The sequence below is a fragment of the Lepidochelys olivacea genome (assembly GCF_965140295.1).
Source record: "Lepidochelys olivacea isolate rLepOli2 genome assembly, chromosome: 2".
NCBI classification, from domain to species: domain Eukaryota; kingdom Metazoa; phylum Chordata; order Testudines; family Cheloniidae; genus Lepidochelys; species Lepidochelys olivacea.
Genome location: NC_140412.1, coordinates 140,632,191 through 140,776,369, shown reverse-complemented (window position 1 = coordinate 140,776,369; position 144,179 = coordinate 140,632,191).

Genomic DNA, 144,179 nt, shown 5'->3' with positions numbered 1-144,179 from the left:
TTGCTGGATTAGGAAAAAAGTGCTCCGCCATTTAAAGGCTTGAGCCTCTAGTGCCTAATCCTGACAGGAGAAGAAATTGGCCTAACAGCTAAAGGTTATACAAAGCTGTGTGGACAGGGGTGCATAGACAATCCAGGAAGTTTTTGGAAAGCGTAGGGGAGAATTTCCTGGCGCAAGTGCTAGAGGAGCCAACTAGGGGGGGCGCTTTTCTTGACCTGCTGCTCACAAACCGGGTAGAATTAGTGGGGGAAGCAAAAGTGGATGGGAATCTGGGAGGCAGTGACCATGAGTTGGTTGAGTTCAGGATCCTGATGCAGGGAAGAAAGGTAAGCAGCAGGATATGGACCCTGGACTTCAGGAAAGCAGACTTCGACTCCCTCAGGGAACGGATGGCCAGGATCCCCTGGGGGACTAACTTGAAGGGGAAAGGAGTCCAGGAGAGCTGGCTGTATTTCAAGGAATCCCTGTTGAGGTTACAGGGACAAACCATCCCGATGAGTCGAAAGAATAGTAAATATGGCAGGCGACCAGCTTGGCTTAATGGTGAAATCCTAGCGGATCTTAAACATAAAAAAGAAGCTTACAAGAAGTGTAAGGTTGGACATATGACCAGGGAAGAGCATAAAAATATTGCTCGGGCATGTAGGAATGATATCAGGAGGGCCAAATCGCACCTGGAGCTGCAGCTAGCAAGAGATGTCAAGAGTAACAAGAAGGGTTTCTTCAGGTATGTTGGCAACAAGAAGAAAGCCAAGGAAAGTGTGGGCCCCTTGCTGAATGAGGGAGGCAACCTAGTGACAGAGGATGTGGAAAAAACTAATGTACTCAATGCTTTTTTTGCCTCTGTCTTCACTAACAAGGTCAGCTCCCAGACTGCTGCGCTGGGCATCACAAAATGGGGAAGAGATGGCCAGCCCTCTGTGGAGATAAAGGTGGTTAGGGACTATTTAGAAAAGCTGGACATGCACAAGTCCATGGGGACGGACGAGTTGCATCCAAGAGTGCTGAAGGAATTGGCGGCTGTGATTGCAGAGCCATTGGCCATTATCTTTGAAAACTCGTGGCGAACCGGGGAAGTCCCGGATGACTGGAAAAAGGCTAATGTAGTGCCAATCTTTAAAAAAGGGAAGAAGGAGGATCCTGGGAACTACAGGCCAGTCAGCCTCACCTCAGTCCCTGGAAAAATCATGGAGCAGGTCCTCAAAGAATCAATCCTGATGCATTTGCATGAGAGGAAAGTGATCAGGAACAGCCAGCATGGATTCACCAAGGGAAGGTCATGCCTGACTAATCTAATCGCCTTTTATGATGAGATTACTGGTTCTGTGGATGAAGGGAAAGCAGTGGATGTATTGTTTCTAGACTTTAGCAAAGCTTTTGACACGGTCTCCCACAGTATTCTTGTCAGCAAGTTAAGGAAGTGTGGGCTGGATGAATGCACTATAAGGTGGGTAGAAAGCTGGCTAGATTGTCGGGCTCAACGGGTAGTGATCAATGGCTCCATGTCTAGTTGGCAGCCGGTATCAAGTGGAGTGCCCCAAGGGTCGGTCCTGGGGCCGGTTTTGTTCAATATCTTCATAAATGATCTGGAGGATGGTGTGGACTGCACCCTCAGCAAATTTGCGGATGATACTAAACTGGGAGGAGTGGTAGATACGCTGGAGGGGAGGGATAGGATACAGAAGGACCTAGACAAATTGGAGGATTGGGCCAAAAGAAATCTGATGAGGTTCAATAAGGATAAGTGCAGGGTCCTGCACTTAGGATGGAAGAATCCAATGCACCGCTACAGCCTAGGGACCAAATGGTTAGGCAGCAGTTCTGCGGAAAAGGACCTAGGGGTGACAGTGGATGAGAAGCTGGATATGAGTCAGCAGTGTGCCCTTGTTGCCAAGAAGGCCAATGGCATTTTGGGATGTATAAGTAGGGGCATAGCAAGCAGATCGAGGGACGTGATCGTTCCCCTCTATTCGACATTGGTGAGGCCTCATCTGGAGTACTGTGTCCAGTTTTGGGCCCCACACTACAAGAAGGATGTGGATAAATTGGAGAGAGTCCAGCGAAGGGCAACAAAAATGATTAGGGGTCTAGAACATATGACTTATGAGGAGAGGCTGAGGGAGCTGGGATTGTTTAGCCTGCAGAAGAGAAGAATGAGGGGGGATTTGATAGCTGCTTTCAACTACCTGAAAGGGGGTTCCAAAGAGGATGGCTCTAGACTGTTCTCAATGGTAGCAGATGACAGAACGAGGAGTAATGGTCTCAAGTTGCAGTGGGGGAGGTTTAGATTGGATATTAGGAAAAACTTTTTCACTAAGAGGGTGGTGAAACACTGGAATGCGTTACCTAGGGAGGTGGTAGAATCTCCTTCCTTGGAGGTTTTTAAGGTCAGGCTTGACAAAGCCCTGGCTGGGATGATTGAACTGGGAATTGGTCCTGCTTCGAGCAGGGGGTTGGACTAGATGACCTTCAGGGGTCCCTTCCAACCCTGATATTCTATGATTCTATGACCCTTTGGACTGAAAAGCAGAACCCAAGTGAAACTTGGAAAAAGAAATGATTCATGATTCATGTAAACCTGGAAGAGGAGTTAGTCAGACTTCCCCATGCCAAGTTGTTCTGACTTCACTTTTTGATGTTGGCATAGCAAAAATTAATTTAGACTTTCAAATTATAGGTTGGATATTTTTGGTTTTATTTTTGTTTTTTTCATAAGTAAAAATAATTTAACTACAGGGTGGAGCTGGAGAGGAGAGGTTCCAATTTGTTGTCTGCATCTTTGCAGGCAAGTTTTAAAATGTGTTGCCTTTCAACTTCATTTTTATGTTATGGGACAAGGTATGTACTTTTTACTTTCTCCTCATATGGAAGCCCTCCCCTCTCACCAAAATCTTCTAGTAGTTTCCACTGTCTTCCTTGGGATGTTTTTCTATTTCTGTTTTTTTGTTTGATTTTTTTTTTTTGGCTGATTTGAACTCAGCATTCACAGTGGTCCTCATCAGTACTATATGAAAATATTTACACTTAGGTCATTTGTTTGATTCTTACATTGTACAGTATATGCATTTATTTAAATATACAATCAATCATAGTTCTCTCTTTTCACTCTTTTTTTTCAGACCAAAAAAATTATGCCAAAAGCTATGTTAATGCAGCATTATGGATGAGATTTCACATGCACAATTAAAGTCAGGAAATTCATAGCTATATATTTCCCACAGAACCACCTACATTGTGAATATATATTAGCGCATTAAAGTTAACACTATATGCAACAATAGAAAATACTACAGAGGTGCAATGTGGCAGAGTAGCAATTATTTAGGGAAATAACGTTGAATGTCCTTGCTTTTGTGTACCATTTCAGTCATAACTTTTCATTAATGTAGATTTTTGCGGGGTTAATCTGTACATAAAAAGCAGGGGGGCGGAGGGAAGCTGATAATCCTGTGTTTTAGCTGTACTAGATTTTACTACTGTGTAGGATACTCCAATTGGATTCCTAGTCCATAGTTCCCTAGACTAGCAGGATTTTGGAGCTCTGAAAAAACAGCTTTTAGTTAACAGTAATGATGTCTTTGCTGATCATGGACCTGTTACGAGTTTCAGAAGGAAGCCCTGTCCACTCCTTTAAAAGATGACAGTTCCTGTAGATAGTGGGTCTTTAGTTCACTGTGCTGATGGATTTCCAGCTTTTAGATGAGATTTAAAGCAGAATTTATCTCAGTTTATCATTAAAAGATCCCATGGCATTCCACTTTAGGGTTAAACACGGTATACCGGCTCAACTCTGACTGCAGTAATTACATTCTGCATACCGGATTTTCTGTTGGTTATAGTGTAAGGCCTACACAAAAGAGAGTGCTATGATCTTACATTGACAACTGAAGTTTTCACAGCCATTGAACTTTTTGAGCCCCTTCCCCCAACACCCATACCTTGTTCCCCAGCGGTTGTAATTTCTGGACACTTCCAACTCTGGCTGTCTGGGGTTGTTGTGGTACACGGGCAGACATTTTAGTTTGAGCCCTATTCCATACAAACCCAAGTCTCTCTCTCTCTCTCTGCTCTGCATTACTGGCATGTGCTATAAATGTATGCTTTCAAGAGTTCTAAAACTTTTATTGCCTAAATATAAAATAGTTCAAATAGGAATCTCTGGTTATGGAAAATAAATTTAATTTGTTTGTTTTACTCTGTGTTAGGCTAGGCTTTGGCACTATGTACTGTAAAAGGGGAGAAAAGCTTAAACCACATTTTACTGTTATTAGGCAATTGAATCAAGTTCTTTAGCCATGTTAAACTGTTTGAGATGTTTTAGTTTGAGCCCTGTTCCATGCAGACCCTTTGAGTCTCTCTTTGCTCTGTATTACAAATATTTGTGCTATCTGAGGTAATAAAGTATCCTTGCCTTCAAAGAACAGAATATGAGTGTCAAGGTTCCTCCCCCAATCTGAACTCTAGGGTACAGATGTGGGGACCTGCATGAAAAACCTCCTAAGCTTATCTTTACCAGCTTAGGTCAAAACTTCCCCAAGGTACAAAATATTCCACCCGTTGTCCTTAGATTGGCCGCTACCACCACCAAACTAATACTGGTTACTGGGGAAGAGCTGTTTGGACGCGTCTTTCCCCCCAAAATACTTCCCAAAACCTTGCACCCCACGTCCTGGACAAGGTTTGGTAAAAAGCCTCACCAATTTGCCTAGGTGACTACAGACCCAGACCCTTGGATCTTAAGAACAATGAACAATCCTCCCAACACTTGCACCCCCCCCCTTTCCTGGGAAATGTTGGATAAAAAGCCTCACCAATTTGCATAGGTGACCACAGACCCAAACCCTTGGATCTGAGAACAATGAAAAAGCATTCAGTTTTCTTAGAAGAAGACTTTTAATAAAAATAGAAGTAAATAGAAATAAAGAAATCCCCCCTGTAAAATCAGGATGGTAGATATCTTACAGGGTAATTAGATTCAAAAACATAGAGGACCCCTCTAGGCAAAACCTTAAGTTACAAAAAAGATACACAGACAGAAATAGTTATTCTATTCAGCACAATTCTTTTCTCAGCCATTTAAAGAAATCATAATCTAACACATACCTAGCTAGATTACTTACTAAAAGTTCTAAGACTCCATTCCTGGTCTATCCCCGGCAGAAACCAGCATATCGACAGACCCACAGACCCTTTGTTTCTCTCCCTCCTACTTTTGAAAGTATCTTGTCTCCTCATTGGTCATTTTGGTCAGGTGCCAGCGAGGTTACCTTTAGCTTCTTAACCCTTTACAGGTGAGAGGAGCTTTCCCCTGGCCAGGAGGGATTTCAAAGGGGTTTACCCTTCCCTTTATTTATGACAATGAGTTTGAAATGTGTTACTGTGGTACTTGTCACTTTCTGCCCTACATTGTTGAGTAGTGTTAAACAGATGTCATATTGTACCCCATCGGTGGCTGCATTTCAATGATTCCACTGGTTCCTGTAATGCGCCAATTTGTGATCCTTTGAGAGGAAAGATGCTACATAAATGTATTGAAAGTGGTATTTTCAACAGTGCTCAGTACTGGTCTAACTCTTCCCCCATTGAAGTAAATGAGAGGGTGTTTTACTGTTGATTTCAATTCAAAATGACCACTTTGGAAAATCCCCCTTACAATCATTATCATAGGAGAGTAAAAATGGGTGAAAACATGAGACCCTCTAGAGTTCCATGAAGCATGCAGAGGATTTCCATGTACAAAAGGGGAAAAAAAGAGAAAGAAAACCTGAGATCAATCAGTAAGGAGACTGCTATAGCTTAATAATGGTGTTAAGACTTGCTCACTAGGAGTAAAACCGGTGACCATTTCTGGAATATATAAGTGGCACTGAAACTTGTCAACCCTTGGCAAAGTATTCATTCTCTGTCCTCCTACCTCAACCCACCATCCCAAAGGATTTCATTGATAAAGTAAAGACAGTGGACCAAATTACAAAATTCATCTGTGGAGAGTAATTGACAACCAGTATTCACACCAGCTCTCCCTATCTACAGATAGAATGAAATAGATAAAGGAAAGAAAGAAGTCAGAGGATGAAAAAGAAGGGGAATTATAGACTAGTGAAAAGAAAAACAGCTATCAGTCCTGCCACTGCAGGAGAAACTGAGCTGCAATTCATGAATGTGACAAAACACATTCTCTTTGCAAAACAATAGAACACAAAGAAGACAGATAAACAGGGACATAAGGAAAGGTGTTCAGCATACTCAGGGGCAGAACTGCTTAAAGTGTTTCTACCCAGGTAGGAAGAATGTGGGTATTTTATTTAATTACAAAACAAGGTCACCTAGGATGCTGAAACAAAGTAGAAGCACACATTTTTATGTCCCATTCTCTTGGGAAAACACAAAGATGCAAATTAAAACGATTTGTAATTGATGTGTAACCCAATGATACCTGGCATGGGGTATTTAAGGTTAATTAAAATTAAACATCAGGTTGCTTTTTTTTCTTTCAGCTAGGGTTCTTTTGAGGACAAGCTCTTTGGGTATGTTGGAGGATGACAGAAGCTGAAGTCTCTTACATTTGTTAGATTTTTTTTTTTTTTGCTGTTGTCTCCCTAAGACTGGAGCTCCCTCTTCTTTTTCCTAGCACCTCCTTCTTGCTGTAAAACTCTTCCCTCTTCTAAGATCCATAGATCCACTTCCCTTCCTGTGTGTTCCTGTGTTTCCGAATAGGACTTGTAGTGTATGGGATATGACCTTTTCTCTCTTCTACACGAATTGCTGTTGTGTACTCCTACCCTTGGAAATAAAAGGAATTCTGTCCACCTGTAGAGAGGGAACTTCATGGGTCATGCTGAGGAAAGCCTTTACAATGCTACATAACCAATTTTAAACAAAGCTACATGGGCCGTTGCTTAGTCATCCCAGGGCAAGTCTGCCATGCTGCCTTTTGCTCCTGGTAGGCCCATTTTTCCTGGCATGGGACCACAGCTGCTACAGCCTTGCATGAAACATGCTACTCTTGCCATGGGATCTTGGTCCATTTTAAGAAAAAAACTAGAGGATTTCCAGTCCTTCAGACTGGATCTAAATTTCAGGTTTCAGATTAGAGTGAGGTGGTAGAAGATCCCCGAAGCAAGTGGTCTGAAATCAAAATACTGAGCCAATACGATAGGAAAACTACTGGTACAATTCTGACATAGCTTGGGAGAGCAAGACAGAGACCACAGAGGCAATGCAGAAAATGGCTTCTTCTGCAAAATGAAAAACAACCATTTAGAAAACAACAACAATAGTAAAAAGAAAAAAGGAGTACTTGTGGCACTTCAGACACTAACAAATTTATTTGAGCATAAGCTTTTGTGAGCTACAGCTCACTTCATTGGATGCATTCAGTGGACTAACACAGCTGCTACTCTGAAACAATAGTGTATCCAAAGAGAAAGATACAGTGGTCTTGGGGCTTCAGAATTTTAATTTTCTTCCTGATTTTTCCATGGAGCTACCCCCTTTCTTTACCCACTGCATATTTAGGATGACTATATGGTCCATTCTTAAAAGAGTCATTGCTACTGGTTGAATACTGATGTGATGGGGATAAAACCTAGATTTACTTCTCCTACATGCATAATGCAGGTATCATAACAACTGTTATAACACATTGCAATTAAAGCTTCTATTCACTTGGAGCTAGTTGGATGAAAGGCAGTAATTAGGCTTCTTTAATTAATTTAGTCTGTGATATAGGTAGGTATGGACAATGTGATATGATTGATAAGGTCAAGAACATGATAGGCTATTTGAAAAAGTACTGTGCAGTGAATCTGTGAGGAAAATCCTCTACCTTTTTTAGAACAGCGCAGAACTGTGTGATGTCAGGCTTCACTTCTGTTCCCTGTCAGAAGAAGGTCAGACCCTTCAAAGGGCTGCTGTTTACCACTGGAATACAGCTGGGGAAAAATACAAAAATAAAAATGCTGTGAATATTCTTTAGAATTGTTAAGGCATTCACTTTGTCTGTGTTTGCATCCGCTTTGTCTTCACTCTCCAGAAATATTCTACCAAATAAGAACATAATATCAGGGACCCAGAACTGAACCTGGATCCAGCTCATTGAACCACAGCTGATTCAGCTAATGAACTTAGCCTTCTGACGGGTTGGAGACACCAGCAGACATATTCTTAAACTCTGCAACAGGGCTACATCTCTGGCTGTTCAATAGCATTCCCTGACTACAGCTATGTTTTGGTCCTTTTTCCCGCTCCTGCTCCCGGCCCCTGTTCCTGCTCCTGGCTCCCTTGCCTGGTTTCCCCCTCCTGGTTCCTGCTCCTGCCCCTGCTCCAGGTGATACTCTGCCTTTGAAATTCAGGTCCTGATTCTTGGCTCCAGCTCTCTCCCCGGATTTGGCACTCTGCTTCTTACCAAGTGTCCAGTTCTCTGCTCCTGATTCCTGGCTCTTGGCTCAGGCTCACTCTTCGCAACTCAGCTCCTGATCTGGGCTCTGGCCACTAGGCCTTGTCACCTCTGCTCCAGCCAGTAGACCAGCCTCCTGCCCTGCCTAATGGGCAAGACTGCCTACAGTCCAGTCCTTATTCACATAAGAATGTCCATATGGAATCAGACCAATGGTCCATCTAGGTCAGTATCCTGTCTTCTGACATTGGACAGTAACAGAGAGAATAAACAGAGCAGGGCAATTTTGAGTGACTCATCCCCTGTTGGCCAGTCCAGCTTCTGCAGCTGGAGGTTTAGGGACATCCAGAGCCTAAGGTTGTACTCCTGACCATTTTGGCTAATAGCCATTAATGGACCTATCCTCCATGAACTTATCTAATTCTTTATTTAACTGAATTATACTTTTGGCCTTTACAACATCCCCTGGCAATGAGTTCCACAGGTTGACTCTGCATTGTGTGGAGTGCTTCCTTTTGTTTGTTTTAAACCTGCTACCTATTAATTTCATTGGATGGCCCCTATTTAAGTGAAGACATAAATAACACTTCCCTACTCACTTTCTCCATATCATTCATGACTTCATAGGCCTCTGTCATATCCCGCCCCTCCTTAGTCATCTATTTTCTAAGCTGAACAGTCCCAGTCTTTTTAATCTCTCCTAATGTGAAAGCTGTTCCATATACCTAATCATTTTATTGCCCTTCTTGTCACCTTTTCCAATTCTAATATATCCTTTGTGAGATGGGGCATCAAGAACTGCATGCAGTATCCAAGGTGTTTAGCCACAGAAATGTTCATGAACACAGTGAATTTAAGTTAAGATGGCAGAAATTAATAAAAAGCAAATTTAAAACTAATAAATGTAAATAATGGCACCAGAAAACTGTTTTGGAGAGCAAATCTTGTCTAACCAGGGAACAGAAATATACTGTGTGATGGAAGAATACTATGCTGGTATCCATCTAATTAAACCAGCTTGAATTTATAATTATAGAAATATAGGGCTGGAAGAGACTTGAGAAGTCATCACTTCCTGCTCCCTGCACTGAGGCAGGACCAAATGGACATGGAGAACAATTGATCAGTCCTCGTTACAGCTGCCCTCAACATATTTGAAGGCTGTTATCAGGTTGCCCCTCAAGCTTCTTTTCATAAGGTTAAACATACCCAGTTTTTTTTAACCTTTCCTCGCAGATCAGGTTCTGTAAACCTTATATCTATTTTGTTCCTCTCCTCTGGACTCTTCAATTTATCTATATCTCTCCCAAAGTGTGGAGCCCAGAATTGGACAGAACATTCTAGCTGAAGCCTCACCAGTGCTAAGCAGGGTGGAACAACTGCCTCCTGCCTCTTACATATGATACTCTTGTTAATACAGCCCAGAATGATATTAGCGTTTTTTGGAACTGCTGTTACCTATGAGCTCTGTGTTCTTGGGGAACCAGGGAATAATACCCAGCCTATCTGACTTACAAAAGATCTCTCCCCTCCCCCGCAAAGCCTCTGCTTGAACTAAAGCCAATCAGAAGAAAGATTTACAAAAACCACTGCCTTTTCATTGCGAGACACACCTAAAACCCTCCAGACAAGAGTGACAGGATTAAGGAAACTCCCCTAGCCCTATTTGAATTGAAGATGGGACAGGGAGGCATCTCCATTAGCATACAGAATGGAGAACAGAGATTCCAAGGCAAGAACCACACTGAGCTCTGGGACCAGAAAAGCAGGGAAGCACTGCATCCTGGGGGATCTCTGCTCCAGATGTTAATGAACTCACAGCTGCACACACCCAGCTCAGTAGTTATCAGACCAATTCTAGTAATAAATCCTTTATTGGTATCCAAAATACTGAAGCTGCCTACATGCATTGTGAGCTCCCTCAAAGGAATACCATCCATAGCCAGGAATGATAGGTTCCTATTGTCTAGCCTGAACAAAACAACTTTGGTATACTCCCTTGAGCCATCAGTTTACCCACAAACAAATCTAGTGTTCTCCCTTGAACCATTGTTCTTTCCCTACAAAAACCCCTACCTGCGCTCAAGTAAGTGTAATGATGCCTGGATCTAAAATCTGCATCAGTTCCATCGGGACTTCATTTTCTCCTGACTGATTGTGCTGGGGGCTCTGCCTGACTACAGCACTCCAGATCCTCAGTTACCATCACCACCTGGAAACCCCGATCAATTCAAGCTCCACAGAGTGGTGACAACACATCTCTCTCTTTCTCTCGATATAGCCTTCTGACCCTGACTTGTGTGATCAGTTATAGTTTTCTAAATCTGATTTTATAATCAAATTTAAGTTAGATTTAATATTATATTATAATTGTTTTGTTTGTTTGACTCCTCTTGTATGGTTATTAACTGGCAAAAAATAACATTCATGGTTAAGCTGGTTGCTTCTCTCTCCCCCCCCCCGTCTCTTCCCACCCCTCTTGGGTGTTTTTTGGCTTCCCCATTTGCTCTGCAGCAACGCTCCTCGTACCTAAGCTAAAGATCCCTGAGCACCCAAAAATCCTGTGGGGGTTTTCTCCTCAAGTGGGTTACTACCAGAAGAATTATAACATGAAAGTGGGGATAGGGATGTGCTGAGTCCAGGGGCATATGAGGGTGGCAGACTGAAAGTGCTGTTCGACCCAGCCTGCTGAGTCCAGGGACATATAAGGGGTCAGCTTGGGAGCGCTGATTAACCCACTCCTCTCAGATGCTCTCTGTTAATGTGTGTGTGTGTGTGTGTTCATCTGATTCTGGGGCTGGAAGAACCCAGCCCTGGGGAACCTAGGTCCTGCAGGATAGCTCCATTGGGAGGGAACTTGCAGCAGGGAGAAGTAGAGCTCTGTATGAGAATACACGTGACTCAAGCAATACATTGATAAAAGTACAGAACACCTCCCCTCCCCCCAAAGGAGTAACCCTAATAAATGAGCGTACCCTACAGTAACAGGCAAATCTGGTAACACTGCATTATGTTGTTGTCTCATAGTCAATTTGTGATCCATTAGAGGGCCCAGATCCTTTTCATCAGTACTGCCAGCTAGCCAGTTATTTCCCATTTTGTAGTTGTGCTTTTGATTTTATTTCTTTCCTAAGTGAAGTACTGGGCACTTGTCATCATTAAATTTCATCTTGACGTTTTCAGACAAATTCTCTAACTTGTCAAGGTTGTTTTGTATTTGGATCCTGTCCTCCAAAATGCCTGCAGCCCTTCCCAGCTTGCTGTCATCTGCAAATTTTATAAGGCTACTCTCCACTCCATTATCCAAGTTATTAATGAAAATATTCAGTAGTACTGGATCCAGGACTGACCCCCTGTGGGACCTTACTAGATACACCCTCACAGTTAGACATCAAAGCTGCGATAATTGCTCTCGGAGTATGGTCTTTCAACCAGTTGTGCACCCACCGTACAATAATTTCATCTAGACCGTACTTCCCTAATTTGCTTATAAGACTGTCATGTGGGACTGTGGCAAAAGACTTACTAAAATCAAGATCATATTTATCACTTCCCACCCCAACTCCAAGTAGTAGGCCAGTAATTTCATCATTCATTAAATCTCTAGACATGACAGTCATCACATTCCAGATGAATATTCTGGACCATCTTTAACAAACAAATTGGATTCAACTTTACAAAAGTCTTAAAACTATAGGAGACATATGAGTCCCTTGCTGTACTACTTAACCTCCTGGTGTGGCTCCTCAGATACACTAGATATTTCATCCCTCTCTCTGACCCTTCTTTCCCCCTTATTTCTCTTGTTACTAGTAAGGAACTTGACTTCCTAATATTCCTACTCCACCCCCGCCACATAATGTTTGCTGTTTCTCTTGTCAGTCTCAACTCCCTCATCTCTCATCCCCCTCATTCTCTTCACACTAGGATATATTTCAAGATGAGAATGTAAGCTAGGACTCTAACTTCAAGGTCTAATGAAAAGTCTTCCGTGGGAGGGCTAGTGACTAGTTTGCCACTGGCATCTCTCTCTCTAAAACCACATAGCATACTTCCACTTGTTAGCCTCTCCTGTTCCAATGAGACCATTAAAGGCTACCTGAGTGAGATACCAGATTCCTTCTAAGCTAGTGTAGGTGATGTACACTTGATTAACTGTAGATCAATAAATCGCATTTACATTAATTGCTGTTATGGATTTAGACAAGGCTTAAATTCAGCCTGAGCCATCCGGAGCAAAACTCCGATACATATTTTCAAACCCACGGGGAACTCCCATGGGGCTGAAAGCCCAAGCCCCGGAACACCATGCATCACAGAAGCTCCAAGCCCCACTTCCTGCAGGGCAGAAGCCCCAAGCCCCGGCACACACACACCCCTGCCAGGGTTAACACCTTGAGACCCCCGGCCCATAGCTGAAGCCTGGAGCCCCGAATGGAGCAGGGAGGAGCTCCAAGAAATAATCTCTGAGAATTTAAGCCCTGGATTTAGGCCTCTGATCCTGTTCCCACTGAAGTCAGTTCCCTCTTCATTAATAGCAGAATTGGTGTCAAAATCAACAAAGTACTAGCAAGAGAAAATTTGCCTACTTTTCAAAACTGTATAGTGCAAGTAATGCAAGAATTAAACAATGTACTTTAGGGATAAATAAAGATGCAATACCAAATGTTATCTTGGTTTTATTTCTATCGGCTTCTGCTGCACAAAACAGCTATTTTTAAAATTAAATATATCTCTGAAATCATAGGACTGATGTCACCTCATACTTTGGAAATGGAAAACAAACAGTTACAAATATATCCTTTAGGATTGTACATATTACATTTTCTTTCCAATCTTTTTTTCCTTCTACTTCTGAAGTCATATTCTTTTATCTATATATCCAATTTCTGTTCCTGATCTGTACCAGGAATTCACAGGTTATATTTTCCTTTATTAAAATTCCTGCTTTCACTGTGCATATATTACTATTGGATTCTGGGGTGCAATTCAGACCAGGGAAAGGCTGTGTCACTGCTTGTTCTGTAATCCCGAGTGCCTTAAAATGCTCTGCTGCTGAAGCTGCCTGTCTGGATGCTCCCAGCCAGCATGAACTGAGTGTCTCTGTGTTGAACAGCCCTGGTTCAGCAACCCTGACTCCACAGCTTCCTTCCTACACCAAAGTCACATTGTAGATAGTGACCCCAGCACATCCTGTCCCAAATTTCCCCACATTTGTACAGTCCTTTGGGCATTTACTACACATACACCATGCAGAAATAGTCATGGTCAGTGTGTTATTGGTTTTCTAATGATAACTTACATCAGATTTGTTGGATACAGACTATGACGCAAGTGACCTGGAGTACACTGAACTGGTCAGAGCAGCTGAAACTCACTGCATGACACCAGCGAGCCCCTGCCCCTGGCCCTCTGCATTGAGATGCTCTTAGTGTCACAGACTACATGCTTTAGATTTCATGAGGGTGTTTACTCAACATATGGAGTTTTATAATATAATTTCAAGAGAGATTTATTTAATCGTACCCTTATTTACAAGTTTATTTAAATTGCTATCTGGGTCTAGATTTTCATAATTGGTTTCTTTACATCTATCCATTAGAGGAAAGAGCTTTCTTGTGACACAGTTCTATAATCAGTTACATGTGGTTTCAATTCTCTTCCCACATTTCTGTTAAAAACCTATTTTAGCTACATTGGATAATTACCTTCCCCCCACCCCCCATAAGGTACAGCTGGAGATCTCAGGGATCCATAAGATTAATGTACCATAGAACTTGCTCCTTTAAAAAAAAACAGAATGAAACCTCTAATACAATCATACTAATACTTAGGAAGAGTCTAATTATATAATTCTCAGTGCTGTTAATACTCTGTTTAGTTTTAAAAGTGCTTGAAGTACAATGTTTTGTTTAGTTTTAACACCTTTACATTATTTTCACTATGAGTACACAAATTGGATAAAAATGAAAAAAAAAACACCTCCCACGGAATTCAGAGGGATAGTGAGGAGGAAAGAAGAGAATGTGGAATTCAGGCAGAGATGGAGACTCAGGGTGGGCAGCAGAACGCCAGGAACTAAGTGGGAATCTGTGTGGGTTGGTGCATTCTATGGGGACAATGAGGAAACTGAGGTCAGAGATGTCTAGAAGGGGCAAAAGGGAGAAATAAGGAGGAGAGGGAGACCTGGGGCAGGGCAAAGTGAGAAAAGTGAGAAAGATGGGAAATGTGAAGATTGGAGGCTGGAATAAGGTAATCAAGGGCAGAAAGGGCATGTTTGGAGCAGAAAAGAGCCTGGGGAAAGAGGAGACTGAGTGTGAGGGGAAATGGGTGGAAAATGTGGGGGAACATGAGCATGGAAAGTCATAGAAGAGGGGAGTGGTAAGGAAAAGAGCTTCCCCAGCCAAAAGTAAGGAGAAGGAAAGTGAGGATCCCTACCTGGAAGTCGGAGGGGACATCTACATTTCGGTCTTCATTTTGGTTCTGATTCAGCAAAAGAACTGAGTACATGCCTAACTTTAAGCACCTGAGTAGTCTTAAACTTACAATTATATGCACACAAAGGCCCCAGTTCAGCAAGGTTAACCGCAGGAATGAAGAACAATATGTGTTTTGCAATTTAAGTAAAATAAAGGGTTAAATTAGTTCAAAAAGAAAAAAATACATATTTTTGTAGGTCGTATAAAGTGCAGATCAGTTAGCAGTCCTGGGAAGGCTCTGCAAGAATGAGGCTTAACTGTAAAAACTGGACCTGACAGGTAACTGATAAGATAGAAGATAAGGCCCCAGTTATCAGTGATAGTTAATAACAAGGAAGGATTGTGCAAGTTGAACTAATAATGACCCCAAACTGTCCCAACCCTGGTTTTGAGCTAAAATTAGCAATCCACAATTACATCATTTGTTCGCTAAAGTACAAAAGGGTAAATTCTTCAAGGGTTTATTGCTAATATCTGCCTGACCAAGCTGGAGCTGACCGACATGGGTCTAAGCACGCCTGGATTTAGCCCTTTCATATCTTGATCAAATACTTTTTAATGTCTGTTACTGTCTGAATGTATTAACTGCTTATTGGTTAGGCGGTTAGACATGTTCAGTGCAACTGGATAAATACCATTCAGCCTTTGGACTTAATTTAAAAAGTTGTTAGTGTCTGGTGGCATCCTATATCACTACTACTAGTAGTAGCAATTCCAACATTCACCAGGTATTTAATTTTAAGCTTTGAAAACAAATTGGGGGTAGGCAGCTTCCCCTAGGGGCTCAAAATCAGAAGCTAGCATAAAACCAGTTTAATTTATTATTTGGTTAAACCTCATGATTTTAAGCAAAAACCATGAGTTGGGAAGAGATGGCCTGAATCATTTTGCACAGTGGCAGTTGGCAATAAATAATTTTAATCAATAAAACACTTCTTCAGTGACCCAGGACAGAAGGTTAGGAAAAGTTAAATACAAGTTAACAATTATATGGCACTTGCTACAGGAATTAGTATTCCCAAAACTTATCTAACATTTCTATTAGCTACAAAATTAGGCTCCAGTCATGCAAGCTGTACCATGTAGATAGATCCCTGAGTCCACCTGAAGCCCTCCTGACCTCAATGGGGTTCTTCAAAGACAGAACCCTACCCTCTCATGGACTACCATTAAGTTGGCTTTGTGACCAAGCAGGTGTTTGTCCATGGGTACCATCTTGCTGGATGGGGGCAGGGGATCCTGAGTGCCTGATCCTGCACTTGTTTTACTCCAGTCAAAACTCCATTGACTCACTGGAAGTAGGATCAAGACCATGATCTTCTTTTCAGCAAAACGTTGTTCAGTTTTTAATCCAATTTTTATTTGTTGGAGCTCTCTAGCCACATTTGCATAACTACACCAATTCATTTTATGTTCCATAAAAACCTGACACTCTTATGAACGTTTGACTGGCAACAGTTGGCAATTGTTAGAAATAGTTATTTGAATTGGCCTTTGCGGTATCTAGTAGGAAAAGTATAGTTATGTGCTTAATACAGCAAAGATTTCCAATATTGCAATTTTATGATATAATATGACTGCAATGTTTTTATTACACAATATGGATCTCTCCTTTCATACTAAAATAGCACTAGAGAAGAATAACCTAATTTACTGAACAATTTCAGTTACAACTTGTTAAATGAAGTAGTCTCAAAATAAACAGATAAAATGGTTCAAAATGGTTTCTGCTATATTTTCATCAGTATGATGTAAATTAATGTAAAACCAGTTCAGGAGAAATAAGCCAGACTTCATAGAATCATAAAAATGAATGGTTGGAAGAGACCTTGAGAGGTCATTTAGCCCAGTCCCCTGCACTGAGGTGGGACCAAGTAAACCTAGATCATCCCTGACACATTTGTCCAACTTGTTCTTAAAAACCACCAATGAGAGCAATTCCACAGCCTTCCTTGGAAGCCTATTCCAGAGATTAGCTACATTTATTGCTAGAAAGTTTACCTAATATCTAACCTAAATCTCCTTTGTTGCAGATTAAGCCCATTACTTCTTGTCTATCTTCAATGGACATAAAAAATGAATGATCACCGTCCTCTTTACAGCAACCATTAACATATTTGAAGACTATTATCAGGGCCCCCTAATCCTCTCTCAAGATTAAACAGGCCCAGTTTTTTTAAATCTCTCCTCAAAGGTTAGGTTTTCTAAATCTTTTAGCAATTGTATTGCTCTCCTCTGGACTCTCTCCAGTTTGTCCACATCTTTCCGAAAGTGTGGCATACAGAATTGGACACACTACTCCAGCTAAAACTCACCAGTGCAGAGTAGAGCAGGACAATTACCTCCAGGTCTTTCATGCGACAGTCTTGTTAATACACCCCAAAATGATATTAGCCATTTTCACAGCTGCATCACATTGTTGGCTCATATTTAATGTTGATCCACTGTCACCCCCAGATCCTTTTGAGCAGTACTGCTGTCTAACCAGTTATTCCTCATTTTTTATGCAGGAGTAAGAATCATATTAACCATTGGAATCTACATCACTAGCCCAGCTGATTCTGAGATGGTTACACCTGGTGAACAAGATTGGAGTAAAATTGATGTTTGCTCTATGGGAATATGGACTGCAGTCACTTGGAAAGCTCACAGAGGAATCTAATGTACAAGGATCCTCCCCCACCCCCCCCAAAAAAAAAAGAAAGAAAAGAAATCATAGAGGTTACTGCAGTCCCAAGTGTCCAGTAACTTACCAGGGACAGCCACAGAAGCAGAAAACTTAAACTTGTAACTTAAAAAAGCTTTTCCATCATGCCCCATTCTTAATCACCTAATGGGAGAATTTGAGGGATCAAGAATAGGACATAATCCTAAACTCACAGGCCAGAGGGTTTTCTAATCATGAAGCCTTCAGTAGTAGTATATCTCCAAATTCAAATACAATGCACCTCCTACTTTAAATGTTAAAAGAAGCTCCAATCCCTGCAGCGAAACGCTTCCTGATCTTTAGAGCTCTACTACTGCCCTTGGGACAGAGCCCAGATTTAAAGAATGAAAGAGGTAGAAATATAGAATGGTATTTTAAAAAGCACTCAGTGATAGATTAATACTGCACCAACTGAAATCAAGGATAAAACTCCAACTGACCTCAATGGGAGAAAAGTTAATCCAGCACTGAGAAATTTTGAAAATCCCACCCATATAGAGTTGTGGCATTTTACACAGCTTGGTATAGGACAAACACCTGTTTCAAAAAGAAAAAGGGCTACATTTACTGAAAAGATCTTACAGGTGAGCTTATCACTGTTGAGTACTGTATCCATAGGCCTCTCCCCTTTTTCTGTTTTGTCACTGTGGGCTAGTAAATGACTTTGGGCTGCTTGGCCATTCATTCTCCCTTCCACAACAATCACTTAGGTGGATAAGAAGCCTGCTGTAGCACCAAGGGAGAAAAGGCCATCTGAGATATCATATTCTGGAGTGTCATCTGTGATGTATGACATTTGAGGAGGTAGTTTAACCACAGACTTCCCTTGAGGGGGGAAGCAGGGAAGAAGCATCCAGCTGTGTAAATACTGTAAAGCAATTCTCAGAGAAGAGTCCCCTCCCTAAGGATATAAGGAAGTGACTATGTCCCAGCATAAATCCATGGGTGATTTAAAAAAAATCAATGTAAATGTAGAGCTTATTTTTAATAGATATTTAATATTAGCTCATTAAAAGGACAATGTGAGAGATGCACCATGTATCACTCTGTGATTACAAAGAGCAAAAGAAGGAAACTGATATTTCCTGCTAAATACCCTCAGATATTTAGAGACTATTTTTAATTTAAGTTAACAATACAAACAACAGCAACACACTCTGTGAAAAACATTTAACATTTATATATGCAAACCAAAGAAGTGAAAGTAAATAATTTACTTTGAACAACACATACTGTCAGGATTGGGATCTTGGTGGTTTGGCCTAGTGTTTGGAACTAGAGCAAGAAAGGACCGGGAACCATAGCCAAAAGCCAGACCCAGAATCAGGAACCAGCACCAAGGGTCAGAGACAGAGTAAATTAGTGCAAAACAGGGAATCAGGCTGGGTCAAGGACTTGGGGACTCAGCAGAGCAGGATAAACACTGGGGAGGGAGGAATATAACTGCACACATAAGCACTGATCAGCTAGCAACATGCTACTGCTTCTGGGCTTAAGAACACACCTACTGGCTCCTGTCAGCCAATTAGGCAGGTTGGCCAATGGTGCAGTCTTGGTGCAACCCCTCTGTGCTCATTAGTCAGCCCAGAGACTGAGCTAGCCAGTACCAGGCTCACCTGCAAGTCTTCATTTCTGACCCATACCAGTGTTTCTGACAAAAGGTGGCTTGATACTAAAGTGTACTGGGCCAATTAGCAGGAGCCCATCATCTGAGGTTAGAGTCAGACACAACCTGCCTTTACCATGGCTGAAGACAGATCCTCATGTTCTGCAATATAAGCAAGAAGTGACCTTCTCTCTGGTCATCTTAATATGATCTTTTCTAAGCTTGTCTTACCTGCAATTGTCTTATCTAGTAGCTTTCAATTCCCTTGTAGCAATTCATATCTTTCTTAAACTCGGCCTTACTAAATTCCATGGAGGTCTGGGTGAGGATTATAAGGGAGCAGTGTAGAGCTACTTGCAGGACTCCTGAGTCTGAAGTTTTATTTTACTCTTGATCCAGTAAGGTCAAACAAGGTGAGGGGAGCAGGTGTTTCAGGATGGTGGGCTAGATAGAAGACTTCTCAGCATATCTGTGAGGAATTGAAGTGCTGGCTGTCAAATATATTGCTTCATAGGAACCTGTCAGGTGCCAACCCTTATGACTGTACCTGCTTTCATTTTTTTCCCTCTCTTAAATTCACTTAAAATCAGTCTTACTGTAAGTCAGCCTCTGCTGTGGCAGGCACTAGAAGGAACTGAAGATCGAGTTGGGGACACTGGGCACTACACTAGGTAACTCGGGAGGGTAGAAGACCACGAGTGTCAATGAAGCCCTCCTGTTCTAGGCCCGGATAAACCAAGGCCCCTTTGCTTCTTGAACCCTCTGTGATCCTGCATAACACTGAGGAAGCTAGCACACAAATAGACAGTTTTGCACATGGCTCGCCAGCCAAGGCCAGCTTCGGCCTGGGAAACAGATAGATAAGGCAGAAATGTTTAGCAAAAACTGGTAACAAATAGGACCAAATAAGGCAAGGCTCGGGCAATGCTACTGAGGAAAAACACAACTGGCTGCTTTAGCTCATTGGCTATGGTATTGTACGGGGCAACAGGTAATTGGTTGCATAAGCTTGTGTAGTGAAGTAGGAAAAGGTATAAAATATATACTGGAATCTGCTGCACTGGGGCAGGATTTGAGACAGCTCAGTCTCCCTGCGCCCTATTTGGAGCTCCAAATAAATCTCTCTGCTTCTCCACCCCGTTGTGGTCATTGGCGCGACGCATACCGGGAAACAAACCCAGCTGTTGCTTGCCTCAGGCACTCCGTGCCGGCAACAGTCCTAACACTGGTTACTCAATACACTCAATTACACCTTCCTGTGTCAGGGAGACCTGCTGCGCCTCACAGGAATTCACCACAAGGGATGGGAGGAAGTGGTACAGCCACTCTTTTTCTTCAGGATTGTTGGGCTGGAAGGGAAGCTTTTATGTATGACTGGGTTCCACGGGGCTTTTGTTTTACTCACGGCTATTAAGGGGTCTGCTGAATCAACACAACCCTTGGCTACACTGACTATGTTCCCTTCCAGTACAGCACTGCCCGCCTTTTGCAGTTGTGCTGGTTCCCTCTGATTCTCCGCACCTCCCTCGCCGCCTCTCCTCACTCCCCACTCATGTTTTGGCACTTTTGTGCTGCCAAAAGCATTTTAATTTGCCAGACTGTTGTGATACTGCATCAGTTTCTTCATTAGCTTATGAGCCTGTACCAGATCTGGGCCATTGTTTTGTAAAAGACCCCCTGTATATAATTAATACATTCCTTTTACTTCAACCAATTTGTTATATAACAGGACTCTACCAAATAATTTACCTCCACATTACAAAAAAGAGGGGATGTGTTGCATTAGAGATCACATAGTTAATGAATATTTTTGACATCTGATGACAGTGTGGTAAATAAGAACTAAGAAGAGAGAAAATATTTACGTTTCCATAATATTTCATTGCTTGTTATCAACTTAAAGTATGTAGGTTGGGATTTTCAAAGGAACCTAATGGAGTTTGGTGCCCAATTCCAACTGAATTTTAACAGAATTTGGGTGTCTACCTTTGTTACCCTTTTTAAAAAGTCCTAGCTATAGTCACTAAACTGCACGATTTGGTTTGGTTGTTCAGGGGGAGATTTTTCAAAAGCACACGTGGCAGGTGGGAGCCCAGCTATAGTATTTAAGTTCCCAACTGATATGTGTGCCTTTGAACATCTTCCCCTTCATATGTTAAATAAAACTGAAGCTGTCACAGGATGGTTGGCCCTTTAAGGGGAGTTGGGCCCTGCCTCACCTGGGATTAATCAGCTGCCTCCTGACTAAGGCTGAGAGACTGGAAATTAGATGATAGTTTGAAAACTACTTGGTCCTCATAGAAGCCAGCAAGCCACTCAGGCAGGTAAACTTTCAGCATGGCGAAGAACTGAGGTCCAGGTTCACAAAGTACTTAAGTACCTAAAAAGTCAGGTATCTAAGCCCACTAAATAGGGGCCACCGATAGTCTCAAAACTACTGCTCATTTGCTACCTCTCACTGTAAGAACCAATGTTTTGTGGGAGAGAGATCTCAATTTGATGAAAAAAGAATATTAACAAAAATTGATTTTTAAGTCATTACAAACTTGTTTGTACTTTTACTGAATATTAAGAAATAGCTACAAGAGTATAATAGCCAGGATTCTTGGAAATATAACAATACATATGTTTAGCTCATTGTGTTACAACATATCAAAGCTAATCAGAGAAATTCCAGAAGGTTTCTGTTTCTACCTCCGAAGGATAAGCAAACATCAGACAGACAAACCATGTAAACACGTCTAGGAAGAGACATAGTAAAAGGAAAGTGGAGTTGTGTTATCAGAATAATAAATCTAGAGGTAAAGTGGGCTTATTCCACCCACTCATACACCCTTTTTTTTCTTTTAAAAGAAAATCTGAGTTTAAACCCACACTCAGAACAGAATTCTACAAATCTTTATTAAAATTGATTTCTTTTGTAAATAATAAAGTTTCCATTCATTAAACTTGGACAACCTTTATAGTGAGGAATCTTTTACAGAAGACACTGGTTACTTCTAATTCATGTTGCCATTTAAAGATGAAAACCTTTGTTTCTCAAAAGCGTACAATGGTATAAGCTTTTGTAATATGTATATTTGCAAATATTTTGTATATAAATGCAAGCCTTCATATAATAAATGCCTGCTCATTGTTTATCTAAATAGTAAGATATTTTATGTACAAATATAGCAAGGTCATCTAATGCTAAACTAATTAATATAAGAAGCCATTTAAGTATAGGCTCTATCTATGGGGATTTAATTAGTTACTGGCAGTGCTCAAACAACTGTCAACCCACTCAGGAAGACAAGAGAAATCATCTTTCCAAAAATGTCATATAGACGTAACAGCTTAAGCTAAAGGCTTCTTATAAGTTTATTTAATTTTAAAAGAATGTTTTGTGAACTAAAACCTCATTAAATACAAATGTTTGGACTTATAAAAAACAGAATTTTCTGTCAAACTCTAATAAAACTGAAAGAATATCTCAGAAAATGGAATGAATATAAAGGAGTTAGTTTTAACTTTACAAGTTATCTGAATCTTTCCTGACACAAACACAAAGGCAAATAAAGAAAATGTTGCATATTCATTAAACCAACTGCATATTCAGGAGCTAAAAGTGTTACCTATGCCAACCCTAAAGGCATAAAGCCAATAAAAGAATGGCAGCAATCAAACTGAAACTAAACACACTTGAAAATAATAAGGAGAGTATTAAAAATTCTGAAGTCAGCAACCCACATTAACACCCTCTGCTACTCTGCTTAGATAGCAAGCATTCCACCACTCATCCTGTCCATCTGTACAAGCAAGCTGTCGTAGACAGTTAAGAAAAACAGAAGATACTCAAGAAGAATCAAGCTAAGGAAACCTCCCAAAGACTTCAGCTTGGATTGGTGAGAAGAAGTTAACCAAGGCACTGCCAAGGGATTAGATTTTTGTAATGATTTTGTTGAAATGTTATTGTAATTTAATGACTAAGTGGTCAGACCATGTATTCTAGAGAGCAGACAGAAGCTAAACACTGGTAAATAGTGGGTTTAATTGAATTCAAGAATCTTAATATTGGTTAAGACAGCTCCTTAAATGACTTCTTCACAGTAACTGATTTAAATATTTTCTTTGATTTCATAGGATGTAGGTAAGATTGTTTAAGTTGCCAACTATAAACTGGCTGATTTTATTGATTACCAACAGATCCACCTGCCCTGAAACAAAGTTCCCTTGCCAGTTATGACAATCAGGGTCCTGACACTTCAAGGGGATAACAGGGGGTCTGAACCCCCAAATAATATGCAATTGAATTAACTGGTTGTAAAAAATAGATGTCAGATAAGGTCTTTTATGAAAGCTTGTTATGTGTTGAACTTGATGGTCATGAGGAGATATGTATATAGGTTATAGTTATGATGGGGTGTGTGCATATCTAAATGTAGATAATTGTAGTACAACCACAGCATCACCTCACAAGAGGGGGTGTAGTAATCAGGCAGGGAGGAGCACCTCCCAGGCTACTTGTTTACACAAAACTAACTGCAAGCACCTAACATTATTCAACCTGGGGAAAGACAATGATGGACAGTTAAAATTAATGAAACACCTTGAAACTGAAATTTAAAAAATGCCCAGTGCTGGAAAACTAAAGTCTTGTCTACACTACACAGTTTTGTCGACAAAAGTAATCTTTTCATTGAAAAACAGTGGAGGTGTACACACTGAAATGTTCCTCCCGCCGATGTAACTCCCCTGCTACACTGATAATAAAACCAACTGCATGAGAGGATAGAGCTTTTTGTGACATATTTTAGAGCAACACATCGTCAGTGTAGACACTGTGCATCTTTAAGTTGCCCTAATTGGCCTCTGGAAGGTGTCCCACAATCGGGGCACCAGAGCAGGGGAGTGGGGGAGAGGAGGCCATGCTCCCCCACATTTTTTACCTGTCAGAAGGGCGAGTGACGGAGGAGGTTGAGGAGAGAAGCAAGCGGGGGCAGAGCCTTGAGGAGAAGGGGTGGCACAGGGGAGGGGCTGCGTGAGGGTAGAGCCTCGCGGGAAAAGGGCTCCATGGAGGACAGGGCCACGGTTTGGTCACCAATGGCCCCCCCGCTTTTATGGAGCTTCCACCACTCCTGCCCACAAAACCCACCATGATTACTCTAGTCCACAGTTTGAACACCATTGCCCTGCAGGTACACAGGTATGTGCCGTTTCCCAATTTAAAAGCCTGGGAATTTTTGAAATTCTTCTTCCTGTTTGCTCAGAGTGGCCAGATCACACAACATTTTCCCAGCTGACCATGCCAGTTTTCCACAGCAATCATGCTCCCACATGGAGTACACCAGAGCTGTTGAGTTTGTGGGGAGAGGAGGCTATGCAGTCACAGCTTTCCTTCAGTCATAAGCACTCTGATATCTACAGGCTGATTGTTAGGATGCAGGATAAGGGGCAGGAAAGGGACACACCACAGTGCCATGGTAAGATCAAGAAGCTGAGGCAAGCATACCAGAAGTCAAGCTAGGCCAACGGTTACTCAGGAGCAGTGCCGAAGACATGCCACTTCTACAAAGCCACGCCATCTTCTGTGGCAACCCCACCTCCACAGCCAAGAGCCCCAGGGATACTGCAGATGGGAGGCAGGGGCCAGTGGAGGCAACCCCAAAGATGAAGTGAAGTGGAGTTGGAGGAGGATGTGGAACATACAACATGGTCGTCCTGTGCCATGGTGAGTCAGGACCTCTTTTTGACTCTGGAGGGGTCTATCCAGTCCCAGCACTTAAGCTGTGGTGCGCATGAAGCAGGAGATGCAAGCTCTGGTAAGCACACATTTTGCTTTGATACTGCATGGTGAGAGGTGATTGAGCACTTTCTTATATGATAGAGGAGGGATAAGGGACGGAAATTGACAACAGAGACTATGCAGCTATACAGTGGGGGCCCAGAGGAAAAGTTTGTTATTCTACACCGGGATGTGCCAGGAATCCTCCATAGTGATCTCTAGGATACTTTCGTGTAGGTACTCTGCAATCCTCTGCCAAAGATTCCTTGGCAGAGCTGCCTTGTTTCTCTCCCCACTGTAGGAAACTTTGCTGCACCAACCGGCAATTATTTCTGCAGGGACCAGAGCAGCACACGTGAGCTGCATATACAGCTGATCTGAAGCCACACACATGCAAGAGATGCATCCTGAGATATTCGGTTTGAATACCCCAGCCTGTGGAAAAGGGTACCAATATTCAGAAGAATCTCCCTAGGCACTTGTCAGAATCCCCTTTGCAAACCACTCAAGTGTCTTGTCTCTTCTTGCCCATTCCCCCTTCGCACCCCACACCTCAACAAACTCACAATATTTGGGACTCATGATGCGTTGTGTGATAGCCAAGGGGGAGTGAGAAAGAGGTGAATTATAAAAGTAACATACATAGTTGAGAGTGCACTCACAATGTTATTTGTGTCTATTCTTTCTTTGGCTTCTGCAGATGTGCCCTTGAAGACCCACTTCTCCACACCAGCAGAGTGCCTTCATCGGATAAGGCAGTGAACCAGGAGGAGAAAAGAGAATATGTTTTGTGAAGTGCTGCAGTAAACAGATACAGCAGATAGTGAAACAAGAGTGTAGATGAAAAATTAATGTTAATGAAAAATTCTTGCTGGATAGCTTGGAAAGAAGACGGGGACGGAGCGGATGATAGATTGACAGGAGCAGATGATAAAGCTATTGGATGGCCAGACAGAGATGCTCAAGTCCCTCATTGCACTGCAGTCTGAGTGTGTCCATGCAAGACTCCCTCTGCAGCCAAAACAAAACTCTGAGCCATGCCGTCCCCAACCCCCTGCCCCTCCACCATTGCTCACATGTTCTCAATCTCTCACACTTGCACTCCACTCCTCGAGACTGGTTTCACAATGAAAGCTAGAGTTACACAAAGCTGTGAGCCAAAACCAAGAGACTGTTCCTCATTGCCATGTCTCCTGTTTGAAAAAAAAGTGTGTTTTGTTCTGTAATTAAACTTTAGTCTTTGAAATAAAAATGTGTCTTTATTTGGGTCATACACACATTAGTGGGTGCTAAAATGCAAATGCAGTGGCTATAGGCAGGAATATTTGCTCACTACAATTAATGCTTACGAAGCAAGCACTACAGGGGTCATTCAAGGGGGCAAGTAAACGTTGCCTGGCTGAAAGCATCACATAAAGACACATTACCAGGCATCGTTGTCAAAATGCTCCTTCAAAGTCTCCCTGATTTGAATAGCTCCCTGCTGTGCCCCTCTAATTGTCCTGGTATCTGACTGCACAAAATCAGCAGCCTGTCTGTCAACTTTAGTACTACATCCCTGGAGAAATTTCTCCCCCTTAGCTTCACAAATGTTATGCAGAGCACAGCAGGCTGCTATGACCATGGGAATATTTTCTTCACTGAGGTCGAACCTGCCAAAAAGGCAGAGTCAGCACCCTTTTAATTGGCCAAAGGCACATTCAGTGGTCATTCAGCACCTAGTGAGCCTGTTGTTGAAGGGTTCCTCGCTGCTGTCTAGGTTCCCGGTGTAAGGCTTCATGAGCCATGGAAACAAGGAGTAGGTGGTGTCTCCCAGGATCATTATGGGCATTTTCACATCCCCAATTTCAATCTTCTGGTCTGGAAAGAAAATCCCAGAGTGCAGCTTTCTAGACAGTCCAGTATTCGTAATTATATATGCATCATGCACATTCCCTAACAACACCGCATTGATGTCAGTGAAACAGCATGGTGATATACCAGGGCCTGCAAGACCATGGAGAAGTAACCCTTTTGGTTGATGTACTCCATCACAAGATGTTCTGGGGTCAAAATTAGGATATGCGTTCCATCTATCACCCTGCTACAGTTAGGGAATCCCATTGCCTCACAGCCATCAAGTATTTTCTGCACATTACCGAGAGTCACAATCCTTCATAGCAGGAGGCAATTAATGGCCCTGCACATTTGCATCACTGCTAAACCCATGGTGGACTTTCCAACTACAAAGTAATTCTTGGTTGAACAGTAGCAGTCTGGGGTTGCCAACTTCCGCACTGTGACCACCACTCACTTTTCCACAGTGAATGCAGTTCTTATTCTGGTGTTCTTGCACCGCACTGCAGGGGCCAGCTCCGCACAGCATTCCAGGAAGGTGGCTTTGCACATCCAAAAGTTCTGCAACAACTGCTCACCATCCCATACATATATCTCGATGTGATCCCACTACTCATTGCTAGTTTCCTGACCAATGGTCCTCTGTGTACAGCTGCTCTGTGAATGCCAGCAGCAGTCTTGAATTGTTTCTTTCCATGTCACACAGCAGGGCAGGTGCCACAGATTCACTTTCTGTTTCACAGCTTGTGAAATACTGCAGGACAAGCTGTGCCATGTTCATAATGCTCATCACCAGATTGGTCATCAATTCAGGATCTATACCTTCAGGCAGAGAGAGTGGGTGCACAGTTTACAAAGGTTGTTCAAAAACAGTGTGAAATGAAGTCAGAAGCCCGTGGAATGATCGGACAGAAAGAACTGCATCATTGGATGATGAGTATGCCCCAGGATGCACTGCAATCTGTTCCAGCAGCAGAGGGTAGCGAGTTGCAAAGTGGGATAGCTACCCGCGATGCAATGCTCTCTCTGTTGAAGCAAGAGCATGGACTGTGGACTCACTCTGCCAACGCGAGGAGTGTTGTGTGGACATACACAACCAATGTTATTAAATTGGCCTATGATCATCGACATAACTTAAATTGACTTACCTCTGTAGTGTAGACATGGCCTGACAGACAGCACCCAAACTGACACAATGGAAATGTGACTTCTAACATTTTTTTCTTTAAAAGCAGGTTTGTAGTCATTTTAGTTATCCTGCATTGTAAAGTTTTTTATGAATGTATACAGTGCCCCAGATTACCGTAGCATGTGGAAAAATCCATGGGAGGCCTGTAAGTGTGGCTTACGTTTTTTGTTTCTGTACATGACTTTATATTTGGCCATATTGAAACACATATTGTTTGCTTGTGCCCAGATTACCAGATGACCCAGATCACACTTTATCAGTGACCAGTCCTTCTCATTATTTACCTTTTCCCCAATTCCCACCAAATTTATAATTTCGTCAAAAAAGATATCAAGTTAGTTTGACAAGACCTATTTTCCATAAACTCCTCTTGATTGGCATTATGTACACTACTCTCCTTTAATTCTTTAACAGTAGTCAAGTCCTATATCAGCTGTTCCATTATTTTGCTCAGGATAGATGTTAGGCTGACAGGCCTATAATTACACACATTGTCCTGTTTACCCTTTACATATTGGCATAACACTAGCTTTCTTCCAATGTTCTGGAACTTCTCCGGTGTTCCAAGACTTATTGAAAATGAACATTAACGGTCCAGAGATGTGGCATCCTACTGTACAGAATAAATCACTCACTTTTGTTCTAGAAAAGATATGTTTTCAGATTGGTGTAGAAACCAGTTTTCAGTGATTACTTAACTATTATTTCTGGATAGGTATTGGAGATCCAAAAAATCCTTTATTTCTGTTTTTAAAGTAAAACTTAATTAGCTTTTTCCTTTGGAGAAAACAGTTTTAATACTTTACTCCATATTTGTCCAAAATGTAGATATTTCATAGGAATAAACTCTACATATGTTTTAGAGCTATAATTCTAAAGCTGCATTGTCTTTATCAAAAGAAACTTGGCAAGATATCCTTATTTGATATACAGCTCTATTTTTAAGTTTTAAATTCATCTTAATACTTTCTTGTAATGCCCTAGATTTCTTGATTATATTTGTCAGAATGCCTGATGTGTTTTGGTAGTATGGGTATTGTTTATGTGATTCTTGAATTACACAGGTTTCAGACAAAAGAAAAGGAGGACTTTTGGCACCTTAGAGACTAACAAATTTATTTGAGCATAAGCTTTCGTGAGCTACAGCTCACTTCAATGGATGCACTCAGTGGAAAATACAGTGGTGAGATTTATATACACAGAGAACATGAAACAATGGATGTTACCATACACACTGTAACGAGAGACTGCTGAATTGGAATTAATTTGCAAACTGGATACAATTAATTTAGGCTTGAATAAAGACTGGGAGTGGATGGGTCATTACACAAAGTAAAACAATTTCCCCATGTTTATTTCCCCCCTCCCACGCCCGCCCCATTCCTCAGACATGCTTGTCAACTGCTGGAAATGGCCCACCTTGATTACCACTACAAAAGGTTCCCTGACCCGCCCCCCGCTCTCCTGCTGGAAATAGCTCACCTTAAGTGATCCCTCTCGTTACAGTGTGTATGCTAACACCCATTGTTTCAGGTTCTCTGTGTATATAACTCTCACCACTGTATTTTCCACTGAATGCATCCGATGAAGTGAGCTGTAGCTCACAAAAGCTTATGCTCAAATAATTCGTTAGTCTGTAAGGTGACACAAGTACTCCTTTCACACAGTAATTCAAACTGCTACTTTTCCTGCTCATTGGGCTGATCTGTTCTAGTGCTCAAACAGAGGGGAAGTTGAGGAAAAAACTCCCCTTATTAAAATAAAGGTACAAAAGTTGTGTACATTTATGGGGAGGATAAAACAGATTTCAGGCACAGGATATTTCAGTTAAGGGAGGTCATTTAGGGATGCAGTGTTCCTTGTGGAAATTTATCCTTATACCTCTCCCCCTCTATTTTATTTTACTATATATTGTTCCCCCTCCTCCCCAAAACAAAAACAAAACAAACACAAAACTAAAACAAACCCCCCCAAACTGTTAAATTGTTAAGTGTACACTTTCACCCATTGTTGCATGCAAGCAACATTAACTCTGCCCTCTAGTGATGCCATGCACTAACCATACAATTATGATTAATGCATAGGTGTCTGTGGTCCCATGATAGATGAAACTGATCTTTAAAGAAACATTAGATTTATTTATTTTTAACTCTAATCCTGTCATTACAGGGTAGAGTTAAGGTAGTTTGCATGTCAAATTCTTTTGCGGGGGGTAAAAGGGGAAGAGGGCTTCCCAATGGGGAAGCAGTAGTGGATATGGCCCCCAAAAGGGCAGATCAGCAAACATTTATGTGGTTAATTGACAACTGATAGATCAGTATTGACATTTTTCCCTATCTATTGTAACAAAGTCTCAGGAATCCCCACAAAGAGTTTCCATGATGAGAAGGGGTTTCAAGCAATGGAAGAACAAACACAACAGATGTTAGCCACATTGTGTAACATACTTCCAGGAGATGCTTGCATCATGGCCACTGGAGGGGCACCTGGACCAACTCTGAGTGAGTGGAGTTGCAACCTGAGGTGAGGGGTAGAATGCCATTCAGATTTGCAACTTTAGCAGGAGTTCATGATTTCTGTGGGTTCCACTGAAATCATGAAGCCTCAGTAAAGCCACCAATGGCTCAGATACTATGACTGGTGAGCACTGCACAGGAACCTACAGAGAACAGAATAAACAGCCAAAGCTGAATTTTCTTTTGTCATAAATATAAAGGGAAGGGTAAACCCCTTTAAAATCCCTCCTGGCCAGAGGAAAAATCCTCTCACCTGTAAAGGGTTAAGAAGCTAAAGGTGACCTCGCTGGCACCTGACCAAAATGACCAATGAGGAGACAAGATACTTTCAAAAGCTGGGAGGAGGGAGAGAAACAAAGGGTCTGGCTGTCTGTATGCTGCTTTTGCCACAGATAGACCAGGAATGGAGTCTTAGAACTTTAGTAAGTAATCTAGCTAGGTATGTGTTAGAGTGTGATTTCTTTAAATGGCTGAGAAAAGAACTGTGCTGAATAGAATGAATATTCCTGTCTGTGTACCTTTTCGTAACTTAAGGTTTTGCCTAGAGGGATTCTCTATGTTTTGAATCTAGTTACCCTGTAAGGTATCTACCATCCTGATTTTACAGAGGGGATTTCTTTACTTCTATTAAAAGTCTTCTTGTAAGAAAACTGAATGCTTTTTCATTGTTCTCAGATCCAAGAGTTTGGGTCTGTGGTCACCTATGCAAATTGGTGAGGATTTTTACCAAACCTTCCCCAGGAAGTGGGGTGCAAGGGTTGGGAGGATTTTGGGGGGAAAGACAGGTCCAAACTACGTTTCCCAGTAAACCCAGTTAGAGTTTGGTGGTGGCAGTGGAGATACAGGGTCAAAGGATAAAATTAATTTGTACCTTGGGGAAGTTTTAACCTAAGCTGGTGAAAGTAAGCTTAGGAGGTTTTCATGCAGGTCCCCACATCTGTACCCTAGAGTTCAGAGTGGGGGAGGAACCTTGACACCTTTTCAGTGGATTCCCCACCATTTTGGGGTGTCCAGTCCATAGTGCATGTGCCTGCCCATTCTCTATGACATGAGATTCTTGATTCCATGGAGATTACTGACACACAACACCCACGCCTCTCATCCACCTAGAAAAGGTGAGATCCACATATAGAGTATCTTCTGTGCTTGGATTTATGGGATTCTATCTGGCTTCTTATATGTAGCAGTTCATTCATACTGAGGAATATTTAACACATGTATGTATTTCAATGGAAAATAAAACTTTATTCCTGTCTTCTTTGTTAAAGGGCCCTGTAATGTGTGCACAGGAAATGTGAATGCTTAGATTACATGGTATATGCTGAATTTCAATATTGTGCTTTAATCAAGATTGTGTCTCCCTCAAAGTGACACAGAAAGAAGACCAGAATCAGTTATGTTTCTGCATGTTGGGTTACATTCCAAAATACAGCTATATTTGTAATTTGTTTTAATTTAAATTTTCTTTTCAACTCTTTTACATTTAGGCTGAAAGAATTCTAGCCTTGTCAATTACTGGGAATTTCTACCCTTTACCATGTACCTATACAGTATATTTTACCTGATGGATGTTATTTTCTGTAAAGATTCAGAATACTTCCACATTATTTTAATAGTAATGTTAAATAAAGCATTATCATACAAATTTTAAAATCCAAGTTAAATTAATACAGACAATAGCTAATTCATGTACAGAAATTCTTCGACAATGTTGTAGACTTCTTGGGCCAGAATCTATGATTCAGCTGAACTATGCACAGGACTGAGAAAAAGGCAGTGATAATATTTTATACAAGCTATGCACTTCTTTGCACAGGTGTAAATGTCTGTATAATGTACAAGGAAATGTAGAACCAGGTCCATGATATCTACTGAAAAGCATTTTTAAAATGTAGCTTTTTGAGTATTATATCTTCTCACAGTGAACATTTGTTTAAAATCATTACTTAGCACTTGGCCTCTGTCATCAGGTTTGAGAATATTAAGAGCTTTAACATAGCCACATCTTTTGTTTTATTGATGGTTCTGTTTTAGCCCTGTGTGTCTTTTCTATTTTATCCTAACTACAAGTTGTTTTCAAACCATTTTTAAAAATAGAAACAAATCTAATTTGATGTGCTCTTTGACTACTTTATATCTTTAAACAAATGTTTTTACTATAGTAATCTGCTACTCTAGCATGGATTAACAAAAAGAATACAAGATTAAGTCTTGGTAGCAAAGAAAAAAAAGCAAGAATTGTTAATATATCTGTTTGCATATGCCCAAGAGGAAGAATAATAAAATGTTATTCTCCATTTCAGTGCTTTATATTTATGTTTGATCATATGAACTATCAATAATTCAATTTATATAAAAATAGATATAAATAGATAAGTCTGTTTTAGTTTGTTTCAATACATTAAATACATGTAATGCTTTCACTCTGCTATTCCAGGCCAGACTGAGCCACTATGCATGGCTCCATATTTGGGTTGGTGGGACATGCTCCATGGACGAGGAACTGTGGAACAGATTGTGCCTCAGGAATCACACTCCTTCCATGGTGCACAGGTCTAGCACGGACACTGCCCCATCACTGCACCATGCAGCTGGCTTTTGTGTGGGGGGACTGAAGGGCTGGGAAGAAGTTTCTTTACATCTTCTCTTTCCTGTGCACTCCTATAAAGGTCAGACATAGGAGGCTGCAGAAATTGGGTCTAATTTAAATTCTTTAATGTTTGCAATTATTAAATTCTTTAGGAAAAGCTACTGATCATATTTACATTTATGTCAATTTGTACTGTAACTACATTTCCTTTTACTGAATTAAAATACACCTATTCATAAAAACACAATTAAATTATTAAACATCGAACCTCACTGTCTGTTCCTGTATTCTTGAGCTCCAACGAGCTACTAATCCAGCAAACTTTCCCTTTTAATAGTGTTGCCTTTATTTGGCTTGAGTGGTTAGTCAAATTGACACTTTGCCACGCTGTTTCTGTTTGGAGGAGAAATTGATTAGATGAGTCAAATATATCTTTACAAAGAATGTATAAAAATTCCTGTTTACCTGCATACAGTATAAACAGGAGACTACTGCCCTGTTCTGAAATCCAAGTCTGCCTTCGCAGCAAGTAATGTGCCCCAAAGATGTATTCTTTCTTGGCTTTCCACAAGTGTCAGACTCATGCTGCTTCTATTGCTGTCTGCTTAGTTTCTACCTCCTTACACGCACAACCAGCCAATGCCCCAGCCCCTGCATTTGTGATCAGCCTACAGAGAAACCTCTTGGGCCACATAGCTTAGCTTCTACTCAGACCCTACAGTGCTGGCCCATGTCTTGGATGGTGGTGTCTATTGTTTCAGCTCTCATTAAATAAAGAGGCATTTAATTGTGCCATCATTTAACCTAAATGAAGGGTGCTTAGTATACCCATCAACTTCTACCAGGTCTGCAATTGATGGCCACTTTTAACACACTTCCAACATAACCATAAGTTAGTGATAAAGAAGATGTGTCTTAAATTAAGTCTGCAAAAACACACACATTCAAATTCTGCCAATTACACCCATGTGACCCAACAGATGTAGATAGCGTGTCAGACACAGTATTCTATTGCTCTTGTCAAATAGTTTCACATAATGAAAAGACCTTTGTTAGATATTTTTTCCTTTGAAATATCCTGAGAAATTCCATACAAAAATCTTTGTTTAAAAATATAAAGGTTGCTAAGTGAATTGTTCAGAAGTTAGGAAATGCCAAAGCTAAAGTTGCTTATGCCAACTTAATTCTTCCCTCTTGCATGTATGCATTATATGCTGCAGTTAATTCCTTTTATCACATGCTATTTTACCAGCAGAATGCATGCTACAATCTGTGTGCAGATTGGATGATGTGTGCATCACTGATGTGTAGTGAGTGAGGGCAGTAAACTTTATTTAGTATAGGGATGTGTAGTGAGTGAAACAAGGTATATAAAAAACACTGAATATCTGCCTCATTCTCTGATATAATGTCTTGCTCTTTCATAATGATCCCAAGCATCTTTTGCAGGTCATCTTGTGTGCCTGGCCATGTCAATGCTCAGTAGACATTCACGACAGAACCATGGCTTTGTCTGAAGTAATGTAGGGCAGTGAGCTATACATTGCTTACTCAATGTATGAGCTGTATTTGATTTACCACAATCTTGTCTGCTATTCCTATGCCAATGTCAAGGTTCCTTCCCCACTCTGAACTCTAGGATACAGATGTGGGGACCTGCATGAAAACCTCCTAAGCTTACTTTTATCAGCTTGGGTTAAAACTTCCCCAAGGTACAAATTATGTTACCCTTTGCCCTTGGATTTCCACTGCCACCACCAAACTTTATCTAGGTTCCTGAAAAAAATGGAGTTTGGACCTGTCTTTCCCCCCAAAATCCTCCCAACCCTTGCACCCCACTTCCTGGGGAAGGTTTGGTAAAAATCCTCACCAATTTGCATAGGTGACCACAGACCCAAACCCTTGGATCTTAGAACAATGAAAAAAAAAACATTCAGTTTCCTTACAAGAAGACTTTTAATAGAAGTAAAAAGTAAAGAAATCCCCTCTGTAAAATCAGGATGGTAGATACCTTACAGGGTAATTAGATTCAAAACATAGAGAATCCCTCTAGGCAAAACCTTAAGTTACAAAAAGGTACACAGACAGGAATATTCATTCTATTCAGCACAGCTATTTTCTCAGCCATTTAAAGAAATCATAATCTAACACATACCTAGCTAGATTACTTACTAAGTTCTAAGACTCCATTCCTGTTCTGTCTCCGGCAAAAGCATCACACAGACAGACCCAGACCCTTTGTTTTTCTCCCTCCTCCCAGCTTTTGAAAGTATCTTGTCTCTTCATTGGTCATTTTGGTCAGGTGCCAGCGAGGTTACCTTTAGCTTCTTAACCCTTTACAGGTGAGAGGATTTTTCCTCTGGCCAGGAGGGATTTTAAAGGAGTTTACCCTTCCCTTTATATTTATGACAGCCAATGTGTAGAATGCACTGTTAATCAATTAACTATTAATCTGGGGTTAGTACCCTGAGCAATTATTTAGCCTCTGCCAGAGCAGACTTAATTTGGCTAGCAATAAGTACAGTAAAGTAAAATTAGTTCTAGTTCAAGTAGTAACCACACTTGTACCCATGGTATGGGTCTTATCTGCACAAGTTGAACTCAAATAATGTCATTGGATGTATCCTCATGCTGCCATGTAACAAATTCTTGTAAAGCGACAGCATGTCAGTAGTAACTCACTTTCTGGGCACATTTGACTAGTCTATGTTGATCTAATATCACATTTACCTTAAGTGTGAAAAAAAGTTCTTCACAGCTGAAGCCACAGTACTGTTCTGGTTTTCAGGAAGAGGAAATGGATAAAATATCTGCTGTATAAATCTGAGGAACACAAAGAAAATCACCACCTGTATTTTCAGAAAACTAAATGGTCCTAAGAAGAGTACTAGAATATATTTTCAACCACAACTAGAAGAAAAATTATAGGTCCAAATCCCCCAGGATTATAGGACCTAATCCAGAAAGGGGATGCAAAGGTGGCTTTAAACCACTTTTATTCTCCCCTGATGCAGGGGCCAGCCAGGAACCCTTTCACATCCCACACTACAGAAGTCTCAGAACTGCTCAAATATATGCCCATCAGCTCACAGCCCTAGAGCTGGGAGGGAGGTGGCATTAGAGCCAATCTAGTGGCTATATGTAACCTGTTGCTTTGTCTAGGTAGGAGGAATCAGAATGGGGCCAGATTCAGCTGTATGGCTGCTTTGTGCCCCTGATGATATACAAGACAGCCTGAGTGGGGGTCCAAAGTCTGTCCCATAATATTAATAGAAAGAGTATCTAATTATATTTTACTCAGTCAAACCAACATCACCTCTTGAAATAGTTCTGCAACTAAATATTCAGCTGTGCTGAAGCAGGGCTTGGTGCAGATGAGGGAGCAGATAAAGCTGGCTTCACTCCACCTGTCTTTTTCTCCAGTCCTGGGGCTGGCCAGGGGCTAGTTTGGTTCTTGATGCAGTTTAGAGCAACTTCACATTTGCTCTAAAGTGTGCCTGCCTGGAACAAAGCAGTGCTCAGGCCACGTCCCCTCCCTTGGTGTAACCTCTGACATACCCCCTATATGCAGGCTGGAAGGGGTCAAACTCTGCATCACCTAGGAATTCCCAATAAACTGAGTTCAGATGTTTTTCTGCCTTCTATTGTGTGGCCACAGCAGAATGGAGGATGAGTATGTGGCTGGTGGTGTTTATTGGAGCCTGGATATACATCCAAATCTGAAATATATTCCCTTGTGTACAATTCAGAGCCCACTCAGGCATTTTTCTACTGCCACATTTATTTTGGTTAAGAAACAGTTCTTTAACCCTGAGCTGTAGCAGTGTACTAGTTATCAGGAAGAGGAAATGGATAATATGTATTTTGGCCATCAGTTCCCAAACACTACATTAGCAAGCTTGCTTTCTAGCATCTGGGAAGTCATCCCCATTAACAGCAAGAGTATAGCTCTCAGATGTTTATAAAAGGCAGCACAGACTTATAAATGGAGAATGAGGTATAAACAGGATAATAGCCACTCTTGGTTTGAAAAGGTTTTATAATGCAATTAGACAAACTTTGTTAATTTAATGGTAGGCAGTTACAGTAAATAACAGTGTACAGTAAATGAGGCAGATGTCACACTAATTGAACAGTGTGGTTAAAAATAAATATTGCTTAGCTGCCTCCTTCACTGTGCACCATCCTGCCTTCAGATATCACAGTATGTGATCATATGATTAAAGACTGTGGGCCTATTGCTCTAGTACTATGAACTTTTGTGTAATCATTTATACCCGCGCAAAATGGGTCCAAAAATTCTACCAGATCAGAAAAGTAATATTTGCCACCATCTTTGCAGAGCGGTCTATAATGATGCAATATACTACGCAGTGGAGAATCATCAAATGTCTAAGATTGCCCGTGTGATCTTGACTTGACATTTCCTTCCTTTCGAGAGCTTAATTTTGCCATCTCAATGTTTTTTTTTAAGATCTGTCTTCTAACAGAGTTTCCTGGATTTTACAGAAAAAAAATTAAAAATAATTCTGTGATGTTGAACTTTGTGCTGGACAGCACTGTATTGCTCAGTCCCACACTTGTTGTGCATTTGGTGAAGTAAACACTCAACATCTTAGAAGCCCTTACCTGTAGGACTCTCTGAATTCCTGTAGTTTTGAAACGCCCATCATGCAAGCATGCCAACTGGACTATATAAATAATACATTATTAATTATTATTATTATAATGTTACATCTATTTGATAGCTCTTCTGTTGGGTTTGTTATTTTGTCCCTCCTGCCATAAAATCAGTCCAGGTCATTCTGCTGTTCTTTAATAATAATTATTATTCGTAACATTTATATTGCCATAACACCCAGACCCCAACTAGATTGGGGGTACCATTGTCTTAGATGATGTACGAATGTATATTAAATGGCCATTCTTGTCCAAGGTGCACAGAAGAGGGCCTCTGGTTTTCTACTGAAGAAATCTGACATCTAATTCTGTCATATAATTTTCAGAATACTTTGCCGAGAACTCAACTCAATTCAGTCTTCAAAGCTTGGCATGTCTTTTTGAGTGGTTAAATTGTGCAGATTTTAGTACAAAAGGCAAGTCAATTCAACATTGACAACAAACTTAATAAATACATTTACAATTAATGGAATGTCACTTGTAATTTCATTTGTTAAATGAATGGGAAATTCTTGCCAGAACTCTTAAAAGTTCAATCATACCAGTTCTTATCAAAAGGAAAATTATATTTAATGGATTCTTTTGAATTCGTTTATCAGTATCTTTTTATTCTATATATGCCAAGAGCAAGGCAGATTTCCTTCGTGTCCTTATAATACATAGATAAGAATATGTGAATAATAAGAAATAAGGAGGTATCTCATTGTGAAATGTATTACTTTATGCCTCCTTTAACTAGCTACCATCCATGTATTTCTAAAGGCAATCTTGGATCGTCTCACTGGCATCATATATTTAAACCTCTTTGAACGGTTTGCAATTAACTATATTTTATGTGCAGAATTATTCAGGTTTCTGCTCTCTATAAAAGTAATTTTCTTACTGTTTTAGGGCCTGGAATGTTTTTCTTCTAAATATTTATTTGGACTTGACATCAGCTGTGATAGTTCTAATTCTCTTCAGCTGAATTTCTCAACTTAGGGCTTGTCTTCAGTACTGGGGAGATAGATGCTGCTGCAATTGATGCAGTGGGTGTTGATTTAGCAGGTATAGTGAATTAATAAACCCACTAAATTGATGGTAGAGCACTCCCTGATCAACTCTGGTACTCCAGTTTCCTGAGAAGAGTAAGGTCAGTCGATGGAAGAGTGTTTCCCATCGACACAGAGGAGTGAAGATACCTGGGTAAGTTGACCTAAGCTACGTTGACTCCAGTTACAGTTATTCACATAACTGGAGTAGCGTAACTTAGGTCAACTTACCCCGGTAGTGTAGACAAGGCTTTAGTATTAGATTTCTAAAGCCTCTTTTACTGTGTCACTATTTTTAGATTTTTGTTAGTACTATTAAAATGTGATTTTAAACAAGGTGCAGAAAAGTCTTTTACTCATCACGGAAGTATTGTAATGAAAAGTATGAATCTAAAATCCTAGAATAGTTTGTAAGAGAACATTGAAGAGGAAGCATTACCAAGGTTTGAGTCCGAATAAGTATTGAAAAAGACCTATGGAAAATAAATTTTTAATAAGTTAAATGTAGCAATGTACAATTGTACTTTGAGATGTACAACTTGATTCCATTTGGAGATCTGTCATGTACTGTTGCTGTATTAAGCACAGGAGAATGAAATACATATTGGGTTTTGTGAACCTCTACAACAGTTTTAAAAAAGTCTGGAGTGTTGCTGTTTTTTTTCAAAAGAGAATCAAAAGGTAATATTTTCTAGGTAAAAATAAGCACCTCCTTCTTCCCCCCTGTGAAAAAGGTTTGCTGGTACAGGGTATGTATATATGTCTTGTGACAAAGTTCCTCCTCTGCCTTAGTGGGTCCTGTGCTTATTGGCAGATTTGCTTACCTCAGAGGTTCACAGCAGCCCTCAGTTTGGCCATTTTTTCTAGTGGCTCAAACCTGCCATCCATTCAGCTAACCTCATCACTGGCCAGCATGGGGAAAAGGAAGGAGAACAATCCCCACAGTCTCTGCTGATCCACCTAGTGGGTTGAGGGACAGGCCAGGGACCTTCCCCTTTGGTGGGACCCACAGTCCAGGTCAACTCCTCTGATATCCAATAGGGGTGAAGGGGATGGGGGGAACCCAGGCCCACCCTCTACTCCAGGTTCCAGTCAAGGGCCCTGTGGATCACAACTGTCTACTGTGTTTCTTGTAACAGCTGCGTGGCAGCTACAATTCCCTGGGCTACTTCCCCATGCCCTCCTCCCAACACCTTCTTTATCCTCACCACAGGACCTTCCTCTTGATGCCAGATAGCAGTTGTACTCCTCAGACCTCCAGCAGTATACCCTCTCAGCTCCTTGCATGCATACACAAACACCTCACTGACTGAAGTGAGGACCTTTTTAAACCAGGTGCCCTGATTAGCCTTCCTGTATGAAATGAATCTAACAGCTTCTTATTTGACTCCAGGTGTCCTAATTAACCTGCCTGTGTTAATTGCTTCCAGCAAGTTCCTGCTTCTTCTGGAACCGTTCCTGTTGGTCATGAGGGTCGGAGACCTCCTGGACTACGACCGGAGAGACTGGCTGGATCCCCTGACGCTCGCTCGGCGCAGGGGGCTCTCCAGCCCCCGTATCCCCCGGCGTGTACTTCAGGAGGTGAAGGCCACCTTGACCCCCGCTGCTCGGGCTTATGTTAGCCGAGCTTTGTGCGAGGACGCACCCCGCCCATCCTTTACCCCAGGCCCGCCGGACCTTTCCATCGGGCCCCTACCCCCTAGACCCCAACAAACCCCTCACCCTTTCACTGCAAGCCGGCTGCACGAACTGCAGCCGGTTAGTTTTCAAATTGCACCACGGAAATATTTATATACACTTACGCTTCACACCCTTCACACCCACGCCCTGGTGCCCCATCCCGATACAAAGTGGCGGGACCTCCTGCCACCTTTGGAGGGTGAGCAACCTCGGTGGGCCAGCCTGTATTCCACCCTGGTCCCAAGGCCCGTCGGGGACATTAGTTGGCGGCTCCTTCACGGAGCTGTGAGCACGGGCGTGTTTTTGACATGGTTTACCCCCATTCCGGACACTTGTCCTTTCTGTAATGTGAGGGAAACCCTGGCGCACGTGTATTTAGAGTGTGCCAGATTGCAGCCCCTTTTCCGGCTCCTCACAAATATTCTATTACGCTTCTGGCTTCATTTTTCCCCCCACCTTTTTATCTATACACTTCCCATCCGTGGCCCCACAAAGTCGCGGGATCTTCTGGTCAACCTCCTCCTAGCTTTGGCTAAAACAGCCATTTATAAAACCAGAGAGAGGAGGTTGGCCCATGAAACGTCCTGCGATTGTGGGGCCGTTTTCCGATCCTCAGTACACTCACCTATCCGGGCGGAGTTCCTCTGGGCGGCATCCACCGACTCCCTTGAAGCCTTTGAGGAGCGGTGGGCGCTGTCTGGGGTTCTCTGCTCGGTGACCCCGTCCGGTTCCCTCCGTCTGACCCTTTGATTGAGGGGAAGAGCGAGAGACGCCAGCCCCAGCCGTTGCCGCTGTGGATACCATCATTCCTGTCATCTAGGAGGGGTCCTATAATACATGGGTGTCTACTCCCCCCTCCTTAAACTACCCACCCCGCAGCCGTGCCCATCTTACCGGGCACTCTCAGGAGGGGGAGGATCGGTGACAATGGGCGCGGCACTGGGTAACTCGAGGGGGTGGAAGACCACGAGTGTCGAGGAAGCCCCCCCGCTCTGGGCCCAGGCTAGCCTGAACACTTCTCCCTCCTGAAAGCTGCTGTGTTATACCTTCTGATTGCGTTGTTTTGTTGCATAGTTGTTTTGTTTTCTTTGGTAATTCTGTAAGCGTTACCAATAAACTTTCTTTCTGTTTAAAAAAAAAAAACAAAAAAACCGTTCCTGTTGGTCACGAGGGTCGGAGACCTCCTGGATTACGACCGGAGAGACTGGCTGGATCCCCTGACGCTCGCTCGGCGCAGGGGGCTCTCCAGCCCCCGTATCCCCCGGCGCGTACTTCAGGAGGTGAAGGCCACCTTGACCCCCGCTACTCGGGCTTATGTTAGCCGAGCTTTGTGCGAGGGCGCACCCCGCCCATCCTTTACCCCAGGCCCGCCAGACCTTTCCATCGGGCCCCTACCCCCTAGACCCCAACAAACCCCTCACCCTTTCACTGCAAGCCGGCTGCACGAACTGCAGCCAGTTAGTTTTCAAATTGCACCACGGAAATATTTATATACACTTACGCTTCACACCTTTCACGCCCACGCCCTGGTGCCCCGTCCCGATACAAAGTGGCGGGACCTCCTGCCACCTTTGGAGGGTGAGCAATCTCGGTGGGCCATCCTGTATTCCATCTTGGTCCCGAGGCCCATCGGGGACATCAGTTGGCGGCTCCTTCACGGAGCTGTGAGCACGGGCGTGTTTCTGACACAGTTTACCCCCATCCTGGACACTTGCCCTTTCTGTCATGTGAGGGAAACCCTGGCGCACGTGTATTTAGAGTGTGCCAGATTGCAGCCCCTTTTCCGGCTCCTCACAAATATTCTATTACACTTCTGGCTTCATTTCTCCCCTCACCTTTTTATCTATACACTTCCCATCCGTGGCCCCACAAAGTCGCGGGATCTTCTGGTCAACCTCCTCTTAGCCTTGGCTAAAACAGCCATTTATAAAACCAGAGAGAGGAGGTTGGCCCATGAAACGTCCTGCGACTGTGGGGCCTTTTTCCGATCCTCAGTACGTTCACGTATACGGGTGGAGTTCCTCTGGGCGGCGTCCACCGACTCCCTTGACGCTTTCGAGGAGCGGTGGGTGCTGTCCGGGGTTCTCTGCTCGGTGACCCCGTCCGGTTCCCTCCGTCTGACCCTTTGATTGAGGGGAAGAGCGAGAGACGCCAGCCCCAGCCTTTGCCGCTGTGGATACCATCATTCCTGTCATCTAGGAGGAGTCCTATAATACATGGGTGTCTACCCCCCCACCCCTAAACCGCCCACCCCGCATCCGTGCCCATCTTACCAGGCACTCTCAGGAGAGGGAGGATCGGTGACACTGGGCGCGGCACTAGGTAACTCGAGGGGGTGGAAGACCACGAGTGTCGAGGAAGCCCCCCTGCTCTGAGCCCAGCTTGCCTGAACACCTCTCCCTCCTGAAAGCTGCTGTGTTATACCTTCTGTTTGTGTTGTTTTGTTGCATAGTTGTTTTGTTTCCTTTGGTAATTCTTGTAAGTGTTATACAATAAAATTCTTTTCTGTTTCAAAAAAAAAAAAAAAAAAAACACCTTTCCTGCTCTCTTAGCCTGGGAAAAGGGACCTCCTTCGCTTGCTGCTAGTCTATTCGCTTTCTGTGCTTTCCTAAAGCCCCCTGGCCTGGATTTTTCTTACTTTTTGTCCCTGCTTAGTTCCCCCTCCCGACCGGGCCAGACTCCTTTTCTTCGTTTTGTTTTGTTTTTGCTGTTTTTCTTTGCTGCCGTTCGAGCGCTGGTCGGTTGCTAGCTTGCTGCCAGCCCTCCCCCCACGCCTGCTCTCGGACACCGCTTTTGTTCCAGCTGAAACCCCCGGAGGAGGCAGGGAGGACTGCCGACCCGCTACCCGGAGGAGGGGAGCGGAAGCCCCCAGACCCAACCGTTTTGCTGTTGTTTCTAAACCTGTACTGAGCTAGGAAGATTCTTCTTCTCTCTGCAACATTCTTGGCCTGCTGAAAGCCTCATTACAAAGCCGGAAGAGAAGATAGCCGACAGAAAAAAATCACCCAGGGAAGCTACGAACCACCATGGAGGGGGCTGTAAGACTGAGTAACTTTTGAATTGTACTCTCGTGTGGGGGGAGTTTGACTGTGTTTTAATTGCATTCGTAGGGGCACAGGGGTGTGGCATGGAGCTGCCCCCTGATCCATCCGTGCCCCCCCCAACACTACTACAACCGTCATGGCCCCCCCACCGTCCGCCCCTGCTGGCAACTTGCCATCTGCCTTTGGATTCAGCTGTTTGCTTTGAATTTTGCCGTTTCGGACCAAACACAACAGCCGATCAAACGAGACTCTTTGGACAAACGTGCGTGGGTCCACGTCCCCACCCCCCCGGACTGTTTATCTCACAGATTGCCCCTATTACCGGACCCCAACTCCTGTTTTCCTCCCCCGTCCAGTCCGACACAGTTGGCACCCCCCCCCCCGCCTGCAGCCCAGCAGGGAGGAGTGGTTAATTTGCTTCCTCCTCCCCCGTCCTCCCTCTGGTGTCTCCCCGTCTCTCCCTGCTCACAATGGCGGGGAATGAGAGGGGTGAGGCCCCTCTAACAACCTCAGTTGCCCTCCCCCACCTACCCCCCTGCCCAACCCCCCAGCGCCCCCCCTCCACTGCTGTCAAAACATCTGCCACCGCCCCCGCTGGGGCATCGGCAGCAGGAGGCCCTGGGTGATTACTGCCGCTGCAACATCCACCGCCCCCCCAGATTCTAGGAAACCCACCCCAGTTGTCCGAAAAGGCCAGGGTGTGAAGAAAGGAAAGGGCCCCGCTAAAACCACAAGGCCCTCCATGGCAGGGGCTGCCCCCACCTCTGTGGCCTCGTCATCGACCATGGCGTCCCTCCCCGCTGTTCCCTCCACCAACTCTGCGAGCGTCCCTCCCCCGGCCCCCAAGACGTATGTCCGGGCAGTGGCACCTCCCCCTGCCTGCCGCCTCGTCATCTCACCCACCCACCGCCTCCGCTACCATCATTAGCGTCCGGGGCCCCTTTCTCACCACGACCAGGAAGCAGGGCATCCGTTGCCTCCTGGTGCCCGCCTCGCCCCACGTGGAGATATACGTGCAGGCGTTGGCGAGGGTGGTAGGACCCACGGCTATCGTGGCAACCTCCAAAATGTACGGGAAGGTCGTCTTTTTCTTAGCATTGGAAGCTGCTGCCCAGGAGGCGGTGGAGAAGGGCCTGGCGGTGGGGGGTGGTGTTTGTCCCCCTGGAGCCGCTAGAGGACCTGGGCGTTCACCTAGTCCTCATCTCCGTCCCTCCCTTTCTACCCAATGCTGCCCTGTTACCCGCTCTCTCCACCCTGGGGAAACTTGTTTCTGTCATCAGCCCTCTCCTGTTGGGCTGCAAGGACCCCACCCTCCGTCACATCCTCTCTTTCCACCGGCAAGTGCAGCTTCTACCGCCGGCGGCGGCGTGTGACAGAGAGGCGCTCGAGGGGTCCTTCCTGGTCCCTTACCAGGGAGCCCGCTATCGGGTCTTTTACTCCACTGGAGAAGCCCGGTGCTACCTCTGCTGCTCAGTGGGGCATGTCCAAAGAGACTGCCCTTTGACCCAGCGGGGAGGGGCACCCGAGACCCCCGAGACCCGCAGGACATCGGTTCCATCGTTGCCGACGCCCCTGGCCGCCCGGCACCTGAAACCACCTCTCCTCTGCTTGATCCACCGCTGCTCCCGTCCGGGCTCAAGGGACACCTCCCCTACAACGCCCAGACAAGCAAGGAAGTCTCACCCTTGCTATCAACAATCCAGCAGAGCCTATGGAGGAAGGTGCAGCAAAGATATCACCAGGTATAGGAGAGGGCCTGCCCCAAGGAGAACTTCCCGCCCCCCATGCTGCCTCTCCATTACCCCCCCCCGAACCCCTGAACCATCACCTCTGACCCCCGACACGACCCCTGCCAATCAACCCCCAGACGACGCTATGGAGGGCTGGGCCCTAGTCCAGGGGAAGCGAGGCAAGCGGAAGGCTCGAGCTCCGCTGCACCCATCTGATGCGGAGGCCCCCCGGAAGACCAGGAAGGGAGGCACTGATACTGAGCCTTCCGCTATGCCCACGAGTGAGATCCATCCACCGGTGCCGGGAGAGGAAGATAGAATAGCATTGGAAGGTAGAATCTCCCCTCCACGGGAGACCCTCCCCTCCGAGACCCCTGAGGAAGCCCCTTCTACCCGGATACCACCCGAACCCCCTGCGAACCCCGAAGCGACCGTCAAGGCGGGCCCCAGAGGAGAGGCCCCTGGGGTAGCAGAAGACGACCTCTCCTCCATGTATGAGGAGATTGAGGCCCTAGGTTTGACCCCGGTCACCCAGGGAGAGGATGATCTACTGCCGGCTGGCCTTGATCTGGGCAACCTCACCCCTGTCCCCCTTTCCCCATGCTCCCTCCCCCTAACTGCCTTCCCGGGTGGGCACCCTACAGAAGGTGGTCCACTACCTGATGCCATGGCCTCCAAATCCACCACAGAGCCTGCGCCTAGCATCACTGGGAGCCCCCTCCCCCACCCCTCAACCCTCGAATCTGCTCAGGAGGCACCACTTTTCAGCTGTTTGCCTCCCGAAGCCTAGAGCCTTGCCTCTGCCCCCGCTCCCACCCTTGTCTATGCCCAACCCACCTCCTCCTGCGATGCTACTGCCACCCCTGGGGTTATTTCTTTCCCGTTTTTTGCGGATTCCAGCCAGGGAGCAGCCTTCACATTTTCCTGCCACGACCCATTAGGAGCTGTAATTTTCCCTCCGCCATCCCCTTCTACCCCAAGGTGTGAGATGGACCTAATAACTTTAGCCTGTCAGACGCCTTGTCGGTGGTCCGCACCCTGCCTGCCCACCTTAGCGGACCACGAGGCTGCATCAAGACCCCCACCAGGGAACAACCCGGAAGTCGCAACCCCACCCCCCCATGAGCTGCGATATGCATTGCGGAAGTTTTTAGAAAACATCCGTGGTGCCCGCAACAGGGTACAGCTGGCTCTCCAGCTATGGGGGGACTTTGATCAAATCCTCCAGGCCACAAGGGCCCTTATAAAGGAGGGTAGAGGGCAAGGAAAGCACAGTGCTGCAGCCTACGGGTGGGCCCGTGGCTTCCGTAATGATCTACTCACTTACGGGATGGGTCACAGAGTGCTGCACTACCCGCCGAGGGCCGCGAACACACCCATCAATAAGGAACCCCCACCCCCCGCAGCCCTTCGCATGATGCCTCTCATTATCGCAACCTTGAACACCAGGGGCTGTAGGATGGCTATCCGCAGGTCCCAGGTGCTCTCTTACCTTTGGGAAGGGGGGTACTCTGTAGTTTTCCTGCAGGAGACCCATACGGATCCGACCGCCGAGGACAGCTGGCGGCTGGAGTGGGGGGATGGGGTATACTTTAGCCACTTCACAATGTGGCAAGCTGGAGTGGCAACCCTGTTCTCCCCCAACCTATGGCCAGAGGTGCTAGGGGTCACTGAGGCCATGCCGGGCCACCTGCTACATCTTCGAGTCCGTATAGAGGGGCTCGTGGTCAACTTTGTTAATATTTATGCCCCGACAACGAGCCCGAAAAGGCCACAATTCTATCAGCGGGTGTCCGACTTCCTCGGCACCCTAGATTCTCATGAGTGCCTAGTCCTGGGAGGGGACTTTAACACCACCCTTGAGGAACGGGACCGCTCAGGGGCCGAGCTGAGCCCGGCTGCTGCGAACATTCTCTGAGAAATTGTCGAACATCACTCCCTAGTGGACGTCTGGCGTGACCACCACCCAGATGACACTTCCACGTTCACCTTTGTCCGGGTGGAGACCCATCAGTCACAGCACTCTCATTTGGACCGTATTTATTTATCCCGTTTCCATCTTTCACAGGCCCACTCCTCCAACATTCGGCCGGCCCCATTTTCCGACCATCATTTAGCCACCATAACAGCCTCCCTCCGTGCAGAGAGACCGGGGCCGGCCTATTGGCACTTTAACAACAGCCTGTTGGAGGATGAGAGCTTCGTGACATCCTTCCGGGAGTTTTGGCTGGCCTGGAGAGAGCAGCGGCGTGCCTTTCCCTCAGTGCGGCGATGGTGGGATCTAGGGAAGGTGCACGCCAAGCTCTTCTGCCGTGACTACACCCGGGGCACCAGCCGATGGAGGAACGCAGCAATAGAGCAGTTGGAACGGGAGGTCTTAGAGATGGAGAGGCATCTGGCCGCTAGCCCCGAGGACCCCTTGCTCTGCGAAGCGTGCCGGGAAAAGTGGGAGGAGCTCCGGGCCCTCGAGGACCACCGGGCCCGAGGTGCCTTCGTTCGGTCCCGCATCCGCCTCCTTCGGGAGATGGATCATGGTTCCCGTTTCTTCTACGCCCTGGAGAAAATGAGGGGGGCCAAGAAACATGTCACCTGCCTTCTAGCAGAAGACGGCGCCCCCCTCACGGATCCGGTGGAGATGTGTGGGAGAGCCCGTGATTTCTACACAAGCCTTTTCTCCCCGGATCCGACCGATCCTGGCGCTTGCAGGGTGCTCTGGGAGGAACTCCCCATGGTCAGCGTGGGCGACCGAGACTGGCTAGAGCTGCCTCTCACCCTGGCCGAGTTCTCGGAAGCCCTCCGTCGCATGCCCACCAATAAATCTCCGGGCATGGACGGGCTGACCGTGGAGTTCTACCACGCGTTCTGGGACATCCTTGGCCCAGACCTAGCCACTGTGTGGGCTGAGTCTTTGCAGGGCGGGGTCCTCCCTCTTTCATGCAGGCGAGCTGTGCTCGCCTTGTTGCCGAAGAAGGGGGACCTCTGTGATTTGCGAAACTGGCGTCCCATCTCACTCCTTAGCATGGACTACAAAATCATAGCGAAAGTAATCTCACTGCGGCTAGGGTCCGTGATGGTGGACGTGATCCACCCAGGCCAGACCTATACTGTCCCGGGTCGCAGCACTTTTGACAACCTATTTCTAGTCCGAGACCTTTTGGAACTCAGGCGTAGAGACGGTCTGTCGTTCACCCTCCTGTCTCTCTATCAGGAGAAGGCGTTCGATAGAGTAGACCATGGGTACCTCCTGAGCACTCTGCAGGCATTTGGATTTGGACCTCAGTTTGTGAGTTTTCTCCGGGTGCTGTACACCTCCGCGGAGTGTTTGGTTAGGCTCAACTGGACCCTGACCGAGCCGGTCAGCTTCGGGCGAGGAGTGTGGCAGGGGTGCCCCCTCTCGGTCCAGCTGTACGCTCTGGTGATCGAGCCTTTCCTCTGTCTCCTCTGCAGGAGGTTGACGGGGTTGGTGCTGCGGGAGCCGGAGCTGCAGCTGGTCCTGTCGGCATACGCCGATGATGTACTCCTCGTGATCCAGGACCCAGGCGACTTTGTGCGGGTGGAGGCTTTCCAGGCCATCTACTAAGCAGCCTCCTCCACCCGAGTCAACTGGGTCAAGAGCTCTGGCTTGGTGGTGGGGGACTGGTGGCAGGTGAGCTCCCTCCCCCCCGCGCTTCAGACCATCCGGTGGAGTGCGGGTCCACTGCTCTACCTAGGCATTTACATTTCTGCCACGCACCCTTCCCCGCCGGAGAACTGGCAAAATTTAGAGGGCGGGGTGATAGAGCGGATCCGGAAATGGATGAGGCTACTCTGATGTCTCTCCCTCTGAGGGAGAGCACTGGTGCTTAACCAACTAGTCCTGTCCACGCTCTGGTACCGGCTCAACACCCTGGTTCTGGCCCCGGGTTTCCTGACCAACCTCCGGACAACGATTCTAGAGTTCTTTTGGACAGGAATGCACTGGGCCCCTGTTGGGGTTCTTCATCTACCCCTGAAGGAAGGAGGGCAGGGCCTGAAGTGTCTGCACACTCAGGTCCGTGTCTTCCACCTCCAGGCCCTGCAGAGGCTCCTTAATAGTGCAGGTAGTTCGACGTGGAGCATATTGGCGCACGCCTTCCTGCGCCGCTTCCAAGGGCTCCGATACGATCGGCAGCTCTTTTATCTTTGTCCGAGAGGTTTTCCGCGAGACCTCTCCGGGCTGCCGGTCTTCTACCAGGACCTCCTCCGGACCTGGAAATTGTTCTCAACAACCAGGTCCATGGCGGCTACCGTGGGAACAGATCTCCTCATGGAGCCCCTGCTACACAACTCCCAGCTCCGTGTGCAGGTGGTGGAGTCCCGCTCAGTGCGCCAGAGTTTGGTCCTGGCGGAAGTCAAGAGAATCGGAGACCTCCTGGACTACGACCGGGGAGACTGGCTGGATCCCCTGACGCTCGCCCAGCACATGGGGCTCTCCAGATCTCGCACCCCCCGGCGCGTACTTCAAGAGGTGAAGGCCGCCTTGACGCCTGCTGCTCAGGTTATCTTAATCGAGCCATATGCGAGGGGGCACCCCGCCCACCCTCTACCCCAGGCCCGCTGGACCTCTCAATTGGGCCCCTACCCCGTAGATCCCAACAAACCCCTCACCCTTTCACTGCAAGTTGGCTGCATGAACTGCAGCCAGTTAGCTTTCAAATCGCACCACGGAAATATTTATACACACTCACGCTTCACACCCTTCACACCCACACCCTGGTGTCCTGCCCCGAAACAAAGTGGCGGGACCTCCTGCCACCTTTGGAGGGTGAGCAACCTCGATGGGCCAGCCTGTATTCCACCTTGGTCCCGAGGCCCGTCGGGGACATTAGTTGGCGGCTCCTTCACGGAGCTGTGAGCACGGGCGTGTTTTTGACACGGTTCACCCCCCTCCCGGATACTTGCCCTTTTTGCAATGTGAGGGAAACCCTGGTGCATGTATATTTAGAGTGTGCCAGATTGCATCCCCTTTTCCGGCTCCTCACGAATATTTTATTGCGCTTTTGGCTACACTTCTCCCCTCACCTTTTTATCTACACACTCCCCATCCGTGGCCCCACAAAATCGCGAGATCTCCTGGTTAACCTCCTCCTGGCCCTAGCTAAAACAGCCATTTATAAAACCAGAGAGGGGAGGTTGGCTAATGAAGCGTCCTGCGATTGTAGGGCCGTTTTCCGATCCTCAGTACATTCACGCATCCGGGCAGAGGTCCTCTGGGCGGCATCCACCGACTCCCTTGACACCTTCGAGGAGCGGTGGGCGCTGTCCGAGGTTCTCTGCTCGGTGACCCCATCCAGTTCCCTCTGCCTGACCCTTTGATTGAGGGGAAGAGCGAGAGACCCCTACCCCAGCCGCTGCCGCTGTGGATACCATCATCATTGTCACCTAGGAGGGGTCCGATAACACGTGGGTGTACTCCCCCCACCCGAAACCGCCCACCCTGCAGCCGTGCCCATCTTGCTGGGCACTCTCAGGAGAGGAATAATCGGTGACACTGGGCGTGGCACTAGGTAACTCGAGGGGGTGGAAGACCACGAGTGTCGAGGAAGCCGCCCTGCTCCGGGCCTAGGCTAGCCTGAACACTTCTCCCTCCTGAAGGCTGCTGTGTTATACCTTCTGTTTGCTCTTGTTTTGTTGCATAGTTTTGCTTTATCCTCTTTGGTGATTCCTTGTAAGTGTTACACAAATAAAAAATTCTTTTTTGCTTCAAAAAAAGAAAAAAGGGGACCTGCTTAACCTGGGACCCACAGCTCTCTTCCTTTGATTGCTCTCCTGTAGCCCTCTGGCCTGGAGGGAGAAGGAGGAAGAGGGCTGCTGCTGGTACTGTTGCTGCTAGGCCCTGGACTCTCCCTGCTGGTACTGCTGCTCCAGCTGCTCCCCTGGCTGGGCCAGACACCACTCCCTCCTTCTCTGCTGCTACCTAGTTACTGGCTGGCTGCTGGACCTCCCACTTTTGGGTGCTGCTACTGCTCCAACTACAGCCCCTGGGGGGGCAGGGAGAGAGCCTGCTGGCCCGCTCCCCAGAGGGAGAATTGAGGGACCCCAGCCCCAGCTGTTGCTGCTGTGGACACCACCAACACCACCACCTGAGAGGGGTCCTTTCTGCCTGCCTGGACCACCACCTGGAGTTTCTGGAGCTGCTGCTGCGGAGGTTACTGCCTGGAGCTGCTGAAGCCCCGAAGAGGATCATCTTCCAGTGCGGAAGCATCGAGAGACTTTACAGACAACCGTGGAGGGGGCCTTAAGACTGAGTATCTTTCAAACTGTGCTCTTGTGGTGGGGGTCTTGACTGTGTTTGCAGGGACACAGGGGGTGTGGTGTGGAGCTGCCCCCCGATCCATCTGTATGCCCCCCCAACCCCCACCACTACCACCACCACTGCCCCCTCCCCCCCACACACTGGCTGTTTACCATCTGCCTCAGCTCCTGCCTCTGGACTCAGCTGCTTGCTTGGCTTGCCACGCCCTGATTCCACCATTTGGGCCAGAAGCAGCAGCCAGCCAAATTGACTTTGTGCAAGCGCAAGTGGGCGCATGTGCCCCACCCCGGACTGCCCTCCTCACAGCTTTTCCCCTTGCCACCTGCCCCATTTGCCCCTTGCAGCTTTTGCCCCCCTTTTGCCCAAGCCCCCTTTACTAGCTTCAGTTTGTTTGCCTGCCCTGCCCGTTTTCCCTCTACAGCCTTTGTTTGTTTGCCCCGCCCCACCCTTTGAAGCTAGCCCCTTGGTTTCTCTGCCCTAACTCCAGCCTGCTCAGCCCCTTGCTCCGTGCACCCATGCCCCCTCCCATGCACTTGTGCTACTCCCCTTTTTAGTTTCAACCCTCTTCACTACCCCAAATGCTGTTGTATTCCCCCCTCCCCTAGTGCAGCTAGAGGTGCTGGAATTCCCCCCCCCCCATGTCGGTGACTGACCCTTAACCCCTGTTTTGTCCTCCTGTCCAGCCCACCCCTTTTGGCACCCTCCTCCCCTGCCTGCAGCCTGGGGGGGGGGTCGACCTGCTTCCCCTTTCCCCTCCTCCCTCTGGTGTCTCCCCTTCCCTCCCTGCTCACGATGGCAGGGGACGAGACAGGTGGGGCCCCTCCCTCAGCCCCAGCTACCCCTCCCCCGCCTGCCCCTCTCACATGCCCTCAAGCCTCTACCTCCGCTGCCACCGCTGAACCACCTGCCACTGCCCCCGCTGGGGCACCAGCAACGGTGGGCACCGGGGTGACCTCCACTGCTGCCACGTCCCTCCCCCCCTCAGATTCTGGGGGAGGCCCCCCAGCTGGCAGGAAAGGCCAGCGGAAGAAGAAGGGGAAGGACCCTGCTAAAAAGACCAGGCTCTCCATGGCAGGGGCTGCCCCCACTGCTGCAGCCCCACCACCGGCCGCGGCGACCCTCCCCACTCTTCCCTCCACCAGCTCTGTGGGTGTCCCTCCCCCGGCCCCCAGGGCGTATGCCCAGGTGGCGGCAGCTCCCCGCCTGCTGCTACGTCATCTCTCCCGCCCACCGCCTCCGCTACCAGCTATAGCGGCCGGGGCCCTTCCCCACCATGACCAGGAAGCATGGCGTCCATTGCCTCCTGGTGCCCGCCTCGCCACACGTGGAGACCTATGTGAGGGCGTTGGCGAGGGTGGTGGGGCCCACGACCATTGTGGCAGCCTCCAAAACGTATGGCAAGGTCGTCTTCTTCTTAGCATCGGAGGCCACCGCCCAGGAGGCGGTAGAGAAGGGCCTGGCCCCCTAGAGCCGCTAGAGGACCTGGCTGTCTGCCTCGTCCTGACCTCCGTCCCTCCCTTCCTTCCCAATGCCACCCTGTTACCCACCCTCTCCACCCTGGGGAAACCCATTATCAGCCCTCTCCCGTTGGGCTGCAAAGATCCCACCCTCTGTCACATCCTCTCGTTCCGCTGGCAAGTGCAGTTTCAACTGCTGCCAGCAGCACATGACGGAGAGGCGCTCAAGGGATTCTTCACGGTCCCCTACCAGGGGGCCCATTACCGGGTGCACTACTCTATGGGTGAGGCCCAGTGCTATCTCGGCCGGGTGATGGGGCACGTCCGGAGGGACTGTCCTCTGGCCCGGCAAGGAGGGGCATCCGGGACCCCCGAGCCCCGGCAGGGCACCGGCCCCGTCATCGCCTGTGCCCCTAGCTGCCCAGCCCCTGAAGCCACCCCTCCTCCTTCCCAGTCCACCAATGCTCCCGCTCAGGCCCAAGGGGTACCTCCCCTACTATGCCCAGACGAGTGGGAGAGCCCCGCCCCAGCTGCTTGAAATCTGGCGGGGCCTGTGGAGGAGGGTGTGGCAGGGACACCGCCAGGCATGGGGGAGGGCCTGCCCCAGGGGGAATCCTCCCTCCCTCGTGCTGCCCCACCGTTACCCCCCTGAGTCCCTGAGCCATCACCTCTGCCCCCTGACATGAACCCTGCTAGCCAGCCCCCGGGTGATGCCATGGAGGGCTGGGCCCTAGTCCTGGGGAAGCGGGGCAAGAAGAAGGCTTGAGCTCCACTCCTCCCATCCAATGGAGGCCCCCCGGAAGACCAGGAAGGGGGACACCGATGCCGAGCCTTCCGCTTTGCCCACAGGCGTGCTCCATCCACCGGTGCCGGCTGGAGAAGACATGGCAGCACCGGAAGGTAGTATCTCCCCTCCATGGGAGTCCCTCCCCTCCGAGGCCCCCAAGGGAACCCCTTCTGCCCTGGTACCATCTGAAGCCCCTGTGAGCCCCGAGGCGACCGTCGCTTCGGGTGACGTCGGGGAGAATTCCCGGGTGGCAGAAAGCGATCTCCCCTCCATATACGAGGAGATCGAGGCCCTGGGTCTGACCCCGGTCACCCGGCGGGGGGACGACCCTATGCCAACGGGCCTCGATCTGGGTGACCTCACTCCAGCCCCCTTTTCCCCATGTTCCCACCCCAACCGTTGTTTCTGCTCCCACCTCCGAGGAGCCCCTGGAGTCCTCCATCAACCCGGTCACAGAAGGCACCCCGCTGATGGCCACCGAGCCTGTTGAGGCAACGGCTAGTGCCACGCAGCCTGGACCCGAGCCACCGGGGCACCCCTTGTTGGTGTGGAGCAATCAACTTCCTTCCCGAGCGGGGGCCCTACAGAAGAGAATCCACCTCCTGATGCCGTGGCTGCCAATCCACCATAGAGCCTGTGCCCGGCATCACTGAGTGCCCCCTCCCCACCCCCTCAACCCTTGAGCCTGATCGGGAGGTGCCACCATCCAGCTCCTTGGCTTTTGAAGCCCAGAATCTCGCCTCTGCCCCTGCCCCTGCCCCTGTCCCTGTCCTGTCCACCTCCTGTGATGTTATTGCCGCCCCTGGGGCTATCTCCTTCCATTTTCCAATAGATGACCCCCAGGGAGCGGTCTTTGTGTTTACCTGTCCCGACCCACTAGGGCTGCTATCCTCCCTCTGCCGCCCCCTATTGCCCCAGGGTTCGAGGCGGGCCTAGTGGTACCAGCCCATCAGGCGTCCCGTCGGGGGTCCGCACCCTGTCTGCCCGCCTCGGTGGGCCAGGGGGCTGTACCAAGGGCCCCGTCAGGGGATAACCAGGAGACCGTAACCCCACCCCCCCATGCGCTGCGAGAGGAGTTGCGGGAGTTTTTAGAAGATATCCGTGGCTCCCGCAACAAGGTACAGCTTGCTCTCCAGCAATGGGGGGACTTTCATCAAATCCTCCGGGCTGCGAGGGCCCTCATGGGGGAGGGTAAAAGGACTGGGAAGCAGGGTGCTGCGGCCTACCAGCAGGTCCGCCTCTTCTGTGACTCCTTATTCACTTACGGGGTAGGTCACGAACTGTTGCATGGTCCGTCAGGAGCCACGAGCGTTCCTGCTGGCGAGGATCCCCCCCAGCCCTCCTCATGGCATCTCTCACCATTGCAACGTTGAACACCCAGGGCTGTTTGATGGGTCTCCGCAGGTGCTCTCCTTCCTTCGGGAGGGGGTACTCTGTGGTTTTCCTGCAGGAGACCCATACGGATTCAGCTGCCGAAGACAGCTGGTGGCTGGAGCGGGGGAGAGAGGGTCTACTTTAGCCATCTCACAGTTTGTATGGCTGGAGTGGCGACCCTGATCTTCCCCGACCTACGACCCGAGGTTCTGGGGTACGCCGAGGCTGTGCTGGGCTGCCTGCTGCACCTCCGGGTCTGTCTGGAGGGGCTCATGGTCAACCTCATGAACGTTTATGCCCTGACATCGGGCCCGGAGCAGCTGCGTTTCTATCAGCAGGCATCCGCCTTCCTCGGCACCTTGGATCCTTGCGAGTGCCTGGTCCTGGGCGGGGACTTTAACACCACCATCGAGGAATGGGACTGCTCAGGAACCGAGCAGTGTCTGGCCATGGAGGAAGTCCTCCAGGAGATAGTCAATCAGAACTTCCTGGTGGACGTCTGGCATGATCACCACCCGGACGACATCTTGAAGTTCACCTTTGTCCGGGTGGAGGCCCATCGGTCGCACCACTCCCGGTTGGACCGCATCTATTTATCACGTTTCCACCTTTCATGGGCCCACTCCTCCAGCATCATCATTTAGCCACTGTGACGGCCTCTCTCTGAGTGGAGAGGCTGGGGCCGGCCTATTGGCATTTCAACAACAGCTTATTGGAGGATGTGGGCTTCGAGGCAGCCTTCCAGGAGTTCTGGCTGGCCTGGCAAGGGCAGAGGCGTGCCTTTTCCTTGATGCAGCAGTGGTGGGACCTGGGGAAGGGGTGTGCCCGGCTCTTCTCCCATGACTACACCCAGGGCGCCAGCCAACGGAGAGATGGGGTGATAGAGCAGTTGGTATGGGAGGTCTTAGAGCTGGAGAGCATCTGTACACCATCTCCAAGGATCCATCCCTCTGCAGAGCATGTCGGGAGAAGTGGGAGGAGCTCCAGGCCCTCGAAGACCATCATAGAATCATCATAGAATATCAGGGTTGGAAGGGACCTCAGGAGGTCATCTAGTCCAATCCCCCGCTCAAAGCAGGACCAATCCCCAATGAGGAGGAGGCATGCCTGCACTCTGGCCATCTTAAGTTGCTGGGTAATGTCCTTGGTTCAACTGCCACAGGCTAGGGAGCCTTTGTTCGATCCCACATCCATCTCCTTCGGGAGATGGATCATGGCTCCTGCTTCTTCTGTGCCCTGGAGAAAAGGATGGGGGCCAAGAAGCATGTCACCTGCTTTGTGGCAGAGGACGGCACCCCCCTCACGGATCTGGTAGAGATGTGTAGGAGGGCCAGGGCCGCCTACGCAAGCCTTTTCTCCCCGGATCTGACTAATCCTAACGCTTGTAGAGTGCTCTGAGACTAACTCCCCATTGTCAGAGCAGGTGATTGAGACTGCCTAGAGCTGCCTCTCACTCTGGCTGAGTTCTCGGAAGCCCTCCGCCTCATGCCCACCAATAAATCTCCGGGTGTGGACGGGCTGACCATGGAGTTCTACCGCATGTTCTGGGACGTCCTCGGCCTAGACCTAGTCACTGTCTGGGCCGAGTCTTTGCAGAGCGGGGTCCTCCCTCTTTCATGCAGGTGAGCCGTGCTCACCTTATTGCCAAAGAAGGGGGACGTCCGCGATTTATTAAATTGGCGTCCCATCTCACTCCTCAGCATGGACTACAAAGTCGCAGCGAAATCCATCTCACTGTGGCTGGGGTCCCTGATGGCAGAAATGGTCCACCCCAACCAGACCTACACCGTCCCGGGTCGCACCATCTTTGACAACCTGTATCTGGTTCGGGACCTCTTGGAGCTCAGGTGGAGGTATGATCTGTCGTTCACTCTCCTGTCCTTGGATCAGGAGAAGGCGTTTGACAGGGTGGACCACGAGTATCTCCTGAGCACTCTGCAAGCGTTTGGCTTCGGACCCCAGTTTGTGGGTTTTCTCCAGGTGCTGTATGCCTCGCAGAGTGTATGGTCAGGTTCAACTGGACCCTGACTGAACCGGTCAGCTTCAGGCAAGGAGTATAGCAGGGATGCCCCCTCTCAGGCCAGCTGTACGCTCTGGCGATCGAGCCCTTCCTCTGTCTCCTCCGAAGGAGGTTGACAGGGTTGGTGCTGTGGAAGCTGTGGCTGGTCCTGTTGGTGTACGCCGATGACGTGCTCCTCGTGGTCCAGGACCCAGGCGACTTGGTGCGGGTGGAGGCTTGCCAGGCCATCTATTTGGCAGCCTCCTCCGCCCAGGTCAACTGGGTCAAGAGCTCTGGCCTGGTGGTCGGGGATGGGTGGCAGGCGAGCTCCCTCCCACCCGTGCTTCATGCCATCCGGTGGAGCACGGGTCCTCTGCTCTCTCGGCTTTTACCTTTCTGTCACACATCTGTCTCCACCAGAGAACTGGTACAATTTAGAGGGCAGGGTGACAGATCGTCTCCGGAAATGGACAGGACTACTCCGGTGCCTCTCCCTTCAAGGGGGAGTGCTGGTGCTTAATCAACTAATCCTGTCCATGCTTTGATACCAGCTCAACACCCTGGTCCCAGCCCCGGGTTTCCTGGCCAGCTTCCAGACATCTATTCTGGAGTTCTTCTGGACAGGACTGCACTGGATCTCTGCAGGGGTTCTCCATCTACCCCTGGAGGAAGGAGGACAGGGCCTGAAGTGTCTGCACTCTCAGGTCCATGTCTTCCGCCTCCAGACCCTGCAGAGGCTCCTTTATGGTGCAGGTAGTCTGGCATGGTGTGTACTGGCACATGCCTTCCTGCTCTGCGTCCAAGGCTCCGATATGACCGACAGCTCCTTTATCTCCATCCAAGAGGTCTTGGATGAACTGATCCCTGCGGGTCCCCTCTCATTCCGTCCTTCCAGCATGACTGTGAACCACTGATAACTACTCTCTGGGAATGACAGGTTTCAGAGTAGCAGCCATGTTAGTCTGTATCTGCAAAAAGAAAATGAGTACTTGTGGCACCTTAGAGACTAACAAATTTATTTGAGCATAAGCTTTCGTGAGCTGTAGCTCATGGATGCTTATGTTCAAATAAATTTGTTAGTCTCTTAGGTGCCACAAGTACTCCTTTTCTTTTTTCTCTGGGAATGGTTTTCCAATCAGTTTTGCACCCACTTTATAGTAGCTCCATCTAGATTGTATTTCCCTATTTTGTTTATGAGAAGGTCATGCAAGACAGTATCAAAAGCTTTACTAAATTCAAAATATACCACGTCTACTGCTTCCCCCCATCAACAAGGCTTGTTATCCTGTGAAAGAAAGCTATCAGGTTGGCTTGACAAGATTTGTTCGCGACAAATCCATGCTGACTGTTACTTATCACCTTATTATCTTCTAGATGTTTGCAAATTGATTGCTTCATTATTTGCTCCATTTTATTTCCAGGTACAGAAGTTAAGCTAACTAGTCTGTAATTCCCTGGGTTGTCCTTATTTCCCTTTTTATAGATGGGCACTATATTTTCCCTTTTCCAGTCTTCTGGAATCTCTCTTGTCTTCCATGACTTTTCAAAGATAATCACTAATGGCTCAGATATCTCCTCAGTCAGCTTCTTGAGTATTCTAGGATGCATTTCATCAGGCCCTGGTGACTTGAAGACTTCTAATTTGTCTAAGCAATTTTAACTTGTTCTTTCCCTATTTTAGCCTTTTCTGGTCCTAACCTCTTTTTCCCTGGCATTCACTATGTTAGCCGTACAGTCACCACCAACTTTCTTGGTGAAAACCGAAACACAGAAGTCATTAATGTCATTTCCTGCCATTTCCACATTTTCTGTTATTGTTCCGCCCACACACACCTCAATGAGTAACAGGCCTACCCTGTCCTTGGTCTTTCTTTTGCTTCTAATGTATTTGTAGATTGTTTTCTTGTTACCCTGTATGTCTCTAGCTAGTTTGATCTCGTTTTGTGCCTTAGCCTTTCTAATTTTGTTGCTACATACTTGTGTTATTTGTTTTGATTCATCCTTTGTCATTTGACCCAGTTTCCACTTTTTGTAGACTCTTTTTTTTTTTAATTTTTAGATCATTGAAGATCTCTTGGCAGTAACCCAGGGTGGTTTCTTGCCATACTTCCTATTTTCCCTCCACAATGGGATAGTTTGCTCCTGTGCCCTTAATAATGTGTCTTTGAAAAACTGTCAACTGTCTTCAATTGTTTTTCCCCTTAGACTTGTTTCCCATGGGATCTTACCTACCAAATCCCTGAGGGACACACATCTCAAAGAACTACAGTCACTGCTCAGGGTTAGTAACATTTCCTCCTTCTTCAAGTAGTGTCCCTCTGGGCACTCCACTTCATGTGACTTCCATGCAGTAGTCTCAGAAGGAGGAGGCAGCTTTGGCTCAGAATCCAGAACTGAAGATAGTACTGCATAGCTATGTGCCATATCGGGTCAGATGGCATGGAACAGGGCATAATGCTTTGAAACATGGATTGAAGATGAGGTAGCAGCTCTACATATCATAGATACTTGGATACCTGAGCTTCAACAGGTTGATGTGGAGACTGGTTTCCTGGGCTGTCCATTTGCCCTAAACCATGGGGGTGCTGATGTGGGCTTCTCACCCTAACAGGGATGCTCTGGTTGTTAGAGTCACTGAGGGGTTGGGTGGAAGAAAAGGATGCTCTTACAGACATGGAGTTGCTCCTTCCACCAGTTTAGGGAGTTCTTTATGTGCAAGGGGACCACCACTTGCCTGTCCAAGGTGCCCCTGGTTGGAGAATAGGCAGTTCTCAACCATCCTTGGAAGCACTGAAGGCGCTGCCTTGCATGATTGGTCACAACAGTACATGCTGTCCCATGGCCAAGAAGTTGAAGCCAGGCTAAGAGATGCAGCTGTAAATTCAGAGGAATGGGAGGATTCAAATTCTCAAGCAACCCATCAAAACTGCTGTTTAGATAATGCCTGGGTGATCATGTAGGGCAGTTGGTCAGCTCTCTTCCTCTGAAATCTGTGTCTTTTTCTGGGGGGTTCCATGGGTCTTTGATATCCTGAGAAGTCAACAGGGTAGATCTCTGGACAGTCTGGGACCTACTGAAATGTTTCTTGCCTGAAGATGTGTAAATGCCCAAGGAACCTTGGGTAGCCTTGGAATCCTTCAGTGTGTGCAGGGAATCATTCGTGGTCTCTGAGAAGAGCTTGTGACCATCAAAGGGGAGGTCCTCTACCATGTTTTGGACCTCTCTTGGAAACCTCAAAAGCTGGAGCCAGGATGCCCTGTGCTTAACTGCCACCATGGAAATGGATCTGGCAGCAGTGTCTGCAGCATCTAAGGATGCTTGGAGAACTGTTATGGCCAACAGCTAACCTTCTGAATCAATAGATTGGAATTGTTCTCTGCAGTCATGTGATGATGTTCAATAAAGGCTGTGACGTTGTTTTAATTGGTGAAGTTATATTTGGCCATGACTGCCTTATAGTTCATGATCTGAAATGTGTAAGACTTTTGTCCAAAGAGATCCAGTTGCTTTTGTTCCTTATCAGAGGGAGTAGTTCTTCAAAAGTGCTGCCTACCCTGTTCAGTCACAACATCCACCACAATGGAGTTAGGTGTGTGTGTGTGGGGGGGTGAAAATAAAAAGTCACAGTCCTTAGGGAGCACATCGAAACTCCTGCGATACCAGAAAGGACACTGGTACCAATGCTGTAGCTGAGGTTGCTGTGACTGGAGCCAACGGTACCAGTAACAATGACCACAGGCTTTGTCAGACTTTGATGCTTGCTCTTGTATGCTCTTTTGCATGTTGGTGAAATAGTGGATGGTGTCTGCCATACCATCTTAGCTGAATCCAGGAGATCCTCACCACTCTGGAGGATGTTGCTGACTGAAAAATATCTGGCATCCTGTGCTGAATATCTTTGACTTCCTCCAGAGGGATTTGCAGAGTGTTAGCTATCTTTTGAAAGAGGTCCTGGAATTGTCTGAAGTTGTTGGCGATGGCAGGAGAGGGAGGCATAACTGCCTCATCTAGTGACAATATTGAAATGGGAGTCTCAGGGATGACATCCTCATCTGCCCTACACTCCAGCTCCTCAGACGTCTCCTCCTGCCATGAAAGGGCAGAGAGAGCATGTGAAACCCCAGTCTCCCTAAGGGATGGTACTAGTTTATTGAATTGTTGCCAATAGGCAGCCCATAGGTCCCAGTATGGCCAAGGCAAAGGTCCATAAGGGAGCAGGATGGCATACTGGATTGGTTCCACCATCCTTGACGTGCTGCAAAGTTCTCCCTGAACGGGTATGTAGGAAAGCCCCCAATAGAAATTGATGAGAGTGACTGGGAGTCCTCGTCTTCCTCCATGTCCTCCCATGGGAAAGTAGCCTATAAGGAAGGAGGAGAGCCCTGTGCCAAGGAGTGGCACTCAGAGACTGAGGTCTCAGTATTGTGAGTTGCTTGGTACCTGACAGCAATGGGGACTCTGTTTCCTCCAATACCAAAAGATCCCGCAAGTATCAGAACTCTTGTGGTACTGGAAAGGACCACAGTACTGATGTTACAGCTTCTTTTGTGGTGGCTAGAGCCAATAGTGCCAGTAACAATGAGCATACAGCAGGCTTTGTCAGACAGCAATGCTCACTTGGTACTGAAGGTCCCACTTGTACATGGACCCCCAGCTGAGCTACTTGCATCAGTACAGATGGTTGGGTTAAGGAGTGCTACAGCATCAATGACTGAGTGGTGTGCTTCAGTGCCGCTGGCAGAGCCCAGTTTGATGGTACCCTGTGCTTACTCTCCTTACTAATGGAGGGTACAGGTGCACTATTGGAGCCATTCTTCCTCTCTTGGAGGTCTGGGGCTTTGCAGGCCTGCTGGTACTGAAAGAAGAGTCATTGGCCTCAACAGTATCCTCAGAGACCAAGGACCTCAACGGGGACTTGGTCTTTTTTGCACTTGGCTACTTACATATAGTCTGTGCCCCTCTTTTGGGAAGACTTCCCAACAGTGCTCCAAAGGCTTCCCTTTCTTAGGAGAAGAATGCCCTGAGGTGGATGGGGTGCTGTATCTGTCTGGGGACAGATGTACAGGGGAGGGGGAGAGACAGCTGTACGGACAGGATTTCTCCTAACCTGATTCAGAAGGTGATTTCAGGGAACATTCCATCACCAAAGATCTGAGCTTTATCTCCTAGTTCTTCCTAGCCCTGGACTTAATGGCTAAACAAAAGGAGCACTTCTGAGAGATGTGGGACTCCCCCAGGCAACAGGGACCCTCAGAGCATCCGTTGCTCACTGGTATGGTCTGCTGGCACAAAAGAGAGAGGCTGAGTATATCTAGGTGGACATGCAAGTGTTCTGTCTCAGGCTGAGGTGGTACAGAAGGAACTGAAAACTGTTTGCCTGTGTACCCTCATATAGCTTTGGTGTCTGCCACGATGATGCATAGGGTGCATTCATGGACTGAACGGGCACTGCTAGCTAGAGATCTCTAATCAAGGGCTCGAGAGGCACATGTGCACCTGAAGTGGTGCACTTACGGACACTACTTGAAGAAGTACCCATTAACATCCACAACTCAAGCTGGTTGTATATTGCAAGTGAAAAATATTTTAAGACTCCAAAGAGCTATCTGGTTTGACTGTATTTTGATCACTTATCATTAAGACTACGTTTTAGTCACAGGTATTTTTAATAAAAGTCATGGACAGGTCACGGGCAGTAAAAAAAATTCGAGGCCCATTACCTGGCCATGGCTTGTACTATATACTTCTAACTAAAACTTGGGGTATGGGGGCCGTGGGTGCTCTGGGGGGGGGGGCAGTCCGGTGACACCGTGGGTTCTGGGGGGGTGGCCCGGGGCCCACTGGTGCTGGTGGGGAGGTGGGTGGCCCTGCACCCTTGCTGGTGCTGGGAGGGGTGGGGTCAACTGTGCGTGGCCCTGGACCCCTGCTGGTGCTGGGTGGGGTGGGGGGAGGCGGGATGGCAAGGCTGGCAGGCTCTCTACCCGGCCCTTCGCCCCTCGGCCTAGGAACTGCAGGGACATGTTGTCTGCTTCTGGTGAGCCCCCGCTGCCCCCCCCCCAAAGTAAGCACTGCCCCACACCCCAATCTCCTGCCCCAGCCCTGAGCCCCCTCCCACACCCAAACTATTTTGCTGCTGGCCCAGGGGCTGTCCACAGTGGCCGCTGCAAAAGTCATGGAGGTCACGAAAGTCATGCAACCTGTGACAGACTCGCAGCCTTACTTATCATTTGGTATTTGAGCGTAAGTTTTTGTTCAAACAGGTTAGGCAAATGGCTATTTTTCACACACACACACACACATATATAAAACCCTATGCACATGTAGAGAAGAGTACTTATGGGATATTTTTTATTCACTGTTCACTGTTTGTATCCTATTTTTAGGAAAAAACAATCAGATCAGAGGGTTGAAACAATGCAATGTTAATTAGCGGCTTAATCACACTCTATGAAATGGTCAGATTTGTTCATATGAGCCATTCAGTGAATACCTGTGAATAAGGAATTTATTCGCAAAAATAAGGATGGCTTATGAATGATTTGTGAACAGAAATAAGAGATAAATTTGATGGATAATTTATTTGCAATGAATAATCTGACCAGCTATACAAACAATCAGTCCAATGCAGCGAATTTAACAGGTGAGAAGGTTGGTAAGGAATATCTTTTATTAGACCAACCACTCTTGGTGAAAGAGAGAAGTTTTGAACTACACAGAACAAGTTTGATGACATCTGTGGCATGAAATGATGGAATGTGTGGGAATTCAGTAATGGAAGAGGGAGAAAGAGGGAGATTTCTGTTTTGGAGAATGAAGCGAACATGATACTACAACAATGCCATGTGTCTAGTAACAGAGGAAATAAATGAGATATCATTCTCAGGGATCCACTGCTGCCATTATATGTATCAGATTGTGCTCCTATTCTGTATAGTGCCTAGCATGAGTAGGGGTCTAAGGTGCTACAATAATACAAATAAATAATAGTAATAATAATATACTATTCTTCTTTGTTTTTTTTATTGCGTCTTATGACTATGGAGTGCTATAGACCCTGATAGAATGATACATTATAAATGTATTATCTGTAGTATTTAATGATACTAATCACTCAGCATCATAGACTATTACCAAAACTTTACTAAGGATGCAATAAGAAAAATGCTGCATCCAATTAAAAAACACGACCAATTAATTGTTTAATTTGTTTTTGAAAAAAGGAATGGAACTTACAAGTCTCCCTTACAAAATCTGAAACTGATCCAACAGATCTGACTTAGGCAAAACTCCCACTGAAGTAGATAGGAGTTTTTAAAAAGTTAGGAGCCACACAGAAGAGAGTATTTTTGAAGGTTGCTTCTTGATACAGGAGAGCAGAGGAGAAGGGGAAGGGGGGAAATGGGCAGGAAACAAAAGCATGAAAGGAACAATAGAAGTCAGAGAAGGAGTACAGAAAAATGGCCAGATGAACAGCTGCTGTTTGGTGGTGGTTTTATCTCACAACATTTTCCCTAACCTAATTTTAACAATTTCTTACAAATCTCTGTTTTGCAGAAAGTAATGGTCACCAAGCCACAGTGACAGGGAGAGTGTATCCTCCTTATCTTTGCTTTACAATATTGGAGTTTACAGGTCACAAAAGTAGTTTTGAACACACTTATTTTAAAGATCATCTGGCTGCTTTTGTGATAACAAAATGAATTCTTTCACCAGCTGTCTTTACAGTCACATGACTATACAGTGCCTCAGAGAGTGAGAAAGAGTGTGGTGTGAAGAAGCAAGTTTCTATGGTAGAATAGGTCAGCACAGGTCTTATCTATCTTCCAAAGATATAGGAGGTGGCATAAAATACAAAGCGAGATGAGTAGTTTTGCCCCTCAAAGGGACTGCTTTAGATAATATATTTACACATAAACCCCACTTTACAGTTTGCAATCTATAAGGATATTGGATATTTAATCCTCACTTGGAAGATAGATGAGGGGCTACATCCTCTCCTCTGTTACATTCTCAACTATATGAGGAACCAGAGTATGAGTCAGGCTTACCAACCACACTTTTGGGTTAAGGATATGAAACATTGTTGATATTTCTAAAAGAGTCAGCATAGGACCTGATCTTCTATTATTAGAAGATGATAATTAGCCAGCAAGACCAGTGACTCCTTCATATTATGTCCAGATTTAATACCAGATTGATCAACCACATCTGAGGACACTAAATATTCCAGATTATACGTGGGTGAAATTTTTCATCTCAAACTTTTGTCACTGAAAAATATAGATTCAGGTCAACCAAAACATTTTGCCAATTCATTTCAGTTTGCAGAATTGCACTAAAAAAAAAAATCTGAAAAAAACCTAAACATTTGACATTTTTAAAACAAAATATTTTTTCTATTCAGAATGACCTTTCATTTAAATATTTGCTTCAATTTTTTTAAAAAAAGAATAAAACTTTTTAGAAGCTTAAAAACTAAATAATACCTTTAGTTAAGTTTTGTTCAACCTAAAACAAATATTTTATTTTTCCTAAAACATGTTTGTTTCATGTTGCCCCCAATTTTTTTTTTCCAGAATGGCCAGTGACCTAAGAAATCAGTTATTTGAGTAGGTTTATTCCAGTTTTATGTTGATACTACTACCTCAGAAATCTCCCTTAAATAGTGGAGATTAGATACAGGGTAACTTTTGTTGAGATTCTCCCAGCTAATGTAATTGTACATGTTCTCATTATCCATATAAATGTACTAAGCAAAATATTTGTATAGACTGAAAGAGACAGTTATTTTATATTAATTTAAGAGTGTTTAAGTATCAAACCTCTATATATTCATACTGCACGTGCTCCTGATAATAGTCAAATCCAAAAAGCGTAATTATTGTTTGTGTGAGATCAAACAAGAGAAGAGAAAATGGTGAGTTATTCTTTCTCATACAATTTAGAATACACTAACTCCAAAGGAGGCATTGTTAGCAGAATGAGTTTAATATTAGAGATACTTGACATTTTTGATGAACTGTTGCTTTAATCAAGATATGGATTTTAAACAAAAATATTTTTTTACCAAAAAAGGTTCAAATCACTGATGAATTTTTATTATAGAAATATGAAATAAAAAATTCAAACTATTATGTATGAGTGTTTGGAAATTATTTATACACATTTTAGAAATGTTTCGTTTTGAAATTGCGGGAAATTCCCTACCTTCTAATATTGGCTTTCCTTTCTACTTTTCCACTGGTAAATGTGGATTCCTCCCCTCCCCACTGGAAAGATGTGAAAAAAATATATAAAGTGAGTTACTAAATAAAGTGTTACTTTTACTTACTTAAAATTATTTAATTTATTGGGGGGGGGATGAAGTGGGGAGTAAAAAGGGAGAGAGAGCATGTTCTTTTCCACTGGGAAAAAGAGAAAGGAGTGGGCTGGAGGGAGAAAAAAGAATGAGAAAGCAGGGGAAATAAACAAAATAAACCCCAGTTTTCCCTCCACTTTAGCTCTCTTTTCTAGTTTCTCCAGTAGAATGAGTGACTGTCAGCTTTCAGTTTAAAAAAGAAAATCAAAACAAAATTGTTTCTAGCCAGCAAGAGGGCTGCACAGAAAATGTTGAAAATATGACCTGAGCAAAACTGAGTCTGAGAGGAAGGAGCAGCATCCACAAAACCAAAGAAGCCACCTGGCCTGACATCAGAACTGGTGTTAGCCCACTGGAGGCCCTAAGCAGGAATATTCCCCCCCTCCTCCCCCACCACTAAAACAGGTCAGTTCTTTAAACAAGAAGTGAATAGGGACCCTAAGCAATTATTTAATCTGCTTATGCCTAGCAATGGGTCTACCTGACATCCACTACCAGAGCAAACCTTGCCCCTATTACTTGAGGGGAGGAGAAAAAGGGGAAAGAGAGAGAGAGAAAGAGAGAGAGAGAGAGGATGAGTGGCTGTTTGAGGGTCATGCATGTCCTGACGGCTTTGTAGCACAGGCTTCCCCTTTCCCCTTGTTGGGACTCTGATGCCCTTCTGCCTCTGCTTCTCATCTGAGAAGAGAGCAGAGGCTTACAGGTTGGATGAGGGTAAAAAAAAAAGCAGTTGTGCAATCCCCCAAATACCATTCCCCAAATACCCGACACCAAAATGAAATCCCACTCACATCTGAACTGGCAGATCTGTGATCATCGGTTTCCTCTTTTGCCTACTTTGATAGCAGTGAAATAACTAACAGTGCTGACATTTAAATCATCATTCAGATCAGAACCAGTCGGACATTTTCTGATGGAATGGTTTGCATCGCTGCATTTGTTTTCACACATTTCGTGTTTTCAAAGTTTTCTTCATGCCTGAAAGGGAAAGAGCCTTCCTTTCTGATTTAACTGAAAATTGAGTTTGCAACTTCAGAAAGAGCATGGCATGACCACTCCAAATCAAGCCCTGAACTACATAACCCAAAACACCTGCCATGATCAACAGCTACATACTGTCACAAGTGAATTCAATCTCTTTATGTTTAAAGAAAATAGTGTTGGCCCACAGAGATGGAGAAATAGCCAATACCTGATTCTATAATGGAAGTCCATCCCCTCCTGCCTATTAGTCTCGTAACCTATTACACAGTGTTGTAAACTGGAAATCATTCCTTCATAGCTCCAAGTAATGTTTAACCCATTGGGTATGCAAAATATCCTTTTAACTTCCTGTAGTAATGAATTCTACAGGTTCATCATATTGTGATGAAAGAATTTAAATAAGAGAATACCAAACTCCAACCGAGAGACCTTAGATAATATATCCTAGTAAAGTGCTCTTAATAGCCCCATGAAAGTATGATTAAATCAGACTTTCTGCCCCACAGTCAGAATAAAGATCCATCAAAAGCTTCACCACACAACAACCCATAGTATACACCTTGCAGTGTATGCAATGATGAGTGTAATACTCCAACTCAGGTGACTTATATCAAATGCAAGAAACGGCTGTTAGTCAAATATGAATGTTCACTTCCTCCCATGCATCAACTGACTGGACTCAGCTTAAATCTAATGGACATTGCTACAAACCATCTTCTAAAGAAAATGAAGAAACTACGTCTTAGACCATGCACCATATCATAATTTAAATGTGACTATTTTGATTAAGTAGATTTGACAAAAATTGCGCTAAGTTGTCACACAAGCTAATAATCTGCTGAATAGACTATTTTTGAAGTTTACAATCTACTGTAGTTTTTCTGACAATCTTAACAGCCTAAGTATTTTATTGCTCAGTTGGAGGTTTCCAGAATGAAACTAAGTAAAGGTATTTAGAGAGATGCAACCATGAAAACTCTTAGCTGGGAACCTGCAAGTGGTATCTAAATAGATCTAGTCAGAATAAGCACAAGGTTGAATATCAACCATCCATTGGCAAGAGCAGAGCATCAGCCATCACAACTCAATATGCTAATCATTAACTCCCAGTAGCACTATATTTTTGAATCCTTGTTTCAGATGTTGTGTTTGACATAATCAGATATCAGATTGTCCCCTGTGTAGATTCATGAACCTGTCCTCCACAAGAAAATCTCCACCTATGCACGCAAAAGGAGGGAAGTGCTGTTTTCAAGGCACAGTCCTCCTGCACTAACATCACATGGTACATTTTCATAGGTTTTCATTGCAGAAGAGGTACTAGAATTCTGATTCAGGGTGAGAGGTGGAAGAAGCAAGGGACTAAGAGCATATTATCCTGCATCATCTCCTGTTGACTTGCCCATATTTCTGTGGCTGCTACAGTACATCAGTAGGGAGACACAATGTCCAAGAGCTCCTGCAGAAGGAATGTTGCACCTTCCAAGCAATCCTCAGGACCCACAGTGTTGGAAGTCCTTGTCCCTCTACACCTACTTCATTGATGGGATAATGTATAGCAAACACTTGGAGGGAAAGCTCATGGAAATTTCCTGTCTGGCTGGCTCCCTTCTTAGTGTTTTCTTCTTTAGAGGGGACAATCTGGGCCATGGAAAGAATATCACAGAGTACTTATTGCTTTAGATTACATAAATCAGGCGGTCCTTCCTAACTTTATTGTTTATGAATCTATGACAGTCCAAGAAGAGGTGCTTGAATCAAATACATGGTTTTCAATATATGGAAGAATATTGCCACCCTGCTTTTAGTGGTTGGCAGCATATCTATTCTAGACTCATACAAATTACAGTTTTTATTCCCTGTGTTTCCTAGTCCAGATCCAATTTGTTGGGGCCTGGAGCTATAGCTGCTTCTGAAGCTATCTGCTTTCTTGGATAGGCAGTGAATAAAGAAGTGTTTTATATATGATCCCTTAGCATAATGTCAACTAAGATTGCTTTCTAAGTCTGGAAGCTACCAGACTTAATGTATAAACAGAAAAGATTCAGATAATTCTAATATCTTAAACAATTGCAGATCTGGAATTATAAGCATGTAAGCAGTCATCTGAACACACCCAAATATGCAATTATAATACTCTGAGACATAAGTACAGAAAAGAATCAAAATAGTCCTTCAGGCTATAAAAACTCTGAGTGCCTTTTCATATTACATACTGTAGGATTATTGAAAGTTTGTAATTATTACTATTTTAATATTTCAGGAGTTATCATCTAAAACAAAATAGAAATGCAAGAAAAAACCAATAACCATTAACAGTAATTTAACAGGAGTGCAAATATTAAATTCTATTTATGACTTTTTATAACAGAATTTTCATAGCCTACTTTTAAACAGGGATGTAGTTAAGTTTTTATGTTACATGTATAATGTGTAACTATAATACACAGAGAAAAATAATGTAAGCATTAGCAAAACAACTAGGCACTTATGAATTTATCAGCATTGGTTGGATGGTTTTGTGTTTGTGAAATGGTTTTGGAAGTGTCACTGGGGTTATGGTATAACATGTCAAAGATGTTATTTAATTTCATGCAAGGATATGACAAATGGGGTGACAAGATGAACCGCACTTACTTACCATATGATGTACTGTATACAACATCAATAATTTTGACATCTTGTGTGTATCAATCCTTCGTGATTACCTGTCTAAAAGTTTCTTAACTATGGTGAACTCTGCAAAAAGTTGACTTTTTCCTACTTTTTTGGGCTGAAGTGTCTAAATATGGAGATGTATTTCACTTTGTCCACATGCCTAAGATGAATGAAAATTTCATAGTGTTTGTACATGTCTTAATTTTATTTTAAAATTGAGTTTCAGCTGAACCCTAAGTGTAATATTTGATTTTGTCCTTATTTTACAAAATTTTTTAGCTTTCATACAGCCTAAAAGAATTCTACCCCCATTGTGCCAAGTGCTGTACCACATAATATATGACAGTTTCTACCCCAAAGAGCTTAAAACCCTCTCATAAATATAGAGGAAAGAGTAGCATAAAATCCCTCCTTAGCAGCTGCACTAAATTGCTTTACCTGTAAGGGGTTAAGAAGCTCAAATAACCTAGTTGGCATCTGACCAGAAGGACCAACGAAGAAAGAAAATACTTTCAAATCTGGGGGGAAAGTGGGAGAATTTGTTTGTGGTTCTCTCTTTGTTGTTCCCTCTCTGGACGGAGAGAGAAGCCAAGCATGTACAACATGTCCTGAAAATATACCTGGAATGTTCCATCTAAAATCACAGAAATTGTATGTAAGGCAAGGAAATGTGTTAGGTTATCTTTTGTTTTAGCTTGTGAATTTTCCTATGCTATAAAGGTAGTTTTATTCCTGTTTTTTGGTAACTGTGAAGCTGAGCCAGAGGGAAATCCTCTGTGTTTTAAATCTTTTTATTTACCCTGTAAAGTTACCTTCCATCCTGATTTTGCAGGTGTGATTCTTTTACTTTGTCTTTATAAAGTTCTTCTTTTAAGAACCTGATCGATTTTCAGTGTCCTGAAGACAAAGGGTCTGGTCTGTGCTCACATTGCTAACCAACTGGTTGGTATATTATTCTCAAGCCTCCCCAGAAAAGGGGGTTCAGGGGTTCAGGGGATATTTTGAGGGGGTAGGGATTCCAAGTGACCTTTCCCTGAACTTTTGTGTGAACCACTTGGTGGTGGCAGCAATACCATCCAAGGACAAGGAAAGGAATTTGTGCTTTGGGGAGGTTTTTAACCTAAGCTGGTAGAATATAAGCTTAGGGGGGTTTTCATGTGGGCCCCCACATCTGTACCCCAGAGTTCAGAGTGGGTGGGGGGAACCCTGACAAACCCTAAAGAAGTGTTTAGTATTTTATCTCAAGGAAAGCAGTTCTTCAGGAAGAGGACTGCCCTACAACCTAATTTCAGTTTAAGTTTATCCTTCATGATGGGCCCAAACCACAGCACTAGATCTGCAGTTGGTGGATCAGTCCAATCTCTATTAGTGGGATGCAAACTTGACCTTAAGACTCGAACACTGGATCTGAATTCCTTTGAATTCTGGGGAAATTTAAATTAAGTTTGAATATAGACAGTAAATTTCACAGCTTGGGCAAATCAAATTTTGAACCACTGGGGATGAGACTACTGTCTGGATTTTCAAAAGACATCAGCTCCCATTTTAAGGCACCGCATAAATGGCCAGATTGTCAAATGAAGTCAATACACCAATTTCATTTAAAAAAATCTGGCCATGAGTGATTCAGTGGGAGCTGCTGGATGCTGAGCACTTGAAAAAATGTCTCTTGTTTAGGTGCCTAAATAAAAGCTGAGCTCTTTTGAAATCTGGCTCATACTGTGGGTGCTGAACACATCTGAAAATATAGCCTCACTTGATCCATATCTCGCATTGACCCAAGTTTTTTAAAATATGTATCCACAAAAGTGTGTACCTCTATGCCCATGGATTCCTAAATCAGGGTTACCTGTGTGCTTCTAGCACATGGACTTCTGAAGATCTGGACCATTACCTCTTTTCATCCTATATTTTTTCTAGTCCAGCAGTATGCTGAGGTATACTTCCTGGAATCTGACATGGAGTTTGCTGTATGTGGTAATTTGTTCCAGTACATGTACTGCAGCTTCAGGAGATGGATTTTTCCTGCTGCTTTCTGATGAACAGTGCATTCATAGGAAACTAAACAAAGTAATAAATTACATGGAGCTGATAGCTTTTCTAAGAGAAATACATTATTTATCTTAATTTAAGAATGTTTGAAAATACAAATTAGTTTCTAAGCCTTGTTTAATTACTTGTGCACTGCAAAGAGACATTTCTGAAGAACACAGCTTATTGCAAAATAGGTGTGCAAAATACTTTCAACATTTTAAAAAAAAATATTTGATGTTTTTACACATTAATTGCTTAATCACAGAGAAAACTCTGATGCTTCTTTAATCTTGTTGTATGTGTGAAGCCCACAGTAATACAAGACTGCAAAACTATTTCTATGAATCCTTGTGATGTGTAAATTCAGTACATTGGGAGTCATGGCAATGAGTGGAGGTAGAAAAGCAACACACTTATTGTTTTTACCAGATAACTGGAGAATCTGAGATATTACTGTAATACTACCAAAACTTGCAGGCCCACTCTTCCATTCCTTGCACATTCAAACCTCCCACAGCTTTTTATGAAAGTTGTAGTTTTGCAAGGAATACAGACATGGGTCTCAAGAGCTTTATTCTACTAGTCATTTTATACAGATCCTATTCCGCTAACATAATTGATTAACAAAACAAAACATTTCAATTGGTAACTTATTATGAAATGTTATAGCTAAAAAGGTGGAAAAGATGTTCTTACTGAAGAGGCAAAACACAATAAATTAAGACTGATTTGTACGAACATAGGGAATATGTGTTTATTTTAACTTTAAAAAACCCAGAACTCCTAGACCAACAGACCTTTTTATGTTCCTTACAGAAAAAGAAAATAAACAAAATAATAAAAAAAAATCTGTTTTACAAGCTAAACAAGGCATCATTAGGACTGAGTTGTTCCCATTGCTAGGGTTTATAAGCCCATATATAGAAGCATTGACTTGAAGAGGGGGATCAAATTGGCCCTATCTGTCTCTTTTTAAACTTGAGAGAGTTTAAAGTAATAATCTTTTTTTCTAAGAAGGCTTTTAAAATAGATATAGATATAAAAGGCCCACTTCTGAACTCAATTAAACCTATGACTTCACTGAATCCAGATGACTTTGATGATATATGATATGTTGGAATGTCTCTTTCTCTTATTTTCCATATGAAATGTTTGGAATCCGAAATAGACAGTCTTTATATTTTGAAAATATAGGGGATAATTTAGGCAAAATGTAAGTTACAGTTAGTACTACAGCATTGTAAGAACTATACTGAGGGTTTGTTTTTTTTTTAATTTGAACTCAAGCATATGAGAAATGCAGAAAAAAATGAGCCTTGTCTTGTACATGGGCAAATAAAACATCCTATTACAAGTAGTTTAACATCTTGCCATTAAATTGTTCAATAATGCCATTTGAAGTCAGGCAAAACTACTGTAGGAAGAAAGGAAGGGAAAGAGAAAATCTGGAATAGAGAGCATTATACAGTGGAGAAAGAGCAGGGAAGAGGGTGCCAAGTGAGAAATTTACAAAAGATCCTCATTTTAATGTTGCTGTAATATAATACTTTGACAGGAAAACTTATGATTGAGAATATGTATGCAGTATAGTAGAGTTGGTCAAATATTTTTGCAATAAGAGTTTTTATGCTGAAAAATAGCCCTTTTCTATTTTTTTATTAAATAATTTGTCCTCTTTTTTTTAATTAGTTCTGCAAATTAGCTTTCTAACAAAGGGGATTTTCTCACATAATTAAGGTTGAAGAACTTTTTTCCCCAGTCTGTTGTGGTGACAGAGTCAAAGACTTTTCAGACTAACCTTGTATATAAAGTGATACAACTATTCAAAATATGGAGCAGCATGTTAAAACATGATCATTCCCTATAGCTTGTTTTTTTCACTTATATCTTTTTCATTCATACACTCAGCTTTTCATTGTAAGTGCAATGCCTTTGCCTTTATATTTATTTCCAAAGTCTATTGCTCGTTTAATTAAGCTGATCATGAATTTTATGTGCTCTATCAGTTGGGAATGGCAGAAAGTATATGTGTAGATCCTTTAATTGAAATAAATGAGAGAGATTTGTAACTGTTCAAAAAAAGATTGTTAGAAGGTCACAATGTTCCTTACAGTGACATCCCAAGCATACTGCATTCAATAACTAACTAAATGCATAAAAAAATGCACTAACTAAGGTCTGAAAACCCAGAGATCCCACCATCTATAGCTAAATGGTTTACCTACAGCAATATACAGAGCGTTGGCCATAATAAATGGCACCATTATTGGTCAAGGTTAGTGGACAATGGAACATTTTAGACAGCTAGAAAATATGATTACATTAGCTGAGGTGTTTTACATCTTGGTATACCCATCCTGGACAGTTTTTAGGGCTATGAGGGTGTGCTGTGTGGGTGAAGAAGAAGGGTCTGTTACAAAAGAGAAGAGAGACTAGATTGGGACATCTTGAAGGCGCTAATCCCATGACACTCTACCTGACAGCAGCTCAGGTAAGGCAGGTATAGAGAGAGAAACCCTTTTTATTGTTCTTTGGAGGAGGCGGCAAGTGGGAAAGGTCTCTTTCTGGAGCTGAGAGAGTCTGAAAGAACATAAGTGAAATGGGAGATGGGGCTTTTTCTAGAATGGGAGCTGAGTTTTCTGATTCCTGTCCCGTGCTTGAGAATCCTAATGTGCCAACACAGTGGAAATGGTTTAAAACGTTTGCAACTGCAGGGAAACACGAAAGATGCCCACTGGCTCTCCGGCCAAAATCGCAAGATAAGTGAGATTTAACATCCCCACTTGCTGTGATATTATACTTGTCAGATACGTATCTGCTCTGCATGGAGTACACAGTGTGTTGTGGAAATGAGAGTGGTTAAATTGTCTTTGATGCTGTAACTGCATTTCCACATTTTATTTATTTTTAAACAGTGAAAACTTACCTTTAACTATCTGGGTTTTCAGACTTCTCTGTGTTTTTTAAAAGCTACAAAGTTCTATTAAGGCTTTTCACTGTAAAGAAAAATTTTGTCTGAAAAGTTAGTGGACAAAATTAGCATTGTGGGGTTCTATGTTTCTAAAATGACTCCAAGTCAGAAGAGCTTAGTTCATAAGTAAAAATGTTTTTCCCCATCTTCCAGCCTTACAAATTCAACTTGAGATCTCAAAAATCAAACTGGATTCCTCCCTTGTAATGCATCTGCATCTGTAATAAGTATTTTATATGAAGAATTATACCTCTTGGAAAACCCTATTATCTTAAATGGGATGCATAAGAGTAAATGATTGGCCCTGTAACTGGAATTTAGTAAGCAATTCTCTTGATGATAAGCAAGAAGAAATAGGATTCAGCTCAGTGCTTCCTAGCTCTTTTAACTCTGCAAGTCTAACAGGAGCAGAGAGTAATAAAAACCTGTTTTTGCCATACTAAAGTCAACAGATTCAAGCCTGAATATATATGGGGGAGCAGATCTGCTGATTGGAAGATGTCATTTGCACATAGTCACTTTTCAGATCAGATCACACTTTGAGATAATGATATGATGTGACAGCCTGTAGCCCTGTGTTCACCCTTTTTACAAAACTATAATAGATTTTGTACAAAGTATGCCTTGTAAGGTATCATTTGAAAACTCATAATATGCTGATCATTATTGTCTTGGTAAAATATGTGTGGCAACATTGTATGTAAAGTTATAAGACTCTACTGTATAACATTTCTGAGACATATTCCAAGTTTAGAAAAGCAGGTACAAACCGGTTCTTCAGAGACAAAAGGCAAAATGATGACTCAACCAGGTGTCAACAAAATCAGATGGACAATTGCCTGGTTAACTGACCATTCTTTAGCAGGCAAAAGGATGTGACAGAGAAGTTTACATTTTGGCAAAGAGGTAGCTGGAAGTTCCTGTCTCCCGAACCCCAGAAGCAGATGATTCACAAAGAAGAGGAAAAGGAAAACAGTGAGGAACAGAGGCCCCAAATCATTCCTCTCCTTTCATCTCTACTCACAGCACCAACAATGCCTGAAAGACAAGGACATTAACACTGAACTGGGAAACAGGTCCTGGCTGAAAGGAATCCAGCCAGTAAGACTGCTAAAGCCTGCGGTGAGAGAGATCTTTGCTGTGAATTCACTTAGCTTGTTAAATTAGCTATTAGATGTATTTTATCTTTTATTTACATTGTAACCAATTCTGACTTTTTTGCCTCATTATTTTTAATCATTTTAAATCTATGTTTCACTAGTTAATGAACTTGTTTTATCGGAACCAGTGTGTGTTTTGATTGAAGTGTTTGGGAAACTTCATTTGAGATAACAACATTGGTGCATATAATTTTCTACTGATGACATGGCAGACTTTATATGAGCTTGTATTGTCCAAGAAGGTGCTGAGCAGTACAAGACGCACATTTCTGGGGGAAAGTCTAGGAGTGAAAATTTACTGGTGTTACTCTGTAATGTAATTCATGGGTGGGTGGGTGGCTGGCTATAGTACTCATACAGTATAGCTGGGGGTGATTTACATGCTGGAGGCTGTGTGTGGCAAGAGCAGGAGTGGTTGCTCTCACAGCGAACAGTGTAAAAGGCACCCCCAGTTGGAGAATTGAATGGACATCACTGTCCATCAGTTCAGATTGCACCTTGGGTAATGTCACATATGTACTTACATGTGTAACATCAGTGGAAGGAAGATTTTTATGTATGAGAATTTTCTTTGACTTGGGACCCTTTTAGAAGAGGCTCTGAGTGACAATTTTGAATATGTTATTGGCTTGAATGCTTCACATTGGCTGGTGCTAGAATTGTCACCTGACAGTGAGGCAAAAACTGAGGTAAACTGTGACCCTATCCACATTCTAGCCCCTACCACCAAACCAAGGTCCGTTCATCAAGTTAGACCTGCTTTACCTGGGATGGGTGAACAGAAAGTAGTAGGAGTGATGTGAACATGAAAGGCATTGGAGAATATGATCAAGTGATGTGTGGAAAGGAGGAGGCATTGGTAAATGGGACCTGAGTTTTCCTCTTATTGCAAACTATTCCTCTTATTTTCCTCTTATTGCTTCTAACAATTTAACGATAGTGGAATTTATATTCCATTACTACACTCAGATCTGTGCATGGGGAACATGTTTGATTAGTACCGCCCCTTTTCTTAGTTGGTATACCCTTGTTTGTGATTTCACAGGTTGTAGTTAACCTGTGGAACTTATTATCAGTGGATGTTGTAAATGCCAAAAGTATTACTGGGTTAAAAAAAACAATTTGATGAGCTCATGGAGCATAAGTCCATCAATGGTCATTAGCCAAGCTGATCAGAGACACAACACCATACTTTGGGTGTCCCTAAACCTCCACCTGACACAAGCTGAGACTGGATGACAGGGGATGAAACAATCAAAATTGCCCTGTTTTCTTCACTCCTTCTGAAGAATCTGCACTGGCCACTGGCTAGATGGACTATTGATCTGACCCAGTCTGTCTCTTATATTCCTCCTGAAACATGTCACATTCTGTGAATATCTCATTGTACAGCCTGGCTGTTTAGCCTATGGCCCATTTCCCAAGACTTAGCACTGTGTTGTTGTGAACAATTTCCAGAAAGACATCAGGTGTTGACTGATCTTCTGTTAGCACAGAAGAAACCATTTTGTTTGGTTATTATGTTTTTTTTTTCACTAACTTAATTGTAGTTTTGCAGAGATCCTTTGTTCTGTGTTTAAGAAACATCAGTCGAGAGCAGGTGAGAATTGTACACACGATAGCACCTTCCAATTCTCACATTAAGAGTGGAAGTGATGCACTTTAAGATTCTCTGCTTTAGTGCCCAAGAAATCAGGGTGATTAAGCAAACTCAATAAACCTCCCCATGCTCTTCCAACCCAAACCATGTGGTTAGGTAAAAAATCATCCATGTGCAAGTTACAAACACAACAGAGCAGGCGACAGATGATTCAGGGTGTTCTTTTTGTAAAATGTCCTGCTGTGCTGTCCCATACACAGAGCACCAGGGAGCATGGGGGAGATGCAGAGAGCGCTGCTGCTGCGGAGAGGGGAACTCAGCTGGCCCAGCCAAGATATTGTCTCCAATGGCTGGGAGGGAAAAAGCAGGATGAATGGCTTTTATTTATGTGGGAGAGAGGAGGGCCAAGAGTATTGTGCTTCAGTGAAGACCAGGGCAGGCTTTAGGATAATATAGTTAACTGGCAAAAATAAATTGTAAAGCAGATGCAGTCCTGATGTTGCTATGGTCTAGTCTGGCTGTGTTCCCCATCTGTGGCCAGGCACTCACTAGAAGAGGCGTGTCAATATAGTTATACTAACAAACACTCCTAGCTTATACCAGCTTATACTGCCAAAAACTGTATTTTTGCTGCCCGAGCAAAATAAGCTATGCTCTCTAAAGCACTTTAATGCTGATATAACTGCATCTACACTAGGGTATTTGCTGGTATAAATATATCACAGAAATCACACACCTAACAGATAGTGCTGAACTGGCAAATGTTTCTAGTGTACACCTGTCTTCAGTTCCTGCCTAAGTGTGTATGTAGATCAGTCTCCTGGAAGTGTGGCACTGCATCTTGCCCTATATGATGTGTGGCAATTTTATATTTTCTGCAGATGCTTAATCCTTTATAGCAAGGCATGGAGTGCAGTGTGTGTTTCGTGCTTCAGGCAGGACTCTGGGTATATTTGCAAGAAATGGATTTCATTGAATTTTCTGTGTAACGCTTACTGATTCAAAGATTCACTTTATAAAGATTCACTTTATTCACTAGAAAGACAAAGTCTCATGCTTTACTCCTACAACAAAGGAAATCTTGTACATTACTCCAACTTCACAGGGAGGAGACTTCTAGCTGCATTAACTTCCTTGCTTTTCTGACCGATGTAAAAACAGATGTATTTCTGATCCTAAATGAGTTGCTCTCTTTCCTATTCCAACACTCTAAGATACAAAAACCTCATTGAAAGGAGCCTGAGCTTCAAGCAGGGAGTGAAGTGTAGTTCCTCTCTTCCGTGATTGCTCAGGACTTATAAAGATGTTGGGTGGTGTTTTGTTAGTCAAAGAGCTCTAGAGGTAAGGAGAACTACCAGAGCTGGTAGAAAAAGGTAAAAAAAAAGGAGGAAAATTGTCATTTCTTCCTTCAGTTTTTTGTTGAAATCATGACGAAAAATTTAGTCAAAAATCAAATTTCAGAAAGTTTTTACTAGCTCTAAGAACCATGGGGTCTTGACTGCATCCAGTAGCCTGAATGAAGAATCCCCTTGTGCTAATTACAACCAAGTCCCATCTCTCTTCTACCATGAGGGATGCTAAAAGAAACAGGCAGCCCTCTCCCATTCTCAGCTGATTTGAAGACTGTTCTGCCTTCTTTTTACTTTTGTTTGTTTCCCTCTCCACTTTGAAGTGGAGGGGAATATAGGGGACATAGTTTGTGGCTATCCAGAGACAGGATAAAAAGCTATTCCATGGAGTGCTTGCAAACTCAAACAAAATCTGCAGGTTGGCAGATGCAATTTGAACTCCAGCCAAGGCTGATTTGAAATACGTTTGTGCTTTGATTTAAGCAGTTCATACTGTTCTGCTTATGCTGCATGTTATCTTTCTTCTTTCGAATTCTGGAGTCTACCTGAGTGCCACAGCTGGAGTTATATGATACTCTATGGCACCTTCTATTGAATGAACACAGTTCAAGAATGACAGGTTTCAGAGTAACAGCCGTGTTAGTCTGTATTCGCAAAAAGAAAAGGAGGACTTGTGGCACCTTAGAGACTAATAAATTTATTAGAGCATGAGCTTTCGTGAGCTACAGCTCACTTCATCGGATGTGTACTGTGGAAAGTTTCCACGGTATGCATCCGATGAAGTGAGCTGTAGCTCACGAAAGCTCATGCTCAAATAAATTGGTTAGTCTCTAAGGTGCCACGAATACGCCTTTTCTTTTTACAGTTCAAGAAGTTCTTTCTGTTTTGGTTTGGTTTTATAATGGTGTATTATGAGAGATCTAATATTGCTCATATTACCATTGACAGCTATTTTGTCCATTTGGAAAAAGAAATTAGTTGATTCCTTTGGATGGGGTGGCCCATGGCCAGGTGCTGACAAACTCCACCATAGTTTGTATACTCTCTTTAAGATAGGTGAGAGGGCTTGTTTTGTGAAAAGTGGCTGAAAAAAAGCCGTAAGTGGCCATGGGGAGTTTGTTTCCAACTGTGGTGTACCTTTTCTTTTAGTCTAATCATTGACCCTCTTACTTCTGCTTTGCCCGAGATTATCAGCAAATATCTGCTCCTTAGCAGTATTCATTCACCCCTTTGGCCTACCTTCCCCCACAAAGAATCACTGAATATTGTGCTGCTTTGCTGACTTAAGTGATCACTTGTTCCATTTCTATGCAAGAACTGGTCCTGTCTATTACTTTTTGAGGAACAACAGTTTTAGAAAACCTTTATTCTTGTAGTATTGATACACTTCCTTTGAATCCCCACCTAGGAGAATACACTCCATAATGAATTTCTGTTCTGTAAATTGGATTTATAAATCTGTTCTTTCTAGACTTGTATTATTTGTCTTATCCTGCCCCTAGTTTACAAAACCCAGTGATATATTATCGACAGTTTTCATTTAGAAATTATTATTTTAAATCAGAGGTTCTCAAACTTCATTGCACGGTGATCCCCTTCTGACAACAAAAATTACTACACGACCCCAGGAGGGACCAAAGCCTGAACAAAAGCCTGATTCCCCACTGCAGCGGGTGTGGGGGCCTAAGCCAAAGCCTGAGCCCCACCACCCCAGGCAGGGAGGCCAAAGCCAGTGCCCAAGGCCTTCAGCCCCAGTATGGAGCCTGTGACCTGAGCCTCATCATCCAGGGCTGAATCATGGAATCATAGATTTTAAGGTCAGAAGGGACCATTATCATTGTCTAGTCTGACCTCCTGCACAACACAGGCCACAGAATCTCACCCACTCACTCCTGTAACAAACCCCTAACTTATGCCTGAGCTATTGAAGTCCTCAAATCGTGGTTTAAAGACTTCAAGATGCAGAGAATCCTCCAGCAAGCGACCTGTGCCCCATGATGCAGAGGAAGGTGAAAAAACCCCCATGGCCTCTGCCAATCTGCCCTGGAAGAAAATTCCTTCCCGACCCCAAATATAGCGATCAGCTAAACCCTGAGCATGTGGGCAAGACTCACCAGCCAGACACCCAGGAAAGAATTCTCTGTAGTAACTCAGATCCCACCCCATCTAACATCCCATCACAGGCCATTGGGCATATGTACAGCTAATAGTTGAAGATCAATTAATTGCCAAAATTAGGCTATCCCTTCATATCATCTCCTTCACAAACTTATCAAGCTTAGTCTTGAAGCCAGATATGTCTTTTGTCCCCACTGCTTCCCTTGGGAGGCTGTTCCAGAACTTCGCTCCTCTGATGGTTAGAAACCTTTCTCTAATTTCAAGTCTAAATTTCCTGATGGACAGTTTATATCCATTTGTTCTTGTGTCCACATCGGTACTGAGCTTAAATAATTCTTCTCCCTCTGCAGTACTTATCCCTCTGATATATTTATAGATAGCAATCATATCTCCTCTCAGCCTTCTTTGGTTAGGCTAAACAAGCCAAGCTTTTTGAGTCTCCTTTCATAAGACAGGTTTTCCATTCCTCGGATCATCCTCGTAGCCCTTCTCTGTACCTGTTCCAGTTTGAATTCATCCTTCTTAAACATGGGAGACCAGAACTGCCTCAGGCTTTGGCCCCAGGAGGTGGGGTTTGGGCTTGGGCTCTGACCTTGGTCCCCAGTAAGTCTAACCCAGCCCTGGCGACCCCATTAAAATTAAAAACCCACAGTTTTAATTAGCTAACACTTGCAACAGCTTTAGAAGTCTGGAAATGTATTTATATACTATACAACAGATTTACTAATCCTATACCATATTTTATAATCCTCCCCTAGGTTTATAAATCCTAACCAGTATATGTAACTCCTCTGATTAATTTACAAGTCATTCCAATGAATCCTAAATTAAAATGGGTAGATTTGTAAATCCCTTTTTAACAATTACTGTTCTCCCTTTCTGTTTTCATTTCATAGATCTTGATGAGCTTTCTCCACCCCGATATCTGCTTCTTTCCTAAATGTCAATTTTATTAATAAGCCACATAAAAGTTTACACAATTTTCATGCTACAGTCTGATTGGATAAGTGGCTATATAACAGCAGACATAGCACTTTCTGCTGAGCCCTCACTGGTTTTCTCAAGCTAAGCACATCACTGATTGATAAAAGACCCCAATGTGTACTCAGTATGATTTAGTAAGTGGTGCTTTTGATTCGTTGAAGGCTCATTCTCCAATGAGTATCTTCTAAGCCAATGCTCTAACATGGTGTTTGATTTCATTGTGCCACTGAAGGAGGCTTCCTAAGGTATCTGGACAGTTTCTCTTTCCTCTAGAACACTGGTTCCCAAACTTGTTCCGCCGCTTGTGCAGGGAAAGCCCCCGGTGGGCTGGGCTGGTTTGTTTACCTGCCGTATCTGCAGGTTCGGCCGATTGCTGCTCTCAGTGGCTGCGGTTTGCTGCTCCAGGCCAATGGGAGCTGCTGGAAGTGGCACGGGCTGAGGGACGTACTGGCCGCTGTTTCCAGCAGCTCCCATTGGCCTGGAGCAGTGAACCGTGGCCACTGGGAGCTGCGATCAGCCGAACCTCCGGACGCGGCAGGTAAACAAACCGGCCCGGCCTGCCAGGGGCTTTTCCTACACAAACGGTGGAACAAATTTTGGACCCACTCCTCTAGAAGTCTAACTGCTGTTGTAGCAACAGTCTGCAGCTCTACAAACACTTTCAACCCACTTTCAGTTATAAACACCACAATACAAATACAAACAAGACAACCCCACTTTTGCCTAGAGTTTACAGTTGCTCAAAAGCAGATCTCTCCACCACAATCACAACAAATCAAGGAAAGGCAACCTTCATTCACATGGTTTAACATCAAGACATCATGTTATCCAACACAGTCGAAGACTCTTCACCCCTATGGCTAACTCCCATGCACTTCCAATACCATGTGAGCACCAGACACAAAACATTAGCTCCAAACACAGCAGGACGAACATATAAGGGGGGATTTTCAAAAGGGCTCAATGCTTTTTCAAAAGGGCCCACTTATTCTGCTGCATTCCAATAATGCCCACTGACTTCAGTGGAAATTACTGGTATCCTACAGTGGAAGAACAAGATCTAAGAATGGCCAAAAGAAAAGTGTGAATATTAGTAGTGGTGCTAGCAGCACGAGCATTGCAGTAGTGGGGTCACTCTGTGCTAGGTGCTGTCCAGATATAAAGGCAGGATATAGGCAGCCATTGTTGGAGGCCCCAAAGCCTTAGCTATCATTGTATGAAAAATCTTTGTAGGAGAAACTGTTCAAAACCAGAACTTAGATGAGAACCCCTTTGAATTTCAGGGGTGATGGTAGAATGAACCTCTCTTCCCACAGTTCTGATTCTGAATGGTTCCACAACTGGAGAGGCCTAGTTTTCAGTTCAGGCTGAGACCACCAGAGTGGAAATCTTTGAACAGCAGATTTTTCTCACGATTTTCACCATTTGGGACTGAAATGTTGTGATAACAGCTCACAGGAGTTCAGCACCATCGAATCAGAACCCAAGCCATAATTTATACTAAAAGTGAACTCAGACTAAACCCATTTGTCATTTTGTATCATTTGGATTGTGATAATGCTCAGACGGTGGCTCAGACTCTGTGCTTTCCAAACAGAGGAAGACAGGGTCCCTGTCTTGCAAAGCCACTAAACAACTCCTCCTTGGCCCATCTCTATTTTCTTTAAAAAATGCTAGTCTAATCCTAACTGAAATTTAATTTGCCCTACTATGCCTGTTATAGTACTTCAGAATTACTTCAACCCAATATATCTGTTCAGTCATCAAACTGGTGGACAGAAAATACCTTATTTTCTTAGGATTATGAAGCTGAACTGCTATGACAGAGAATAGACTTTCACTAGGTCAAAAGACAGCTAATTAATGCTATGCATTGTGAGAAGGAATATTTCCAGCAGACATGGAAGGATTCTACTCCAGGAGCAGATAGCCTTTTTTAAGTTTTAATTCCCACACAAAATAGTCTCCATTTCTTCCATTATTATTTTTCAGTACAGAATGAAGGGATTTTAATCCTTCAGATACTGTAGAAATACATATACATCATCCTAGCCATTTGTTTGGCTGTCACTCTGGAAAATGCTAGTGTAAGGATTAAGGCTGTAACCTAACCCCAACATTTAGGAATACAGCCTAAGTTTGAAACCATTCAGGGTGAACAAAAGACTCATGTGAGCTCAATACAAGTGTAATGTATGTTCATTTTTAAAAATTATTGTAGCGGGCAGCAAACAGAGATAAGTATTAACATACACAAATATTTTAATACATAATCACTCATAAGTAAATATGAAATCAGAATGAACAAAAATGAAGCAATTAGAAAATGCTACTTAGTATGACAGAACCAGAAAGTGAAGTTGTCCGTTCATCTACAAAAGAGATTTAGCATAGTCAGCTGCTGTGGAAGCTTCATCCCATTGCCCTGATATTGGGCCCAATTCCCCATTCCCTACCCATTGCAAAGTCTGTGTAAAATGGTGCTGTTTTGGCCTGGTAGCATTTTACACCCACTTCTCGGACTGGTACAAACCATGAGGGTAACTGTATTAGGCTGACTGTGTCTCGATTCTGATCATGAGGAATGAAAAGAAATTTCAGTTGCTATGGCCTCCTGTTATTGGCATTTCTGAGAAGAGTATCAAAAACGCTTCAAACATCAGTATGTGCCAGCTGTGAAGGTAGTTTCGGTAACATGGAGACTTCCCATTAGACTACTGACTCATGTCATGTCTACCACTAACCAGCCATCCTGTGGTAATTGCTGTTGATGGCAGATTCAAAATTATGACCCAGGAGATGAAGAGTTCCATATTTCATTACCATATTTCATTACCAGTCCCCGTGAGACACATCTCTCAACCCCTCATAACGATATTTGAAATCATGTTCCCAACAGTGAGCGAATGAATAAATAAATACAGACAGACAGAGTTCAGATTTCTGTCTGGGAAGATTTCTATGTAGAAGGCCACTATAAACTAGTGGAATCACTGAGCAGAAAAAAACCACAACAACAGGCAATGACGTCTGTTCAGCTGCAACCCAAAACAAAGTAACATGAGCTAAAAGGATAAGAAAAACCCTCTAAAATTTAGAATTGAGGCAGTCCTTATGCCCCTGCCTTTCCTCAGCCATCCTCCACATTCTGTCTCTCTCCAGCAGCCTTTCTTATAGCCCATTCCCTGAACATCTATGCAAGATAAATGAAAGGTAGAATTAAACACTTGAGTACCAGGGACCAGATAGTGCCCTACACCTTGTCACAACCATCTTCAGTGAAAGGGGGTACTACAACTATCTGGTCATTTCATACCATATTGACCTCATACCAATCCTAAACTAACTTTCCTCCTCCTCACTTCCAGACCAGTCTAAGCACCTATGTGTTGACTGATCTGGACACCCTCTATAAATACATTCAGTTTTCATGTTGATCATTTGGTTTGCTTTAATGTGTGTTCAAGTGTCAGAAAAGAAAAACTAAAAATGATCTGAAACAGTAAGCTGAGGCAGGTTCCATTCCACTTTGCTCAGGAACAAAAATCTTGTGCCTCTCAGACTGATGGAAATGGGACTGTTGGACATATTTTCAAAGCCTTCACAGACAAAAGGAAAGCAGAAATGTCACACTATATTTATAACAATATACATAGTAAAGTGATGTCACCGATCCACAGGATTGGTGCTACAGCCCCAGCTTTGGAACAGTCTTTAGGAGGAACTCCTTCAGTGTGCCAGACCCCCAAAGGGTCTCACTCTTCCGGACCAGAGTAGGCCATGCAGCCTCACTGCCTCCTTGTACTGAATCGCTGGGGCTGCAGCACTTCTCTTTCACACTGTGAGCTCTGTTCAATGAGTCCAATGGAGCTAGATTTCTGGGAGAGGCTTGTACAGTCTTCAGGGATCCAGCATATGTCTACACTTAAATCGCTACAGTTGCATAGCTGCAGCTGTGCAGCTATGCCCCTGTAATGCTTCAGTGTAGACACTACCTATTCCAATGGGAGGCGTTCTCCCATAGGCGTAGGTAATCCACCTCCCTGAGAGGCAGTAGCTAGGTTGACAGAAGAATTTTGCTGTGGACCTGGCACTGCTTATGCTGGGGGTTCAGTAGGTATAGCTATGGCTCTCTGGGGTGTGGATTTTTCAATATACGTTCCCAGTGTATACCAGCCCAAATTTACCTCATCAAGCATTTGCAGTGATACTCAAACAGTGTTGTCACAACAGTATGGTTTATTAGTTAACTGGGACATAGCACAGGAAATCCTTAGGTTAGCGTAGAGAAAGGAAGGCTAAAGCATAGACTGAGTCCATTCTGGTTAGCCCAGAGCTCAGCCAAGTTGTAGTGAACTCCATGTTCAGGCTCTGTCTCTCTCCCTCTGTGTGACCTTCTTGGTCAGTGCTTTGTTCTCAAGCTGGTAGATTTTGCTCAGCTTCCCTGCTAAGAGATGGTTGGGTCCTCTGGGCAGTTGGTTGCTATATGTCAATGTCCTGGTGAGCGGATTTGCCATTGTCTTATCAGATTCTCCACTGCTATGGGGTCAGCCTCAACCAGTCCTATTAATGACTCATTCAGGCTTAGAAAACTAGGTGTCACTCATACCTATGTCTTATAGCCAGCCCTGAGAGCAAACAATCCTTCCCACTCCTCCAGTAACAATGCAACACATAGCAAAAACTGAGACCCACATAGGGCTATAAAAATATTACAGAAAATTCCCACTTTCTCACAAGTGAAAACTGTCATCTAATCCTATTGTCACAAAATTCTCACATTATCTTAGTGAGTCCTCTCTGGGATTTGAGAGATGTTGTCTCAGGCAAGAGTTTGCATTTACCTAAGGTTTTATTAACAAACTCAGGCAAACATAAACCATCCAAAAAACAAGAAAACGTATTAAACTAAAATTCCCCAAAGTTCTAGTCTTATTTGCAATGTCCCTCAAGACTAATAGGCCTAATGGAATTCCTGGGCATGCACTTTATTCAACACTTGTGTCTCTGGGTTGCTAATATAGCCCTTTTATCTCTTTAAGCTTTCTCTTGGGACATTTGCCTGTAAATACCAGGTGATCTTGGCTGCTCTTCCTAATTCTACTTTGAGAGCCCTGCAGATCTCTCCAAAACCCACAAACTGATTATGCCTCCCACTTATGGTTTTTAAAAACCACAAAACTTTTATTTAACCAGAAGAAACATAACAAATGCATCCAGTAACCCTTCTACTTCTTACTCCACTAGGAAAAGGCTAATCTTATAATAGCCCAGCCATGCTCACCTTTCTGATCACAGTCTAGATTCCTTCTTTCCAAACCTGCTTCCTCACTCCTTAGGTGTCAGCTGACAACCTTCAAATTCAACCTCCAAAAATTCCAAACGAGTAGTCTGGGTGGAGCTTCTGTCCAGGAGACCAAGCTCACTTCTGTGAGCCTAGCAGCATATGTTCTTTTTGGTCTTCATTCCACAGCTTACCTCATCATACCATTTCTTTTACCACTTACTCTATAACAACATTTCATTTCAAACAATTCCAAGTTAACATACTCCCTTTCTGCACAAACTGTTCATCACTTCATTCAGTACAGGTGTTAAAATCCATTTTTCATGTTTTTTGAGCGAGAATGTACTGGAAGCCCCCCACATATATAACAAACCAAGGGCCCAATCCAGAGTGGTGCTCAATGCAACTTCTGAGGAGCTGAGCACCCCTAGTTCCAACTGAAATAAATGGGAGCTAGGAAAGCTCAGCTACTTGTAGAAGGCACTTGGGACCTGGTACAATTGGGACCTACAAAAGCTGTGCTGGCCTTCTCAACAAATGCCGCATTGCAGGGATCCCCCTTGCCAGTGTCGGTGTACCTGGCCTTCTCTTATTGCTGGGCTGCTATTGTCAAATCCCTGCTTCCTTTTGCAGAATCAGAAAATTGGCTCAGGGGCCAAAGTGCAGAACATAAATCCATCTTTGCTTCTCTTGCTTTCAGAAGGTGAAACAGGATAAGAACCAGACACTGAACAAAGCAGATGCACACTTCCAATGTAACAAATATTAAATACTTGAAAGTGCTTTATTCTACAGTTTCATTTCTAGTTAAGATGGGTCTAACATAAAGAATTAGAGGAGGCACAAAACAATATGATTCAGCACATACTTAGTGAAAAAAAACAGTGTAAGATTTTGACCTGTTCGATAGGCCCTTCCTTTGGTTGTTTGTATACATTGGTTAATTACCACTGTGCCCCACATACAGGGCACTGTTTGCCCCTCTAGCTTAAGAGCTCATCCAGAACTAGTAAAAAAAAAGAAAAATACCAAAGAAAGAGACAATAGGCTATAAAACGTTGAGAGGTCTTACAAAGAATGAAGCAACCAGAAAATCAATCCCAATAAAAAGCCTGGCTAACTAGTAGATGTACATGTTTATTTGATATTTTGCTTATAAAACTTGCATTATTCGGGGGGAAATATCCAGAGAATTTATTGAATATGCCTGGTCCACTTGCTGACTTTTGTATTCCTTTTTACATACAGTTCAAGATTACTCCTGTTGCAATTCTGCTCCACTGCATAAGGTGGGACAGTTCAATTATTTAATCACATTGCTGTATTGACTTAGGAAGCCAGCAGCACTAAAACATACACTCCTTATTTTGTTCATATATCATTACCTAACCTTGTTTGACCTCTCTCTGTTCAAATGTGGGATGAACTTTTGATTGCAAAGTACAATTACTTTGAAATAGTGTTGAAAACTGTTTGTAACTTAGTTACTTTATACTGTCAGGACATTTTTAATGATCAGGCTGAGTGATGGTTTGGTTTGACACTTTAAAAAGTGTGTTCTATTTAGTAAATAGCTTATGAAACTGATGAATGCTTGTTAGAATTCTTTCCTTACTGACATTTTATGAAGTTAGTTTTCAGTTAATTTACTATAAGTACAATCATTTGATTTATTTTTATTTTTTAAAAAGGAAATCTTTTTCTTGTTTTGCAAATTGAAAAAAATCACAGAACCTAAATACAGCTGAGATTCAGGTAATTAGTTTTACACCTATATTGATTGCTTTAGAATTATGATGACGTTAGTGCTCATGGAATGGAGGAACTAAAAATATTAGCTGCAAGCATAGTGTTGGTGGTGGGTAACCATGAACGCTACCCAGAGCCACATTCTGATACTTTCGCCCTGAACTTCAGTGGGGCTACTAGCAGAGTAAGTTGCTACTCAACAAGAGGAAGATTATCAGAATCTGACCTACAGATTTGTTGACACACCTTAATCCATAATATTCCTGATTTTCTAGATCTGAGCTCCAATGCAGTGTTGCCAATGTATTGTTACACACATTTCAGAACATCCTCTTTTGATGGGACTGACAGGTCCCTCATTGGCAAGGAGAGGGTTAATGAAAGGCTGTAGCCTCAACTGACTGGCCTGGTATACCTGCAGCATATGTCAGGCATGGGGAGATGATTTAAAAGAAGGAGACCTAGCCCAGGTCAGGGCTGACCAGGAAGGAGAGCTGAGCTCCGCTTCTTCTAATGTGAGAAAAGACTGGTTGCAGCCCAGAGACTGAGGTAGCTTGTCAGTTGGATGAACCTCCTGATGGAAGGGATCACCATACTTTGGGAGATCAGATGGAATACTGGTTATTTCAAGACAGGCCCTGAATGGAAAGTCAGGGGCCTGCCAAAGGTTTGTCAGATGACCCTGTTTTGAGTTGGTGTTTTTCTTGATTTCTTTTGGACTTTAACACCCTGAAAGGGGTAGGACAGAAACATGTCTTGGCTGGAGGCCTGAAGCACCACTACATCAGATCCCAGCAACGGCACTGACATATCAGAAGAAACCCTTTGGCTGGGTGAGTCAGTCCTTGGTGCCCGGGGTGTGCTGTAATGGTAAACCCGATCACTCCTCTACTGTGCAGAACATGGTCTCACTTGAAGAGACTGACAATTATGCTAACTTGCATGATTGCTTTGCAATATAGCAAACATCCCCTCATGACTGGGATAAGAGTTCCAAAGTTACTTACATTTAACTTGTGCCCTAAACAAGGATTTAAACTCAGAACCCCAGAAGCAAACAACTAGTGTATAAGACCACCAACACTCCTACAATTTTTTCTCCAAGACAATTTGCCTGGCAGTGAGCTTTGAGTCAGCAGAACACCATTTTCTATCTGGGAAAGATACCCTGCATTGGCGAGGATATCGCTAACCCTTTTCCTGTTCTAATTTCTATAGACTATATAGTCTTTTGCTAGATCTGAATGTTATGATAGGTGGATCTGGTGGTACCACCTGCTTCTAAGATTGCCTGACATTTTCTATCATAAGAACCTGTTTTCAGTGGTTTATAACTTGGCCAAACTTCAACCATATGGGCTTAAATTATCTGTCCCTGGTGTCTGCTTCAGGGTGACTTTTTTCCTCCTTGATTTTCTTTCTTATTTTCTTTCACATTTCTGCTAAAATGGTTCAGCTCTTTCAGAGAACAAGGATATGCTATGACTATATTAAAAAATATTCTTCTGACCGTTTTGTTGAGACTGGATAGTGCCTAAATGATTTGAAGCAAGCACTGGAATTTGGTACGGGGTCACTTCGGTATCAGAGATGTGCTTTTTGCCATCCCCATGAAAACTTGTCCAAATATGGCCATGTTATACACTTCTGAAAAATCTCAATTTTAACACTCTCAGTAGAGATTTGTTAGAGTTTGGCAGCTGAATTCTTCAAGATTCTGTCTTCACTGAGCATGCTCCATCTTCTCATAGGCCCTACTGCACATGTGCCATCCTCATAGAATGACTGAGCATGCTCCATCCTGGAGTTGCAGGGCCTGAGAACGGGTGTTTCCCTGAAGTTGTTCCTCTTAGCTTCTGTGGGCTGCTGTGGCACTGGACACAAGAGCAAGGAGACTCTTTCTTGTGTTCTCAATGTTCCCCTTCTGGTCCCAGGCAGTGTAGAAAAGGATGAAGAAGCAGCCATAGTGAAATGAAGAGGGATGAGAAATAAGGGATGGTGGAAGATGGGTGGTGGGGGGAAGGAGTAGATGAGGGCTTGAGCCAAGATGGGGGATGGACAGAGGAGAGTCAGCTAGGAGCTGGATTATGTGGGATAGTAACAAAGGGGGACATAGACTGGGAGCAGAGAGGCAGAAAGGACTACAACTACTAAAGAACACTCTGTTACCCAATTTGCAGTGTCTCTACATTCTTCTGCTGTCAGCAAACAAAACCAACCAGTATAGTGTGTGTCTCATCCCCCTCTAGTGCCTGGTACACATAGAGAATAACTGCCTGCTATTGCTATCAGTTTCTCTGTTAGCTCAAGTGGTAGATATCTGTGCTATGAATTTAAAGCTCAGAATGCAGTTTGATGACCCAGCTGGGGATCAAACTGGTTCCATAGGATGGAATTTGGCGGGGGGAGGGGGTAGTTTTCTTTTTTAAATTAGGAAATTTCATTAAATTATGTTAAAAGAACATTAAATTTGCAAAGTCAAGCACTCAAAAGTTAGGAAATGCCAAAACTAAGGTAGACTGTGCAATATTCATTCAGCCCCTTTATGCATATGCATTGTGACATAATTTTGATTTACATGATCACATACTATTTTTTCACAGCATGCCTCCCTCATTATGGAGGATGGACCTGCTGAGTAGTGAAGGGAGGCTATTGGCTGTAGGATTCATTGAATCAATCCATTAGTCAGTGGTTGATTGATGTTTATTTTACATGTCATTCTTATAGTACTTACTTCTGATGGGGGGTGGGAGGTGGGGGGAGGGAAGCTGAGGAAGTAGATAACTCAAATATCTTCAGTAAGATGCCAGAATGCAGGTCCTCTCAAAGGCCACAGCTTTGTAAGGTTACTTGCTTGGTCCCTCTAGTTTACTGGGTTTATATAATAGCTCAGGCATCTATGAGGTCACTGTGTCTTCAACGGTTTGGTTTAAGTGGCTATTTGTCTGGTTTAAAGCCAGACAGTCCTAATTTTGTGCAGCCCTGTCCCTGTCCAAAAGGAATGTGGCTTTGTCCAGTGAAATTGAGAGGAGTGTGAAGGACAAGTGGATGCAAGAGGATGCCAGAGGGTGGGGGTGGGGATAGTGCCTCCATGTAAAGTGATGCAGGCAGGAGCGGGCTGACTTCTGGTCTGGATAAGCAATCACCAATGAAAGAGTGTCTCTCTAACAGTGCACTGAGTGCTAGTCTGAAAATGATGGGAGGAATCCCTTTCTAGCAGAACTTCTGCACTTGTGTGAAACCACTGCCTCCACAACTAGGCAGAGCACTATTGGAAGCATTATAGAACATGCCCATATCTCAGAGTAACTTTAAACGCATATTACTTAGGCCTTTCAAAGGCATTTAGAATGTCTGGCTCATACTAGGACCACCTCAGTGGGACCACATGGAGTTCCTTCATTGCAGAAAAGGGTAGCAAGTAGTAACATAACCAAAGGACTTGGAGATTCTAGATTTGTTAACATTTGCTACTTCTCTCAGAGCAGAACGTCAGATTCAGGTGTGAACTTCACTGAAGCCAGTATTTTGCATAGAAGAGTCAAAAAGAAGCTTCTTCATTGTGCCCTGATGGGGTTCTTGGTATTGCTCTAACTAGGGTCTTATACTGTGCCTGCCCCATCACTGTAGTACAGGAACAACTGTCAGTCTCTCTGAAATATGGGAAATCTCGGACACTTTATACAATCCTGATACCTGGTGGAAAATTAATCATCTCCATGATCAGGATGATTCCCTGCTTGTACAGATAGATTGTTCCCTCAAACATTGATTCACAATCTGTTCTCTGCTGAGGTCGATAAAGGCAACATTATCTCCAAGTTTGTTTATAGTTACCATGCCAAAATGCAAGACATTGTCTAATCCCAAATGGCCAAAAGATTATGAGTTCATTGCTAAAAATAGGAAAAGAAAGCACCATGCATTCTGCAGCCTGTGTAGGTGTGATGTAGATGTCAGCAACTGTGGAAAAGGAGATTTGAACCAACACATTTCTTCTGAAAAGCACAAACAGAACTTGCCTAGAGTAGCTACTTCAATTAAAATTTAGAATTTCTTCAAAACTACTGTGTTGCCTCATGATGGTAATCTGACTACTGCTGAACCTTGCAAAGTGTTCCATGCTGCTACACATCACCATTCTTCAAAGTATTGACTATAGCGTAAAAGTTGATAAAACTATTTACCATGACTTGTCTGGTAGCTATAAGACTTGACTTGTGGAAAAGCCAAGGCAAAAGTACTGAGCAAGAATGTTTTAGCCCCATATTCAGTTCAGAAGCATTTTGAATATTCTTCTCTTTGGCCACTGATACATCAAATAAAGGAGCAACAAAGTGTTTTCCATTAGTCTTAAGGAATTTCAGTTTTGAAAAAGGGATTCAACACTTTCTCCTGGATTTTTACAGTGATAGGAAAATGCACAAGCCATTGCCACAGGAATATTTGAAAAACTCAACACCTTTGACTTCAGTTTGGAGAAGCTGCCAGCATATGGATCTGATATGCTTCCTGTAATTTACTTGGCATTAACAGCATTTAACAGTAACTGAAAAATCCAAAAAGGACATTATAGCAGGCAACTGCTTAGCTCACATTCTTCATAATACAATGAAGTGCACTGCAGGAAAACTTGATGTTGATGTAGAACATTTAAGTCTACAGGTTTAACCCCCACTATAATGTTTTTGCTACCAGAACAGAGCAATTAAAGGAGATTTGTGGCTTTGCTGAGGTGGAAAAGTGCAATCTATTGAGACTTGTTATTAGATTGCTGGCAACAGATTACTGAAATCAGCCATCAACAGATTACTGAAATGCTGGAAACCACTAACTAGTGATTTCCAGAGTTTAGGAGAGGAGGAGTGTCCCAAAGTAATTTGGAAATGCTTTGGGGAGAAAGGGACTGCCAAGGAGGTAGCTAAACTATATTTTCTTTTTCTGAGCCATTCTCTGAAGCTATTTATGGATGGTCCTGAGGCTTTAAAAGCAAAGTGTTTTTCGTGTACTTTTAGTGTATGAGCTCACAAATGGACTGAATATGAAACTGGAGAGAAGGATTAAGGACAAGTTCTTTGGCTACACTGAATTCTAAGCTCAAGGGACTTACTCAAGGTGTTGCTGGAAGGTGTAAAAGGGACTTAATGACCTTCTAAGAGCAAAGAAGTATCTGTATAATAGGCATAACTCCTCTGAAGACAGCCTTCACAGCAAAGTGTCCAAGTTAACTCTTGAAAAAAACATCAGCTGTGAAGAATTTTCCGAAGCTGTTTGCACTTGCAGCATGAAATAAAAGGGGACACTGAAGAATGGAATAATCTTGAATGCAGGCCCTCATTCCTCCAGAGATCAGGGATGCCTGACTACTCAGAAGTCATGATTGCTTAGCTATCTGCTTTGATCAACCCATATGTAGAGAATCTCTTCAGGACAGAAAATCCAAATGGAGAAATATTTTGCATAGGTAACATGCACACTAGGTTTGTAAGCAACCCCCAAGTCTCCTTTCCCTTAGCACAAAGAAAGAATTTGTGCCAGCTTATCCTAAGCTTCTTGTTGAGCCAATTAAATTTACTTGTCTTATTTATTTGTTGAATCTAGTTATTTGAGAGTTTAAACAGAGTAGCTGTAACAAAGATAAGTTAATTGGGTCAAGATACAGTTATTTTAATTGTGCCTAGCTTGCCCTGTAGGGATAACAGTAGCTTTATTCATATGCTGATATTTGTAGAACATTAAGGTCATATTTATTTATTTAAAATGGGTCACTGCTGTAACCTCATGAGAAAATGGAGCTATGTCAATTTACATCAATGAGGAAAGGACCCCTGGCTTTTGTGAGGGTCTCTGGAAACTAGTAGTTATATAGTATTACTCTGGAATATATCAGTAGAGCCCAAACACTATAAAAGTGAACACTCATCTAAATGTCAGAAAACACAGAGCACTTACTATTTAAACTTATTCAATACTGTTCAGACTTTGCTTTCTAAAACGTTTATATTTATTGACTTCACTTTTAAAGCCTGCAATGAATTTGCTCCATTAGAAATGGTCATAAGACTTCTGAAGATAAAGAATTAAAACTTTACCACAAACAATGTGGTTGCCTGCCTCAGTGAGGGACACACCTTATTCTACATGCTTGGCATTGCATCCTCATTATTATGTCTCCTATCATCAGACAGTTGTAGGCAATTAAAATTAATAGATTGGCTTGAATGAAAAGTATACAGGCACAATCCTGCTCTGCACATATTCATAAACAACTTTACTGAGAGGGGATATGCTTGTGGACTTCCCCTTCCCATATGGAAGGGCGAGTCTTTGAGACACTGCCATGTACTTCCATGGTGAACCCACTCCAGATCTGAAAATCTATGCATAGACAGGGGTATTTGCCAGGCATGAGCTAGGGCCAGGTGAGATGTGTATCATCCCCCATGGCATCCAGGAATAAAGCTGTTAAACCTCAAGTTATGTTGACTTTCCCACAGCCCCTCACCATACTGGGGTACCCAAGTCTCCTTTGAGAAATGACTCACAAGTTGCTGGCAAGAGGGAAAACTCTTGAAGGCAAATAAAACTGTACCTTTTAGTAGATCCTCTGAGAACAGTAGGGCACCATGGAGTTTAGAGGCTGCCAGTTCAATGGGGGGCAAACCTCTTTCTCTGACAATGTCACACTTGTCCAGAGATTTCCTCAGACCAGGGCAACACCCCATGGGTTTTTCCCCAGGGGCATAGAGGGGGACAAAATCACCCAATTTGAAGTGTCATGGAGCCAGATTCTGTTCTTCTTCTAGTGTAAATCCAAAAGTAACTCCACTGGATTTGGTAGAGATATTTCAGATTCACACTGGTGCAAAAGAGAGCAGAATCTGTCTCATAGATTTGTTTGAGACATTCTGACTTTATGCATTTGTAAGGGTAGCAAGGTTTAGCTCTGTATGTACAATCTCCTTTGTTTTTTTAAACATTGTTGCCATTTTTAGAACATTTGAATTACGTTTAAGAATGTTATTGGATATTAAGGCATATATATAACCATCAAATGTAGGATATCAGATTAAGAATACAATAATACAGCCCAATGACTAAGAAAAGTGTTCACAGAAAACCACAGTCTGTCAATAGTAAAACTTAAAGGGCGAAATCCTGGCCCCACTGAAGTCACCTAAAGTATCTGTTTAAAACCATTCCAACTAACTGCTCACTTTAATCTATAAAATGCTCTCAGCCTCAAATGCCTCAAGGAAAGAATCTAATACATGCATTTTCCAAAAGGATGAGTAACATCCCACCAGAGTTCAAGGTGGTGACTATGACAAGAAAATGAACATAGATCTGCTTTTTTAACAGGTAAACAATAGCCCTTATATTCTTTTAGCTTATAATGGAGCAATGGCCCATGTTTCAATTAGTCTAATGTCTGAAATTTGCCTACATGGGGAGATTGTACAGGACTTTCACCACCTGGTCCTGGTCTCTCTGACATCAATGGAGAGCAGGACGGGCACCCTGGAAACTATTCAAGATATAGTGTTAATTTGGATCATTAGCAGTCATCTTCTGTGGTGTTCGGGAGTTTCCATCTGCAGTAAGTGTAATAGGCACTAGCTTGATTCATGTAAGGGGTAAGCCTTAGCCTTTAAGGTACCTTTCAAAAAATTTCAAACAGCATAATTGAAAAAGAAGCTTCATTTCAATATCCCTATAAGTTGTTTTTTTTGCAACAGGTCCTGTTCAGCTACCTTAGACTCGTAGGAGAATTAATAAAATGATTATTCAGGTAGGAAAGGAGAGGTTGTTGATTGTGCTCCATGCTAGATTCTTATTTGCCTTTATCTTGCTAGGGGCCTAATGTGTACAAGTAGTCCCAGTGGTTGCAGTAATAGGGAAAAACTTGCTTTATTCTGGAGCACAAGATCTGGAATGCTTCTTTGGATTGAGGCTTTATGGATACAGTGGGCCTCATTCTCCACTGTCATTTAGGCAGGGCTCGAATAGTGCCAGAATTGTGCCGGAATACCATTCTCGGTAGTACCAGAAGTACCATGACTGCAGCCAACACTACTCTTTTAAGGACTTGGTCACTGAATTTAGGCCTCTGCAAAGTGGGTTTAAAATGCTACCAACTCAGTTTTCCAAACTAACTTAAGTCCACTTTGTATTGGCCAGGCCAGATATTCAGCTCTGCCCAAGGAGTCATGCAAGGGTGACATAAAGGTCACATTTCCAGTATCTGGTCCTGGAGCTGCTTCTCAGACATAAGCAAGTATGGCCAAAAGGCTACTTTAACTGACACTGACTGCTAATAGCCACATGGGGTGAATGCTGCAGCCAGGGACTGGTGCTGTTTAGGGCATTCCAGTCCCTCGCCTTTGCTCCTGCTATGCCCTCTGCTTCAGCAACAGGGATGGAAATGGCATAGCAGGCTCTTGCACTAAGGCAATCTTCTTCTGCCCAGTTACATGACCAGAACCTGGCAGGTGATCTTAGCATATTCATGATATGACACAGTTTGCACTAGTGTCAATAACCACACATGGTGCAAACAGGCCCAGTTACTTAGTTATTTTGTATTTACCTAGGATATTGAGCTGATATGATTTTATGTTCAAATTTCCTACAGAGTGGGATACAATGTTTCTTGTAGTTTAAGAGTATATTTTAACTAACTAAAGGCAGGCATTTGTCACCAATTAGCTATTAACTCTCCCAAGAAAAGAGCTTGTAGCGGCTGTGAATCTCAGGTGTGTGTTTTCGTGGGTGTGGTTTTTTCTAGTAGGTGGGTCTGAAGCTCAGTTTCCTCAGCAATAACCAGGGCCTAGCCTCGGCCGTCAAAGTACCCGAAAAAGTGCAGGGTATTTTTCCTTTTGAATTCTCTTGCAAATCATAATAAGAGTGCCTGCAACATGCTTGCCTGTTGTCAAAAGTATATAATTGTGGATGCAAGGAACTGTATTTCTGACTAAATAAAATCCTCAGCCAATGTGTAAAAAGGGCATAAAACACTCCCAGATTAGAATGGTAGGACCAGATCCTCAGCAGGTGTATTGCTGCAGCATATGCAGTTTTTCTTATTTTTACCTCGATTAGAAAAAATAATACTTAGTAACAAAACCACGCCCAATTTGCCTTTTTGTTTTCTATGCTATGTTTCAATGATGTCTCCCAGTTTCACTATGATGAGCCTATTACTTTTCTTAAAACTTACCATCAATCACACACATAATGATGGGAAAATGCATTAGTTGAAGAAGAGAAGGAAGGAGGTAGACAAAAGGTCAGGAGATGCTGTAATAATCAAGATTTATAAATTAAGAGATAAACAGATAAAAACCTTAAGCATGCTTTATAAATTGTAAGTGCAGTGAAACTGAAACCTGTTTATAGAAATATAACTAAAATGAGATTCAAAAATAAATAGAAAAAAAGAAACCTGATGGAAAGCAGTAGCACAGTTACACTCACTGGGAAAAGAGAACATTATCCTTTGAAAGATTTGTGACCATTTTCAAGCCAATAAAGCACAGTGAGGCTTTATTTTCAGGATGTCTATGGCCCTGATTGTACTCCTGATCTTTCCATTTAGGTGTGATGTTTAGGTGACTGACAAGTACAGAGGCATTGCTTTTGGAAAGGCTGATGCAGAACAGTGTAGGGGGGCAGGTAGTTGGCAACAGCAGCAGTGGTGGTGGGCTTAAAAATGGTCTCTTGGAAAATCTGCACTTTGACTCATGTCTAGAACCGAGTAACTACCCTTGTGTGCAGCATGTTACTAATCAAACCCAACAGACAAACAGTGGCACAGCTGCAGCATATTGTGCTGCCATGCAGGAGATGCAGGCCTGGGGGAGACCTAATTCTTAAGACTTTTTGGTCACTAGGCAAGAGGAAACAATGCGTGACATGAAGGTTACATGTTTAGTCTCTGGAACAGAACATTCAGACACTGCCAGAGTAGCTTGTGTTGACCTACTAATGGAGAGAAGGTCATGTTTTTTTCTTCTAGTTGCAGAGTGCAAAGTTTCAGATAATACAAAATTATTCACTATAGTTCAGTATAAATCTGACGGCAAAGAGTTACAGGGAATCTCACAAAACAGGGTGACTGGGCAACAAAATGTCAGATGAAATTCAACATTAAAAGTGCAAAGTGATGCACATTGGAAAAAATAATTCTAACTATACTTATATACTGATAGGTTCTAAATTAGCTGTTGCTACTCAGGAATGAGATCTTGGAGTCATTGTGGATAGTTCTCCCAAAACTTTAGCTCAATGGGCAGAACGGTCAAAAAGGCTAACAGAATGTAAAGAACTATTTGAAAAGGGATGCCATCATAAAACCATGGTGTTCCCACACCTTGAATACTGTGTCCAGTTCTGTGTGCACCATTTCAAAGAGGATATAATGGATTTTTGAGGAAAGATTGCTTTGCTCTGGTCTCAGAAAAACACCAGAAAAGAAAGGAAAGACAGCTGACATACAGCAATCATGGCCCAACCCGATCTTCCATCACCACCAGTAACAACAAGCCTGTGACCCAAGAATTGGACTCCTCAGTCACCAAAGAACCTATGAAAAATAAAACCTGTGAAAGAGACCACCCTCAACCTCTAGGAATTGCCAGCAATAGTGGAACTGGAACAAGTTCAGAGAAGGGCAACAAAAGATGATCAAGGGTATGGAAGGGCTTCCATACAAGGAGCAACTAAAAAGATTAGTGCTGTTCATCTTAGAATCATAGAATTGTAGGACTGGAAGGGACCTCGAGAGATCTTCTAGTCCTGTCTCCTACACTCAAGGCAGGACTAAGTATTATCTAGAACATCCCTGACAAGAGTTTGTCTAACCTGCTCTTAAAAATCTCCAATGACAGACATTCCACCTCCCTAGGCAATTTATTCCAGTGCTTAACTACCCTGATAGTTAGGAACTTTTTCCTAATATCTAGCCTAAACCACCCTTGCTGCAATTTAAGCCCATTGATTCTTGTTCTATCCTCAAAGGTTAAGAAGAACATTTTTTCTCCGTTCTCCGTGTAACAACCATTTAAATACATAAAAATTCTTATCATGTCCCCTCTCCAGACTAAACAACCCCAATTTTTTCAATCTTCCCTCATAGACCTTGTTGCGCTTCTCTGGACTTTCTCCAATTTGTCCACGTCTTTCCTGTAATGTGGTGCCCAGAACTGGACACAACACTCCTGTAACACTCTACCCCCCAGGGGAGCATTCTGTAACCCCCATATTCATTATTTGTATATAACTGTGATATTGCACACAGAGCATGCCTTGTAAGGTATCATGGGAAAGGTTATGATCTGCTGAAACCCATTGTTCTGTCTAAATATTTATAGCATTGTGTTGTATAATTGTCACTAAAGTGGGTTTGGGCAGTGCCCAGATACTAGCTCCTCAAAGACAATAACCAGGGAGATAACCAACGCCCGGGCAGATGTTGAACAATCAACAACAGCCATTGTCCAGCAAGGGAGCTATAATGCAATGACTCACTTGCACAAGACCACATCAGGGGAATTCCTCAACCTCACCTTGTGTCTCAGCAATGCCCACCAGACATGCCTGGACTTATGATCCAAGCATATGGACTAAGGGTATAAAACAGAACACAGGGGCCCCATGCTTTGCCTTTTCTCCTCCCCTACCTACGCTGCAAGCAACAAGAATGCTCAGAAGACTGAAGAGTGTAACAGAGGAGATTGTCCCACGTTTAAGTGACAAACCTGTATATTCAGGACTGTAAGATCCAGTAGGTAAGAACATTGCTTGATCTAAATACTATCTAGTGTGATAAGGGTTAAGGTTTAGACTGTGTGCTTATATTTTATTTTATTTTATTTTGGTAACCACTCTGACTCTTTTCTTATCACCAATAATCACTTAAAATCTATCTTTTGTAATCGATAAACTTGTTTTACTGTTTCTCTTTACCAGTGAGTTTGCCTGAAGTGTTTGGCAAATCTGCTCAGGTTTACAAAGGCAGGTGTATATCCATTTTTCATTGATGAAGTGGTAAACCAATCAATAAACTTGCACTGCTCATCTTGAGCAGTGCAAGACGGCATATTCCTGAGGTACGACACTAAGAGCTGGGGGGATTTTTCTGGTGCCTTTCTCTGTGTGATTCATGAGTGGCTCTGGGAGCATTCATGCATTCTAGCTGGGTGTGGGGCTCCATATGTGCTTGTCCTTAGTGACAACAGTGCCTGGAGCAGTTTGCTACATTTTCATTAAGACTGTCTCTGATTTCCATGTCAACTTCAGTCCAAGTGTATCCATTTTGATATATCTTAGTAAAAAGATGATGGGGAGGGGTAGGATAGACATCTACAAAATCATAAACAGTGTGGAAAAAGTGAATAAAGAAGTTTTATTTACGCTTTCCTGTAATACAAAACCATGGGTCACCCAATCAAATTAATAAGCATCTGGTTTAATACAAACAAGAGAAAGTATTTTTTCATACAATGCACAATTAATCTGTGGAACCCATTGCAATGGGATGCTGAAATCACCAAAAGTATAACTGAGTTCAAGAAAAGAATAAGTTAAGTTCATGGAGAATAGATCCATCAATGACAATAAGCCAAGATGGTCAGGGATGCAATCTCATGTACAGGGCAATCCTAAAACTATGACTGCCAGAAGCAAGGAGGGGAAGACAAAGGTGGAGCTCTCCAAAATTGTCCCGCTCTGTGCACTCCCCCTGAAGCTCTGGTATCGCCCACTGTCAGAGACAGGATACTGGGTTAGATGGACCATTGGTCTGTGCCAGCATGGCAGCTCTTACGTTGTTATGTAGTATGAATGATGGGACACACTTTGCCCATGCTCAGCTTCAGAAAGAATTATGAGTTTTTTAAATCTGCTGAACAAGACAAAGAGGTCACCAGCTAAAGAGAGAAAAAGATGTGGAGAGATCCATTGCAGATGAAAAATACCATAACACTCCCTTAAAGATCTTTTACTGGATGTTTGTTATCACAAATAACACTTTGCACTTCCATGAAGTACTTTTTAATCTGTAGATCTCAAAGCTGTTTACAAAGGTAGGGAAACATTTTACCAACAGGGTTACTGATGAAGAGAGAAGCTAGCATACTTGCTGAAGGTCACCTAATGAATATCAGAACCAAGATTAGAATTTAGATCTTGTGACTTCTAAGTCCATGCTTAACAAACTAGCTTGTGTTTATTAAAAAAACAAACAAGCCATATCAATACAATTACATTCAGAGGGACATACCATTCCCATTCTACCAGTGTAAGACTATGATTGTATCTGCCTTCATACAGATGCACTACATCTGTACTAAGGAAAGTGTACTTTAATTTTCTATAAAATACATTTCCTGTCAAAATAATGGCCTCAGAACCACATATTATCAAAATGGAGTCATACTTACACATTTACATGAAAAGTAACATGGAACTGCATGTGTTGCATATAAGAAGGACATACTCTTTTCAGGGTTTTTTTAAGATTGTCAGTTTACTGTGAGAATGCTCAGCCACAGGGCATACCCTTCAACTCTACGTCCATTACAAAATATACTACTGATTTCACACTACATTGTATCTCCATCCCATGAAACCTGATGCCATCGCCCTGTGTCTCCTTGTAAATTATTTATATCTGTAACCCCTTTGTGGTTTAGAGAGCATGGCCCTTTAAATCTTTTTCCGGAGTGGGGAAATGCTGATTGTTCCATGAAGAGGAAGTGCTGTTGGGAGGGTAGGGGAGCAGAGAGAGGGGGAGAGAGTGACAGGGTGTGTGTCTGGAGCTCCAAACAGAAGGGCTGTAACAAGCAGGCCCTCTCAGAGTGAAGCAGCCGAGAACCTGACTGAATCCTGGGAGGGACAGAGCGGGGGATCGGGGACACCCCAGGACAGGAGTCAGGAGGAGCACTGTGCCAGGAAGAAATCGCCTGAGAAGGACAAACTGGAGCTGGATCAAGTATCGCTGCTGCCTAGAGCTGCATGGGGCTGTGAGTACTGAGGGTTGTGACCTTGCATTGGGAATAAGCGGGAGGCTGTTAGCTAGTGAAGTGGAGAGGTTGTCATCTGTGTGGCTTTGCGGAGAGCGACAGAAGAGGGCACTGAAGGGGTTTGTTGGGGAAAGTTTACTGGGACCGAAGATGACCAGGAACACCCAAGATTCACCACTGGACTGGAACTTTGCCCAGGACTCTTGAACTCTGTGTGCAGACACATTGCTTGGTGTCTGCCTTTTCAGACTGTGGTACCACTGGGACTGTGGGGCCTTGTGTTGAATGCAACCCTGTTTTACTACTCGCCCTATATATCCCCCTATTGTTTTTCTCCTCTCATCCCTCTGTGAATAAATATTTTCCCTTTCCTATATTCATTGTACTCTTCCGATGTGTGTGTTCACTGTGAGGGTTTGAAACAGGTTCCTCTGGGCTGGGGTGGAAGGGAGTATGCCTGCTGCATTCGTGTGCGTGCCTTCTCTTGGTCAAAGCTGCCTACAGAGCAGATTCCATCTTGGCCAGGAGGGTGCTAAAGTTACACATTGATTATGCAAAATCATGATTTTCAACAGATGTTAGACAACAGTTCATAATATCAAGCTGCTTCTTTGCCTTTTTGCTATGTACTTTATTGTAGGAGTTCATCTCATAATAAAAATGCCGGTGTCACACTGGGATTGTGGGGTGTTCAAAGCTATGCTGCTCAGTAATTATGGTTATTAGGCCTTTAACTGCAGCAGAAACTTCAGGATCTGAAAATTGGTGGCCAAATGTCAGCACTTTCCTTTGTCCGGTATTTAATATGTAGCTAAATGCAATAATGATTAAACCTGAGATCTTACTGCTCAATATAAAGGAATTTAACTACCCAGCAAATAAAGTAAGATAGATTAATTTTTTAAAAATATGCTGAAGTAAATATCACTGTCCCGAAGAGATGCACGTGACTGTCTCAGAATGCATATCTACAATTCCAAAACCAAGCACCTGTATCTCAGTGATTCCATGTCCTACGAAAGTGGTTTTCAAAAAAAATTTCTAGGGACCCAGTTGAAGAAAACTGTTGATGCCCAAGACCCAACAGAGCTGAGGATGAGGGGTTTGGGGTATGGAAGGGGCTCAGGGCTGGGACAGAGATTTGTGAGGTGGGGGTGAGGGCTGCAGGTGGGTCTGGGAATGAGGGGTTCAGGGTGTGCAGGGGGGGCTCTGGGCTGGGGCAGGGGGTTGGGGTGCAGGAGGGACTCCAGGTTTGTGGGGGCTCAGGGCTGGGGTAGGGGATTGGGGCACAGGCATGGACTTATCTCTGGTGGTTCAGCAGCGCAGCCGGGGTGCACTGCAAACTGTGCTATGCCCCGGAAGTGGCCAGCAGAAGATCTGGCTCCTGAGTGGAAGTGCTCAAGCAGCTCCGCGTGACTCTCACCCACCGGCACCTCTCCCCCTACAGTTCCCATTGGCTGGTTCCAGCCAATGGGAGTGCAAAGCCAGTGCTTGCGGTACAGAGACCTGTGGCTCCAATGCCTAGTAGATGGACTGCTACTGGCTGCTTCCGGGGCACAGTGCAGCATCGGAAAAGGTAGGCACTAGCCTGCCTTCACTGGGCAGCACCGCCAACGGGAGCTTTAATATCTCGGTCAGCAGTTTTGACCAGAGCAAGGCAACCCAGTGCCTTACATGCCGTGACCCAGTACTGCGATCCATGGATTGAAAAACACTGTCCTACGAGTTGGACTGTCTATATATTTTAAGAGGAGGAAGAAGTGGAGTGGAGAGCTTCCACTTTACACTTCCCCTTTTAGTTTCTGACATATCTGATGGACACAATCCAGAATGCTTGCTTATAAACAAAAGTGAATGGAAATAAAACTATTACATTATGTTTGCATTGTTTGTATTAAGCAGATTAATAATTTCCACTAGATATTTGTTGGCATTAAGCACTTATTAGTAAATAATATGTAACTGTATTAGTAATTTTAAATTAAATAATCACTAGTGGGATGCTTCTGAGTATCCAGGGTTGTGAGGCACCTCACCACCCCCTGCCGTTAGCATAAGGATAACCCCTGATGTTTTATTTTTCCTGCAGTCTCCACAATCTATTGATTAACACTTTGCTTAGACTGTAAATGGGCGTCCATTGTGAACCACAGAATACTTAGTCTGTACATGACCAGTCAGAGTGATACAAGCATCTTTCCCTCTGCCTGACAACATATGTGGATCACCTTTCAGTGACTTGCCTTAACTCACAGACCTAGAGAACATAATTTGTAGTATATAGGCATAATTCTTCACATATTTTCTCTACATACATCTTGCTATGATTATGATGACCGGTGTGACATAGGCTTTCATTAGAGACCTTACATGACATTCTTTGGCAGACTAGTAGGTATGTGCCAGACCCAGGGTATTCCTGTAACCCTCATGTACTCCTGTACTCTCTGTCAGTTGGCATCAAGTTGTCCATGGGTCACAACTAGTTAATAATAAGTATAAAAATATGAAGGGCCTGATAATATGTCTAATATTAATTGCACACTCTGGGTGGATCTTCCCCCTCCCAGGCAAAAAGGGGGAAGGGATTAACTCTTTGTCACAATCACCTTTGGGTAGTTTCTGCAGAGAATGCTTTGTGGGGTCAGTGATGCACAAGTCAGGGCTGGGGAAAGTGTGTGTGCATGTTGAGGGGAGAAAAGTACTTTGGGCAGAGGCCTCCAGAGCCAACATGGATGCACTGGCCTCTTCCTGGATTGTTCTAATCTCCTGTGGATCCCCTGGGATCTGTGCAGGTTTTGTCTGATCCGTGGTTTCTGGAGTTGAAACCTCTGCTCATTTGGCATTGATGTGAGGTGGGAATACAACACTGCACTCCAGGATAGGGCGATTTGGAGAAAACACTTGCTCATGTACCCCCTGAAAAAGGCTTTAAGAAGGACAATTGCCACACTTTTGTGACAGCACAGCCTTTCATCTGCTAATATTTCTGTAATGAAATAATTAGAAGAAAAGGAGTAAACCATTCAAGTATTAGAAACATTAACATTGCATCTTCTGAATGGCACCCACACAAATGGTTATATTGTCATTGAAAAGCCAACAAACAAATTATTTTTCTAGAATCACATTGGAATTAATGGAATTTAACTTTGCTCGTAGGTGAAGCAGTGCTGTCCCAAGCAGATCAATGGATGAAAAAATGCAATGAGTCATCACTCTAGACTATTTTACAGAACCCTTTGGTAAGGTCTTTCTTATTCTATAAGACTTGAACTATGTCTCACTGTTGACACAGGAGTGAAAAGAAAGTGAGTTAAAATGACCGATTGAAGATTAAATGGAATAAAAAATGGCTTTGTGTCTTTTGCCAGATTATGATTATTTCCCAGCTGGATTTGTTGCTCTTACATAAATAGATAGATCCTGCAAAAACTTATGCATGTGCTCAACTTTACGTCTCACTGATGTCATGGAGCTACTCACTTGAGTAAAGTTAAGTACATGTGTAAGTCTTTAGAGGAGCGAGGTCCACATATGTGATTATATACTTGTGAGTATATAGCTGATGAACCCTAGTACTACAACAGATGAAAAACTAGTTACCAGCACCCTGGATGGAAAATAAAAGTGTAGAAATCCTTCCTGAATTCTTGCTATGGGCCTGTGCTCTGGACTTTTTCTCTCCACTGATAGAGGATGTTGTGTACAGCTCATTTTAAAGTCTTTGGAACTCAACAGTAGATCGTATTTATCAGTTGGATGGCATTTTTCTTTAAATGCTCTATCAAAAAAAATAGAAAGTTAACTTCATCCTCATCAAATACCTCTTTTTGCCTTTAAAAAAAATCAAAGTGTTGGAGAAGAGGAAATCAACTACCTTTTTATCATAGCCACTTAAAATGAATGACAAAGACTGTGACTTTAAGAAATATATTTTATGGTCTGACACCATGCCAAACACACTATCTTTGCAATAAGATTTGCTATTAACACTGAAAGGAAGTCAAGAAAAATAAAATATTATCAATGAGCTGTTTTCACAGCTGGCAACCATGATTAGAGCCCTGTGTTGATACAAAATTTGTATCCGCATCTGATCCGCGATCCAGAAACATGATCCGCAGATATCCACAGATATAAAACAAATATCCACAGATTTGCAGAGCTTTATACCTGGTATCCTTTATTAAACTGTTAACATATGATAATAGGTGTGATGTTCCCCTGGTGTTATCCGGACCGGTGATCTGCTGGGTCACTCCAATCCTAGAGTCTGGGAGCCAGCTTTACCCTGCTCTGCTGTGAAAACCCCCACTCCTGAGCTGTTCATGCACAGCCTCTAGCATGTAAGCTGCTCCTTGGATTGTGCAACCGAATGACACTAGCCAATATCTCTGGTCCCAGACAGAACCCTAGGAACCTCCATCTTGCAGTGTCCAGTTACGCCCGCTGGATGCTGCAAACATACATGAGTTTGTCAATTTAACAAAGAAATTGATATGTACCAGGCTTGATATCCCAAGGGGAGTCACAGCCACGCTTCAAATGCACTGCTTCAGGTAGAATAAACAAACAGATTTATTAACTACAAAGACAGATTTTAAGTGATTATAAGTCAAAGCATAACAAGTCAGATTTGGTCAAATGAAATAAAAGCAAAACACATTCTAAGCTGATCTTAACACTTTCAATACTCTTACAAACTTAGATGCTTCTCACCACAGGCTGGCTGGTTGCCCTTCAGCCAGGCTCTCCCATTTGATCAGCGCTTCAGTCACTTGGTGGTGATGTCTGTAAATGGAGGTGGAAGAGAGAGGAAGAGCATGGCAAACATCTCTCCCTTTTAACATGTACTTTCTTCCCTCTTGGCTTTGCCCCCCCTCCTTCAGAGTCAGGTGAGCATTACCTCACTGCAGTCCCAAACTGACTAAAGGAAGGGGGGTGACTCACTCGAAAGTCCAACAGATTCTTTGTTGTTGCCTAGGTTAGTGTCCTTTGTTCCTGTGAGTCTGGGCTGGGTTTGTCCCATACATGCCCTGATGAGGTGTGAATTGCTGCTCTGCTATTGGAGAGTTTTTGCCTCGGCTTGCTTTAAACCATGAGATACCTTTTCAGCCTCATAACTATATACATGAAATTATAACCTATAACATTACTATAACATTACTGTAACAACAATTACGATAACATCACTATAACAACAATGAGCCTTCCAAAGATACCCAACATGACAAACTTTGCATTGGATACCACACAGTCATTTTATAAGGGTGAACGTGGGGGTGTAGGATGTTCCCACGAGGTACAGAATGTCACAATATGTCAATCATAAAAGAGAATCCAGATAAGCCTGAACACCATTGCCTTACCTTCATGACAGAGGAAGCTACATTGGCTACCTTACTACTTTCTAAATAACAAGTAGATATTGTTTATTTGATGGTTACTATTCAAGTCAGTCCCCAAAATCTCTTCAGTTTAGTTCTTGGATAAGTGTCCTTCATCTGTCACAGGTATTTTTCCAGGATCTGTGGCCTTCCTCGCTCCTGAGATACCAGAGGCACCCTGACATGTATACCATAATTTTACAGCCCCATATCCTGAGCCTTGGGAGCCTGTCTGCTGGCATTGGCCAGCAGCAGGTGTTCAATTGCAGGGTAGACATACCCTGAGTGCTCCTTTCCTAACATTATATCAAATGCCCATTTCTAATATGTAACCTTTGAAGTTAATTTCTGTTTCCAGTCAATGCATCTTTTTAATCTTTCCTTTTTAATGGAAAGCCAGCAGCAAGGCCAATTATTTTTCCCCTTGGTATTCTCTCAGCTTCCCAGAACATCATATCTTCTACATTTCTATCATTGTGGTTAAAATATTTCTCAGTATAGGATCTGAACAGTTGCTAATAATTAGAAGCTAGAAGCAACAGTCAAACCCCAAAATTATGTATTCATTTTTAATTACTGATTCATAGTAAGATAATTGCTTGTCATTTTCCAGTGATTACTTAGAATTATGTAGAATTACTTAATTTTGTTTGAAAATTGCTTAGGGCTTGATTGCTCCCTCCCAATGAAATAACCAAGAAAGGGCTTGGGCTATATGTTTACATTGCAATGTAAGCACAGGGGTGGTGGGACTTGAGTCTGTGGACTCTGGGTTAGAAAACCCAGGGCTTGAATATCTACACTTATTGTCAACCCTAGCTTAAGATTTTTCTAACCCAGGCTCAGATCTGGGGCTCTGGTATCCACGCTGCAGCACCCAGACTCAAGTCCAGCCAACAATATCCCAGACTTCCTAGTGTCCTTCTGAAATGTGGCTGCTCTAGTCCTTTGACTGTCGTGCAGTGTGGGAAAACTTGATGCTCCACCCTGAATGTTACAGGAAGTTTGAATAACCTGCCAAGCAAAGCTAACTTTGCTGCCGAGCAAACTTTTTGTTCTGTGCATTCTCAGTAACTGGATCCAGCAATATGGAAAAGGCACAATTTGAAGGACTTCTCTTGCTTGTGCTTTCAGTCCTGTTTCAGGAAATAGGAAGAACCTTTGAGAGATGCTGGTGGACTTTTTGGTAGTATTTTATGACCCACCAAAGGTGCCTGGTAGGCTAATGATGGAGCAGGAGCGGGAGCAGGAGGAGGAAGACACAGACATGGCAGATTCAAACTGACTGATGCTGCTCATGGTGCTTGGTGTAGCTCCTGATGCTCTCTACATAGACCAGTGCTTCTGGAGCAGGGCCACAAGCACAGACTGGTAGAACCACATCATCATGCAGAGCTACTTGGGTTTGCAGTGGAGGAAGTCAGTGGATGTATTACAAAAGGCTTCTTTTTCAGTTCAGGCATTCTACATTTTGGAACACATAACAGTTCTTGTGGTGCTTGATTGGCAAAAGGACATGTTATTCCAAGCTGGTGGTGAAAAACCAGAAGGGTATGCCCCCAAAGTATTCAAACGTATAGTGAGTGAAAAACAAATCTATGAATGGAGTGGGCTGGTAAGCTACCAAGGTGACCCTGGAAAATACACTCTTGTACAAAATGTGACTACCTACCTGGAGTTCCTGCTTCAGGAAGGTTGTAACTATTAGCACCCAAGATTGGGTCAGAATTCATGGCAACCAACATGATGCTGTGTTAGCTTCTATGTGGCTTAGTTTATTTTGACTGCATGAAAACATACATAACTCCACAGCTATCCTCCTTACATCCAGGTACATTTCTGGACACAATTTCAAGGTCCCATAGTATTTGGGGAAAATGATTTTGTCACTGGTAGACTGCATGGACTATCTCAAACTGAAATGGACTAGATTTGTAAATGGAACACATTTCCACCTCTCTGTAGTTCCCTCATTACAACATTGTACAACAGAGCAAAGTACTTATAGGCATGGCAATGTAAGGTTATTATTTTAAGAAACAGAAATGCTCTAGCAAAAATGTGTGACTTTCCAGTAAAAAGTCACTCTCTACATGTTTTTACTCTTTGGCTTTCCCAGTCACCATTTTGAATTTCACATGGTGGGGAGGGAGAGGAGGCAGGAAGACGTCAAACTACTGCTGGTATGCAATCTGCCATGAGCTGATACACACTGGTAGCTGGGGCCTGTAATAACTTTTGCATTGGTTCATAAAATGGAAATCCTTCCCATTCCTATATTAATAAACATTAAAATGGAGCCAGAAACTTATCAGGCTCCAGGACAGCTTCTATCCCTCCCATTTCTGCTGCCAGTCTCCTGGCTGGCCATTCCTCAAGAGGGGGATTGAAAAGATGTTCCAAGTATGGCCCCAGGATGTGCTGATGGTGCTCCAGTGGCAAAGTGTCTTTTGCGATCAACATGAGCAGCAGAGTCACTTTGCTGGCCTCGTTTACACCTGCTGCTGGCACGCATCAGTCCCCAGGCTGAATTCTGGAGCCAGCAGGTTGCCATCCCATTTGACCAGTTCATCGTGCACCGCTATTGGCTTCATGCTGGGTGCAGTATCGAGCACCTAGTCAAACTCATCATGAAATGGGTATGATGTCGGTGAGTTGCACAAGGTGTGGTTCTGGTCCCTGATTTTCAAGTGCTCAGTCCTGGAGCTTCTCCCTGAACTGGTCACTGGTTCAGTAAATTTCCAATGCTGCCAGCTTCTTCACTATCTGTTGTTATGTGTAGTCATTTCTGGTGCTCTTACTAAAATCCACTGTTTTACTGGCCTTGCACCAGAGATTAATCAGAACCTTGGTGGGTTCCCGTGGCCAGGAAGCTGTACACTTTGCAAAAGACTTTATGTGATTAATAGCTCTCGAAAATGCAGAAGGTTCTCCAAAGGTGTGTTTGCAGCTCACCGGTGAGAAAACAATGGAAGAGTTAAAAGCTGACTCACCCAGCTGCGGCACTACCACAAGGTGAGTTGCTTCCATTCCCCTGGAGTCGACTGGTGATTCATGGGATAGAGAGGACAAAGGAAGTTGGCCCATGAGATTGTGGGATAATTTTGGCGGACTCCCAGGATCTGAGTCCGGGATTGTGGGGGGGGGGAGTGTCTCTGTGACGGGTTCAATCACAGAGACCCCCTTGGGACTGTCACCTCATGTGCTGAAATTACCTCTAAGCCCATTTTCCCTGCCAGATTGGGACTCCAGAACCCTGCCTTGTTGACCCAGATATGCTAGCCAGCTGCAACACAGACTCAGGGTCTGGGCCATGGCCCCACAGCTGCAGACTTTAACCAAAAACAGCTCAGTAGATTAGCTCTCCAGCACCCAGACACCCAGTTCCCAATGGGATCCAAACCCCAAATAAATCCATTTTACTCTGTATAAAGCTTATACAGGGTAAACTCATAAATTGTCCGCCCTCTATAACACTGATAGAGAGATATTCACAGCTGTTTGCTCCCCCAGGTATAAATCACTTACTCTGGGCTTATTAATAAACAAAAGTGATTTTATTAAGTATAAAATAGGATGTAAGTTGTTTCAAGTAATAACAGACAGAACAAAGTAAGTCACCAAGCAAAATAAGGCAAAAGCTCACAAGTCTAAGCCTAATACATTAAGAAACTGATTATAGGTAATATCTCAACCTCAGAGATGTTCCAATAAACTTATTTCACAGACTAGACTTCTTCCTAGTCTGGGCCCAATCCTTTCCCCTGGTACAGTCCTTGTTAGTTCCATCAGACATCTCAGGTGATAAGCAGGGGTTTTCTCATGACTGGCAGCCCCTTTTATCCTGCTCCACTGCCTTTTATAGCTTTGGCACAAGGCGAGAATCTTTTGTCTGTGCTTGTCCCCACCCCTGCCTCATCAATGGAAAACTACAAGGATTAAGATGGATTCCAGTAACATGTGAAATGGTCACATGTCACTGTAAGACCCCTAGTCTCCTTTCTTCCTGGTTGGCTCACACATACACAGGAAGGTTCGCAGGTAAATAACCATTTACTTCCAATTGCCCTAGTCAATGGGAGACATCAGGATTCTAAACCACCATTAATGGCTCACACTTTGCATAATTACAATAAGACCTCAGGATTATACTTCATATTTCTAGCTTCAGATACAAGAGTGATACATACATACAAATAGGAGGAATAAATTCAGTAGGTTATAACTTTTGTTATGATACCTTACAAGAGACCTTTTGCATAAAGCATATTCCAATTCCATCATATGCACACTCATAAGCATATTTCCATAAAACATATGGATGCAACATCACAGCCTCTATAGTGCAAAGCAATAGGTCTTCAACTCTGGACCCTGGCTGGATGTGGGCTTGAATCCTCAGCCCCTGCAGGGTCCTAGGATTCTGGGTCTCATCGCAAGTCATAGAGATTTGTGTGTAGATGGAAGGTGGATTTGGCCTCAAGCCAGAGGCCTGGGATTACATTGCAGTGTAGACATGTGGACAGTGAGAGTAGCTTTCTCTCTTGGCATTGTGTGTGGTCAAAGCTTAGAGGTGCACTGGTAATGGTACCACCATAAACTGGTACATATAGGAAGTGTTTTCACTTGTGCCCAATTCAGTATGGCTTAGAATCAGACTGTTTCAGTACTTGTGGCCTGCCTCCCCATCAGTATGTCTGTGTACTATTTTACTGAACACCAAAGCAGAAAATACACTCACAAAACACCACAGTGACAAACATGCTAACAGAACATAAAGCGGCTTGTAAGAGTGAAGTCCCAAACAGCAGCATGTAGGCTGGTTGTATTTTGGGGTTCTTGTTTCCATGTGCCGTGTTGTAGTGAGTAATGCTGCTGTGGATACATGTTGCACAAAGTTTCTGCACAGATCTGTCCCCTGGTGGAGGTACAACCACCTCTGTGTTACCCCACGTAGCTGTTACTCTCTCCATCTCTGATCAACTGTCAGATTCCAACCACCACAGAACCTTAGGACACCAACGTTCCATTTGGTTCTCACAGGGCCCAGTGATGACTGAACCTGGTGATATTTCAAACAAAAAGAGCTCTCAGCCAAGCCTGCAGCTGTTTCCATTGCTTCACTTTGACTCAACAGGCATTCAGTGCTTCAGACAGACACAGACAGAGAATGTCTAACCTGGAAGATGTGTGTTGATTTGTGCAGATGGCAAGTGAAGGGTGTGCTGTAGTGAGAGACTGTGTGTGTTTAGGGTTACTGTGTCCGTGTGGTTTTGAAGAACTGTGGCAGCTGGGCCAAGTAATCCACCATCTCTGCAGTCCCCCTCATGCAACCAAACTAACTGTTGCATGCTAGTTAGCTGTAGAGTAAGGGTGGTGATTGGCTGAGTTCCTTTGCTGTCATCATGGTCTGGGACTCTTGGCTGGGCATAAATACATGCCTTATTGTAGCTGAGTTGCAAACCACATGGGTGTAATTTATAAAGGAAAAATGCTGAAAGCTTAAAAATTGGATGATAACGGACCACGAATCCCAGTGATGATTCAACCTGCTGATGTTCTGAACAAAAAAGAGCACTTGGCCATGCATGTAGCTCTTTCCTTAGCTTCACACTGACTCAACAGACATTCTAGGCATCAAAGTAACAATCCTGGAATCTTGTTACATAGATTATGCAGTGCAAGGTTGGAAAGGCAAATTACATGAATTCCCCAAAGTTCCTAATTTGAAGATTGAGCTTTGCCTGCTCCTATTTCAAGGCACACTGCCAAGCACTTTAAGGCCCCAAATTTTACAACCCATCAAAGATGTGTATTTTGTTAGCAAATGTCTTTCTGGAACTACTCAGTATCTGTTTCTTTTAAGTACCACACCAGCTTTGAATAATCACCATTCCAACAAGCATCCCTCCCTGATCAGTCTCACATACAAAGTGGTACAATGACAGATTCCATAAGCAACTTGTTCTTATTCAAAATTCAGCCAGAAAAAGATAAAACCTATTGACTTCAAAACTTTTGTGTCCCATGGGTAGTTTTACTTCCGCTTCATTTTGGATTTGTTCCTTTTCTTGACCAATCTATGGAATCTCTCTGTGCCCATGAGCTGACTCAAAGGACTGAATAGATGATGCACCCCAAGGAAAAAATTATAGCTAATAATATTAATCTGAATGGGAGATGTGGGTAATGTACTGCTTTCACCACACTGCAGGAGAATTCAAGAATGAGAGAATTCTTTGACACTGGTTATTGATACAACTTTAATACGGTGTTCCAAGGAGTCAAGCAATGTGGCCGCACGCTGGATATCTGATGCTGCACCCTCTATTTCTCCTTTGATATCCAAATCATAAAAACAACATACAACTGCAGAAAACACAAACTGATTCTGAGAAAATGAATCAATGGACAGCCACAGCCACAGCCACTCTAATCAACTCAAGTCACACACTGCTTCACGTGAAACCACAGCTCACAAAGACTAACCCCAACATCTCAAGTTTGTGTTGATCACCGCAAGATCAGAGGTTAACCAGACAGCTATCAACAACCTCATTACACACGATGCCCTCCAAAAAATCTATTTTATTGAAACCTGGCTAGATAACATAGCAGTTCCAGTGCTAGCTCACTGCACTCCCACAAATTCCTTTATATGTCACAAATCCAGTCCAAAAGCACCTGGCAATGGCCACTGTCAGAAAGCAGTAAACTGGTCTAGATGGACCACGGTCTGATCCAGTATGGCTGTTATATTCTTAAAAATAATTAAAGACAAAAAATTGGTATCATTATTCCCATCCAGCTTCAAATGAAGAAGAGTCCCCTGAAACAAAGTATTAAATGCATATGCTTCATTTGTGAGGCCAAATAGGACCCAGTGGGCACCTGTTATTCTACAGAGCATCAGATATTGTAGCAAAGCTGATGGACATGGTGGGTCAGCTCCAGTGACTCATTCCAAGTGACATCAGTATCTTTTCTGACAGAACTGTTGATAGCAAGCCCCAAACTTAAGTTTTTCTAAGGTAATCTTTGAGACTAAACACATAGCCAGTGACACACTATATCTGATCCTCAGGCTGAGTGTGGACATAGGGTGGATACCCATTACTTTCCAGTTCTAGTGAAATCACCACTTCATCAGGTGGTGTATGGAGGCATCCCCACCTTCAGGAAAGATGGTCCCGTCACCATGAACTGCTCCTGGACTCACCGAAATTGCAGAAAGAAAATATCACTCAAGAAGATTGCTTGGAAATCAACCTGCTACTCCTTGACTGTTGCTGTTTACATGCTGATGATTCCTACCATTGCTAAGCTCTTCTTAGTTTTCAGATGTCCTTCACAGAAACAGCAGGAAACTAGAAAATGTGAGCATCACTGGAAGAAAACATTAGCCGATATAGAAACTGGCACAATATTTTTTTTTCAAAACTTCCTCAGTGGTAGGGGAAGCCAAAAGATTGTACTAGTCCTCTGCTGTTGTGGCAAAAAAGTCACATCTCACAGGCCTATTTTGGATGTTACATCATTCTATCATTTGGAATGACTCCAAGACTGCCAGATCTGCCCCCCTCCTCGCAATGGGAGGAATTAACATCCTGCTTCAGAGAGGATCCCTCTGCATCAGAGATGGTATTTCCAGACACTAGGAGTAAACTAAGCTCAGAAGGATTGATAATGCAGCACACTCATTCCAAACATTTGGTACCAACCACAAATCAGGAAATCCTGGAAGCTATCTCAGAAATCTGAGCCACTACCTATGACCAACCCATGCCTTGAGTAGCTAATGAAAGAGAATCCAGAGTGTCTGCATATCTGCTAGCAGAAATGGTTGACATCACCATTATTCCAAGAAGGAAATCTACCACTAACCATCTAGCATCCCATAATCTGGACAATATTAAAGAAACGGTTGCTCAGTGATAACCATCTCACAAATCACTTCCCTGTGTACCTGAGAAACCACATTAAGCAGGGTTCTGGGAGCAGCCACAGGCTTTCCCTGTCCTGACAAGAAATAAGACATGAGCTGTAGGCAGTAGAGTCTTTGTAGAGACACAGGGTTTCTGGGCTTGTGCAGATCCTTCATTACCTCAAATTACTGTAAACTCTGTTTCCCCACAACAGTGTGATTTGGGAAAAGATCCATGAAGGTAACCTTACTGCTGTTTCCTCCCTCTTGTGCCCCTTTCTAAGGGTATTACTGTGGAAGAGGACAATCTGTGACCTTGATATAGTCTCTCCTGCCCACTTAAATTGATCTTTTGTTTGAATGTGAGTATTGCTCTTCAGAAGGCTTTCTATAGTTTCAGGGCAAGAAGAACATGTCATAGTAAACCTTATTCTTTGCCCTCCATTTTCTGCTACTCCATTATAATGCATGACACTTGGGAAAAATTGCTTAGGGTGATAAAACTAATGAAACTGGCAAATGGTCCTTTTGTACGGTCTGCACAAAGCTGGCAATAAGCCTAGTTTTGCTACACGCTCTACATTTGTAACACAGCTCTAACAAAAATATATTGTGCTGCTGACGTGCTACAAAACTAACTCTGGACATTATCTTCCACAATCTAATTGAAATAAACACAGTGTCTGCTTCCACAAGAATTGATTTAATTGGCCTATTCATGAGGAACAATACAAGCTCTGTGTAAAGAAGTCTACTTTAGTCCACTCCTAAAAAATCCTAGCAAAACAAAAGCCAAACAAAAAACCTATAGTGGGGAAGTATGTTATAAATTATTTAAATAGCATGGCTAGAGGAAGAAGAAAGTGAATATCTTCTATTGTAGTCTGCTAATGAATAAGAGGCTAAGATTAATACCTATTCTCTAGTGGCACTATACTAAAAGCAATATTCATCACTGAAAACATGAAAGGAGTTAACCTTCTTATATGGTTAAACGTAAGCCCTTAAAAACATGCAGTACAAGTAACCCTAAACTTATCATAAACAATTTGGCACTGCAGACTCACTTATACTGCATATTAGGGAAACTTTCTAGTTTTGAAGAGGAGGATTTGTATGCTTTCCTCAGGATCAGTTGCAATTAAAATTGTGATCTTTTAGGGCCTCTCTCTGGTGTTGCTATTATGATCTTATTCAATTTCTCTTCTGCTTAACGGGTAGTAAAATATACTGAACTTGCTAAAAAGAAAATGAAATTTCATTTATTTTAAATTAAAAGAATGTAGGGCTTTTGGGGTGTATGCTAAGATTTAAACAAATGAGAAATTTCTCTGATCATATAAAACGACTTTCAGAGCAAAAGAATGCTTGTAATTAATAGAATAAATAGGAAATTTTGTTTGTTCGTATACAAGTATATTTTCCTCAGAGACCGGCCTTACCCACTAAATCTGGAATGACCTTCAAGCCCTCACAATTCAATCTGTGATTTTAATTTGGCCTATTACAAAGAGAAAAGCCTGAGCCACATAATTAGGATACAAACTCAGAGTCAAATTAACAAATAGCTCAAATGATTAGCAGCCCAAAATTTTAGGAGAAGAAAAAGCAAAGTGATCCAGTGGGCAGGGCACTGGGCTGGGAAACTGGAGACTTGGATTCTGCTCCTGGCTCTGCTGTTGCTGTGCTGTGTGACCTTCAGGTAGTCACCTCCTTGCTCTGTATCTAAATTTCCCCATCAAGTAAGATGCTTATTCTTCTTTGCAAACTCTCATAGAGCTATGAAAGACATATGCTAATATATATATATATATATATATATATATATATATATATATATATATATAAAGAGAGAGAGAGAGAGATGATTTCCAGACTGTACTTAAGCTCCTGAAGGTGTTATATAATTAATATATGTATAACTATTATTGTTGTTCAGATCCCTGATTCTGTCTGTGACACATGTTTTGTTTTTCTTGTATATATTCACTTAATTTGGAATGTTTTCTGCTGAATCAATAGCATATTTATCAAGTGTAATATATTATGCCTCAACTGTATAACCTGCACAAAACCCCATATGGTGGTAAGGACATGCCTACCTCAAGGAGACACATTGTACCTCACAATGCACTACCTTTTCTGTGGCAGCTCATAGCACATAACAAGGTATGTGTGCACACTTCGCAACTAGGTCTTCTCGGGGCAGCAGATCCATAAAGCAGGCAGCCATATTCTGTACTATGTGATGTTTCCAAATCTTCTTCAGATGCAGCCCCACACAGAGTAGCCCATGCAGTTAGTGGATACTAACTTCCGACTGGTGACAGAGACACTGATCTTCACCACGCTGACCCAGATCTTGTGACTGGAGCCAGACAACATAGGCTTTTACTATCACACCTGTATGTCAGATCTTTATTTTAAAGGGTGTCAGGGTGATCATATCTTGAGGTAACAAAAGCACAGATAAGTATTAGTAGGTAGAAAAGATCACCAACCTCTCACCAAACACAGCTGGAAAAAGTCACTTCTTAAGCAGTGCTGCTACCCGAATATCCATAAGTAGCTGGGGGCACAAAGTGATCCCCATATTGAAAACCTGTGTAAGAGATTGAGGGTGTATCCTCTGAATTGGATGAGTCAAATAATCTCCACTGTGTCTTCTGGTTACTTCCCACAGCTTTCAAGTATTACTTCAATCTTATCTGGGATGGATCACAGCCAGCAAGCCTTTGTCCAAGATCCACACCCCATTAGGCAAAGGGTAAGTCACTAAACTAAACTGATTAGGTTGAATGAGATGTAGAGATAGACGTAATTTGCATATTGAAGTCTCCACAGTCCCTCTTTCACAAGCCCTCCTGACCACCCTATATATGTTTCAAAGAGGGGTTGGGAGGATGTCAGAGATCCTATGGAACAATACAGAAGACAGCCTTTTGAGCAGATGACTAATTGCTAGTTTTTAGCACTAGCATTGCTATTACTAATATCTATTTCAACATTTAATCACAGTGAACTCAGTTTGAAGTCAAAACAGGAGTACATCAGGGGTGTGTCATGTCTGCAGTTCTTTTCAACATTGCCATCAACTGGGTAGTGTGATGTCCAACAGAAGATTTGACAAGCGGCATTAAATGGACGCTCTTCTCATTCCCTGAAGACTTGGACTTCGCAGATGATGTCGCTCTCCTATCACATAGTCAACACCATATATAAGAAAAAACAACTCGACTCAACACATTCTGCCAGCAAATTGGACTGAAAATCAACCGCAATAAGACAGATATCATGACCTTTAATATTGCCTCACCATCACCAATACAGATAGAGGATTATGTTCTCACCAACGTAGAAACATTAACATACTTGGGTAGCACCATCAGCCAGGATGGTGGAACAAGCCAGGACATCCGGAACAAAATCAGTAAAGCCAGGAACACCTTCAGGAGCTTAAGTACAGTCTGGAAATCATCAAAATACAACAAACTAAACTCAATACTTATCAGAGCTGTGTACTTTCAACACTACTTTATACTGCAGAATGCTGGGGAATGAGAAAGTATGACATGTCCAAACTGTCTTCATTCCATACAACCTGCCTCAGAAAAATCCTCCATATCTTTTGGCCCAGAACAATCTCAAACCAAGATCTATTGACACAGTACAGCCAAGAGGATCTGGGCACCATCATTGCCAGGAGGTATTGGAGATGGGTCGGTCATGTGCTTTGGATGGAAACTGATTCCATCACCAGAGTAGCAATAAGATGGACACCCAAAGGCAAGCGAAAATGAGGTCACCTGAAAACAACATGATGAAGAGCTCTGGATTCTGAGCTGAAAAACCTGGGGCACAGCTGGGGAACCACTGAAAGATTTGCCAGAAATAGACAGGAGTGGAGGAGCTTCATCACTGCTCTAAACGCCAGAGGCGTAATAGGAACATGATGCTGCTACGGCGGTTATTATTGCATGGATTCTTTGCCCCCCACCAAATTCTTATAGGTGGTACTAGAAGCCATGATGGATGGATTGTCTGAGTTATAGTCCTGAAGCCTGGCCCTGTACTGTGGGTGGTATCTCTCCTCACTTCTGCACTTGAATAGCACAAAATCAAGGGGGAGTGGTAGCTCAGTGGTTTAAGCATTGGCCTGCTAAACCCAGGGTTGCAAGTTCAATTCTTGAGGGGGCCATTTAGGGGAAACAAAAATTGGGGATTGGCCCTGCTTTGAGCAAGGGGTTGGATTAGATGACCTTCTAACCCTGATATTCTATGAAATGATTTGAGCTTTGTGTAGATAAGCTTCATTTTTTCCGTGCGTGAATACAAAAATTTCTGATAAAGAATGCCTACAGATTCTGGAGAAGGTTTTTTCTAGAGAGCCTTGAATTTATTGCATTATACAAATGTGTCATTCTTCCCTTTTGAAGTGTTAAAGGTACTTTATGATAATGAAGCATATTCTCAGTGGTCTATATTTCTCAGTTTGAAGAAGACATCTAGGGTGTGATACATTAGAAATTATCATGCATATAGAAACTTCATACAAAAGTATCTCCCAGGAATTAGGAGTCTATAATAGTATGGCCTTGAATAATAGTTCTGTGATGGTGAATATTACAGCTCCATTGTAGTCAGTATTTGTTGCATTGAGTATATTTCTCAGTTTTAGCACATTATCATTAAAGCTGACATTTCTCATGTCCCATCTTGCATCTGTTGAGCACAAAACTTCCACTGAAGTCAAACATTGAAAAAAAACCCTGGAAACTAATATTTTGTAATATAGATTGAAAATTTATACTGTATAAGTATATTACAAAATATTTGTCAATATGCAACTGCTGTCAATTATTGTTTTATTGTTGCAGTACCATTTGTAAACCAATAACCAGAGATTATGGAGTTCAATATATCTATTAACTGGTATAATCATGAATGGTTACTTTACACTGTTAGTGCTTTACATTCAAGTAATTCCAAAGTACTTTACAAGATTTACAAAGTATGCAGAATAATAAAATAGATGAAACATCTGTTAAAATATTTTATTTGAATGTTTAGCGTGATAAGTTGAGGGAAAAAATGTTCAAATTCTCTTACAGCTCATACCGTCACTTAAACATATACACATGTAAAATCTCATTGCACATTCCCCCCCTCAAAAAAAGGATTATCTTTTGCACAGCTGCAATGTATAGACTACAAATTCTCTTACACACTTCAACCTTACATCAAGTACATTTTAAAGCATGACTAGAGATTTTTGCGACCATTACCGTGCTTGTTTTTACCCACCACATATGGCTCATATACCCATCCTCCAGCTTAGCTCCCCACTGCTAGCCTGAAACAACAGCATCTTGTTTCTTTTCCATCATAGGCAGGTCGGAAACTCAACCCTCTTCTAAACAAAGGCCAAAAAACTAAGGCCTGTTCTCCATGTACAGGCTATAGACAATACCCTTCTCCTTTCCCCACTTTGAGGCTCTATCTATTGGATTAGATATCCATTTATACTCATTCATTTGATGCATATAACCCTAACCTTTCATAAAGTTTTGCAGATGAGCAAGGCCTTCTGGAAATTAAAAATAAAAAAATGTTTTCAATATGCTGCACTTAAGGAAGCATGACTGATTTTTGGTAAAACAATACTCTCAATTAATTGGGGATAGCTAATCAATACTGTACTACACACACATAACATATCATAAAACACAAGGGTGGGTATCTGGCCCACTGATACTTGTTCTCTACTTGTTCTTCATCAGAGTGAATCCGATGAAGTGAGCTGTAGGTCACGAAAGCTTATGCTCAAATAAATTTGTTAGTCTCTAAGGTGCCACAAGTACTCCTTTTCTTTTTGTTCTCGGAACTAATCCTGGGAACATTTAGAACCAGGCAAAATGCTTATAGGAGATTTTCCTGAGTTAGGCCTGTGGGACCAGGCCCTCCTGTTGTATGTGTTCATATAATCAATTTAGAGAAAATCATGACAAATATGCATTAAAAAAAATTAGGCTTCTCTGTTTGCTCTGTTTCTCCAGTATAAAAACAACTTTTATGATTATGTTGACTGCTAGGTGAAAACCTTCAATAGACTGGGGAAACTGAGTACTTTGTAAATTCAAATATGGGTTCTTTTTCAGACTGTAGCAACACACTGTCCACATTTTTTATTTTGTAGAATTTTTTTTAAAAGCGTGTCTTTTTGCAGAGATGTCAGTAGACTCTCTAAACATACTTGCTCAATGTAGTCTTCAGATATCTTGATGCATTTTTAAATAGCTAAATGTAAATATATAAAGTTAGGAACAAAGAATGTGGGCCATGCTTACAGGATGGGTACCAGTGACTCTGAAAAAGATTTAGGGGTCATGGTGGATAATGAGCTTCCAGTGTGGTGCTGTTGCCAAAAGGGCTAATGAGATCCTTGGACGCATAAACATGGAAATCTTGAGTAGGAGTAGCAAGATTATTTTACCTCTATATTTGGCACTGGTGTGACCATTGCTGGAAGATTGCATCCGGTTCTTGCATCCACAATTCAAGAAGGATGTTGATAAATTGGAGAGGGTTCAGAGGTTAGCCATGAGAACAATTAGAAAACATGACTTAAAGTGATAGACTCAAAGATCTGAGAGAAGGTTAAGGGGTGACTTCATTACAGTCTGTAAGTATCTACATGGGGGACAAATGTTTGACAATGGGATCTTCAGTCTAGCAGAGAAAGATATAACGTGATCCACTGGCTAGAAGTGGAACTAGACAAATTCAGATTGGAAATAATGTGTAAATTTTTAACAATGAAGGTAGGTAACCATTGGAACAATTTACCAAGGGTCATGGTGGATTCTCCATCCCTGGCAATTTTAAAATCAAAATTGAATGTTTTTATAAAAGGTATGCTCTAGGAATTATTTTGCATGAGTTCTATGGCCTGTGTCACATAGGAGGCCAGACTAGAGCTTTACAATTGTCTCTTCAGGGTCATACATGTGGATAGATGAAAGCTGGTCATTTTGTACTCCTGCCCATTAAAAGCTCAATCCAGTCCCTTTGAAATCAGTAGGACTCTTTCCAGTGTTGTCAATGGAAGTTGCATCAGGCTCCAACAAAGGTGTTGGAAAGGGTAGTGAAGAAGACTAGAGACCAAGTTCTGATTGGCTGGTGATGCAGGCTTTAGGTTTTTGTGTTGCAACTGGGCTCATGAGGCTTGAGATTGTGCCTGAGCTAGTGTTTTGAGATTGTTCCCAAAATAAATGATTCCCTCAAAGAGAAATCTGTGTACCTGTGTACTAGGTCCACAACTGGTATATATTCGTGATTAGTTTTCAGATTGCTCTGTTTTTCAATATTTGTTTGTTTTTCTGTTTTGGGGGGAAATTAATCATTTTTTTTCCCTAGACTTTTTCACTAGCCTAACTTGTTTAATACCAATATTTAAAAGCATTGAGAATAAACATTTAAAAATCCAAACCCACTTGGCAACAAATTTTCCTTTGGCCAATATTACCTAATTTATATTCAAAGAGAAATTGTGAATGGAATTTTAATCCCCCAGAGATTATTTTGTTTATCATGGTGCATAACATGCTTCTAAACCAATGAAGCAGCTTAAAGCAATTTAGTCTAGAAGCTTCATAACATAAAACTAAGTATTATTTTCCTACAAAGTCTTCCTCTCTGAGAATTAAAGAGCTTCTTTGTGTTGTGAAGGCCTCTGGAGCCCAAAACTACATGTATTCACACTTCTCTCTCCTTTTGCAGGGGAAGCTTTCAGTGTGCACGGAATGCGGAAGAAGGCCATTAATTTAATTAAGCCAGATGCTCAGCTGGTATAAATCAAAATAGATCAACTGGGTGAAATTTTAGCCCTGTTGAAGTCAATGGCAAAAATCCCCTTGATTTCAATGTGGCCAGCATTACACCCTTTAAGGTCAAGGGAGATATGCTGATTTTCACTAGCTGAAGATCTGCCTCCACATTTTATGGACCAAAAGCCTGCCCCACTGAAGCCCCTAGCAAAACTCCTATTGACTTCTGTGGGAGCAAGATTTAACTTACAGTTCGGCACTGTAATACTTTTATTCAGTATTTGAAAAATAATTCCTAATATTGAGCTCTTATATTTTGTTTTTTTGATCTTCAAGTTGAAAAAAGCAATTCTAAATTGATGAACTACATACCAACATCTTGAGCAATATGAAGTTTCCTCCAATCTTGAAGTGAAAAAAGGTTATTCTTTATTACATTGGGTACAGATCCCTAACTGGCACATGCTTTATACAGTTTGTAGGTGTGCTGTCAACCTGAGTATAGAATTTAAAATAATGATTGACTAGAATAACATTCACATGAATATGAGGAATAAGTGTGATCAGTAATGAAGAAATCTTTGTGTGCAATAATTTCAATTCATTTTTAATAGCAGATTGTCTTAAGGAAATTACTAGTACAATATTTAATTTAAAAATAATAATAGTACTATCTCCATTTTACAGATGAGGAACTGAGGCAGTAAGCGATTAACATCACTTGCCCAAGATCACACATGAGGTCTGTACAATCTATCTTTTTTTTAACAATTTTTTAAAAATATCTTCTCTGTGCCAGTTATATTCAGTATTTGCATAAGCAGTTGGGCAAGTCTATTTCTGCTACAGCACACAAACCTTTATATATTAAAAACATTTTGTATCAACAAAAATATCACAATTTATGTGTTAAATTGCAGAGAATAAAGAACTCTTTCACTGAAGGAAAAGTTTCTGGGAATCTGTATTTTACACTTTAACGCATTAAGTATCCAAATTCAATATCTGGGAAACACTTGATTTTTTTGTTTTTAAATGTCTCTGACAAACTTTGGGGCTCTCTAATGGTTCCTTTAAACACAGGCTGTGAAATAGATTTGTAAACAGTGGCCATAAGATTCACCAGGAAGAATGTTTTATTATGATGTTAAAAGAAAAAGAAAATGGTACAGAGTTTAAGCATAGAAGTTTCTGGTTATCAGGGAATAACATACACATTATCAAGGGGTGTGAAGTTCGGTGTAGGATTGGATGGCATAAGGAGTACATAATCTGCAATATCCCCAATTGGGGGTAAAAGGTTAATGGGTCATAGTACAGACATTGAGATATGAGGGTATGTTGTTCATATAATGGCTATGTTCAGGTGTGGAGTATAATGAGCGGTTATGATGATGAGGATGGATCTACCCTCATTTGGTGGGATTTAATGTTCAGTGAGTTTATGGTTCCAGTTCATGTGGTCCAATGGAAAAAGTCTCTCGGTCCCTTTCTTGTAGTTGATGTACTACATTGAATACAGAACCCCATTTTGTTCTGTGAATGTGATCATGTATTTCAAGTGTTACTTAGATTGTAACCTTCACTGTAACCTTCACTTTGTGCTGTAACCACCATTTGGGGAGGTTTGTGTTTGGGAGGCTTTTGTGTATGGATTGGGCACCTAGCTGAATGACTATGAATTACAGAGCAATTAAGGACTGTCAACTCTGAGTGACTCTTCCATACTGGAACAATGGATTTGCTGGGGGTAGAGATCATTGATTTGAATAGACTTTCTACAAAGAAACCCATCTGGGAGTGGGTTGCTGGAATTCTCTGGTCTAAATACCTCTCAGAGACCTGCCGATTCTCTACCTGATAACTGTTATTTATAGAAGGGAATCTCTGTGAGGTGCCTTTCCAATGCCACAAATAAGCAGGAGTTACTGGAGAGAGTGAAGGCAGGAGAGTATCTAAGGACACTGACCAGAACCAGGATGCACTGGTGGGGTGAGATCTGATGGGAGGTGGGGTTGTTCAGAATGTTGTTGTTGTGTTGTTTGCCTAAGATCTAGTCTGCTTTGTTATGAGTCTTTGTAGTTAAGAAACTCCATTGCTAAGTCTTGGTTTCTTGCTTTATGCCACACTTTCCCTGAATGTTTTAAATAGAAGTCAAAACTCCCAAAGCCAGGTGGAATGTGCGGGAGAACACGTCCAAGAAACTGGGGCTTGCAAGGGATGTGACACTAGTTCTACAGTCTAGGTGGATGGACTGTAGGGCCCCACTGTGCAAGAAAAGTGTGAGATAAAGGGCTTGGACGTGGGTGTGCACCTGAGAGAGTCAGAGCTAGGAACAGTGGCCAGTCACTGCCCATAGTCATGAGGCTTAGAATTATGTGTGGTTCAGCTCTTGGGTGCACTTAAAACAGACTGGTGGTCAAGAGGGAGGACAAGGACAAACTGTAACACACTATATTTTAATATCCTTCCTGGAGTTTCCAGAAAGTTTCAAAATATGAAAATGTACTGGATAATTACAGTATAATTATATAAGTGTTGGAACTGTAGCTACATACTCTCTGTTCATCAGTATGTCAAAGCACACTATGGAACTTTCAATGGGCAGCAGCAGGATCCACATGACCACCAAGGATATGTCTACACTACAAAATTAGGTTGAATTTATAGAAGTCATTTTTTTAGAAATTGTTTTTGTGTAGTTGATTTTGTGTGTCCCCACACAAAATGCTCTAAGTGCATTAAGTGCATTAACTCAGCGGAGTGCTTCCACAGTACCGAGGCTAGTGACGACTTCCGGAGCATTGCACTGTGGGTAGCTCTCCCACAGTTCCCGCAGTCTCCGCTGCCCATTGGAATTCTGGGTTGAGATCCCAATGCCTAACGGGGCAAAAACATTGTCGCGGGTGGTTCTGGGTACATGTCATAAAGCCCTCCCTCCCTCCATGAAAACAACGGCAGACAATCATTTTGCGCCTTTTTTCCTGAGTTACCTGTGCAGACGCCATACCACGGCAAGCAAGTAGCCTGCTCAGCTCACTGTCACCCTACGTCTCCTGGGTGCTGGCAGACGCGGTACTGCATTGCTACACAGCAGCAGCTCATTGCCTTGTGGCAACAGAAGGTGCAATAGGCCTTATAGCCGTCATCATCATGTCCAAGGTGCTCTTGGCTGCCTCAGTAAGGTCGGTCAGGAGCTCCTGGGCAGACATGGGTGCAGGGACTAAAATAGGAGTGACTCGACCAGGTCATTCTCTTTAGTCCTGCCGGCAGTCCTACTGCACCGTCTTCTGCCGAGCAGCCAGGAGATGAGGATTGCTAGCAGTCCTTTCTGCACCGTCTGCTGCCAGCCAAAGATGTAAAAGATAGATGGAGTGGATCAAAACAAGAAATAGACCAGATTTGTTTTGTATTCATTTGCTCCACCCTCCCTCCCTCCGTGAAATCAATGGCCGACAATCATTTTGGTGAGGTCTGTCAGGGGCACCTTGAAAAGTTTAATGGACACTCAGTCCTGCCTACAATACTGGGGGTGGGATAGCTCAGTGGGTTGAGCATTGGCCTGCTAAGCCCAGGGTTTTGAGTTCAATCCTTGAGGGGGCCATTCTGTGTGACAGTTGTTCTTGTTTCTCCTTGATGTAAAGCTACCCCCTTTGTTGATTTTAATTCCCTGTGAGCCAATCCTGTAAGCCATGTTGTCAATCACCCCTCCCTCCATCAGAGCAATGGCAGACAATTGTTCCACTCCTTTTTTCCATGCAGACCCTATACCATGGCAAGCATGGATCCTGCTCAGATCACTTTGGCAATTAGGAGCACATTAAACACCATGTGCATTGTCCAGCAGTATATGCAGGAGTATATGCAGGGGTGGTGGAGGAGGGAAGCACTGGGTGGGGTGGTGGAGGAGGGAAGGACAAGACCACACAGCACTTTCAATTTTAAAACTTTAAAACTTATTGAATGCCAGCCTTCTGTTGCTTGGGCAATCCTCTGGGGTGGAGTGGTTGCGTGGCCAGAGGCCCCACCACCGCGGTCTTGGGTATCTGGGTGAGGAGGCTATGGAACTTGGGGAGGAGGGCAGTTGGTTACACAGGGGCTGTAGTGGCAGTCTGTGCTCCTGCTGCCTTTCCTGAAGCTCAACCATACCCTGGAGCATATTAGTTTGATCCTCCAGCAGCCTCAGCATTGAATCCTGCCTCCTCTCATCATGCTGCCACCACCAATCAGCTTCAGCCCTCTTTTCAGCCCGCCACTTACTCTCTTCAGCCCACCACTTCTCCTCATGTTCATTTTGTGCTTTCCTGCACTCTGACATTGTCTGCCTCCATGCATTTGTCTGTGCTCTGTCAGCATGAGATCAGAGAACATTTCATTGCGAGTGAGTTTTTTTCACCTTCTAATCTTCGCTAGCCTCTGGGAAGGAGAAGATCCTGTGATCCTTGAAACATATGCAGCTAGTGGAGGGAAAAAAAAGGGACAGTGGTATTCAAAAAGACACATTTTATAGAACAATGAGTACACTCTCTCACCAACCGCGTGGCTAACAGCAGGGAACATTTCTGTTCAGCCACAGGCAAACAGCCCAGCAGGAATGGGCACCTCTGAATGTCCCCTTAAGAAATTTCAACCAGGTGACCGTGAATGATATCACTCTCCTGAGGATAACCCAGAGAGATAAAGAACGGATGTTGTTTGAACACCAGCAAACATACGCTGCAATGCTTTGTTCTGCAATGATTTCCGACTACTTGCTGCTGGCCTGGAGTGGTAAAGTGTCCTATCATGGTGGACGGAATAAGGCTGCCCTCCCCAGAAACCTTTTGTAAAGGTATCTGTACTGGCTGCGAATGCCAGGGCAAATTCATCATTAAACACACTTGCTTTTAAACCATGTATACTATTTAAAAAGGTACACTCACCAAAGGTCCCTTCTCCACCTGGCGGGTCCGGGAGGCAGCCTTGGGTGTGTTCGGGCGGTACTGGCTCCGGGTCCAGGGTGAGAAACAATTCCTGGCTGTTGGGAAAACCAGTTTCTCCTCGTCCCCAAACCTGCTTCCATGTTGCCTCCCTCTCCATTGATGGAGTCAAAGCACATGGTTCAGGTAGCGGTGGCTGAACCCCCTAAAATGGCATGCAGCTCATCATAGAAGCGGCATATTTGGGGCTCTGACCCAGAGCAGCCGTTTGCCTCTCTGGTTTTCTGGTAGGCTTGCCTCAGCTCCTTAAGTTTCATGCAGCACTGCTTCAGGTCCCTGTTATGGCCTCTGTCCTTTATGCCCTGGGAGATTTTGACAAATGTTTTGGCATTTCGAAAACTGGAACGGAGTTCTGATAGCACGGATTCCTCTCCCCATACAGCGATCAGATCCTGTATCTCCCATTCGGTCCATGCCAGAACACTTTTGCGATTCTGGGACTCCATCATGGCCACCTCTGCTGATGAGCTCTGCATGGTCACCTCTGCTGATGAGCTCTGCACTCACCTGCAGCTTGCCACGCTGGCCAAACAGGAAATGAGATTCAAAAGTTTGCGGGCCTTTTCCTGTCTACCTGGCCAGTGCATCTGAGTTGAGAGTGTTGTCCAGAGCGGTCACAATGGAGCACTCTGGGATAGCTCCCGGAGGCCAATTCCGTCGAATTGTGTCCAAATTTGACGCGGCAAGGCCGATTTCAGCGCTAATTCCCTTGTCGGGGGTGGAGTAAAGAAACAGATTTTAAGAGCCCTTTAAGTCGAAAAAAAGGGCTTTGTCGTGTGGACGGGTACAGGGTTAAATCTATTTAACATTGCTAAATTCTACCTCAACTCCTAGTGTAGAGCAGGGCCAAGTGTGAGTCAGGCTAGCATGCTATAGATTCAAAACCCAGCTTGCCATATACTAAAACATCATATAGACAGACCCTTTGATTATGTGACTATCTGAATTATACACAGAGGTCTCTATAAGCAAATACCTGGCATTTGACTGGTTTTGGTTCTCACAGAGGTCTCTGTTAGCAAATACCTGGCATTTGGCTGGTTTTGGTTATTTAGTGAATGTGTAAATGTTCAAACTGTGTATAGCAAAGCCGTCTAGAATTCATTATTGAGGATCTTTTCTCTTCCATTTAGAGTTAGCTGTTATGTCCTTGAGATAGCCTTGTGTGTTCATGTAACTTGCTGCTGTGTCTGAATCTTATTTTATGTATTTATAAAAATAACAAAATGTATAGAAGAAAGACCATGAGATATGCAGAATGGGGTGAATCTTAAGAAGGGAGAAGTATTACAGGACCTCTGATATTCATACAGAAGCACAAACCTTTTTTGTAGATACACTATATGCTATCCCCTAATACACATAATCCAGTCAGCCTTAATGATTCATGCTTCCTTTGTCTTAAATATAACTGGAACTAGGAGTGGACTGAAAAGATGCTCAACTCATCTGGGTGCCTAAGTATCTTCATGATAACTTCTATGCCAGTGAGTGCTCCATGGTGTTGTACACAGTCATTTTATTAGGAAGAGACAGTCATTGCTCTGTAGTAAACGCTGACTTCTACATTTAGGCATTCAACCACTGTGGTGTATATGAAGAATATAGTGCATTCTCCCAAAATTAGAGAGTGCAGAATGAGTTTTCTGAGAATTTGCAATTCAATCAGTTAATGAATTAATAAATGAGTTTATGAGTTAATATTAATTTTAAAATAGTTCCTCTAAGAAACGATGTGCCTGGTGTTAGAGCATTATTTTAACCCTGAATGATCTTAACAGAATAATGCTGACTCTTCAAACATCCATATAATTCAAATTCACTGAAATGTTACTTTTGAAGAAGTTTCTTCTTCAGCAAATAATGTTTTACCATAACGAATTCCTCACAAAACTGTCCTCTCATCTTGTGCTCAATGGGAGAGGCTAAAAGAGTCTTCAGCAAAGATGCCCTCTTTCAAATGGTCACCATCACCCTTTGTTACCAATGGGAGTGAAGCCATCCTCCCCTCAGACAAAGGTAGCCCCTGACAGCCAAAGTTGCTTGAGTGTTCCTTGATAGACAAACATGCTACATTTCAGCCCAAAAGAAAAAATCTTGAAATTTCTTGGGCAATCTTAAGTATAGACATCACTGTGTGCTTTACCTGTAGTCCAGGAAAATGTTCTATACATTTTCTTCCAACAGCATAATTGCCATTTTCGGGATGATATTCCTAAACTTCTCTTCCTCTCAGTTATTTTTTTAATTTTTAAGATGATATTTAACTACTTTTGGTTTCTTCCTTTCAGCGTGTTATCAAGCCATTGCAGATAACTTACTGAGCTCTGCATTGTAACAGGTGCTGAGGCACCTATCATGTAATGCAAGATGAAGTGAGCTGTAGCTCACGAAAGCTCATGCTCAATTAAATTGGTTAGTCTCTAAGGTGCCACAAGTCCTCCTTTTCTTTTTGCGAATACAGACTAACACGGCTGTTATTCTGAAAAGAAAGACAGTGAATTCCTGTCCAAAAGTTGGTGTAAATCATCTAAGTTTGCTTCCTGCTGCATTTTAACAGTGTTTATTAAACTGCTCTTAGTTCTAATACTTGACCAAGTACATTATTCATGAGATTAAGCAGATGGATATGGCACAGCATACATTCTACTAAATATTTAAACTCTTATAAGAGTTATGCATGATAGCAACAAGAGATTAGACCCTTTCATGTAGTTTTTGAAATAAAAAAAAGAGGAATACATATTCCCATGTTCATTCTGTGCAGCAGATATTATGAATTCTCATGCCACCAGTGTTATACATGAACACAAATTGTTTTTAAAACTTTCAGAGAAACATTGCAATTGCTTGGTAAATTATTAGTATATTTTTATTATTATTATTAAATAGACCTTCAGGGGTTAATATTACTAAGTTATTGTCCCAAAATAGAGGCAATCATCTTTCACTGACATAAAATCCACACGTCAAGAATAAATATATCTGTAAAGTGCCCCTGAACTCTGCGTCTCCTCAACTTTAACACCTATATTCATATTACACTGTTTCAAGTAGCTTATTTTTCAGTTCTTTCCAAGGAAAGGGTGGCCTGACCAATCTTACTTTAAATTATATCTTCCAGAAATTCTGACTCACTTTTATTATTATATAGCATACTTGTGCTCTGCAGTATTTTGTTTGTACTCTTGAATGTTCAGTACCACAATAGTTTAGGAAAGAAGATATGCAAAGAAATTATTTATACCTCATCCTTAAAACATATTTTTAACTGGGAAAAACTGAAACCTACATCTGTTACCTCTAGCCATACCCAGTCAGGCTGGTATGTTATAATTTCTTATAAGAATAGAACGGGTGGATCTAATCAATACTTGGAAAGGAGGGCCACAAAAGGAAAACTCAGTTCATGGCAATATAAACCAGAACTGTGCAGAGGACAGAAGGATTTTGAGATTTTGAAATCGGCTTTGTTACAAATTTGAGTGAAAATTGAAAATTTTGAAATTCTTTCTGATGGAAAATTCCATTTTTGTTTGTTTGTTTTGGGTCATTTGAAATACTATGTAATATTGGAATGCTATGTTTGGAATACTATGTAATATCATACATAGTAAAAATAAAATAAAAACAATAAAGGTGTTACAAAATGAAAAACTGAAACTATTTATTCCTAAAATGTCAACATGGGACATTTCAACATTGATTTTTTGCATGGTGACAGGTTTCAGAGTGGTAGCCGGGTTAGTCTGTATTAACAAAAACAACAAGGAGTCCTTGTGGCACTTTAAAGGCTAACAAATTTATTTGGGCATAAGCTTTTGTGGGCTAAAACCCAGTTCATCAGATGCATGGAGTGGAACATACAGTAGGGAGGTATAAATACACAGTATATGAAAAGATGGGAGTTGCATTATCAAGGGCGGGGATCAGTGCTAATGAGCCAATTCAATTTAAGTTGGAAGTAGGCAATTCTCAACAGTTGACAAGCAGGAGTGGAAGTCACTTTTGTAGTGTTAACGAGGTCAATATAAACAAGGTGGCCCATTTCAAACAGTTGACATGAAGGTGTGAGTATTTAGCAAGGGGAAATTAGTTTTTGTAAAAACAATGAGGAGTACTTGTGGCACCTTAGAGACTAACAAATTGATTTAGTTTCTGTAGTGACCCATCCACTCCCAGTCTCTATTCAGGCCTAATTTGATGGTGTCCAGTTTGCAAATTAGTTCCAGTTCTGCAGTTTTTGGTTGGAGTCTGTTTTTGAAGTGTTTTTGTTGAAGAACTGCCACTTTTAAGTCTGTTATTAAGTGACCAGGGAGATTGAAGTGTTCTCCTACTGGTTTTTTAATGTTATAATTCCTGATGTCAGATTTGTGTCCATTTATGCTTTTGCAGTTTGGCCAATATACATGGCAGAGGGACATTGCTGACATATGATGGCATATATCACATTCAAAAACCAGTAGGGGAACACTTCAATCTCCCTGGTGCTGACTACAGCTGAGTACAGCTGGTTAACTATTCATCATGAGCAATTCATTTGATTGATTTGTCCCTTTTTTAACGTTTCCAGATTGTCCATGAAACAATGGGGATTTTAAATAATTTGTTTGTCTTTTTTGACATCAGTGTTTTATGCACATATTTGGCCAATGGTTTTTCAGAAATGGGTTGTGAGCATATGAAATATGGAATCCAGAATTTATACTATGTAGTTGGTCATGTAAATCATATTGGCATAGTTTCATTGGGTGATCAAACCATCGGTCTGCCAATTAGATTACCTAAACTTCAGATAGCAACAGTACTTGAAAGAATTAACACAGGAAGGCTTAACCTTATAGCTAGAGGGTCAGGTGCATTTTAGGGAGAGTGACATGGGAAACAAGATAATCTAAATAATTTTAGGACACATAAAATATTTTCTTGTCCTCTTTTGCACAAAAAAAGGAAGTTATATTGCATATGCAACCCACCTTCCATGTGTCTAAATCCCCTAAACTACTCTGAAAATCTCAACCTTTGTGTTTAAACAAGAACTTTCTCACTATCCATCTTCCTTTAACTTTTTTCTGCAGTAAAATCTTAATACTAATTTTTTGCTATTGTCATTTGCTCCGTGACTTGCACAGGAATGTCACAAATACAGAATTATAAGATCAACGCAGTAGCCTTTAAAAACAACAGATCTGGGAATAGGGCTGATGCAAACATACATCTTCTTTCAATAACATCAAGGAAAATGATTGGCAAGTTATATTATATTTTATAAAGGTTCTCGTCTTCTTTGAATTTGCTGTGGCATAAAAATTACCTCTGTTTGACCAAAGTTTAAAATATATTTAGTAGGATAGCAACTACCAGCAACTCTCCATGTTTCTGCAATACAAATAAAGGCCTTTCCCCTGAAATTTAAAACTGCATATATATATAGCTATATATGAGTTTAAAATTGCAAATATATATATACACACACACACACACACAAAGAGACAGGTTTCAAAGTAGCAGCCGTGTTAGTCTGTATCCGCAAAAAGAAAAGGAGTACTTGTGGCACCTTAGAAACTAACAAATTTATTTGAGCATAAGCTTTCGTGAGCTACAGCTCACTTCATCAGATGCACTGAATGCTTATGCTCAAATAAATTTGTTAGTTTCTAAGGTGCCACGAGTACTCCTTTTCTTTTTACATACAAAGAGAGAGAGAAAGAGAGAGAGACCTAGGGCTGCATGAATTGTTCCTCATTACTCAAGATTTTGTCACATCTCAGTGCATGTTAACTATAACTACTCAATATATGAACAGCTGGGTTAGAACCCAAATACCTAATTGCTGTTTATTCTTAATGACGAACATTTTCAGTCACAACAATGCTAGAAATTCATGCAATTAACCACTTTTTAAGTTACATTGGTTATAGTATCACCATAACTAACGTCAGATGCCTACTATTAGAAACAATTTTTCCAAGAAAGTTTCATATTTTGAAAGGATGATTAATATAAGGGCCCAGTGGAATGAAGCTTCATAGTTTATGCTTTTCAATAATGTTAAAGTAAATGAACTCAGTTGTAGGGTGGACAGTGGGATGAATTTCAGCATCCTAGTACATATCAGTAATTTACAAATTCTGCACACTGTAATGTTGTAGAGCACAGCAGTTATTGATCTGCTTTAACCCTCGGGAATCAATTCTAAATGAGATCTTCTTTAGTATTTATGTTAGAGGATTAAGGCATAGTACAGTGAAGATACCAATGTTCTATGTTTTGAATGCACTTTGTCTAGTCCCCACACACATTTTTGATTTTTGCTCATCTTTTTCTAAATATGGAGGGCCAGATGCTTGGGTGCCATGAGATTGCTTTGCACTGCACCACCAGCATGCTGTGGCTGCAAGCCTTAAGCACATGGGTGAGGGAGGATTATCCCAGTATGATAGTTGTCACAGTGTCTCAAGTGGCTCACAACCATGAGTGCCTACCTCAGGCAGACTGTTAGAAAACAGGGCAATGCCCCAAACTGATGGTGTGTTCTATAATTAGATTTCACCAACCCAGTGACAATGTGAACTCCTGGATCACTCAAACAGGCTTACCAGGGAGTCACAGACAGTCCCCTTAGACTCTCCAGTCTATCTTGCCACCCAGACAAATGGGACTTTGTGATAAAAGGTCACTTAAGCCTAAAATCACACAACATAAGGTTGCTCCCCGCCCCGAGAAACCAATCACTTACCCCAGATCAATTGGTACTCTAGATCTTATACCAAAGACAATGCCAACTATCTGTAGCCAATTCTATAGTAAACTAACTAAAGGTTTATTAGCTAAGAAAAGGAAATGAGAGCTATTGAGAGGCTAAAGCAGGTAATATACATATTCAGGTGAACCACAGTTTATAATTCCAAATGGTGGCAGTGATGTAATAAACTGCCAGTTTCCAAAAAGTCTTTTGAGAGTTCCCAGATTGTCTCTGGGGATCTCCACTTTGCATCTGGTGTACTTCCAAACAGTTCAGAGATCCAGGATCTTTCTTTGAATCCATACTTGTAGCTGCTACTCACAGAAAACAAGCTGACAGTGTCCCTGCACATGTGGGCTTTTCCTTTGATAACAGAGAGTGAGGAATGCATTTAGAGTCTTTGACCACGATCATCACACACAATAACCACTTGCTTTGAAATTAGCATTTCTTTGTTAAAGTTCTTCATTTGCATTCCACAAAGCTCCTCTCTTGTTTGATGTGTTGTTTAGTTACAGGGTATACACAATGTAAATGCTTGCTACTACATTATAACGAGATACAGATAAGTGAAAATAATCTAAGTAACATCCCATTAGTTGTCATGAAGTTTTAACACCAAATATACACTTCTACATTTAACAATCACTTTGATCTATACTAATACATAAGGGAATTGGCCTGGGCTCTGGCAAGAGCAGACACCTGGTCTGCCAGTGTCACAATAATGATCCTGCAGCAGCATACATTCAGTGTAAGGGCCTGCATACCACACACCCTGCTTACTGTCAGCATAGTTGGAAGGGAAGATACAGCATGGTTGCAACACTGATTCTGAGCTACATTTTCAGCCCCTTATACATATTACAGGCCAGTGTAACTTAGGGCTGGTCTACATGGGGACACGCAAGAAAGTTACTCTGAATTAACTAAAGGTGTGAATTTAAAGCGAGTTAGTTAAACTGCATTAAACCCCTATGTTGACATTCTCATTCTGAATTAAAGTAGCCTTAATGTGTTTTGGTTTAAACCCAGCAGCTTTTATCAAACCAACACCTCAGTTCACCTGAAAGAATACCAAAATACTGTTGCCTAAACCAGGCTTCTGGCATTTCATATTGATGAGGATGTGATCCGTCGTCTAGAAGATTGGGCTCTTGGTGATGGGTAAAGAGGGCTTGCCTGTTAACCTTTTTTCTTCCACAACTATGGTTTGGTAAAATAACTCATATGCTTCATTTGTTCTCTGACATGTCAGAAATGCTACAGTGAGCTCAACGGATTGTAAGCCTTCTTGCAAAGCACAGCTTGTTCTTTGCAGAACTCAGGTTGTCTGTTCAGTGTAACTGATTATTCGATACACTAAACAAAGTCCAAAATATAACTTGAACAGTTCAAGATGGTTGAGAACATCTTTGGCTTTGCTACCATGCTCAGCATTAAAAGACTAATTGATTTCATAGCAATATTCCAAAAGAGTGTGGTTGAAAGATTTGGCTGAATAGTGCACATTTATGCAGTACCCATACAAATATTTAAAGCATTTCTTATTGTGACATACCATAGCTTGAATCCTGCAAGCACCTGTTTAAACAGTGTGCGAAACAGTGTACATACAATGCTGCTCATTCTAGTTCCCATATCCATGCAGCAACTCCATGAAATTTCCCAGCCATGTTACCTGTTCCATCATATACTTGTCGCTGGCAGGTGGAAAGGGGTAACATGCAATGCACCAGTGTGTCTTTCACAACTGTGCACAGGTGTTGTGTGTCAGTTTTATCTAGTTGCATAAAGCTTCTGCAGGCTTCATAAATGTCAAAAGAATTTGTTGACCCATCAAATACAAATCGCCATTTGTTCCTTTTCAGATAAGACGGTGGCTTCAGGTCAGCAATTCCAATGGTATTGCTGGATTTCAGGTAGTTTTGCTTTGTATTGTAGAATCTCATTTCCCATGAGAGAGATAATTTCATTCACAATCCCGTGTGATAGATAATTTTTGTTAGCAACCCTTGCATTGATGTTTGGATTGTCTTCAGCTCTTAAAATCAAAAGCTTTTGGAGGATTCCCCAGAACGTCTTCATGTCTGCATATTGCCTTGCCATGATAGGATAAGTAGGCTGAATAGCTGAAAGATTGCATCCTTTCTTGTACAATTCAGTCACACTATAATAGATCATTCAGTTGCATTACGAAGATCACTTTTGTCATCTTCTCTGAACCTAACTATCACATTGTTGCAATCATTGTACCCTTTTTGGTGAAAGCATCTTCAGCTTTCTTACCCAGTGCTAACAAAATTTGAGCTTCTCCCTAGTAGCAGTAGAAACAAAAATGCCATGTTCCACTGAAGACACAATCTCACCCATTGGTAATGACTGTGTCCTCATTCTTGAAAGACTTGAAATATTGTGTCCTCATTCTTGTTTCCAGATTGTCTTCTTGTTCCTTCAAGTTGGTTGGTTGATGAGGAGTAGCTGCTTCAGAGTGACAGCATATCCCAAAACATTCACTTTCCTTGTCATCTGACAATAAAGGAATGTCATCAATAACACTCTTAGAGTGTGCATATTTCCAAACTTCAGTAACTTACTCTTCAGTACTTGATGGCTGCTGTGTTTCTGGCAAGGATGCAATTTTCAGGAACTTTCTTCTATTCATAAGCACTGCACAACCGTCACGCAGTGAACAACATTTCTTGGATGGAGCCAGCTCTTGTTTCTCTTATGTTGGAGGAGGAGATGTTACATCTTGTAGCTAAAGTTTAGGTGAGGACTGAAAGAGCAACATTTGCTGCTTTTGGTTTATTGAAAAATATATTGAGAGCAAAGATCATTTAATTGATCTCCTCTTCTCTGCATTTTCAAGCTCTGCATGAGGAGTGGGGTGAATTGGGGCATCAGGGCAAAGGGAGAGGTCGGGGTGTTGGGGATAAGAAAGGGAATCCAGGTGGGGGAGATATTCAATTGTACATGCAAGAGCAAAGTAGAACTCTGAGTGCCAAAGAGGATGTTTTAAGAGTCACAGTTTCCCATGGGAAATTATAGCTGTATCAGCTCTGCGCACAATACTTGATTGGCATTACAAGTGCTGCCTGTTTTCAAAAAGACAGAACCTTCTGTGGTTTTTCAACAATCAACATAGTCTTTATGTATCTACTTAATGGCAGTTCCACCAAGCCTGCCTTTCTGCAGTTTACTTATCAGAATGTCATGTGGGATTGTGTCAAAAGCCTTGCTGAAGTCCAGGTATATTTTGTCCACCACATTCCCCCATCCTCCAAACCAATTACTGTGTCAAAGAAGGAAATCAAGCAGGTTTGTCTTTATTTGTTCTTAGTAAATCCATGCTGGCTGCTAGTGATCACCCCTTCATCCCCCAGGTATTTGCAAATTGAATGTTTTATGCATTGCTCTAGTAGCTTGCCAGGTATACAGGTCAGGCTGACTGATCTATAGTTCCCTGGCTCCTGTTTTTTCCCTTTTTTAGAGATGGGCATTATGTGAGCCCTTCTCCAGTCTTCCGGGACCTCTCCTGTCATCCATGAGTTTCCAAATATTATCACCAGTCACTCTGAGATTTTTCAGCTAGTTCCTCAGTACCCTGGGGTGAATACCATCAGGCTCTGCTGTATTAAATTAATTGAAATTGTTCAAAAAGTCTCCAATGTGTTCTTTACTTATTCTGAGCTGCAGCCCTTCCCCTTTATTGTCTATGGTAACTTTGCTAGTCATCTGGTCACATCTTATTTTTTGTGAGAAGACTGAAGCAAAGTAGGACACTGACAATGGTTTTTATAATGGAAGTTAACAAAATATAGGGAAGAGATAAACTGTGTTACATTCATTTTTAATGGCAAATAGGCAGGTTCCTACCTCTGCTCATGACTGTATGATATTTTTCAGTGTAAAAACCCATTGTCTGCTGCAGCATATACTCAAGCATGAAGATACAATTTTCCACAATGACGCATGCCGACCCATCACATCATAAGGGCCAAATTCTGCTCTCACATTTTTTATTGAAGTTTTATACCAGTGTTAAGTCTGAACATAATTTGATGTTCTATCTTCCTAAATACTCTTAAGATTCTTTTTTATCATCATTGCAGAATTTGGGATAGCTGAACTACCAAATGCCTGTTAAAGGGTCATACAACTTTAGCTATTTCCTTCACATATTTTGAACATGACTCAGTTATGGATCTAAAGGTTACAGGATGATACACAGGAAATTAAAATCCTAAATTTCAGGATGTATGTTGTAAGTGTCTAATGGCAATGCATTCCTTTCCTGCAAATTCAGTGGTTCATATGAGGTAACATGATTTTTGCACTGCCAATGGAAACAAGAAAAGTCAAGGAGCAATTTCAGCAGTGTAAAAAGATCAAAAGAAGGTTCATGTAGTGACTTGACTACTAAAGCAGAAATTCTCAACTTGAGTTCAGGCAACTAGAGAACTGCTAGTATTCCAAGTTTATTATCTATATCCGTTTCCAAAACTTCTCAGAACCTCTGCTAAATCCAAAGATAAAAATTGCAATTAGAATTGCCATCACCAATAAAAATAAAATCATGTTCTTTCTTATTTAGAAGATTCATAGTGGAACTGGGAAAATATTTTATAAGTTATACTTTTTAGTTCAGCACAAGCGTGTGTGTGTGTATGTGTGTGTGTGTGTGTGTGAGAGAGAGAGAGAGAGAAAGAGAGAGAGGTACTCCATTAAGTGTGCCAATAGGTGGGAAATTATGTGTATTTTATTCAGTTCTTTTGATTTTTCTTGTGTAATGTCCAAATGATCAGTCTGTTTGTTTGAACTAGTGACCTATACAATACTCTGTTAGTCATTCACCTTCAGAATTATAATATTCAAGTGGAAGTAATTATGAGTGCCCTAGTTAGTCCAGTATAACCTCATCCAAAGGTTATTGTTACTCTTTCTATGTTAATTGATCAGATTATTTCTTATTTTTTGTATATGTGATTGTTCATCCAGGCTCACACAATGACAGCCAGTGACAAATGCACAGCAGAGTAACCCTGACCATGCCCCTGTAACTTTGTCCATGCATTCTAAGCCAGTAGGTATCATAACAGCAATTATGCCAGGTCTATGCAACTGGAGGATCTCCCTACATTGAAACCTGATACACTGCCTCCACAGCCACAGCCTAAAAACCTGGTCCACAGAACCTAATCTAAAAAAAAATTGTATTTCAGTAAGGAGAGGGTTGATTTGTGTATGAGGTTGCTGTCCTGATTTTCAAACCCTGGCTCCCTGAGGGACCAGCTCTGTCTTCACAACTTCACTTTCCAAGGACACTTTTGTTCCACTGAAATTATTCAAGACAACAAGTACAGAACTCATTGCCAGATGAAATAGGAATGACTGCTAGCCTCACTACATCCAGGGATAAATGCAAAGCCCACCTGTTCATGCAAACTTTCCTGCACTAGTACCATCGCGCCCACCAGCACACCCCTGCTATATTCAATAATGATTAAACAACAAACACTAATACACCCAATACTGGCTGTTGCCCAAAGGGAATATCATTGTTATATTTTATTCTTTGGAGGCACTCAGATAACACAGCCATTGGCTCCAATATAACAACCTGGAGGGAAGAGCAGGTTTACAGGGGCATGGGGAGAATGGTATTGCATAGAATTCAGTTCCAGGTTCTCCTGATTTTCAAACCCTGATAGATAGTATTTGTTTTGTGGTGGTCCGAGTATCATTTCATTCTTGGAAGACTCCTTTCTCCCCTCCTTTTGTGAGCAGAAGTCACAAACATAGACATATGAACTGTTTCTACATTGGCTTAGATCTTGCAGATTTGTATGGAAGTGTTTCTTCCTACTGGGTATATAAACACTGCTAACTAGTCTTTATGTTACTTATTTATTTTTTCCTGTGTAAAATCAATGAAAATCGTAGTTTTTCAAAAAAATAATTTTAATCAAAACATTATGAAGTGTACAAATAACAAAAAGATAATAGATTCACAGAGTGGGAACCATTATGGGCCCGATCCTGCAAACACTTGTGCATGTGCCTAATTTTAAGTACACAAGAAGTCCCACTGAAGCCAATGAAATGACTCATGTTTAAAGTTGAGTGTATAAGTGGATGATTGGGTCCTAAATTCTTAGGGCCAGGCCCTCACAGTTGATCTTCAGCAGCCTCTGTAAGAATGTTGTTTCATCAGACTTGCTACAAAACTATGGATCTACAGAACACAGTTATAGGAACTTTATTGTACAGAAGTGAAACGTAGGCACTGAGGAAACTTGAAGAGCACTGAATCAAAAACATCAATCCAAGGTCAGATATGAGGATACTTCACCCTGATCCCAGAAATTGTCCCATCAGCATGGCTCAGTTTCAGTGGCTTTCTTGGTATGGACATGTTATTAGGATGTAAGACCAATGAATACCGAAGCATCTTTACCAAGGAATGCAACTACAAAGCTAGCAATCACATGGACACCAAAAGCTTTGGTGGCATGATAAAATCACCAGTGATGGACAGAAATGGAATATCCAGTAAGAACACGTAAAGGGCCTAGTTAGAGATCAGTCCAGGTGGTGTTTGATCTGCAAGAAGGCTCTACTCTGTTGGGACTTGCCATGATGATGCTGAGATCCTCAGCTGTATCACTGCAGTCAATGCAATTATGCTTGTGTATAACAACGGAGCACCTGGCCTTCTATCTTTAAAACAGTTCAGAATTTACCTTATCAATGGTATTTGCAATATTTCCTTTACGTTGTATGAGGAATGTTGAAAATGTGATCATTTTAATTACTGCACTTTGTAAATGACAAAATCTAATGTCACAGACTCTTCCAATACAATTTGTAGTTTACAGTCGAAGCCAATGAATGTTAATTCACCATCCTACAAGTGTTATTTATTTATACATTAAAAAAATACATCTGCCCTCTGTGTGATGCATTCATCTTCAGTTCGCCCAGTGTCTTGCAAGTGTGAATTTCTGTCTATGGCTTGTATGGCTTGTATGGGGCAGGGACTAAGGCTGGGAGGTGGGAGATCCAGGATCCAGTCCTCCTGCTCCAATAACTTTTTAAATGGGCAATGGCAAAAATAACTGGACAGAGTAAAATCTCATTTCAGACAGAAATATCATCATCATCATCATCAACAACAACATGGCAAATTCCAAATGGACGTAAAGATTAAAAATGACAAAATATTACATGTATTTTTTGAATAATTACAATTTTCTGACACAAACTTTCCTGTTCTTTTAGAGAGCTGTAACTATGTGAGAGATGAATAGTGGCTATCTAAGCATTCCACAAACATTTCTGTTTTCTTCTGAGATCAAATTAATTATTTTGTGTCACGATGATGCCTGTCTTTTTGCAGAATAATTAGTTGTCAGGTTAAACATGAGGTTAATGTGATAAAAAAACTATGAAGTGGTTATTTGGGAAAAATGCAGATTTCAATTTCTCAAATGTGTTGACTTGATTATAAGCCCATATTGCTTTTTATTACTTTTACCAATGAAGTAAATTCATGGCATTATTTTTAAGACAGAGAGTGCAGAAAACAGAGACAAATGAATTCATGTCCTTATATCTTTCAATCTTTAATTTATTTAATTTGCTTGCTTTTTAAAAGTACTTCTTTCCTATTATTTGCAGGATTTAGAAAATATCTGCAATTTGAGAATAATTTGAAAAGAGTTGCATCTTCAGCAAGGAAAAAATATCAATGCAATTTTGAAAAGCCAGTGGTAGCAGAATCTTCAACTGGCCTGGAAATGGAAGAAAGGAAGCACATGACATCATTTTCACATCCAGTGAAAGTGGAAACATCACTCTCAGACAATGATGAAGCTACCAAGAAAATTTCT